The 144,179-nt window shown below is 45.0% G+C and overlaps 4 protein-coding genes and 1 non-coding gene across 5 annotated transcripts in view; 4 read left to right on the top strand and 1 right to left on the bottom strand.

Moving 5' to 3' along the window:
* The first annotated feature begins 12,521 nt into the window (after positions 1 to 12,521).
* Positions 12,522 to 50,525, top strand: C6H17orf98 (chromosome 6 C17orf98 homolog). The gene is made up of 4 exons (XM_040438468.1): positions 12,522 to 12,576; positions 27,148 to 27,404; positions 30,527 to 30,626; positions 50,368 to 50,525. The coding sequence occupies exons 1-4, from the start codon at positions 12,522 to 12,524 to the stop codon at positions 50,523 to 50,525; spliced, it is 570 nt and encodes a 189-aa protein (XP_040294402.1).
* Positions 50,526 to 52,150: 1,625 nt separating this feature from the next.
* Positions 52,151 to 52,222, top strand: TRNAC-GCA. The gene has a single exon. It is a non-coding gene; the product is annotated as a tRNA-Cys (tRNA).
* Positions 52,223 to 72,739: 20,517 nt separating this feature from the next.
* On the top strand, positions 72,740 to 87,267 carry CWC25 (CWC25 spliceosome associated protein homolog). Its single transcript, XM_040437063.1, has 10 exons — positions 72,740 to 72,879; positions 75,123 to 75,295; positions 76,995 to 77,231; positions 79,648 to 79,717; positions 81,502 to 81,635; positions 81,749 to 81,812; positions 85,458 to 85,552; positions 85,815 to 85,907; positions 86,750 to 86,908; positions 87,023 to 87,267. The coding sequence occupies exons 1-10, from the start codon at positions 72,862 to 72,864 to the stop codon at positions 87,135 to 87,137; spliced, it is 1,158 nt and encodes a 385-aa protein (XP_040292997.1). The 5' UTR covers positions 72,740 to 72,861; the 3' UTR covers positions 87,138 to 87,267.
* Positions 87,268 to 102,213: 14,946 nt separating this feature from the next.
* PIP4K2B (phosphatidylinositol-5-phosphate 4-kinase type 2 beta) lies at positions 102,214 to 128,202 on the top strand. Its single transcript, XM_040435850.1, has 10 exons — positions 102,214 to 102,757; positions 108,121 to 108,218; positions 113,880 to 113,976; positions 114,362 to 114,514; positions 114,812 to 114,958; positions 115,040 to 115,078; positions 115,754 to 115,867; positions 123,327 to 123,579; positions 125,232 to 125,335; positions 127,506 to 128,202. The coding sequence occupies exons 1-10, from the start codon at positions 102,614 to 102,616 to the stop codon at positions 127,584 to 127,586; spliced, it is 1,230 nt and encodes a 409-aa protein (XP_040291784.1). The 5' UTR covers positions 102,214 to 102,613; the 3' UTR covers positions 127,587 to 128,202.
* A 6,694-nt stretch (positions 128,203 to 134,896) lies between these two features.
* PSMB3 (proteasome 20S subunit beta 3) overlaps positions 134,897 to 144,179 on the bottom strand; it is a 12,382-nt gene continuing 3,099 nt past the window's right edge. Inside the window, exons 4-6 of the mRNA XM_040437616.1 lie at positions 143,088 to 143,265; positions 141,277 to 141,371; positions 134,897 to 135,026 (exon numbers count right to left, since the gene is read on the bottom strand). Coding sequence (XP_040293550.1) covers positions 134,978 to 135,026; positions 141,277 to 141,371; positions 143,088 to 143,265 — 322 coding nt within the window. The 3' untranslated portion in view covers positions 134,897 to 134,977. The remainder of the gene's footprint in view (positions 135,027 to 141,276; positions 141,372 to 143,087; positions 143,266 to 144,179) is intronic.

Consider the following 144,179-nt stretch of genomic DNA (forward strand, 5'->3'; position numbering starts at 1 on the left):
TCATACAACAATCAAGAAGTACTGATAGGGTAATTATTACCGACCATGTGGTTCAAAACCCCGACACGCGTTTCTGAGGAAGCTATGCACAAAATGCGCGTCAGTGTTTTGAACCACATGGTCGGTAATATTTACAATATCAGTACTTCTTGATTGTTGTATGAGATATATGGCACTTGGCACTTTAAATTGTTGTATGTTGTATGTGATAGTCACTCTCGTCTATTGATTACCTGTTCTCCCATGGGGAGTTTAATATACAGTTGCAAGAAGAAGTATGTGAACCCTTTGGAATGATATGGATTTCTGCACAAATTGGTCATAAAATGTGATCTGATCTTCATCTAAGTCACAACAATAGACAATCACAGTCTGCCTAAACTAATAACACACAAAGAGTTAAATGTTACCATGTTTTTATTGAACACACCATGTAAATATTCACAGTGCAGGTGGAAAAAGTTTGTGAACCCTTGGATTTAATAACTGGTTGAACCTCCTTTGGCAGCAATAACTTCCACCAAACGTTTCCTGTAGTTGCAGATCAGACGTGCACAATGGTCAGGAGTAATTCTTGACCATTCCTCTTTACAGAACTGTTTCAGTTCAGCAATATTCTTGGGATGTCTGGTGTGAATCGCTTTCTTGAGGTCATGCCACAGCATCTCCATCGGGTTGAGGTCAGGACTCTGACTGGGCCACTCCAGAAGGCGGCTTCTCTTCTGTTTAAGCCATTCTGTTGTTGATTTACTTCTGTGCTTTGGGTCGTTGTCCTGTTGCAACACCCATCTTCTGTTGAGCTTCAGCTGGTGGACAGATGGCCTTAAAGGGTTTCTATCACTTCGTATCACATATTTAGGTGTCAGACACTAACGATCCGCTAGTGTCTGCTCTAACAAACCATCCTAATATGATTGGTTTTGAGGCAGCCGTTTTGCTAAAATAACAACTTATATCTATATGCTAATGAGCCTCTAGGTGCTATGGGGGCGTCATTAGCACCTAGAGGCTCCATCTACCTTCATAAACTGCCGCCGCCCAGCGCGTCCCTCCAGCCCGCCCATCTCCTGCTGAATGCGATTCTCTCCGTGCGCGTCTCTGTTCGGCGCATGCGCAGTGAATGTCTGACCGCTTCCCTGCTCAGACATCTCCACTGCGCCTGCGCCGATGACATCATAGTGCTCCGAGGAACAGGCGCAGTGGAGATGTCTGAGCAGGGAAGCGGTCAGACATTCACTGCGCATTCGCCGAACAGAGACGCGCACGGAGAGAATCGCATTCAGCAGGAGATGGGCGGGCTGGAGGGACGCGCTGGGCGGCGGCAGTTTATGAAGGTAGACGGAGCCTCTAGGTGCTAATGACGCCCCCATAGCACCTAGAGGCTCATTAGCATATAGATATAAGTTGTTATTTTAGCAAAACGGCTGCCCCAAAACCTATAATATTAGGATGGTTTGTTAGAGCAGACACTAGCGGATCGCTAGTGTCTGACACCTAAATATGTGATACGAAGTGATAGAAACCCTTTAAAGGGTTTCTGTCACCCTGCAAAACTCATTTTTTTTTTTTTGGATAGTTAGATTGCTCATAGTGCGATATAGCAGAATATAATGCTCTTACTTACTTTCATGCGGCCGATTCTTTATAAAACGAACTTTTATAATATGTAAATGAGGGCTCTACCAGCAAGTAGGGCGTCTACTTGCTGGTAGCTGCTGCAGAAATCCGTCCCCTCGCCGCGTTGATTGACAGGGCCAGCCGTGATCTCCTCCTCCGGCCGGCCCTGTCAGTAATTCAAAAATCGCGCGCCTCGCGTCATTCGGCGCAGGCGCTTTGAGATGAGGAGGCTCGTATCCTCAGCACTCCCTCAGTGCGCCTGCGCCGATGACGTCTTCTCTTTCGGTGATGTCATCGGCGCAGGCGCACTGAGGGAGTGCTGAGGATACGAGCCTCCTCATCTCAGAGCGCCTGCGCCGAATGACGCGAGGCGCGCGATTTTTGAATTACTGACAGGGCCAGCCAGAGGAGGAGATCACGGCTGGCCCTGTCAATCAACACGGCGAGGGAGCGGATTTCTGCAGCAGCTACCAGCAAGTAGACGCCCTACTTGCTGGTAGAGCCCTCATTTACATATTATAAAAGTTCGTTTTATAAAGAATCGGCCGCATGAAAGTAAGTAAGAGCATTATATTCTGCTATATCGCACTATGAGCAATCTAACTATCCCAAAAAAAAAAAAAATGAGTTTTGCAGGGTGACAGAAACCCTTTAAGTTCTCCTGCAAAATGTCTTGATAAACTTGGGAATTCATTTTTCCTTTGATGATAGCAATCCGTCCAGGCCCTGACGAGGCAAAGCAGCCCCAAACCATGATGCCCCCACCACCGTACTTCACAGTTGGGATGAGGTTTTGATGTTGGTGTGCTGTGCCTCTTTTTCTCCACACATAGTGTTGTGTGTTTCTTCCAAACAACTCCACTTTGGTTTCATCTGTCCACAGAATATTTTGCCAGTACTGCTGTGGAACATCCAGGTGCTCTTGTGCAAACTGTAAACGTGCAGCAATGGTTTTTTGGACAGCAGTGGCTTCCTCTGTGATATCCTCCCATGAAATCCATTCTTGTTTAGTGTTTTACGTATCGTAGATTCGCTAACAGGGATGTCAGCATATGCCAGAGACTTTTGTAAGTCTTTAGCTGACACTCTAGGATTCTTCTTCACCTCATTGAGCAGTCTGCGCTGTGCTCTTGCAGTCATCTTTACAGGACGGCCGCTCCTAGGGAGAGTAGCAGCCGTGCTGAACTTTCTCCATCTATAGACAATTTGTCTTACCGTGGACTAATGAACAGCAAGGCTTTTTGAGATACTTTTATAACCCTTTCCAGCTTTATGCAAGTCAACAATTCTTAATCGTAGATCTTCTGAGAGCTCTTTTGTGCGAGGCATCATTCACATCAGGCAATGCTTCTTGTGAAAAGCAAACCCAGAACTGGTGTGTGTATTTTATAGGGCAGGGCAGCTATAACCAACACCTCCAATCTCATCTCATTGATTGGACTCCAGTTGGCTGACACCTCACTCCAATTAGCTCTTGGAGATGTCATTAGTCTAGGGGTTCACATACTTTATCCACCTGCACTGTGAATGTTTACATGTTGTGTTCAATAAAAACATGGTAACATTTAATTCTTTGTGTGTTATTAGTTTAAGCAGACTGTGATTGTCTATTGTTGTGACTTAGATGAAGATCAGATCACATTTTATGACCAATTTGTGCAGAAATCTATATCATTCCAAAGGGTTCACATACTTTTTCTTGCAACTGTATTAACCATGTTCAACTAGATCAACACAGCCTTGTGTTAACAAGGGTGTACCTCCTTAATATACACTCACCTAAAGAATTATTAGGAACACCATACTAATACGGTGTTGGACCCCCTTTTGCCTTCAGAACTGCCTTAATTCTACGTGGCATTGATTCAACAAGGTGCATATAGCATTCTTTAGAAATGTTGGCCCATATTGATAGGATAGCATCTTGCAGTTGATGTAGATTTGAGGGATGCACATCCAGGGCACGAAGCTCCCGTTCCACCACATCCCAAAGATGCTCTATTGGGTTGAGATCTGGTGACTGTGGGGGCCATTTTAGTACAGTGAACTCAAGTACAGTGAATTGTCATGTTCAAGAAACCAATTTGAAATGATTCGAGCTTTGTGACATGGTGCATTATCCTGCTGGAAGTAGCCATCAGAGGATGGATACATGTTCTCATTCTGTTTACGCCAAATTCGGACTCTACCATTTAATGTCTCAACAGAAATCGAGACTCATCAGACCAGGCAACATTTTTCCAGTCTTCAACAGTCCAATTTTGGTGAGCTCGTGCAAATTGTAGCCTCTTTTTCCTATTTGTAGTGGAGATGAGTGGTACCCAGTGGGGTCTTCTGCTGTTGTAGCCCATCCGCCTCAAGGTTGTGCGTGTTGTGGCTTCACAAATGCTTTGCTGCATACCTTGGTTGTAACGAGTGGTTATTTCAGTCAACGTTGCTCTTCTATCAGCTTGAATCAGTCGGCCCATTCTCCTCCGACCTCTAGCATCCACAAGGCATTTTTGCCCACAGGACTGCCGCATACTGGATGTTTTTCCCTTTTCACACCATTCTTTGTAAACCCTAGAAATGGTTGTGCGTGAAAATCCCAGTAACTGAGCAGATTGTGAAATACTCAGACCGGTCCATCTGGCACCAACAACCATGCCACGCTCAAAATTGCTTAAATCACCTTTCTTTCCCATTCTGACATTCAGTTTGGAGTTCAGGAGATTGTCTTGACCAGGACCACACCCCTAAATGCATTGAAGAAACTGCCATGTGATTGGTTGACTAGATAATTGCATTAATGAGAAATAGAACAGGTGTTCCTAATAATTCTTTAGGTGAGTGTATATACCAACAAAAGAGAACAGGTACTAAAGGAAACCCAAAATATATCAAATCTTTATTATGACATAAAAACATAAATACAAATACATATATGTCGAGACAATACAAAGTGCCCACAGCGGCAGTCCACAATAATACTGCTATCAAATGGTAGAAAATTATTATTATTTATTCCACAATCAATGTGTGCATTAAAGCTGCATCTAGCTACCTAAACCATGTGATATAGATATATGGGGACAGATGGCATCTGTGTGATCCGACTGATACGATGCTTAATAATACATTGCTACACAGCAATAGGGTGCAAATAACATATTAGCTGAATCGGTCGAAATCTCCTTCTTACCCGATATCTAGCAGAGACAGCCCACACATTCACTGCTACATATCGGGTAAGAAGAAGATTTCGACCGCTTCAGCTAATATGTTATTTGCACCTTATTGCTGTGTAGCAATGTATTATTAAGCATCGTATCAGTCGGATCACACAGATGCCATCTATCCCCATATATCTATATCACATGGTTTAGGTAGCTAGATGCAGCTTTATTGCACACATTAATTGTGGAATAAATAATAATAATTTTCTACCATTTGGTAGCAGTGTTATTGTGGACTGCCGCTGTGGGCACTTTGTATTGTCTCTACATATATGCATTTGTATTTATGTTTTTATGTCATAATAAAGATTTGATATATTTTGGGTTTCTTTTAGTACCTGTTCTCTTTTGTTGGTATAACTGTATTAACCATACCTGATATCTTTTATACACTGCTCAAAAAAATAAAGGGAACACAAAAATAACACATCCTAGATCTGAATTAATTAAATATTCTTCTGAAATACTTTGTTCTTTACAAGGTTGAATGTGCTGACAACAAAATCACACAAAAATAAAAAAATGGAAATCAAATTTTTCAACCCATGGAGGTCTGGATTTGGAGTCACACTCAAAATTAAAGTGGAAAAACACACTACAGGCTGATCCAACTTTGATGTAATGTCCTTAAAACAAGTCAAAATGAGGCTCAGTAGTGTGTGTAGCCTCCACGTGCCTGTATGACCTCCCTACAACGCCTGTGCATGCTCCTGATGAGGTGGCGGACGGTCTCCTGAGGGATCTCCTCCCAGACCTGGACTAAAGCATCTGCCAACTCCTGGACAGTCTGTGGTGCAACGTGACGTTGGTGGATAGAGCGAGACATGATGTCCCAGATGTGCTCAATTGGATTCAGGTCTGGGGAACGGGCGGGCCAGTCCATAGCATCAATGCCTTCGTCTTGCAGGAACTGCTGACACACTCCAGCCACATGAGGTCTAGCATTGTCTTGAATTAGGAGGAACCCAGGGCCAAACGCACCAGCATATGGTCTCACAAGGGGTCTGAGGATCTCATCTCGGTACCTAATGGCAGTCAGGCTACCTCTGACGAGCACAAGGAGGGCTGTGCGGCCCTCCAAAGAAATGCCACCCCACACCATTACTGACCCAATGCCAAACCGGTCATGCTGGAGGATGTTGCAGGCAGCAGAACGTTCTCCACGGCATCTCAAGACTCTGTCACGTCTGTCACATGTGCTCAGTGTGAACCTGCTTTCATCTGTGAAGAGCACAGGGCGCCAGTGGCGAATTTGCCAATCTTGGTGTTCTCTGACAAATGTCAAACGTCCTGCACGGTGTTGGGCTGTAAGCACAACCCCCACCTGTGGACGTCGGGCCCTTATATCCCCCTCATGGAGTCTGTTTCTGACCGTTTGAGCAGACACATGCACATTTGTGGCCTGCTGGAGGTCATTTTGCAGGGCTCTGGCAGTGCTCCGCCTGTTCCTCCTTGCACAAAGGCGGAGGTAGCGGTCCTGCTGCTGGGTTGTTGCCCTCCTACGGCCTCCTCCACGTCTCCTGATGTACTGGCCTGTCTCCTGGTAGCGCCTGCATGCTCTGGACACTACGCTGACAGACACAGCAAACCTTCTTGCCACAGCTCGCATTGATGTGCCATCCTGGATAAGCTGCACTACCTGAGCCACTTGTGTGGGTTGTAGACTCCGTCTCATGCTACCACTAGAGTGAAAGCACCGCCAGCATTCAAAAGTGACCAAAACATCAGCCAGGAAGCATAGGAACTGAGAAGTGGTCTGTGGTTACCACCTGCAGAACCACTCCTTTATTGGGGGTGTCTTGCTAATTGCCTATAATTTCCAGCTGTTGTCTATCCCATTTGCACAACAGCATGTGAAATTGATTGTCACTCAGTGTTGCTTCCTAAGTGGACAGTTTGATTTCACAGAAGTGTGATTGACTTGGAGTTACATTGTGTTGTTTAAGTGTTCCCTTTATTTTTTTGAGCAGTGTATTACTTTCATTATATAACAGGTTCAATAGAGACTGAATGACTATTACTATTCAAGGGGTCTGGTTCTTTGATATGTGACCTAGTATCTGTGTTTCTTTATCTTTCCTGTGTATTCATGCCGCTGTTATGGTTTTATTTGTGTATTTTCTTTTTTTTTTTTAAATCAAATCGTTTTTATTGAATCAATAAATACAGAGTATAACACAAAACAATACGTTGTATTTTTCTTTGCTTTATCCACCATGTGGAATCAGTGTATAACAGTAATCATAGAAATACCAACACACAGTTTTGTCCAGTATCTATACATTGCGTGTACACATGCTAAAACAAATATTTGAGACAAAGAATTACAAATATCTTAACCCCCCCAACATCCCTCCCCCCCCCCACCCTGCCCTAACCCCCCCCCTCCCTGACAACTGGTCTTGACCATCACGAGCCTATATAACCACGTGAGTATGAGATAACCATTCACTCCACATTTTATCAAACTTCTGAGGACACCCTCTCTTCACATACACCCCTTTTTCAAGTATCAGCATGTCATGCACCTTCCGTTCAAACTCACTCAGTGTAGGCGGACTTCCCTGGATCCACCTCATAGCAATCAGTTTCCTGGCCACATACAGCAACCTCCCCACAGCTACCTTGACCGATTCAGTCCCTCCAATCTCAGACACATACCCCAAAACACACACCTTAGGGTCTTTTTGAATTTTCAATGTCATTTTGCTATTAATCATATTTCTTACATCCTCCCAATAATTACCAACTACTGGACAAGACCACAGCATATGTAACAAGTCCGCACCATCTTCCATACACTTTGGACACTTGTCATCACTTCTCACTCCAATCTTTTTTAGGAACACCGGTGTTTTGTACACTCTATGTATAATTAATAGTTGGGACAATTTGCCCTGTTCGCTCAGGGACACCTTGGGGACCCCTTCCAATATATCTTCCCACTTATCTTTAGACATATCCCCCACATCAGCCTCCCATTTTTTCATTCTTGAAAGCGGAAACCCCTCTAGGAATTTTTCCAGTAAAAGAGCGTACACCTGCGATATCAACCCTCTTTTTCCCCCACCTGTCGGGAGAACCAGCTTATGAACCACCTCCATTTGAGCTATCACACATCCTTTCCGCAGTGTGACCTCAAGGGCATGCCTTATTTGAAGATATTTATAGAACCACACCCTTGGAATATTAAATTCCTGCTGCAGGTTTTGAAATGACTTACATATCTTGTCCTTAATTAATTGGCCAATTCTCGTCACTCCATAAGTTTCCCAGTTCCTAAGTCCTGGTATGGCAAATAATTCGGGCAACAGGTGATTCTTTCCAATAGGGGAAAGTTCACTAATTCCACCCACACCTCTTAGCTGCTTCACCTTTGCCCAAACTCTTTTCATAAGTTCAATAAGAGGGAGTTTTTCCCTCCCAGCATGCATTCCTGAGCCTTCCAGAATGCCCATGAGGTCACGACTGCCCAGCCAATGCTGCAATATCTGCCCAGTCATATCCGGTGCTTGTAGATCAATCCACCCCTTAAAATGCTGACATTGGGAAGCCAGAAAACAAATCCATGCATTAGGGACAGCCAGGCCCTCTTCCGACTTAGGATACTGCAATGTCTCCAGTTTGATCCTAGCCTGCCCATACTTCCAAGTAAGATCCCTAAATATAGAGTGAATTTTCTTAAATCTATCCAGGGGGATCCATACGGGAGCATTATTCAGTACATAGAGCAACTGGGGCATCATAACCATTTTCAAAAGATTAACTCTACCTACCACCGAAAGAAAGAGTCTACACCATGACCTCACTTTAAGCCTGAAAGTAGCCAGCAATGGGGACAGATTAAGGTCTTCAAAATCCGATAGTCTCGGTGTTATATACAGTCCCAGATATTTAAATTTATCCACCCAAGGCACCAGGCTATCTACTTGTCTGCCTGACAGGGCCTGCCCATCAATTGGCATCAAAGAGGATTTTTGCCAATTTATCCGAAGTCCAGAGAAGCTACCAAATCTGTCAATCAATGCCATGGCCGCATCCAGGGACGCACCAGTATCGCCCATAAAAAGCAGAGTGTCATCAGCGTACATAGCCACTTTATTGTGCAGCCCACCGTATCTGAACCCCTCTATATTTGTTGATAAGCGGATATGCGCCGCAAGCGGCTCTATTGCAAGAGCAAACAATAAGGGCGACAATGGGCATCCCTGCCTGGAGCCCCTGGCAAGGGGAAAACAATCTGACAACCCTCCATTCGCTCTAATTCTCGCCTTAGGACTAGAATACAGGACCTGTACCCACTGAATGAACCGCTCTCCAAAGCCCATAATTCTCAGGACTCCCCACAAGTAACTCCATTCCACACTGTCAAACGCCTTGGCGGCGTCAAGCGCAAGCAAGGCCCTGTCTCCACTGTTATCCGCCGGAATATTTAAACTAGCGTACACCCTACGAAGATTAATAGCAGTCGATTTCCCTGGCATAAACCCCGTTTGATCCGGGTGTACTATGGTCAGAATCACCTTGGACAGCCTGTTCGCCAACACCTTCGCCAGGAGCTTAACATCAGCCGTGAGAAGTGAAATTGGTCTGTAGGAATCCGGTATTTTAGGATCCTTTCCAGGTTTAGGTATGACCACAATTATAGCTTCCTGCATCGAATGTGGTAACGAACCTGCCTCCAATGAGTGCTCAAGCACCTTAAGTAATTCAGGAAGTAATATCCCCTGCAACTTTTTATACACCTCTACTGGGAGACCATCAGCTCCAGGCGCCTTACCACTTGCCATGTCCCCAAGTGCCGCTTCCAGTTCCTCAAGTGTAATCGGCTCCTCCAGCCTTTCTCTATCCTCCTCTGACAACGCCGATAACTGTGCCTTCACTAGGAAATCATTCAGAGCCTCCTCAGAACTAGAGCCGGTGGAAGCATATAGAGATACATAAAAGTTTTTTAGAATATCTAATATTCCTTTCGTGTCCTGGCTACTATTCCCCATGTCATCTCTCAGTTCCTGAATACAAGAGGAGCCCCTCTGGGCCTGTGAGACCACCGATAACAGATGACCCACCTTCTCGCCTTCATCAAAGGATCTCTGACGATAAAAGCTTCTCTTTCTTTCTGCGGCCTGGACCAAATGACATCTCAGCTGCTCCTGAGCTACCGCCAGCGCCTCACTACTAATCATGGTGGGGGATCTACTAAACTCTCTCTCAGCCTCAGCCACTAGTACATGCGCCTTAACATCCGCCTCCCTAGATCTGGATTTATGCTTGTTAATTTCTTTCATCAAAACTCCCCTCAGGAATGCTTTCATGGCGTCCCATACACCTGGTATCGAAGCCGTCCCTGTATGGATATAAAAAAATTCCTTAATCTCCAGAGAGATCCCAGACAGGTCACCCAACACATTCAGCCAATGAGAATTACACTTCCACAGCCTCGGTCCCTGTCTGAGCACCCCCAGGCACAAGTCAATCTGCACCAGAGAATGGTCAGACAACGACCGAGGATGATAGACAACATCCTTAACCAGTGGTAGCATTATATCATTAACAAGGGCCAAATCTATACGCGATAGCGAATGGTGCGTGGCTGATCTACACGAGAATTCACGCTTATCTGGGTTACGCAATCTCCAAACATCATGCACACCTATTTCACCCATGATATTCCTGAGAGCCACACTCCCAGGTAGACCACCTGCTCCTTCCACCCGGCATCTATCTAGGGAGTCATTCAGCTTGCAATTGAAGTCCCCAACCAACAGCCACGGCAACCCAGGGAAGTCCGCCACAAAGTCCATAATCTCTCTTATTAATGGGGAAGCGAACGGTGGAGGCACGTACACATACACCAGCACCACCTGTATTCCATCCACCTTACACACAACACACACATATCTACCCTCAGCATCCACACAATCCTGCATATGTTCATACCTAATACTACTATGCACAATCATACTTACCCCTCTAGAATGAGAGGAATGAGTTGAATGTAACGCATGGATCACCCAATTTTTACTCATCCAGTGTAAATTTTCTCCAGTCAAATGCGTTTCCTGAAGGCAACATATAGCCGGCTGAAACCGCCCCAAGTATTGAAAAATGCACTGCCTTTTCCGTGCATCAGCCATCCCTCTCACATTCCAGCTTAAAACTCTAATCACCTGTGACATGGTAAAACATCAAACCATACTTGAATCTCCCAACCCACTCAGACAACATTTGCTCATAGTTCAAGACCTTAACCCTTCCCCCCAACCTTCTCCCTGCCCCCCCACCCCCCTCCCTCCCTCTCATAATCAGGTTACTGTAACTGGGGATCACTGTCCCCTCTATATCCACTTCACACATTAAAACAGGGCAATCCGAGAGCAACCTGCCCTCCAACCTACAATAATCATAACAGATTATAACACGTTTCCTCAGGTAGAGAATCCTCCCCACATCTGAGAAATACATTTTACTTTCTCAACCGCCAACTCCCTCCTCAGGATCTACCATGTGGTAGCATTACATAGTACACTCCTTAACTGGTGCAACATTTAAAGCAACCCTAGAGTGCAAATGCATATATAAAGTGAACAAATGAAACCATATATCTGCCTCCTTCAAGTGTCCAGGGCTCCACTTCTCAATTGTCGCTCGTGGACGTCCAGCCACTGCGCCGCCTCCTCCGGATCTTCAAAAAATCTGGTGGATCCCAATGCCACCACACGCAGTTTAGCAGGAAACAGCATAGCGTACTGGACTTGTAGAGCTCTCAGCCTTTTCTTTATATCCATAAATCTACTTCTCCTCCGCTGCACTTCGTTGGAATAATCCGGAAATATGGACACCTTAACCCCATTCAGGACCATCTCCTCATTGTCCCTTGATTGCCGCAGGATAGTGTCCCGGTCTTTAAAATGCAGGATCTTCGCCAGTATAGGACGGGGAGGTCTGCCAGGCGGAAGCGGTCGCATGGGGACTCTTTGCGCCCGCTCCACCGCATATAGGGAAGATAGACCTTTCTCATGAAATAGCTGATGCAACCATTTTTCCACAAACTCTGTGGCATTATCCCCCTCCGTCTTTTCTGGCATACCCACAATCCGCAGGTTATTCCTTCTGGACCTGTTCTCCAGATCATCTGTTTTGGCATATAAAGCAGCTATGTCTTTAGCCGTTGTTTTTGCCGCCATTTGCAAAGGCTGAATATCGTCCTCTATGGTGGACACCCTCTTCTCCAATTCAGAGGTGCGCTCAGAAATTTTGTGTAGGTCATGCCTAATTAAAGACACATCCGACCTCAGGCTGCCAACTTGCACTGTAAGCACCTTCAGTGTGCTGTTACAGCTGGCCACAGCGGCCATGATATCTTTCAAAGTAGGCTCTGCATTGGCCACAACTTTAGGGCCTACCGCGTCTTTTGCCGGCCGTGCAGGGGCTAATGGCGGCCAATTCACCGCATCCAGGGCCTCCCCATCAATGGATCCATCCTCCTGCTCAGAGGAGGTATGAACGTCCGTCTCCTTTCCCTCGGCCCAATCTCCCACATCGCTATCTGTGCGAGCAAACCTGCTCAGCTTTGCGACCGCACTCTGGCTCAGCTTGGGCTGTAAGGCCGGCCCCTCTTCTTCCTCGGCGCCACGCCGGCTCACCTCTGGCCTGTCGGATCGCGGCCCTTTACCGGACTTCCTCGGCATGTCGGAACTCAGAAATTTACCACTGCACCCTCCGGTCACCTCTCAACCACCAGGTAAGGAAGGATCAGCGATTCAGGGGGTTGCTACCACTCAAAAATCAGGATATCTGCAGGAGCTATGTGCGGTGCGACCTACTCCATGCGCTCTCAGGCCACGCCATTTGTGTATTTTCTAATATGTAATAAATAAAATATTTTGTGGATTTATTACATGCTGTGTACTGTGGTTTGGTGTGCTACCAGAGATCCCAGACCTATTGAGCCAGGGTCCAGTCATCCACCCTTCGGTAAAAGGCCTCCACTTGATAGCCTGGTTTTTGAAAGGTTGCTGCTAGTACATATAGGATTGCCAGAATCCGTCATTTCCACTATGCTAAAAAGTAGGAAATCGGTAACCACCAGGATCTATGCTAGAATCTGGGAGGCTTTGTTTGCCTTCCTGGGAATTGATCCTTTTTCACATTGTAATCTCTCTATTCCAATGATTTAGCATTTTCTTCAGAAAGGTCTAGAGAAGGGTCTTTCCCTTAGTACCCTAATAGTCCAGATTTCGGCTTTGTGTTTTGTTTGACACTAGGTTAGCTGTCCATCCTCTTATCATGAGGTTTTGTAAGGCAATTGCAAGGGACATTCCGGCTAAAATTTTGAGAGTTCCTCCTTGGTACTTGAATCTAGTTTTGCAGAGTTTGGTGAAAGAGCCCTTTGAGACAATTTCTGAGGCCTCTATCAGGATGTTGACTCTTAAATGTGCATTCCTGGTAGCCATTACATAGGCTAGAAGAATAGGGGATATTCAGGCCTTGTCCATCAATCCCCCATATACCTCTATCCAGGAAGATAGAATAGTCCTTAGGGCAGACCCAGCTTTCCTTCCCAAGGTAGTGTCCAGTTTTCATAAAGCTCGGGAGGTAGTTCTTTCATCTTTTTGTGCCATTCCCAAGTGTCAGAAGGAGTTGGAGTTTAGTTATTTGGATATCAGGAGGTGTGTTTTAGCTTACCTCGATGCTACTAGGGAATGGAGGAAGTCAGGTTCTTTATTTGTACAGTATACAGGACCAAATAAAGGAAAGGCTGCTAGCAAAGGTTCCCTAGCTAGGTAGATTAAACAGGCTATCTGTCTAGCTTATGTTTCCTTACAGAAACCAATATATATGGGTTAGACTGCAACTCCACAAGAACAATATCTACCTCCTGGGCAGAAAGAGCTGACGCATCAATCCACGATATTTCCAAAGCGGCTACCTGGTCGTCTGCTCTAACCTTTGTGGGGTTTCGCTCTGGTAGATAGGTTAAGCGGGCGCAGTACAGAGGTAAAATACAAGTTCTTAACTCAAAACGTCAGTGTTTATTCACACTTGAGGCAATTGCACAAAACTGCATGTAACTTTGCAGTCTTGGTGTTAATTCACACACAATGGAAAGTTCATATAACACAAGTCATCTTGCTGGCAGTTCTGCCTCCAGTAGTCCACGACAGGCTTTAGGGGGCCTGTTTCCCCAGCGTTCGGCTCTCAGCTCTCCAGCACAGCACAAAGCCTCAGATCCCCAAAACAGAGACCTCTCTGCTGAGCCCAGCTGCGTATTTAAGGACAGCCAGGTGCTGCCAAAACCCGGACCGGCAATTAAACTCCGGTCTGGTATTTGACCTCACCTGGCTGGAAACTAGCCCAGCCGCACATGCTGGGAGGAAAATACCTGCCTTGCCAGACACAACCTCTCACTGTGTCACATAACCCCCCCCTCCCTTTGTTCAACCCTGAGAGGGTGGACACACGCCAGACAATGCACCCGGGACAGGGCATTCGCATTTCCCTGCAACCGGCCTGCTCTGTGTTCTATCGAGAACTTAAAGTTCTGCAGAGACAAAAACCATCTGGTGACCCAGGCATTCCTGTCTTTGGCCAGGCATAACTTTCTCCCCAACAAATAGTAGCGGAGAGATCCGAGTGTCCACTTGATAGCCAGGCACTCTCTCAACTATACTGTACCTGGTTTCGGCTGTTGTGAGCTTGCGGCTTAGGAAGACAATGGGATGCTGCTCCCCGTTGACTTCCTGAGACAGTACAGCACCGAGGCCTACTTCGGAGGCATCTGTTTGTACCACGAACCCCCTCTTAAGGTCGGGCGTCACCAAAACCGGTGACCCACACAGGGCCGACTTCAAAGCGGCAAAAGCCTCTTCTGCACGATTATCCCAGCGAACCATCACTGATTTTCGTCCCTTCAAGAGCCCTGTCAAGGGCGCTGCTAGAGTAGCAAAGTGGGGAACAAACCTCATGTAATAGCACACCATTCCCAGGAATTACTTTATTTGCCGAGTGGTGACAGGTCAGGGCCAATTCCGTATCACCTCTATTTTGTTCACTTGGGGTTTGATGACTCCGCGCCCAATGACATACCCCAGGTACTTAGTCTCTTCTAACCCTATCGCTCATTTTTTGGGGTTAGCAGTTAGGCCAGCTATCCAAAGAGAGTCCACTACAGCCTACACTTAGGGTAGGTGACTTTCCCAGTCAGTACTGTCGATAACAATATCGTCCAGGTAAGCCGAAGCATACCGACGATGTGGACGACGATGTGGCGGGGGCGCTATGCAGACCAAAAGGTAAGACCTTATATTGATACAGCCCCTCAGGCGTGATGAAGGCAGTTTTCTCTTTGGCAGCCTCTGTTAAGGGCACCTGCCAGTACCCTTCCGTGAGGTCCAAAACAGAAAAATACCGGGCTTGTCCTAAGCTCTCGATGAGCTCATCCACCTGGGACATGAGATACACATCGAATTTGGAAAGCTCATTAAGTTTTCGAAAGTTGTTACAAAACTGCAACATCCCGTCCGGCTTGGGTATCAATACTATAGGACTGGCCCACTCACTTTTTTGACTCCTCAATGACGTCTAGCTGCAACATTAGCTGCACCTCCTCCAATATGGCTTGTCGCCGAGCCTCGGGTACCCGGTATGGTTTTAATTGGACTTTTGCCTGAGGTTCAGTGACAATGTCATGCTGGATTATGGAAGTGCGTCTAGGGAGGTCCGAGAACACATCCGTGTTCCGACTAACAAACTCCCTGGCCTCCTGAGTCTGTTTAGAGCACAGGCTGTCAGCAATTTTTACTGTGGCAGCCGCCTCTCTTGCATCAGACAGAGGGGTTGGTACCTCTTCTCCTAGAAAACCCAGCCGTGGGCTGTCTTCTGTATAGGTTTCCCTATCTTTCCACGGTTTGAGTAAATTCACATGGTAAACCTGCTCTGGCTTTCGCAGCCCTGGCTGGTGTACCTTGTAGTTAACATCTCAAAATTTCCCGAGTACCTCGTAGTGCCCCTGCCACCTAGCCAGGAACTTACTGTCCACGGTCGGCACCAGAACCAAAACCCGATCACCCGGGTTAAAGATCCAGACCCGAGCCTGCCGATTATAGACCCGACTCTGGGCTCGCTAAGCTGCCTCCATATGCTCCCTAACAAGAGGCAACACTGTCTCTATCCGATCTTGCATCTGGCTAACGTACTCAATTACACTTTTATGTGGAGTGGGTTGTTGTTCCCACGGTGTCTGCCATATAGCAGTTCGAAGGACGAGAACCCAGTAGAGGCCTGGGGTACCTCTCGCACTGCGAACATGAGATAAGGCAGAAGGAGGTCCCAGTCCTTCCCATCTTTAGGCACTACCTTTTTCAACATATTTTTGAATGTTTGGTTAAACCGTTCTACCACACTGTCTGTTTTTGGATGGTAAACGGACGTCCGTAGTTGTTTTATGTGCAGCAATTTACAGAGTTCCCTCATCACCTTCGACATAAAAGGGGTCCCTTGGTCGGTCAGAAGCTCTTTAGGTAGTCCTACTCGGGAAAACATCTCCATTAACTCCTTAGCTATGAGTTTGGCCGAGGTACAGTCAGGTCCATAAATATTGGGACATCAACACAATTGTAACATTTTTGGCTCTATACACCACCACAATAGAATTGAAATGAAACAAGCAAGATGTGCTTTAACTGCAGACTGTCAGTTTTAATTTGAGGGTATTTACATCCAAATCAGGTGAACGGTGTAGGAATTACAACAGTTTGCATATGTGCCTCCCACTTGTCAAGGGACCAAAAGTAATGGGACAATTGGATTCTCAGCTGTTCCATGGCCAGGTGTGTGTTATTCCCTCATTGTCCCAATTACAATGAGCAGATAAAAGGTCCAGAGTTCATTTCAAGTGTGCTATTTGCATTTGGAATCTGTTGCTGTCAACTCTCAAGATGAGATCCAAAGAGCTGTCACTATCAGTGAAGCAAGCCATCATTAGGCTGAAAAAACAAAACAAACCCATCAGAGAGATAGCAAAAACATTAGGTGTGGCCAAAACAACTGTTTGGAACATTCTTAAAAAGAAGGAACGCACCAGTGAGCTCAGCAACACCAAAATACCCGGAAGACCACGGAAAACAACTGTGGTGGATGACCGAAGAATTTTTTCCCTGGTGAAAAAAACGCCCTTCACAACAGTTGGCCAGATCAAGAACACTCTCCAGGAGGTAGGTGAATGTGTGTCAAAGTCAACAATCAAGAGAAGACTTCACCAGAGTGAATACAGAGGGTTCACCACAAGATGTAAACCATTGGTGAGCCTCAAAAACAGGAAGGCTAGATTAGAGTTTGCCAAATGACATCTAGAAAAGCCTTCACAGTTCTGGAACATCCTATGGACAGATGAGACCAAGATCAACTTGTACCAGAGTGATGGGAAGAGAAGAGTATGGAGAAGGAAAGAAACTGCTCATGATCCTAAGCATACCACCTCATCAATGAAGCATGGTGGTGGTAGTGTCATGGAGACTCAGTGGCGTCGCCGGGGGTGGCCAGAGGGGGCCACGGCCCCCCTACATCACGCTGTGCCCCCCCATGTGCCCCCCAACTAAAATGCCCCCCCCCCCCCAACTGAGCGGCTGCAGCCGGGTACAACAGGGAGATGAGCGCTTCCATTGCGCTCATCTCCATAGTCATCTGCCTGTGCTGTGGCAGGGGAGGGAGAGGCTTGTCCCTTACCCTTCCTCTGATAGGCTGCAGCCACTAGGCCTGAGCCATACAGTGCGGGACACAGGCCTGGAAGACGCCTGCATCGCATCGCTAACATGGAGGTAAGTATAAGTGTTTTATTTTGTTTTTTTTACAATAGTTTTACAGGCACATTAGGGGGGCTCTTGTTACTGGCACATTGGGGGGCTTATTACTGGCACATGATGGGGGGGGGCTTATTACTGGCACATGATGGGGGGCTCTTGTTACTGGCATATTGGGGGGCTTACTACTGGCACATGATGGGGGGGCTTATTACAGGCACATTAGTGGGCTCTTGTTACTGGCACATTGGGGGGTCTTATTACTGGAACATGATGGGGGGCTTATTACTGGCCCATTGGGGGGGCTTATTACTGGCACATGATGGGGGGCTTATTACTGGCACATGATGGGGGGGCTCATTACTGGCACATGATGGGGGGACTTATTACTGGCACATGATGGGGGGGCTTATTACTGGTACATGATAGGGGGGCTTAGTACTGGCACATGATGGGGGGCTAATTACTGGCACATGATGGGGGGCTTATTACTGGCACATGATGGGGGGCTTATTACTGGCACATGATGGGGGGCTTATTACTGGCACATAATGGGGGGCTTATTACTGGCACATGATGGGGCACTTATTACTGGCACGTTATTGGGGGCACTTATTACTGGCACGTTATTGGGGGCACTTATTACTGGCACGTTATTGGGGGCACTTATTACTGGCACGTTATTGGGGGCACTTATTGCTGGCACATTATTGGTGGGCACTATAGGGGCATCTATTGAGGCCACAAAGAAGGGGTATTTTATATGGGGGGCTCTGTACAGTAGCATTTTATACTGGGACACATTATGGTGGGTACTATGGGGAAGGGGGAGAGGAGTACTATGGAGTCATCTACGGGGGGGCACAAAGAAGGGGAATTTTATACTTGCAAATTAAGGGGGACACTGAGGGCATCTACTGGGGTACGATATATGGGGCATTTTATACTGGTACAATATGGAGGGCACTAGGAGGAAGGGGGAGAGGAGCACTATGGGGGCCTTTACTGGGGGCACTATATAGGGGTAATTTATACTGGCACATTATGGGGACATTAGCTCAACTGGAGGCATTACAAAGGGGTATTTTTTGCATTGTCACATTATAAGGAGAATTATTTCTACTGGGGGGGGGGGGCATTATGGTGGGCTTTATTACTCCCCCATGGTATGACCCCCTAGTAGCAGCACCAGCCTCTCCCTGCTCTGCTATCCCTCTGCCCTTTCTCAAAATCCTTATTATGAAATCTTTCTCATTAGGATAAAACACATCAGCTCCACCGAGCACCCTAGCCAAGTGTGGAAGTGGTGTCCGAGATCCCCAAGGGTCAAGCCAAGTAATTGTAAGTTTTCATGTGAAATATGTTTGTTCTACACATGTAGCATACACTGTGCCCCACAATATACAGTATACCTTTACACTGTGCCACACAATATACAGTATACCTCTACACTGTGCCCCACAATATACAGTATACCTCTACACTGTGCCCCACAATATACAGTATACCTCTACACTGTGCCCCACAATATACAGCATACCTCTACACTGTGCCACACAATATACAGTATACCTCTACACTGTGCCACACAATATACAGTATACCTCTACACTGTGTAGTCTGTTCTATAAGCACCCTTGTTCTGTGGTGGTGGACAGAAAATAATCTGGAAGTGCCCCTCCCGAGACCAGGCTCTGGATCCGCCACTGAACTGCTCACAGGAGTGTACATTTCTTATAAACTGTAATCCGTATCCTCTGACCTGCAGAAATGAGCACTCGCTCAGTAACAACTAACAGGCAGTGCCTGCAGGCTGTAGCCTGGCCCTGTTACCGAAGCTAGCCGAGTGGTGTAAGGTTAAGGTACTAGCAGAGATGAGTGGCCGCTGAATCCTGATTTAAAGTTAAAGTTACTGCAGGATATGGATTACAGTTTAGAAATGTCAAATGTACACTCCTGTGAGAGGCGGGGAGGGGGATCTGTGAATGACACTGTTATAGGGAGGGGGATCTGTGGATGACACTGTTATAGGGAGGGGGATCTGTGGATGACACTGTTATAGGGAGGGGGATCTGTGGATGACACTGTTTTAGGGAGGGGGATCTGTGGATGACACTGTTATAGGGAGGGGGATCTGTGGATGACACTGTTATGGAGGGGGAAATGGGGATGACACTGTCATGGGGTGGATCTGTGGATGACACATATAGCTAGGGGTGCACCGAAATGAAAATTCTGGTCCGAAACCGAAACCGAAAATTCAGGATGCCCTTGACCGAAAACCGAAACCGAAACCGAAACTGCTTTTTTGCCCAAATACTTTTAAAATACTTTTTTTTAAATGATTTTATTAATAATTCTTTTTCATGAATGAAATTCATCTGTGGGTGGCGCTGTTATGGAGAGGGGGATCTGTGGGTGGCGCTGTTATGGAGAGGGGGATCTGTGGGTGGCGCTATGGAGAGGGGGATCTGTGGGTGGCGCTGTTATGGAGAGGGGGATCTGTGGGTGGCGCTGTTATGGAGAGGGGGATCTGTGGGTGGCGCTGTTATGGAGAGGGGGATCTGTGGGTGGCGCTGTTATGGAGAGGGGGATCTGTGGGTGGCGCTGTTATGGAGAGGGGGATCTGTGGGTGGCTCTGTTATGGAGAGGGGGATCTGTGGGTGGCGCTGTTATGGAGAGGGGGATCTGTGGGTGGCGCTGTTATGGAGAGGGGGATCTGTGGGTGGCGCTGTTATGGAGAGGGGGATCTGTGGGTGGCGCTGTTATGGAGAGGGGGATCTGTGGGTGGCGCTGTTATGGAGAGGGGGATCTGTGGGTGGCGCTGTTATGGAGAGGGGGATCTGTGCACTGTTATGGAAAGGGGATATGTGCACTGTTATGGGCATAACAGTGCACAGATCCCTTTCCCCATAACAGTGCACAGATCCCTTTCCCCATAACAGTGCACAGATCCCTTTCCCCATAACAGTGCACAGATCCCCCCTCCCCATAGCAGTGCCATAGACCGATCCCCCTACCCATAACAGCCCCGGCCCTGCTGCTCACAGCAGACTACTCACTGCATCTTTATTTTACCTTACAATCGTGACGCTCCAGTAACAACTCTGCAGGCAGAGCGGAGGGCGGCGTAACGACACTTACTCACGTGACGCACCTGCTCCGCCCACTTTATGAATGAAGGAGGCGGAGCAGGCGCGTCACGTGAGTAAGTGACGTTACGCCGGCCTCCGCTCTGTCTGCAGAGTTGTTAGTTACTGGAGCGTCACGACTGTAAGGTAAAATAAAGATGCAGTGACAAAGTAAACCGCCCGCCCGCAGATGGTGGGTGACAAATCCCACACCCCATATTTTCGGCCGATATGTAACAATATCGGCCGAAGTGGATTAGGTGCATTTTCGGCCGATATTTTCGGCTGCCGGAATTTCGGTGCACCCCTACATATAGCATAAGATGCTATATACGGTATGTGTCATCCACAGATCCCCCCCATAGCAGTGTCATCCACAGATACCCCTCCCTATAAAAGTGTCATCCACAGGCAACTAGGACATGTTGAAATCTGAGTGATTGTTATTTTTTTTTTAAACCACAGACAGCAGGACTTTTCTTCCCTGTTGCGGTTTTAGGTATTGGGTAAAGTATCGCAGCATTTCTAAGCATACTTGTGTAAATGTATCGTTGTTATAGCTGCCCCCCCTACTTTTGTCCTGGCCCCCAGTGTGCCCCCCCAAAATTTGAAAGCTAGAGACGCCACTGCATGGAGTGAGCATGTATGGCTGCCAATGGAACTGGTTCTCTTGTATTTATTGATGATGTGACTGCTGACAAAAGCAGCAGGATGAATTCTGTGTTTCGGGCAATATTATCTGCTCATATTTAGCCAAATGCTTCAGAACTCATTGGATGGCGCTTCACAGTGCAGATGGACAATGACTCAAAGCATACTGCAAAAGCAACCAAAGAGTTTTTTAAGGGAAACAAGTGGAATGTTATGCAATGGCCAAATCAATCACCTGGCCTGAATTCGATTGAGCATGCATTTAACTTGCTGAAGACAAAACTGAAGGGAAAATGCCCCAAGAACAAGCAGGAACTGAAGACAGTTGCAGTAGAGGCCTGGCAGAGCATCACCAGAGATGAAACCCAGCATCTGGTGATATCTATGCATTCCAGACTTCAGGCTGTAATTGACTGCAAAGGATTTGCAACCAAGTATTAAAAAGTAAAAGTTTGATTTATGATTATTATTATGTCCCATTACTTTTGGTCCCTTAACAAGTGGGAGGCACATATGCAAACTGTTGTAATTCCTACACCGTTCATCTGTTTGGATGTAAATACCCTCAAATTAAAGCTGACAGTATGCAGTAAAAGCACATCTTGTTTGTTTCATTTCAAATCCATTGTGGTGGCGTATAGAGCCAAAAATGTTATAATTGTGTCGATGTCCCAATATTTATGGACGTGACTGTATGTTGCAGTGGTACCGAGTGGCGTAGTCTAGAATGACTAAAAAGTGTTGATGCCCTCTGGCGGATTTTGGTACTGGGCCTATGAAGGCCATAGCCATTCGGTCAAACGGTACTTCGATAATCGGGAGAGGTACTAGCGGACTACAGAAATGTGGCCGGGGGCTAGTTATCTGGCAGGTCGGGCCAGACTTACAAAACTCTTCCACTTCTTTGAATATGCTGAGCCAGTAAAACTGCTGTAGAATAGGATCCTGAGTTTTCTGCAGCCCCAGGTGACCCCCGAGAACGTGTTGGTGGGCTAGATCTAACACAAGCTTGCGATAATCCTTGGGAACCACCACCTGTTCAGTAGGCTCACCCCGTAGTTGGTTTACCAGATACAACATATCCTGATGAACGACAAAACGGGGAAACATTGACTCTGCCCCAGGTTGTTGTGGTTCACCATCTATTATTAACACATTTTCCCAGGCGCGGTATAGGGTTGGGTCCCGACGTTGGGCAGTACCAAAATTATCCCCGTAGACATTGAGGTCTGCCAATTCAGGACCTGGCAGCAAGTCCTCCACATCTCCCACTATCACACTTAGTGGGGTTGTCTCCCCCTCTTCCACCAAAGTGGCGGTCACCCCTACCGCTGGCCCTTCGGTCTCAGGTTCCCAGGGTTCTGGTCTCCCCCCTGAGCCGGGCCACTCTGCTAGGGTTACCCCTGTGTAATTGGTATCAGTCACTCTCATAGCAGGCCACAGTGCCAGGAAGTCTCTCCCTATTATAAGTTCGTAGTGTAAATTTGGTGCAACTGCCACTTCGTGAGTCCATCTGCCAGCCCCTGTGGTTAGAGACACCAGGGAGGTGGGATAGTCCTTTAAGTCTACATGGATGCACATGACCCCGACTTTCCGGCCAGTATACTCCGCTGACCATACCAGGGGAGCCCTTACTATGGACACCAGACTCCCTGAGTCCAGCAGAGCCTCCGGTGGAGTGTCTACTACCTCCACCTGGCAAAGGTGGTTTAGAGTTATTGGGGTACCTGCTGCACACAGCTTCCTGGCATATAGGGACTGACAGTAGCCATAGTTAGTATCCATGGGTTCCACCTGATGGGGACAGTCAGCTCTTACATGGCCAGGCTCCTGACACCACCAGCAGACTACAGAGCCAGGTGTCACGACCGCTATCCCAGCAGCAGTCGTGTCGCACCAGACGGAGGGGAAGGGGGACCCTTATCTACGGATGGGGAATAGAATGGCCACCCCTGACTAACCCTGAGCTGGCACCTGTCTGCCCTGATACCCTAGACGGGGTGTGAACCCGTGCGGCGAGCAGGATGCCTAAACCCTCAGTCACCCTAACAAGACTAGACTGGGGAAAGGCCGATGGGAGCACTAGTCACCATCACTCACGTCTAGGAGAACAACAGGGGAAGACAGCAACAAACAATCAACAGCAGAGATAGACTTATCCAGTCACGAGCAGAGAAGGCGATCCCAAACACGACAGTCCACGCCGGACAAGAGCTCCACAGCAACACCATCAAACGATCTCCTTCCAAGGTCAGAGTAGCACTGGAAGTAAGGACTATATCTGGCAATGACTGCAAGTGAAACTGAAACTAATATAGTATCTGGGAGTGGCAGACAGGACTCACCTGAGAAGGATGCCTACAAACTCCCAGTCAGGACAAAAAGGTTCACAAGGCAAAACCCGGATGACATACCCTGAACCACGGAGCAAACTCACAAGCTATCGCGAGTAGCAAGTCGCTGCGACCTTCTCCTCCCAGACCGGTCTGGATCAGTCACAGTCGTGACACCAGGTCCGTAGAGGGTACACCCCGCCAGGTCTGGGAGATTTACGGGGTTTGACTGCCCCCTTTCCAAAAGAACCCCCTCTAACAGTCTTAGTAGCCTCATAGCGCTCCACCAGGTGCACCATTTCTAGGGCGTTGCCAGGAGACACCTGGCCGATCCAGTGCTGGAGAGGGGGTGGCAGAGCCCTCCAGAACAGATCAGCCAATAGTCTATCCAGAATAGCCGTGGGTCTCAGCACATCAGGCTGTAGCCACTTTTGCAATAGGTGGAGTAAGTTATAATACTGGGTCCTTGCAGGCTCAGCCGGCTTAAACTCCCACTGATGTACCTGCTGGGCCCGGACCAACACATTCACCCCCAGTCTTGCCGAAATCTCACCCTTTACCTATTGGTAGTCGGCCGGTTGATCGTCCGGCAAGTCGAAATACACCCGCTGGTTATTGGATGCCAGGAATGGAGCGACGACATCAGCCCACTGGTCACGGGGTAGCTTTTCCCTGATGGCCACTTTCTCGTACATTGCTAGGTAGGTTTCGATGTCGTCTGCGGGGGTCATCTTTGGAATCGTGGCACGGACTGCTTTCCGGGCATCGTGGACGCTCGGGGTTGCCCCTGCTGTCTGCAAAGCCATCACGTGTTGTAGAAGAACTGGTTAGTCTCCTGCTGCTGCTTATTAGCCTTGCGTTGCTGCAGGTTTGTCTCTCTCTGCTGCAGATTAGCCTCCATGAGGGCCTTCACAACAGCCTCCATTTTGTCGTGGGGCACTGGTTGTAATACAGCTGGTTTAATGTATGACACAGAACCGTGCCTGAAAAATGCAGAAACCAAAAATATCGGCGTTCACGCCAGCCTCACTGCTCTTGCCCGCATCCTCCACCAATTGTGGAGTTTCGCTCTGGTAGATATGTAACACCCCAGAGTTGTGTTACTACACGCCTCTACCCCGCTACTATCTTCTAAGAGCCTGTATATTGTCATCTGATGTAATTTATATTATGTCTTCACAAATGTGCATCTAAAATCATGTTGAACACAATTGTTCCTGTAATTTTCCAGGTTCACCAGCAAGTGGCAGTAATGCATTGGCCAGGTACTAGTCCCAGTAGATTATTCCAGCTTAGCTCCCCCTCTGTGAGTTAAGTGGGCTGTTCCCACATCCTGCAGCATGGGTGGAGAAGGAAGTTAGAGTAAGGGTGTAGCCCACCCCCTGCTTGGGGTAGGGTGTGTGTGTAAGGAGTTCCCCTGCATAGGGAAGACAGCAAGGATCTTGTCTCGGCTGAGACTTGATCATATTCCCAGTCTGAGCACCTTCAGCCTCATCAGGATGAAAAGAAGCAGAAAACTAACTACCACCTCCAGAGTTCCAGGAAGAAAGCATCCTCTGAGAATCCATCTGAGATACCTAGAGACCTAGGAGAAGCCATCCCTCCTCAGCTAGTCTGTCCCCATACAGCAGAAGTTACAGAAAAGTGCAGAAGATTAATTACTGTCACAATTACAGAGCTACCAAGCAGACGACTTTAGGGGGCCTGTTTCTCCAGCGTGCGGCTCTCAGCCCTCCAGCACGGCACAAAGCCTCAGATCCCAAAAACAGAGACCTCTCTGCTGAGCCCAGCTGCCTATTTAAGGACAGCCAGGTGCTGCCAAAACCCGGCCGGCACTTAAACTCCGGTATTTGACCTCACCTGGCTGGAAACCAGCCCAGTCGCACATGGAGGAAAATGCCTGCCTCGCCAGACACAATCCCTCACTGTGTCACACCTTCTGTAAACACTATAGGCTGGACCTCTCCTCTGTTTCTGACCTTTCTTTTGGTCGCAAGGTTCAGCAAGCTATTATCCCACCCTAATTTTCTATCTCTGGGATCTCTCCTGGTGCTGTCATAGGGCGAAGGGAAAATTATTATTACTCTTACTGGTAATTTGATTTTCCAGAGTCCATGACAGCACTCTTATATTTCCCTCTCTTTATTATGATGTTGGTGATGGGTCTTGGTTATGGTGCACAGGGTGTGAAAACAAATAAAGTGTTCGATTAATTAAACTCCTATGGATTCAGATGGATCAGAAGTATGGATGTCGGGGGTGCTCTCTTTCGTCTCTGAAAAAAGGAATGGAGAGGCCCCTCAAATATCTGTGGGTTTCCTGTCCTGGGCGGAGGACCCTCTCTTCTGGTGCTGTCATGGACTCTGGAAAATTAAATTACCGGTAGGAGTAATAATCATTTTATGGCAGAATTGAGAAATTGTGGTGCAATTTTTTACACCAAATGATGCCTCTCAGACCACGCTCATTTCTTGCCAAGCCACATCCCTTTTAAGATAAGGAATGCGTCCTCGGCAAGCTAAAGGCCTTATGAAGAGGTGTGCACCTCGTCATAAACTAGGCACACCCTCCTGTTGTGTGCACCTATTGTGAAAAACAACTTGACTCTCAGAGTCGAGTAGTTTTTTGACTACTTTTACCCCTAAAACTGGGTCAAAAAATCTAACTGCTTTTCTGCCTATGAGCTGGAATCTGATCTTTGTGCCCCATGGGACCTCTGCGCTCTTGTGCACACAGATAGGTGCCCTTCCATCCTATGTGAAAAGATCCATTGTTCTGAGAGACACCATAATTTCCTGGAAGGCAGTTTGTAAAACAAATTAAAATACCCTTCAGGATCTCTAAACACTTACCTCTGTGAAATCATCCAGATTTCTCTCCAGGACGAGATAGTAAACTTTTTGGAGAATGGAAGAAAAGTTTGCAAACAGTGAAGAGGTGAGATCATCTTAGAATATGGATTAATGTCGAATCAGTTTATTCAGTACCAACAGATTCAGTCTTGTTTCATGACTTGACATATTGACACCAACCAAGAAGTTGCTCAATATAAGATGGACCAATTAGTCAGTTGATGTCCCCTTTTACCCATTATCTGATTGGCACCTGAGGGAGAATTTGCAGGGAGCCTTGAAACTAACCTGATGACCTCACACAGTTGCAGTTATAGGTTACTGTGCACTAATACACTGTGAGAAAACATACATATGGGTTCCTATAGATAAAAAGAGCATTTGCCCATAGCAACCAATCAGTTTGCTGCTTCCATATTTTATCATATGTCAGAAAACTATGAGCTTTGATCTGATTGGCTAATAGTATGAGGTCCTCCTATGCGGAGCCACCGCCTCCTCCATTGTTTCTACATCAAGTCATTGTGACATCACACTCTTCTCTTTAGCTGCTACAGAGAACATGGTTCACCCACCAGCAAGACTAATAAATTGGAGCCAGTTCCCCACCCGCAAGAAGCAATGGAGGGAAGAACAGGAAAGGGGGTTTATATTGGACGGCAATGCTGTGAGCAGCCTGACACGTAGTAACAGACTGCCCCATCTGTGGGGGGCTATCCCTCCATACAACCCACAGCGGGACCCTCATACCCAGTCATATTTTAGGAACCCCTCAGTCCAGGCATTGCTTAAGAAGACTGGACAGGTAAGCGCGGCATTATCTAATAATAGATAACATATGGCAGCCTTCTGTGCTGTGTCTTGTATAGCAAAGGGTGTGGTTTAGAAGAAAGGGCTGTGGCTTCATGGGAAAGGTTGTATCATGAACCAAAAAGAAAAACCACACCAACATTTTGGAACATTTTTGGGAGTAAACTAAGCCATACAATAGGTGATGAGACATTCTATAGGTAAACCACATTTATCATCCAGCATCAACCACTATGATACTGTAAATCTGGGGCAGTTTAAGATTGTGTCTAAGGGCCAGTTTACACGGTTTTTGGGCGCATTTCCATCTCAAAATCATCTCTAAAATAACACCTCTAAACAGCCTCCCATTCATTTCAATGGGAAACAGCATTAGTTTTTTTTTTCCACATGGGAAAAAAGAAGCTGTATGCATTGCTCTATCTTGGGGTAGAATCCTCGCTGAATCGCACATTGAAATGAATGGAAAGGGTCAAAAAAACACTCCATACATGTACGCACCATGAGTTGAAAATGCAGTTTTATATTGAGGTAAACACCCATTGGTTTAAAAAAAAGCAACAAAAACTGCATAAAAAAATGTATTGTAATGTACATTTTGTAGGCGGATTTTCAAAATCCGTTGTGTGAACATAGTCTACAAAAAGTCCTAAATTTTTATGAATTTGTTACACAAAATACCCTTGTTTTTGTTGTTGTTGTATTTATTGCAAAGGCTCTGTTTGTACTCCATCAGGGGACCAGTGTATACTTGTGACTTTTTTATGACTTTTTGTCAAATTTGGTTAAAAATGTAGCCCCATTCACTAAGCATCTGGCTAAGGGCTTGTTCACATGAACGTGGTGTGTTTTGCGGTCCGCAAAGTGCGGATACGCAAAACACGGATGCTGCCCGTGTGCCTTCCGCAATTTGCGGAACGTAACGGACAGCCCATTATTTAAATGCTTATTCTTGTCTGCAAAACGGACAAGAATAGGACATAATCTATCACTTTTGTGGGGCCACGGAATGGAGCTGCGGATGCGGACAGCACACAGAGTTGACCCCTCGTGATACTCTGTTCGTATCTATAAAGAGTCACAGTGCTCTATGAGCTGCTTCCCCTTTGGCACTCCTGCTGTAGGAGGGGTGGCAATTCCCCTCCCTTGGTAGGAAGCAGGACTAGCCCACTTCTGCCCAACAGGGGTTAGAATGAGATGGTGAGTTTCATTCTATCTAAAAATCTGTTTTTGACAGATACACTGCCACCTGCTGGTGAACCAGCCACAGTACATGAACATAACAGTTTCAAAGAAATTTAATCAATGTACAGCGTAAGAGGACCTGAAATAAATGCTCAGATGACATTAGAGGTTAGCGATTAGAGACAGTAGCAGGGTGTAGGAATGGTAGTACGACTCTGGGGTACTACACTAGGACAGTGTTAGATTAGTTTTTTTTCCTCTTGATGTTTCCCTTTTTTCCCCTTGATGTACCCCATGAGTCTGCGACATGTACTCCCTAAGGTATAGATACTGTAGGTTGAACACCACTGGCCCATAACACGTGAGTGAGACGAGATGCAGTACCTGATTCCTTAGTCTGTAATGGTGAACCACTGTGCATGTGTAAACAAAAAGAGGACAAGGTGCTCCCACAGCCATTATAGCTTTATCTCTAATTTAAAAGGACATCAAAGAGGAAATGTTTTTTTGGTGTATTATCCAGAGTGGAGAGGCACTTAAAAGAACAGCATTTGCTAGTACTTTCACACTAGCATTTTTGTTTTCCGGTATTGAGTTCAGTCACAGGAGCTCAATACCGGAAAAAAAAAAGATCAGTTTTATCATAATGCATTCTGAATGGAGAGCATTCCGTTCAGGATGCATCAGTTCAGTCCCTCTTATGTTTTTTGGACGGAGAAAATACCGCAGCTTGCTGTTTTTTCTTCGGCCAAAAATATTGATCACTTGCCGGAATTCCGGATCCAGGATTAATTTACATTGAAGTGTATTAGTGCCGGATCCGGCATTCCCGGTCTGCGCATGCGCAGACTTTTAAAAATGCAATCCTGGATCAGTTTTTCCGGATGACATCGGAGAGACGGATCCGGTATTTCAATGCATTTGTCAGATGGATTCACATCCGGATCCGGCAGCCAGTTCCGGCGGAATCCTCTGCAGCAAATGTGAAAGTACCCTTACATGGTTCATTCATATCTGCTTCTAGTATTATGCCTTGAAAAAAATCCGCGAGCATGGTTTTGTACACTATGCATGGTGATGCTTTTGTAATGGATTCACCTGGAGGTGCTCCTGTGACAGGTTCCGCCCCTTCACGGCGGCGCTGCCGGCATTGTTCCATTGTCATGGCAGCAAGCCCCACTGACATAGGAGAAGCTTGGCCTATCAGGGAACAGAAGCATTGGGCCAATAAGACATGGTTCTGGCATCACATGCTCTATGCCAGAGGGAGATTTAAACAGGCAGCAAGTGCCTATGATTGGTCTTCGCTGCCTCACTACCGTGTATTGTACCTGTGTTTGGATCTGTTTCTGACTTTTGAATTGTCCCTGACTTTGCTCCTGACTGCCGTTTATTCCCTGACATGATCTCCTGGCACTGACCTTGTTTGGTATTTGACTTTGTGTTCGTATCCTGTGTTGGTTCTGATGTATTTCTCTAGTTTAGACTCTGGTCTGATTTTGACTTTGTTCTTGAATTCTTATCTGGTCCTGGTTTTGCCTGTCTGGTTCTGACTTCTTTCTGTCTAACTACTCTTATACTTATAGGTTTAGGCCCCTGCACTTAGCTAAGAAGGGACTGTGGTCCAGTTGTGGGTTGTCGCTTAGGAGGGATCGTGCAAGTAGGTAGGGACAGTGGTGCAGGTGGACTTCAGGGATTCACTGTCCCCTTCCTTTACAGCTTTATTAACAGTTATTATCAATGGAATCCAGTGACCACCAGCCTCCAGTAGGCCCCAATAGCTGTAGGCTGTAGGCTGGTAGCTGTACCTTTCCAACAGCTGGAGAGCCACAGATTGATAAAGTAATGCAGAGCACTCCGTCTACACTGTGAGTTTGAAAGCCACAATTGGTAATATATAATTTTTCCTCATCTTCTTTTCTTATATAACAGGGTCATGGCGGGACCTCAGCAAATGGTTGGATTGCGGATTTTGACAACATCTGGGGAACAGAGCCAAGATACTTGTACCAGAGAAACTGGAGTGGAGCAGGTGAGAAATACATAATGATCTTTACAGAGTTAGGAACCTGAAACGTGTGATTGATCAGGAGTGTGTGTGTGTGGTGGGGGGGGACCTGAAGCTTAATTTTAACATCAGGGGCCCCTAAGCCTTTGGCTATACCCCTGGCATGTACACTTCATAATTGATCTGGTACCTCTATCCGCAGTCAAATAATCAATAAACGCCAGTGAGTCAGTTCCATTGGCAGCCTACTATGCCCACAGGGCCGGACTGGGGATAAAAACCAGCCCTGGAAAAACTTGCATACCAGCCCCACAGCATTGCGTCATTATTTACTTGTTTATAAAAGGCGAAAGCATTCATTTTAAAACACGTTAACACGAATATGAATTTTGCCCCACTATAGCTCTTTTGTAGAACCCCCATTGTTTATATTATCACAGTAGACCAGCTTTTCCCAACCAGGATGCGATAACAATATGTGATGCAATATTTTAAGGGAATTGTGCTAGAGGTCTATTTGCACTGTTATGGGGGATCTGTGGATAACACTGTTATGGAGGGGATCTGTGGATGACACTGTTATGGAGGGGATCTGTGGATGACACTGTTATGGAGGGGATCTGTGGATGACACTGTTATGGAGGGGATCTGTGGATGACACTGTTATGGAGGGGATCTGTGGATGACACTGTTATGGAGGGGATCTGTGGATGACACTGTTATGGAGGGGATCTGTGAATGACACTGTTATGGAGGGGATCTGTGGATGACACTGTTATGGAGGGGATCTGTGGATGACACTGTTATGGAGGGGATCTGTGGATGACACTGTTATGGAGGGGATCTGTGGATGACACTGTTATGGAGGGGATCTGTGAATGACACTGTTATGGAGGGGATCTGTGGATGACACTGTTATGGAGGGGATCTGTGGATGACACTGTTATGGAGGGGATCTGTGGATGACACTGTTATGGAGGGGATCTGTGGATGGCACTGTTATGGAGGGGATCTGTGGATGGCACTGTTATGGAGGAGATCTGTGGATGGCACTGTTATGGAGGGGATCTGTGGATGGCACTGTTATGGGGGATCTGTGGATGACTCTGTTATGGGGGATCTGTGAATGGCACTGTTATGAAGGATCTGTTGATGACACTGTTATGGGGATCTGTGGTAGGCACTGTTATGGGGAACCTATGGATGATGCACTGTTATGGGGGATGTGTGCTATGACACATAGGGCCATGAGGGGGACCAGCATAAGATGCTATATGTGTGAATGACACATATAGCATATTATGCTGGTCCCCCTAATGGCCCTATGTGTCACAGCATTACTTTATTAATGTCCCCTCATGTGTCCTAGACCGCGCACATAACTGTCTTTGTATGTAAAGTCTTTTTTTACTGCTGAAACAATCGCTCTCCTATTGAAACTACTATTGATAAAATCACCAGCCTCTGTACTCAGCCTCCTACCTGACACACAGCCCTGAACAGCCGGATGACAGCTCTGCACAAGCAGCAGCTACTAGGCTAAAGGACCTTCCGTGATGTCATGATCATGTGATCAGTCACATGTGTGGGAGGAGTCAGGCTCTGGGCAATGTCCGTGCTGGTGTAACGTTATATTTCCCTACCTCGTGAGATTTCCCTACCCTTGTCACTTCCAGTCGCACCGGACATGACGTGAGGAGGTGTGCCGCGCAGGCGCACAACGACGGGATAGAGAAATTTCACAGCAAAATGCGCTGCGCCGGGAGCCTCGCCAGCGGTTAGGGTAGGGAAAAATTACGGGCCAGTGCGCAGGCGCGGTGATTGGATAAATGTTCTTAACTGGACACCGGCCGACACTGCGCATGCGCCGGGAGCCTCACCAGCGGTTAGGGAAGGGAAAAATACGTATGCGCACTCTGCTGTGAAATTTCCCTACCCCTTTCCCACCTCCTCACGTCATGTCCGGTGCGATCGGAAGTGACGAGGGTAGGGAAATATAACGTTACACCGGAGCTTGCTGTTGTGGGTGGGGGAATGGGCTCCTCTCTCTGTCAGTCACTCACTCTCTGTAATATATACTGCACCAGTCAAGGAGCCTCCTCGCTGTCGGCACGGCCGGCCGTGCGACAGTCAAGGCTACCGGCCTAACGGGAATTTTCCCGGTATCCCGGTAGGCCAGTCCGGCCCTGCGTGCCCACATGTAATAATGCCAGGTGTTCCTAAGACTGCAGAGCTAGATTTCACCTATAGCACTCGCCTTTCTTAAAGGGGTTATCTGAGTTATATAAATGTATGCTAAGAGCTATTATATTACTATATTAAACACTTTTCTAAATCACTTACTTTATTGATTTTGCGCTGTTTCGCCACTACCGATTTGGGTCATGCGACCCCCGATGTCGTCAACCCTGCTCAGGTGCTGACGTCTCGTTTACAAGCTTCTGTCTGCTTGAGGGAGTGGCCCGGCTCTGTAAACGAGACGTCAGAGCCTTTGGTGCCCGCCCCTCTCTCGCTCTCCTTACACAGCCTCGGCCATTGTAAGCGATAGCGCATGCGCGATCCTTACCAAAGCCATGGTGATAGATTGATTCGGCAGCAGGTTAGGTGTCTGGCTCCTTCCCTCACTTCCATGGGCCAGTTTACCCGTTCCCCTCCCGCATCTGGGGACCGTTGATAAGCCCTGGCCCCCTCAACAAGTCCACATTACACTCCTAATACCACCCCCAGGACACAAAAAGTTAATAATTGCCCATCATTTAGATATAGCTATATCTAAGCTACAGTCAGGTCCATAAATATTGGGACATCGACACAATTCTAACATTTTTGGCTCTATACACCACCACAATGGATTTGAAATGAAACGGACAAGATGTGCTTTAACTGCAGACTGTCAGCTTTACTTTGAGGGTATTTACATCCAAATCAGGTGAACGGTGTAGGAATTACAACAGTTTGCATATGTGCCTCCCACTTGTTAAGGAACCAAAAGTAATGGGATAATTGGCTTCTCAGCTGTTCCATGGCCAGGTGTGTGTTATTCCATCATTATCCCAATTACAATGAGCAGATAAAAGTTCCAGAGTTCATTTCAAGTGTGTTATTTGCATTTGGAATCTGTTGCTGTCAACTCTCAAGATGAGATCCAAAGAGCTGTCACTATCAGTGAAGCAAGCCATCATTAGGCTGAAAAAACAAAACAAACCCATCAGAGAGATAGCAAAAACATTAGGCGTGGCCAAAACAACTGCTTGGAACATTCTTAAAAAGAAGGAACGCACCAGTGAGCTCAGCAACACCAAAAGACCCGGAATACCATGGAAAACAACTGTGGTGGATGACCGAAGAATTCTTTCCCTGGTGAAGAAAACACCCTTCACAACAGTTGGCCAGATCAAGAACACTCTCCAGGAGGTAGGTGTATGTGTTTCAAAGTCAACAATCAAGATAAGATTTCACCAGAATACAGAGGGTTCACCACAAGATGTAAACCATTGGTGAGCCTCAAAAACAGGAAGGCCAGATTAGAGTTTGCCAAACGACATCTAAAAAAGCATTCACAGTTCTGGAACAACATCCTATGGACAGATGAGACCAAGATCAACTTGTACCAGAGTGATGGGAAGAGAAGAGTATGGAGAAGAAAAGGAACTGCTCATGATCCTAAGCATACCACCTCATCAGTGAAGCATGGTGGTGGTAGTGTCATGGCGTGGGCATGTATGGCTGCCAATGGAACTGGTTCTCTTGTATTTATTGATGATGTGACTGCTGACAAAAGCAGCAGGATGAATTCTGCTCATATTTAGCCAAATGCTTCAGAACTCATTGGACGGCGCTTCACAGTGCAGATGGACAATGACCCAAAGCATACTGCAAAAGCAACCAAAGAGTTTTTTAAGGGAAAGAAGTGGAATGTTATGCAATGGCCAAGTCAATTACCTGACCTGAATCCGATTGAGCATGCATTTCACTTGCTGGAGACAAAACTGAAGGGAAAATGCCCCAAGAACAAGCAGGAACTGAAGACAGTTGCAGTAGAGGCCTGGCAGAGCATCACCAGGGATGAAACCCAGCGTCTAGTGATGTCTATGCATTCCAGACTTCAGGCTGTTTTTGACCGCAAAGGATTTGCAACTAAGTATTAAAAAGTTAAAGTTTGATTTATGATCTTTATTCTGTCCCATTACTTTTGGTCCCTTAACAAGTGGGAGGCACATATGCAAACTGTTGTAATTCCTACACCGTTCACCTGATTTGGATGTAAATACACTCAAATTAAAGCTGACAGTTGCAGTTAAAGCACATCTTGTCCGTTTCATTTCAAATCCATTGTGGTGGTGTATAGAGCCAAAAATGTTAGAATTGTGTCGATGTCCCAATATTTATGGACCTGACTGTATATCTGCATCTAAGCTATATCTGTATCTAAGTTATATATATAACTAAGCTATATCTATATAATATAGATATAGCTTAGATACAGATATAACTTAGATACATACAAACCGGATTCCAAAAAAGTTGGGACACTATACAAATCGTGAATAAAAACTGAATGCAATGATGTGGAGGTGCCAACTTCTAATATTTTATTCAGAATAGAACATAAATCACGGAACAAAAGTTTAAACTGAGAAAATTTACCATTTTAAGGGAAAAATATGTTGAATCAGAATTTCATGGTGTCCACAAATCCCCAAAAAGTTGGGACAAGGCCATTTTCACCACTGTGTGGCATCTCCCCTTCTTCTTACAACACTCAACAGACGTCTGGGGACCGAGGAGACCAGTTTCTCAAGTTTAGAAATAGGAATGCTCTCCCATTCTTGTCTAATACAGGCCTCTAACTGTTCAATTGTCTTGGGCCTTCTTTGTTGCACTTTCCTCTTTATGATGCGCCAAATGTTCTCTATAGGTGAAAGATCTGGACTGCAGACTGGCCATTTCAGTACCCGGATCCTTCTCCTACGCAGCCATGATGTTGTGATTGATGCAGAATGTGGTCTGGCATTATCTTGTTGAAAAATGCAGGGTCTTCCCTGAAAGAGATGACGTCTGGATGGGAGCATATGTTGTTCTAGAACCTGAATATATTTTTCTGCATTGATGGTGCCTTTCCAGACATGCAAGCTGCCCATGCCACACGCACTCATGCAACCCCATACCATCAGAGATGCAGGCTTCTGAACTGAGCGTTGATAACAACTTGGGTTGTCCTTGTCCTCTTTGGTCCGGATGACATGGCGTCCCAGATTTCCAAAAAGAACTTCGAATCGTGACTCGTCTGACCACAGAACAGTCTTCCATTTTGCCACACTCCATTTTAAATGATCCCTGGCCCAGTGAAAACGCCTGAGCTTGTGGATCTTGCTTAGAAATGGCTTCTTCTTTGCACTGTAGAGTTTCAGCTGGCAACGGCGGATGGCACGGTGGATTGTGTTGACAATGGTTTCTGGAAGTATTCCTGAGCCCATTCTGTGATTTCCTTTACAGTAGCATTCCTGTTTGTGGTGCAGTGTCGTTTAAGGGCCCGGAGATCACGGGCATCCAGTATGGTTTTACGGCCTTGACCCTTACGCACAGAGATTGTTCCAGATTCTCTGAATCTTCGGATGATGTTATGCACAGTTGATGATGATAGATGCAAAGTCTTTGCAATTTTTCGCTGGGTAACACCTTTCTGATATTGCTCCACTATCTTTCTGCACAACATTGTGGGAATTGGTGATCCTCTACCCATCTTGGCTTCTGAGAGACACTGCAACTCTGAGAAGCTCTTTTTATACCCAATCATGTTGCCAATTGACCTAATTAGTGTTAATTGGTCTTCCAGCTCTTCGTTATGCTCAAATTTACTTTTTCCAGCCTCTTATTGCTACTTGTCCCAACTTTTTGGGGATTTGTTGACACCGTGAAAATTGGAATCAACGTATTTTTCCTTTAAAATGATACATTTACTCGGATTAAACGTTTGATCTGTCATCTACGTTCTATTACAAATAAAATATTGACATTTGCCATCTCCACATCATTGCATTCAGTTTTTATTCACAATTTGTTTAAAGTCCCAACTTTTTTGGAATCCGGTTTGTATATTGCTTAGTTACAGATGTAGCTTAGATACAGATGTAGCTTAGATACAGATGTAGCTTAGATACAGATATAGCATAGATACAGATATAGATTAGATAAAGAAATAGCTTAGATGCAGATATAGCTTAGATAGAGAAATAGCTTAGATAAAGATAAAGCTTAGATACATATATTGCTTAGATACAGATATTGCTTAGATAAAGATAAAGCTTAGATACAGATATTGGTTAGAAACAGATATAGCTTAGATACATATATAGATTAGATACAGATAATTATTTAGGGGTGCTAGGCGTTCCGTTACATTTAGTATTTTTTTTTTTTTATAAAAATGTGACAGGAAGATCTGTCTGTGTGAGCTAGGAGATGATCATGTGACTGTTTTTTTTAATGCAAAGTTAGGATGTGCAGAGCAGGGTGAGGGGAAGGTCAGATTGTTCACACCCACAAATATTCATGAGGGAGAGCTCAGTCATTGTTGTTATACGCCCCCTCAGCATGTACTTCAGCATGTAAACACAGCAATAACAGAACCATGAAAAGGTGTAAGTATGGGTTTCTCTCTTAACCTCTTCAGGACACAGGGCGTACAGGTACGCCCTTATGTACTGGTACTTAAGGACACAGGGCGTACCTGTACGCCCTGTGTATTTCTGATCACCGCCGCGCGGTGGGCGGTGATCGGAAGCCGGTGCCTGCTCAAATCATTGAGCAGGCACCTCGGCTAAATGCGCGGGGGGGGGGGGGGTCCTGCGACCTTCCCCCCATGTCGGCGATCGCCACAAACCGCAGGTCAATTCAGACCTGCGGTTTGGAGCTTTTACCTATTGCGGTGGCGGTGGGCTGCGGTGCCATCGGGTCCCCATGCGGCTGTAGGGGGGACCCGATGGCATGGAAGGCAGCGCGATGCCTAAGGAAGGCATCGCGCTGCCGTCCGGTGACGAGCCTGTGAGGTCCAGCCCCCTGGATCTCACAGGCCGGAAGCTGTATGAGTAATACACACAGTATTACTCATACAGCCAATGCATTCCAATACAGAAGTATTGGAATGCATTGTAAAGGATTAGACCCCCAAAAGTTCAAATCCCAAAAGGGGACAAAAAATAAAGTGAAAAAAAGTTGAAAAAATTAAGTTTTCCCCCAAAATAATTAAAAGTTTCAAGTAAAAATAGACAAAAACTTCATTTTCCCCAAATAAGTAAAAAAAAATTGGTAAAAAATAGGGGGGAAGGGGAAAGTATACATATTAGGTATCGCCGCTTCCGTATCGACCGGCTCTATAAACATATCACATGACCTAACCCCTCAGATGAACACCATAAAAAATAAAAACTGTGCTAAATAAACAATTTTTTTGTCACCTTACATCACAAAAAGTACAACAGCAAACGATCAAAAAGGCGTTTGCCCACCAAAATAGTACCAATCTAACCGTCACCTCATCCCGCAAAAAATGAGCCCCTAGCTGAGACAATCGCCCAAAAAATAAAAAAAACTATGGCTCAGAATATGGAGACACTAAAACATATTTTTTTTTGTTTTAAAAAAGCTGTTATTGTGTAAAACTTACATAAATTTTAAAAAAAGTATACATATTAGGTATAACCGCGTCCGTATCGACCGGCTCTCCAAAATAGTGCCAATCAAACTGTCATCTCATCCCGCAAAAAATGAGACCCTACATAAGATAATCGCCCAAAAAATGAAAAAACTATGGCTCTCAGAATATGGAGACACTAAAACATGATTTTTTTTTTGTTTCAAAAATGATATTATTGTGTAAAACTTACATAAATAAATAAAAAAGTATACATATTAGGTATAACCGCGTCCGTATCGAACGGCTCTATAAAAATATCACATGATCTAACCCCTCAGATGAACACCGATGATTTTTAATAAAAACTGTGCTAAATAAACCATTTTTTGTCACCTTACATCACAAAAAGTGTAATAGCAAGCGATCAAAAAGTCACACGCACCCCAAAATAGTGCCAATAAAACTGTCATCTCATCCCGCAAAAAATGAGACCCTACATAAGATAATCGCCCAAAAAATGAAAAAACTATGGCTCTCAGAATATGGAAACACTAAAACATGATTTTTTTTGCTTCAAAAATGAAATCATTGTGTAAAACTTACATAAATAAAAAAAAAGTATATATATTAGGTATCGCCGCGTCCATATCAACCGGCTCTATAAAAATATCACATGACCTAACCCCTCAGATGAACACCGTAAAAAATTAAAAATAAAAATTGTGCTAAATGAACCATTTTTTGTCACCTTACATCACAAAAAGTGTAATTACAAGCGATCAAAAAGTCACACGTACCCCAAAATAGCGCCAATAAAACAGTCATCTCATCCCGCAAAAATCATACCCTACCCAAGGTAATCACCCAAAAACGTAAAAAATTATGGCTCTCAGACTATGGAAACACTAAAACATGATTTTTTTTGCTTAAAAAATGAAATCATTGTGTAAAACTTACATAAATAAAAAAAATGTATACATATTAGGTATCGCCGCGTCCGTGACAACCTGCTCTATAAAAATACCACATGATCTAACCTGTCAGATGAATGTTGTAAATAACAAAAATAAAAACGGTGCCAAAACAGCTATTTTTTGTTACCTTTCCTCACAAAAAGTGTAATATAGAGCAACCAAAAATCATATGTACCCTAAACTAGTACCAACAAAACTTCCACCCTATCCCGTAGTTTCTAAAATGGGGTCCCTTTTTTGGAGTTTTTTTTACTCTAGGGGTGCATCAGGGGGCTTCAAATAGGACATGGTGTAAAAAAAAAACAGTCTAGCAAAATCTGCCTTCCAAAAACCATATGGCATTCCTTTCCTTCTGCGCCCTACCGTGTGCCCGTACAGCAGTTTACGACCACATATGAGGTGTTTCTGTAAACTACAGAATCAGGGCCATAAATATTGAGTTTGGTTTGACTGTTAACCCTTGCTTTGTTACTGGAAAAAATGGATTAAAATGGAAAATTTGCCAAAAAATTACAATTCTGAAATTTAATCTCCATTTGCCAATAACTCTTGTGGAACACCTAAAGGGTTAACAAAGTTTGTAAAATCAGTTTTGAATACCTTGAGGGGTGTAGTTTCTTAGATGGGGTCAATTTTATGGAGTTTCTACTCTAGGGGTGCATCAGGGGGGCTTCAAATAGGACATGGTGTCAAAAAAAACTGTCCAGCAAAATCTGCCTTCCAAAAACTGTATGGCATTCCTTTCCTTCTGCGCCCTGCCGTGTGCCCGTACAGCAGTTTACGACCACATATGGGGTGTTTCTGTAAACTACAGAATCAGGGCCATAAATATTGATTTTTGTTTGGCTGTTAACCCTTGCTTTGTTACTGGAAAAAATGGATTAAAATAGAAGATTTTCACAAAAATTTAAATTCTGAAATGTAATCTCCATTTGCCAATAACTCTTGTGGAACACTTAAAGGGTTAACGACGTTTGTAAAATCAGTTTTGAATACCTTAAGGGGTTTAGTTTCTCAGATGGGGTCACTTTTATGGAGTTTCTACTCTAGGGGTGCATCAGGGGGGCTTCAAATAGGACATGGTGTCAAAAAATCCAGTCCAGCAAAATCTGCCTTCCAAAAACCATATGGCATTCCTTTCCTTCTGCGCCCTACCGTGTGCCCGTACAGCAGTTTAAGACCACATATGATGTGTTTCTGTAAACTACAGAATCAGGGCTATAAATATTGAGCTTGGTTTGGCTGTTAACCCTTGCTTTGTAACTGGAAAAGAATTATTAAAATGGAAAATCTGCCAAAAAAGCTCTATTTTCCATTAATTCTTGTGGAGCACCTAAAGGGTTAACAAAGTTTGTTAAATCAGTTTTGAATACCTTGAGGGGTGTAGTTTCTAGAATGGGGTCATTTTTGGGTGGTTTCTATTATGTAAGCCTTGCAAAGTGACTTCAGACCTGAACTGGTCCCTAAAAATTGGGTTTTTTAAATTTCTGAAAAATTTCAAGATTTGCTTCTAAGCCTTGTAACATCCCCAAAAAATAAAATATCATTCCCAAAATGATCCAAACATGAAGTAGACATATGGGGAATGTAAAGTAATAACTATTTGGAGGTATTATTATGTATTATAGAAGAAGAGAAATTGAAACTTGGAAATCTGCAATTTTTTACTTCATTTTTGGTAAATTTGGTATTTTTTTATAAATAAAAATATTTTTTTTTACTTCATTTTTACCAGTGTCATGAAGTACAATATGTGACGAAAAAACAATCTCAGAATGCCCTGGATAAGTCAAAGCGTTTTAAAGTTATCACCACTTAAAGTGACACTGGTCAGATTTGAAAAAAATGGCCTGGTCCTTAAGGTGAAATAAGGCTGTACCCTAAAGGGGTTAAGAAATCAAGCTTAACCAATGTTCATGTAAGACCTGATGGGTTTTAATTTTTTTCCCCATAACTCGGATAACCCCTTTAAGTATTAACCGTGCCTATTGGTATTCAGATACCCTCAGAGTTTAAAGTAGGAGTGTAGCAAGAATACTATTATGAAACGTATCAACACTGATGGACAACAAATATACAGAAGTAAACTCTCCAATAGATGACAGGAACTGACTGATGGCAAATGGATGAAGGTGATGGTAGTCTGGCAATGGAGTAGATGGAAGATGGTGATGGCATGCAGGATGATAGCGGATAAATGATGAACAGAAATAAAGACACTAAAAAAAAACTGACCTTGATCAATATAATGGCAGTAATAACGCCAGAGACAAATAAAAAATAAAAAAAACTCACCAAACAGCCAATAAACCTAATACACAGAGAAACACAAAACTTCAATGCTGGCAGAATGAAAGGGAGAAGGACCACAGATCCCAAGATATACTAAGATGACACAAGGATATGCAAGAATTCTGGATACAAAGGTACAGAGGTTATGCTATATCCAGCAAGGACAGAAAACATTAACATTTAATGGGAGCTGACCCTTCCCCTAATTTATAAACTCGTTTTATTGAACGAATCATCAGAGAAGTTCAAAGAACATCAGTGTACATGAAGGTCAATGAGACATTCAAATACATAAACAGTACCATATACATACCAATATCAATAAAGGTGAGATGACAATTCACGTATGTAAAACATGTACAGAGCAATCATGTTTGACAGAGCACATACTTGTAGTGAGTACAAAACCATCTTATCCTAATATTGCGTTAAGATTATCCGAAAATCTAGGAGCTGAATACATAGTTTGCATAGATGAACACCAGGGTCCCCATACTTTACTGAATTTCTGTGGACAACCCCGATTCTTGAATACAATATTCTCATAGGATACCACATTATTCACAAGTACTTTCCATTGGTTATGATTAGGTCGTCTATCGCCCATCCAACGAATCGCAGTAGCTTTCCGTGCGAGAAACAATGTCTCCCTCAAGAGTATTCTAACATGGTGAGGATATACCTCTTCATCCAGTATACCAAACAGGCATACTTGTGGGGTTAGTGCTATCGGGAGGTGTGTAAGCGTAGAAAGAAAGCTTGTGATGTCAGACCAAAAGGTTTGTATATACGGGCAATCCCATATAAGATGCCAGAAAGTTGCCCCTTCCGAGTCGCATCTATGACACCTAGAATGTGACAATTTGCCTATTTTTTGTAACCGGACGGGCGATAGGTAACTTTGGTGAATAATACATAGCTGTATAAATTTATTATTTATGGATGGGGAAACCAATACAGGAGATTCTTAATAGGTCACTAATATCTTCATTTGTGATACCCGGTATTAGAGTTTCCCATTTGGATAATACCAAGAGGGGGGCCTTATGCATCGTGGTACTCAGCAAGTGAGTGTAAAGAGCAGAGATAAATCCCATGGGGCCTTGGGAGCGTATGACACCGATCAGTGGATAGTCAGAGATTGCTATTGTAATATCCCTAAAGTCGGTGTTCATAGCATGTCGTATTTGAAGGTATTTAAAAAATGTGGTTCTAGGTAGATTATGGCGTTCTTACAGTTGTTCAAAGGTGTTAATTAGTGTTGAGCGCGAATATTCGAATATCAAATTTTTTGGGCGAATATTTCGAATATAGTGCTTTAAATTCGATATTTTGAATATTCTTTTTTTTTATTGTTATATTTTTTTCTTTCCCACTTCCCAAAAGTAGTTCTTACCTGTCCTTAGGCTTCCTGGCTGCTCCAGTTAGTGCCCGTTGCCGCTTCTGACGACTTCCGTGCTCATGGAGCGTCCCCATCACCATGGGAACGTCTCCATACTAGAATGTACTGTCGGATTTGAGAATTACGTTGAAATCACAATTCGATTAATTCAAGTTATAATAATCGAATTTCGATTTCAACTTAGCACTGCTATATTCCATATTCGTTAATTCTAGCCTAATATGGAATATAGCAGTGCTAAGTTGAAATCGAAATTCGATTATTATTACTTGAATTAATCGCATTGCTATTTCAACTTGGACCTGGTTTACTATGGTTGGCTTGGTAGAATTAGCGAATATGACGAATGTATTCGTCATATTCCTCAAAATGAAGATAACGAAGTATTCTACATCTTCGTTTTAGCTCCATATATTCGTCAACTTCGCTAATTCTAGCAATCAAATAGGAAGGTTGACTATAGAGACAGCTAAGTTTAATTCGCTATGCGATTATATTACTTTGCATTTTTTTTTTTTATTGAATAGTTAAATACTTGATTATTATAATGATTCTATTTATAAAAATAAAAAAAGCAAAGTAATATAATCGCATAGCGAATTAAACACAGCTGTCTCTATAGTCAACCTTCCTATTATTTGCTAGAATTAGCGAAGTTGATGAATAGGTAGCTAAAACGAAGATGTAGAATACTTCGTTATCTTCGTTTTGAGGAATATGACGAATACATTCGTCATATTCGCTAATTCTACCAAGCCAACCATAGTAAACCAGGTCCAAGTTGAAATAGCAATTCGATTAATTCAAGTTATAATAATCGAATTGCGATTTCAACTTAGCACTGCTATATTCCATATTCGTTAATTCTAGCCTAATATGGAATATAGCAGTGCTAAGTTGAAATCGAAATTTGATTATTATAACTTGAATTAATCGAATTGCTATTTCAACTTGGACCTGGTTTACTATGGTTGGCTTGGTAGAATTAGCGAATATGACGAAGATAACGAAGTATTCTACATCTTCGTTTTAGCTACCTATTCGTCAACTTCGCTAATTCTAGCAATCAAATAGGAAGGTTGACTATAGAGACAGCTGTGTTTAATTCGCTATGTGATTATATTACTTTGCTTCATTTATTTTTTTATAAATAGAATCATTATAATAATCAAGTATTTAACTATTAAAATTTTTTTTAAAAAAAGCAAAGTAATATAATCGCATAGCGAATTAAACTTAGCTGTCTCTATAGTCAACTTTCCTATTTGATTGCTAGAATTAGCGAAGTTGACGAATAGGTAGCTAAAACAAAGATGTAGAATACTTCGTTATCTTCGTTTTGAGGAATATTCGCTAATTCTAGATATCAAACCAATAGGAAAGTAGCCTTAAGTTAAAATCGCAATCCGCGATTATTTAAATCGCATAATAATCGCGATAACTAGAATAATGACGAATATTCGATTTCGACGAATATAAAACGAATATTCTATTGAATATTCGCGAATTTCGTCGAAATCGAATATGGCACCTGCCGCTCATCACTAGTGTTAATCACATTATTGGAATATAGGTCACCCAGGACGGTAATCCCATGATCCTTCCAGAACTGCTTATCCATCCCAGTATGAAGAGAGGGAAACATAGGGTTTTCCCACAAGGGTATATTGGGGTCCAGTCCTATATAAGAATGCATCTTCTTACCAGCATCCCACACCTGAATGGCTAATTTGTGTACGGGCAAGAGTGTTCGGCTAAAGAGTTTTGGCTGTTCCAACACTGGCCACAACGAGGAGATATCCAAAAATGCAGCCAACTGCCTTTCTGCCCTAATCAGAACACTCTCCGAGGAGATCCATGACCTTAGCTGTCTCAATTGTCCCGCCAGGTAATATAAATATAAGTCAGGCAAGGACATACCTCCATTTCCTCTAGGGCGACATAGTACGTCAATGGATAACTTAGGTCTATTATTGCCCCCAAATAAATGGAGACATTAGTGACTTATAACGCTGGAATATCTTTTTGGGAACAATGAAAGGTGTATGCTTTAACACATATAACCACTTAGGTAGTATGATTAATTTAATCAGGTTTATTCGACCCGGGACGGATAGTGGGAGACCACCCCATACCCTAAATTTGTCTGCACTATAGTTCAGGAGAGGCTGTATGTTGAGAGTATGGAAAGAGGCCGCGTCTTTGGTGATATGGATCCCTAGATACTTAAATTCAGATACTATAGGTAGTTCGGTATTAAGAGAGGATGAGGGTAGGGAGTATAGCGGAAATAGAACAGATTTAGACCAATTTATCCTAAGATCGGAAAATTGACTAAATGTTTCAATGATATCAATAGCACGGGGTAGCGTAGACTCCACATCTGACATAAACAGTACTATGTCGTCCGCGTATAGTCCCACTCTGTCCTCTTGTTCACTTATAGTTATCCCCTTGAATTGAGCATCAGATCTAATACGGATAGCTAAAGGTTCGATCGCTAAAGCAAATAGTAGTGGCGACAACGGGCTCCTTGCCTGGTCCCATGACCCAGATCAAAGTTCGCTGAGCACATTCCATTCACCAGAATACCAGCCGAAGGTCGTTTATACAATATTGATATCCATCTAATAAATGCGGGACCTATTCCAAAGCATTCCAGGGCGGCCAGTAGGTATGGCCATTCTACTGAGTCAAAGGCCTTGTCTGTGTCCAGAGATGCCAGGGCCCACTGACTCCCCCATTGAAGGCCTATTTGGGTGACAACCTGCACTCTACGGATATTATCCGTTGTGGACCTACCAGGCAAGAATCCAGACTGATCTGGGTGAATAAGGTTTAAAACAACCCCATTCAACCGCAGTGCCAAAATCTTAGCCAAGATTTTGTAGTCTAGATTTAATAGCGATATGGGCCTATATGATCCACAATCAACTGGATCCTTGCCTGGCTTGAGGAGTATCACAATGGTAGCTTCGTATAGTGAAGGCGGCAGGGTACCTTTCGAAAAGGAGTCATGATACATTTGCAATAAAGGAGGAACTAATTGGTCAATATATCTAGAGTACACTTCTAGGGGTAGCCCATCCGGGCCAGGGGATTTCCCATTCGCCAGAGACTTAATGGCTTCTAATATCTCCCGATCCAATATTGGGCCCTCCAGAGATTGAGCCATCTCCTGCGAGAGCTTGGGGTATTCTAACTCCTGCAGGTAGGTATTAACTGTCTCCTTGGTGTAATCTACTCGGGCCTCATACAGGTCTTGATAAAACTCCCAGCAACGGTGAGCTATGGCCTCCGGTTCCACTACTATAATGCCCTTTCCATCTCTAATACGCAGGATAGCAGGAGATGCCTGATTCTGGTGAACGATATGCGCCAGCAACTTACTAGACTGATTGCCTAGTTCAAAATAAGATTGCTTAGTGAAGAACATTTTGCGCTGGGCCTTTTCCTGTAATAAAGTTATGGTAATGTCTTCCGATTTGTAACCACCTCTCCCTATTTTGGGGCGTTGGGTCCGCAACATACAGCCTCTCCATCTCAGCACACTCCTCAGCTAGGTGTTTTTCTTGTTTAGCAGAGTTACGTTTGATAAAGGAGATAGAGGATCTCAAGCACCCTCTCAAGTATGCCTTCAGCGTCTCCCACACCATTGACCTATCATTATAATAAGGGTGGTCGGACAAAAACACTGACAGTTGGTCCGGAATTCGGTCCGAAGGCGGGAACAATGTAAGCCAAAAGGGGTGCACCCTCATGGAGCGCCACATACCCCCCACATTCATCAATAGAGATAGTAGGATAGGGTTATGGTCCGAAACCCCTCTGGCACCATACTCCACCCGATAAGGGAGTGAACACACTGTGGAGCCACCAAAGACATAGTCAATGCGGGACAAGGAGTTATGGCTAGCTGACTGACATGAGTAAGTACGATCATCAGGGTACTTAAGGCGCCATGAGTCCACCCACCCCACCTCCGTCATCAATTTGGACAATGGTGATTCGGTTTGAGCACTCCCTCGTGGCTGCTCCTCACCATGAAACCTGTCCAGTAGGGGGTGTAGGGTCATGTTAAAGTCCCCCATACATATAATCCGTGCTGAGGGAAAAGTGGCCGCGAAACATATCGCCTGGTGTATTACTTGGAGGGAGGAAGGAGGAGGGACATAGATCCCCAGTATAACATATAGTATGCAATTAATATATGCTGCCACAAAAATATACCTTCCCGCATTGTCCATCTATAGCTTCTCCACCTCCCATCTTAGGGATTTATTAACCATAAGAGAAACTCCCCTAGCCAGGTTAGAGTAGCATGAGTGGCGAGCCCATTGGAGCCAAGCTTTACATAATCTCCTAGTCTTGTCAGGGAGTAAGTGGGTCTCTTGTAGGCACAAGATATGAGGGTTGAACTGACCGATCACTGAGAACACCATGGTACGCTTCCTAACACTCCCAAGGCCCCTGACATTCCAAGACATTAACCTTATGTCTGCCATTGTAACATCATGGAATATGCATATCGCTCCCTACACTCTATTACATACGGCCACCTCCGGTCATACATCTTTATACCTTTCACATGATATGATAGTACATAGGTGAGTATGCAATGGTAGTTAAGAACTAAAAAAATCCAAACATTTAACAATGGTTCATTAAAGGCCATCTAAAAGGCAGATCTAGCAGCAGGTATCCGGGGCATCACACACATGCAACGGGATACTCGGTAGTAGGTCCTGTGTGGCACAACAGTATACGGGGTGTGCTATTGGTTAGTTTAACCCTTCGCACTGTAACTAACTTAAGTAGCACGCAGAGGACTGGTGCCCTAACTTCGTAGTATGTAAATACACCTATCTAAGGGGAGAGCCCTTCATCCCTATACCTACAATCATATTTCTGCCCTTCTATAGCAGTAAGTCTGCAGAGTATCACAGGTTTTCGCTTATCATAGATGCTGCTTTACACCAGCTAATGCAGAACAACAACATTGTCCAACAATGCAATCCTAGAAAATGCATACTATGCAATGAGCAATAAAGATCAGATGTTAGGGGGACAAAACATGAGTGGTATCAAACTATAAAGTGTGTAAGGCACACACTTGGCATAACATGCCTTCAGTAAACCCCCTGCAAACAACAGAGAAAACATTGACAGGTAATAACATCTAAAGGTTGCATCTCGGGGATCTTGCTGGATGTGGCTTGCCCTCCAGCCAGGCCGCAGCTTCTGCAGGAGTATTGAAGAACTTAATGGACTCTCCGTCTACTACCCGTAGCCTGCCTGGGTAGGCCATTGAGTATGGGAGGTTTAAAGGGCTTCTGACACCCCCCAACCCCGAATTTTCTGTTTTTGACTTATTATATTTGTTAATGTAAGCAGATTCCATATATGCCCCTCTTACCTCGGGCTGTGCAGTAATTACAGTAAAAAACGTACTTTTATTATATGTAAATTTCTTCACTACCAGCATGTTGGGCGGACTTGCTGGTAGCCGCCACATCCTCTGTTTGAAAAAACGCCCCCTCCTCCACTTGATTGACAGGGCCAGCGAGCGCTCTCCTCCTCTCGCTGGCCCTGCCTGCAGCCTCAAATCCCGCGCCTGCGCCGTACCGCTCGTCATTCGGTGCAGGCGCTCTGAGAGGACGGCCGCTCCTTCCTCAGTGCGCCTGCGCCGATGACGTCAGCCCTACACCCGGTAGAGAAGACCTCTCTTCCGGGTGTAGGGCTGACGTCATCGGCGCAGGTACACTGAGGAAGGAGCGGCTAAGCGAGCGTCCTTCTCTCAGAGAGCCTGCGCCGAATGACGACGGAGCAGCGGTCTGGCGGCACGGCGAAATAGCCGCAGGACGGATCCGACATGGTGAACAGCATGTCGGATCCGTCCTGCCGCAAGTGTGAAAGTAGCCTAAGACTGGTGTCTAAAACGCTGGTCTTAATAAATGTGCCCCTGTGTATTTGACAGGTGACATGGTATGCTGCGGATTATGAGCCTTTCTTTTCCTTCAGGTAACAGACCACACTGGACAATGAAACGGCTTATCCATGGATAGGCTGACCAATTACTTTTCACCCAGTAAAAATGGAGGAACTGTGTAAAAATGGCTGTAATTCCTAAAGGGTTAATGTAATACTTTTATAACACCTCACAGTGAAGCAAGCGGGCTGTGGCTGTTCATTGAGGGGTACTGCTGTTAGTCCCATAGGGGATGGTCAGTGCATCAGTGCAGTGCAAGCCCAGCAGGACTCTCCTCTTCTGCACATTTATGGTGATTTGCTCTGTGTCTGTGTACATAGACGAGTGACGAAAGTCTTTGGGCAGCCCTTGTTTTGTTCGCTGCCACCTAAGCCAGCTGCCGAGTGACTATTACTCTACAATGCACCAGGGCTAGGGTAAAGACTGGGTGGTGACTGCAGACACCTAGGGTAGGAGTACAGTAAGAAAAATATCACAAATTTTTTTTTAATGTAATATTGAGCATATAAGAGTTTCATAGAAGATAAAAAGACCCTCTCAACATAAAATAAACACCCTCCTTTTTATTAAATATTATTTTATTTTTAAATACACTGGGCTGCTGAGGCCAGTGATTGGCTGTGGTGGTCATGTGCCATATACTGCTAGGTCACAAACCAGAGGTAAGGACCAGAGCACTAGAAATTTAAAAGGAATAAATGATGACTCTGAGTATATGTCCACAAACAGCAGGTCCGCTGTATCACGGATGCGGACCCATTTACTAGAATGGGTCCGTAATCCGGAAGGTGCGGAATGAAGGCACGGAACCCCACCCCATTCAAGTGGAATGGGTCTAGATCCATCTGCGGAATCCACACGGATGTTGCTCGTGCATTGGGGACCGCAAAATTGCGGTCCCCAATGCACGAACGGCCGACCAATGGCCGCGTGCATGGTAGGGTGGGTTCACACATAGTTTTTTCCTGCCATTTCTGCACTTTCTGCATATTTTTTTTGCACCAGCCTTTATGGTAATGTTTTTGTTTTTTTTGCCGCAAGCTCCTGATGTTAGCTGAAAGTCGATGAGAAATATTAATAGCAGGACACACAACGTTTTTTTTTGTTTTGCTCCTGGCATTTGTGTTCCTTAGGGGTTTTAATCTCTCTTGCTTCTTTCCAAAACGCAGCACACTGGAGCTTTTGGCATTTTTCCAGGCTTTTTGACATCACTTCCTCTATAGGGGAAATATGCCATCAAGAAAACGCTATGCCAGAAAAAAAACAAAAAAAAAACAGCAGGTGGCAAAAAATATAAATATTAAAAGAACACCAGTGCTAAAAGAAAAAAGAAACCACTACAGCCAAATTCATGTGTGTAAGGCCCCCTAGGGGCACTAGAGAGATTTTTCATACAATTGCCTTAAATTGATGACATTGGGATTTAATTGTTCTACCAGTTTTTCACTGTCTTCTTTTGAATGTTCTCTCAGGACACTGCCGGACATTGTTCACCGGTCACAGCAGCTTTCTTTCTAACTTCCACCCTCTGATTGGTTACAATGGGCGTTTTGGATATCGTCGGAATACTCCCTCCCTCCGCAACAAGTCGTCTTGTTTTGGTGAAGTCAGCCCTTTCTCTTGTCATTAAGCTGGTTTCTGGGTGTGACATTGTTAGTACATTATCATTAAAGGGGTATTGAAGCTGGATGTTTACTTTGATATGTTTGTTCTCTTGCGGTTGTGACTGGCTTGTTTCCCAGAGTAAAGCCTGTATTATGCCTCATTCACACGTCGGTGTTCGGTCAGCGATTGTGAGCCAAAACCAGGTGCGGCTCTAAACACAGAAGAGGAGCAGACATTTCCCTTATACCTTATGTCTGTGTAGTCTCCAATCCTGGTTTTGGCTCACAATCACTGACCAAAACACTGACGTGTGAAGGAGGCATTAGACAGGCAGATCAGGAAGCGATTGTCGGGAAGGTAGCGTTCCCTCCTGGCAATCGCTTGCTAGCTAGGAAGGAGCGATCGCTATGCCATCGCTGGTCCCCATACTGTCCAGTGGTATGCCGGCAGCAGATTGTTATTAGACAGCATGATCTGCCACTGGCAACTGCTGATTTTTAAGCATGCTTAAAAATTCATCGGGCAATCGGTGGCAGTATTACACGTTCATGCAAACGCTCATGAGCAATTATCGGCCTAAATATCGGTCAGTCTAGCCTTAAAGCTTGATGCAATAATACAGTTTTACAATAATATAATTTTATAATAATGACATTTTATTTACTTAGACATTTTAGAAAATATGCAAATATGAGGCAACCCTTTAACAAAATGTATTCCCTGTCATAAGGCAGTGGTGCTCAAGCTTTTGTGACATGCACAGCATTTTTTATAATGTCTGAGCTACCAATGTCAAGCACAGATGTCCCCATAAGAGTGTGTGCCACAGATTCCGCCTTCCTTTATAAGTGACCATTGCGTCTATGTACTTTAGTCTATGAATATGACCGATAATTTGGTTGAAACGCGTCAGAGAACATGACGTTTTTTTTTTATGTGAACCACGGAAGAAAGATTTTATTTTACTTGCTGGATCCCTTTTTGTCTTTCTGAGAAATGTCTGTCGCACATTCATCAATAACAGTGTCTGCCACAGATGCCTACCTGTAATACTGTTTGCCCCCTGCTTCCCCTACTAGCCCGAATGAAGAGTGGAGAAGCATTCCGAGGCATCATGCCATAATACATTTCCTCTACAGTGCCAACCCAAAACTACCCCACATGGTAACAGCTCATCATATGTGGATATCAGTAGTAATAAGACAGAGCAACTGGACTTTATGGACTAATACTGGACTGTATTTGTATTTTTCTGAAGACGCTTCACTTTTCATCCAACTGGCTCTCTGAGTTAGAATGACTTGTACGAGAAATCTCCAGCATTAAATACTGGGTGACCCGTGTTACAGTCATGGAGGTAAGATGATTGTATTTGCATGACTGAAGTCAACAGCATTTATTACCAGAGACTTCTTGTACAAGCAATTTTAATTGAGAAAGCTATTTGGATGACTAGCGACACACCTTTAAGAAAAATAAAATAATACAACCAGTCCTGTTGCTCTGACTTATTACTACTGATATACCATGACCTGGATGAATGAGAACCTTCACAGATGATCATTTGTGGAAGTTTGCTTATCACATTTGTTTTGTTTTCCAAGTCCTCCAAAAGGTTTCATTAGGAAAAAAAGAAGCACTGCACATCAAGGGGGTATAGCTCAGTGGTAGAGCATTCGACTGCAGATCGAGAGGTCCCTGGTTCAAATCCGGGTGCCCCCTTCATTTTTTTTAAATTGAAGAATATGTTGGTATATAATAATTGATTTACTATAATACTGTTTGTACTCCCTTCTTGCACTATTTCACGCAGGAATAGTTCACGTACAGTGTGTACAATGTAGTGATTGCACCCTGAGGCAATGGCTGGGAATGGAGTTCTATCCTGCTTTGGTGTCAGAAACCACAGGATACCTTAAGAGGTCTTTTGACGTTCCTGCATCGAATGCTCAGAGCTGACCCCTATAACTTTTATATAATTTTTATAAACATGTCTACGGAGCTGTATGAGGGCTAATTTTTTGCGGGATGATCTATAGTTTTTGATACCATTTTGGAGTGTGTATGGCTTCTTGATCACTTCTTATTCTTTTTTTGGGAGGTGAAGCAACGAATAAATGGTGAATTGGCCATTCCTCTGTTACGCTGTTTGCCATATGGGTTAAATATTGTTAATTTTTATTACGGGGAAAGGGGATGATTTGAATTGTTAATTTTTTTTTTAACTCTAACTTTTTTTTTTTAGGCCCCCAAAGGCTTATCAATATGCAGTTGTCAGATTGCTATTTCTGTTTAGCAATGGAATTGAATATGTTGATAAATAAAATAATTCTGTATATTCCATTGTAGTGCTGCCACCTGCAGGCCTACATTGGAATATACCTGAGAAAGGCCTGGTAGTCTCCAGCAACCTCAAACCTTTCACAACGAATGAATGGCTCCCCCGATCGCTGTGTGGGGGAGCCGTTCCAGGCAGCGCTTCTGAGTTTTCTGCTATTAGATACCATAGTCACATTTGACCACAACATCCGAGAGGATTAAATGTCTGTTATCAACATTATCATTGACCCCAGATACCTGCTGCGGGGGTGTAGCTCAGTGGTAGAGCATTTACCTACAGGTTGAGAGCTACCTGATTCAGATCCAGGTGCCCCCTTTGGCATGTTTTTTTTTCTTTCTTATACCATTCCATGGTGCATTTTTAAAACATACCTAATCCAATTAGTTCACCACCCAGGGATATATTGCACATTAATATCTCTAAGAGGGAAATTTGCAAACCTAAATCTAGTGGCTTTTCTAGGCCGCCCTCGCCACTTTCCAGAAAAGGGGGCAGGGCCAGTAAATTTATCTTCTTTTACACCAGGGCTTAAACCTATGACAGCTTGGAGCTGACGCAGAATTCAGTGTAGGTCTATGGGCTGTCGGAGGATGTGCGCACTTCATCATAAATTAGGGGCATCCTTTGGCAGGACATGGGATATCATAGGCCGGCATAAAACACCAGTTTATAATAAGTTTCCTTACCTAAATGTCTATTACATAGCCCCCTGAAGTCTACCCATACAGTCAAGGTAGCCACTTTTTGAACAGAAAAAAAATAAATATAAATCAATAGCTGTGAAATAGGAAATGCTTGTTTGTGACATGCATCTCTTTGTAGTTGGTGCAGGAAATCATTCAGCTGTATAGGCTCATGTACAGTCACAGACAGCTTGGGAGGCAGAGGCGATAGTATAGCTCAGTGTTAAAACATGCGAGTACAGATTGCGGGGTCCCTGGTTCAAATCCGGGTAACCCTTTCATGACTTCTTGTCATTTTTCGCTATAAAATTAGTCATATGTCAACCAGGGTGTAAGGGGCGAAATAAACGATCGCCCTATCAATAAGAACCAATTATTCAAGAATCACTGATCCATCCGTGTAGGAGGAGTCAGGGGCAGGCCTATCCTTCCAGCAGCTATAGGAGTCTAGCCGCCACACCCAGATTTCATTTACATGAGGCTGTTGGAACTGTACAACATGTGGTGAACTAAGCTGATCCGCCATACAGAATGACGTGTACAACAGAAATACACGACTGCAACACACAGCCCAGCTATACGACCTCTGAATGCATGAAGTCCCAGCTCTGTGAAGCTAAAAGGCCCCGCCCCAGTGCATGCTGGTACTTGTAGCCCCACAACAGGATACTAGAATAAGGCAAAATGCACATAACTCTAACCCAACACTGCCCACGTGACATGGACCTTTAACTGGTCACATGACCTCCGCCGTGCGTTTCAAGGGTTTTGCTTATTTCCGTTTCCGGGAAAACGTTATGACGTCAGCAGTGCGCCCGCAAAAGAATTACCTGCCTGGAGTAAACAGAAGGGTTGTGACTAAATACTATACTCCGTAAGGACCTGGTCTTTACCAGTGATAAATACAGTCGTGGCCAAAAGTTTTGAGAATGACACAAATATTAGTTTTCACAAAGTTTGCTGCTAAACTGCTTTTAGATCTTTGTTTCAGTTGTTTCTGTGATGTAGTGAAATATAATTACACGCACTTCATACGTTTCAAAGGCTTTTATCGACAATTACATGACATTTATGCAGAGTCAGTATTTGCAGTGTTGGCCCTTCTTTTTCAGGACCTCTGCAATTCGACTGGGCATGCTCTCAATCAACTTCTGGGCCAATTCCTGACTGATATCAACCAATTCTTTCATAATCACTTCTTGGAGTTTGTCAGAATTAGTAAGTTTTTGTTTGTCCACCTGCCTCTTGAGGATTGACCACAAGTTCTCAATGGGATTAAGATCTGGGGAGTTTCCAGGCCATGGACCCAAAATGTCAACGTTTTGGTCCCCGAGCCACTTAGTTATCACTTTTGCCTTATGGCACGGTGCTCCATCGTGCTGGAAAATGCATTGTTCTTCACCAAACTGTTTTTGGATTGTTGGAAGAAGTTGCTGTTGGAGGGTGTTTTGGTACCATTCTTTATTCATGGCTGTGTTTTTGGGCAAAATTGTGAGTGAGCCCACTCCCTTGGATGAGAAGCAACCCCACACATGAATGGTCTCAGGATGCTTTACTGTTGGCATGACACAGGACTGATGGTAGCGCTCACCTTTTCTTCTCTGGACAAGCCTTTTTCCAGATGCCCCAAACAATCGGAAAGAGGCTTCATCGGAGAATATGACTTTGCCCCAGTCCTCAGCAGTCCATTCACCATACTTTCTGAAGATCAATCTGTCCCTGATGTTTTTTTTGGAGAGAAGTGGCTTCTTTGCTGGCCTTCTTGACACCAGGCCATCTTCCAAAAGTCTTCGCCTCACTGTGCGTGCAGATGCGTTCACACCTGCCTGCTGCCATTCTTGAGCAAGCTCTGCACTGGTGGCACTCCGATCCCGCAGCTGAGTCCTCTTTAGGAGACGATCCTGGCGCTTGCTGGACTTTCTTGGACGCCCTGAAGCCTTCTTAACAAGAATTGAACCTCTTTCCTTGAAGTTCTTGATGATCCTATAAATTGTTGATTGAGGTGCAATCTTAGTAGCCACAATATCCTTGCCTGTGAAGCCATTTTTATGCAACGCAATGATGGCTGCACACGTTTCTTTGCAGGTCACCATGGTTAACAATGGAAGAACAATGATTTCAAGCATCACCCTCCTTTTAACATGTCAAGTCTGCCATTTTAACCCAATCAGCCTGACATAATGATCTCCAGCCTTGTGCTCGTCAACATTCTCACCTGAGTTAACAAGACGATTACTGAAATGATCTCAGCAGCAATGAAATGCAGTGGAAAGTTTTTTTTGGGATTAAGTTAATTTTCATGGCAAAGAAGGACTATACAATTCATCTGATCACTCTTCATAACATTCTGGAGTATATGCAAATTGCTATTATAAAAACTTAAGCAGCAACTTTTCCAATTTCCAATATTTATCTAATTCTCAAAACTTTTGGCCACGACTGTAGACGACTCAGTGTGAGCTGTCTATTTCCTATCACCGGTAAGGACCTTTTTGCCCCCTAGTGGTCAGGTCCTGAACTGAAATAGTATATAGCCGGTTCACAGGGAGTTGGCTAAACCCTTTACTCCATAAGGACCTGGTCCTTACTAGTGATAGGAAATAGCCGACTCTACAGGAGCTGGCTATTTCCCATCATTTGTAGGGACCTCTTCTGCCTCGTTGATCTGGTTACTGAACTGTGTTAGGATTTAGTTGCTTCTCAATGACTTGGCTAAATCCTCTTGTCTATTAGGACCTGGTCATTAACTATGCCCAGTAACACAGCTTCTACATGGATGCAGTGTTATAGTATACAATAAAGTTATATAGGTGACTATTGTAGAATAAGCCTCATTTATGTTTATTTTTATTTCGGAAAAATCTTTACAATAAACAATAAAAAAAAACTTCTTAGTGACTTCTTAGTACTTGTATCTGCAGAAATGTCCAGTCCTGTGATATTCATGGTAAAGTGCTTTTCAGAAACATCTGGTCATGTGATCTCTGTACTTTCCTAGAAGTTAAAGGGGTTATCCGATATTGCAAATATCCCCGCCAATGCCCGGGCCCCTTGTATGGATTATAGTTACCTGCTCAGTGGCATGGCCGCTGCTGCATCTCCCTGTCGCTCGGATCAAAACATCCAGTGACGGGGGCATCTGGTGATGGGGGCTCGTCCCAGTCGCAGCCTGCTATCCCCGTCGCCGGATATTTTGATCTGAGTGACAAGGAGATGCAGTGGTGGCCATGCAGGGATCCGGAGCAACGCGGGTGCCCTGAGCACGTAAGTATAATCCATACAAGGGGCCCGGGCATTGGTGGGGATATTTACGATATCAGATAACCCCTTTAACATTATTTGTTTAAAAAAAAAATTACATAGTTACATAGTTAATACGGTTGAAAAAGACATAAGTCCTTCAAGTTCAACCAAGGGATAGGTTTGGATGCGAATCCCATATGATATTGAGACACGTTTTCATAAGCATTAGGGTCCATTCACACGTCCGTTTTTTCTTTCCTGATCTGTTCCGTTTTTTCAGGAACAGATCAGGACCAGATCTGGACCCATTCATTTTCAATGGGTCCTGGAAAAAATCGGACAGCACAATGTGTGCTGTCCGTTTCCGTTGTTCCGTTCCACATGTCCGAAAAAATATAAAACATGTCCTATTCTTTTCCGCAAAAATCGGATCCTGGACCAATACAAAGTCAATGGATCCGCAAAAAACGGAAGACATTCGTATGTCATCCGTTTTATGTGGATTCCGTTCCTGGAAATTAGGCTTCCTCCCCATTATTAAATGTGACCAGTGCGGCCCCCCTCCCTCTATATTCATTTGTGGCCAGTGCGGCAGTGCGGATTCCCAGTAAGTTTTCTACAGATCTGATTTTTCACTTCGTGAAAAACTCAGATCCGACAGTATATTCTAACACAGAGGCGTTCCCATGGTGATGGGGACGCTTCTAGTTAGAATATACTGAGAACGGTATACATGACTGCCCCCTGCTGCCTGGCAACACCCGATCTCTTACAGGGGGCTGTGATCTGCACAATTAACCCCTCAGGTGCTGCGCCTGAGGGGTTAATTGTGCATATCATAGCCCCCTATAAGAGATCAGGGGCTGCCAGGCAGCAGGGGGCAGACCCCCCTCCCTCCCCAGTATTAAATGTGCCCAGTACGGCCTCACCTCTCCCCCCCCCCCCCCCCCCATCATCGGTGGCCAGTGCGGATTCCCAGTATTAATAAATGTGCCCAGTGCGGTCTCACCTCTCCCCCCATCATCGGTGGCCAGTGCGGATTCCCAGTATTAATAAATGTGCCCAGTGCGGTCTCACCTCTTCCCCCCCCCCCCCCCCATCATTGGTGGCAGCGGAGAGTACCGATCGGAGTCCCAGTTTAAATCGCTGGGGCTCCGATCGGTTACCATGGCAGCCAAGACGCTATTGCAGTCTTGGCTGCCATGGTTACTTAGCAATAAATACAAGCATTATACTTACCTGCGACTGCGAGCTGCGATGTGTGTCCGGCCGGGAGCTCCTCCTACTGGTAAGTGACAGGTCTGTGCTAAAAGCAATGTGCCGCACAGACCTTTCACTTACAAGTAGGAGGAGCTCCCGGCCGGTCAGACATCGCAGCTCGCAGTCGCAGGTAAGTATAATGCTTGTATTTATTGCTAAGTAACCATGGCAGCCAAGACTGCAATAGCGTCTTGGCTGCCATGGTAACCGATCGGAGCCCCAGCGATTTAAACTGGGACTCCGATCGGTACTCTCCGCTGCCACCAATGATGGGGGGGGGGGGGGGGGATGGAAGAGGTGAGACCGCACTGGGCACATTTATTAATACTGGGAATCCGCACTGGCCACCGATGATGGGGGGAGAGGTGAGACCGCACTGGGCACATTTATTAATACTGGGAATCCGCACTGGCCACCGATGATGGGGGGGGGGGGAGAGGTGAGGCCGCACTGGGCACATTTAATACATTTAATACTGTAAGAGATCGGGTGTTGCCAGGCAGCAGGGGGCAGTCATGTACACCGTTCTCAGTATATTCTAACTAGAAGCGTCCCCATCACCATGGGAACGCCTCTGTGTTAGAATATACTGTCGGATCTGAGTTTTTCACGAAGTGAAAAATCAGATCTGTAGAAAACTTACTGGGAATCCGCACTGCCGCACTGGCCACCAATGAATATAGAGGGAGGGGGGCCGCACTGGTCACATTTAATACTGGGGAGGAAGCCTAATTTCCAGGAACGGAATCCGCATAAAACGGATGACATACGTAATGACATACGAATGTCTTCCGTTTTTTGCGGATCCATTGACTTTGTATTGGTCCAGGATCCGATTTTTGCGGAAAAGAATAGGACATGTTTTATATTTTTTCGGACATGCGGAACGGAACAACGGAAACGGACAGCACACATTGTGCTGTCCGATTTTTCCAGGACCCATTGAAAATGAATGGGTCCAGATCTGGTCCTGATCTGTTCCTGAAAAAACGGAACAGATCAGGAAAGAAAAAACGGACGTGTGAATGGACCCTAATTGTGCGGATCACAGCCCCCTGTAAGAGATCGGGTGCTGCCAGGCAGCAGGGGGCAGTCATGTACACCGTTCTCAGTATATTCTAACTAGAAGCGTCCCCATCACCATGGGAACGCCTCTGTGTTGGAATATACTGTCGGATTTGAGTTTTCACATGTTTCCGTTTTTTGCGGATCCGCAAAAAACGGATGACATACGGAAACATTTTCAGGAACAACGGATCCGCAAAAAACGGACCGAAAATCGGGATGTAGAAAAATACGGACGTGTGAATGTAGCCTTAATGTTGTTTACTTTTAAGAATTCATCTAAACCTTTTTTTTTTATTTGAAGTTTCCTATATTCTCAGAAGGACCTTTTTCATATATTATGTACTAGGAAGTATTCATACTGCTGAGGTCCTTTTCAGGGATAGGATTTAGCTGACTCACACTGAAGTGGCTATTTCCCATACTCCAAAAGGACCTTTTCCCTCTATTATGGAGTATAGAGGATTCATACTTCTGAGGTCCTTTTCAAGCACAGGATTTAGGCTACTTTCACACTAGCGGCACAGACCTCCGGCAGGCTGTTCTGTCAGGTGAACAGCCTGTCAGATCCGTCCTGCCGCTAGTGAACGTGTGTGCCCGGACTGCCGCTCCGTCCCCATTGACTATAATGGAGGCGGGGCGGAGTTCCGGCTGAGGCACGGCGAGAGGCTGCTGGAATAAATGTCGGACATGTCGTAGTTTTATTCCGGCAGCCTCTCGCCGTGCCTCCGTCCCCATTATTGTCAATGGGGACGGAGCGGCAGTCCGGGGGCACACGTTCACTAGCGGTAGGACGGATCCGACAGGCTGTTCACCCGACAGGACAGCCTGCCGGAGGTTCGTGCCGCTAGTGTGAAAGTAGCCTTAGCCTACTCACACTGAAGTGGCTATTTCCCCTACCCCAAAAGGACCTTTACTATCTATTATGTAATCGGATTGATTCATACTCCTGAGGTCCTTATCAGGGATAGGATTCAGCCGACTTACACTGAAGTGGGTATTTCCTGTACTCCAAAAATACCTATTCCATCTATTATGTACTAGTAAGTTGTTACACAAATGTATAAAATATTATGGCGGTGATCATGACTGTGGTTCAGAAATGAAGAAGCGACTTTTCTTTTATATGGCCTCCCAAATTGTGTTCCTGTAGTAGTGGCAGATCCTGGATGGGAGCTGACACATTACAGGTGGACAGCGGCAGTGAAATGAGATGTCAGTGAAGGCAGAATAGAATAGCCAACTTTATAGGAAGGGGCAAAAACTGTCAGAGGTAACATCATGCGGCTGTGAGATAATGTTGTTGATGGCTCAGTCATCCTTTCCACATTTTCATCTCCTTCCTCTATAATGACGGCAGGCCAACAGCAGGTGGTGTCACTGGTTGATACAGGCTGGTGCCAAGTCTGCCAGTGCTGCCGCTGCTGACATTACTGGTGGATGACGTGGTTTTTCCTCCTTTATCCTGTCTTTTGTCATTTTCTGCTGCTAAACATATCCTAATCAAATGTACCTCTGTTTCCTACTAAACCCCACATTTCAGTCTATGATGCAAGAAACCCATTTCCTGTACTACAAGCAATATTCCAGTGTATGCTTTTATTTTAAATATAGATATAAAAATTCAATATTGAAATGTAAGTTTTCTCAAATACACACCAAAATGGCGTGTGATGATTACCTGCTGTATAAAAGGCAGTTTTTGCTCAAATTAAAGAAAAAAGGGCCGCTTTTGTCTGGTTCTGCAGTAAATAAAGAGTGCACAGTCACTACAGTGTCAATTTTCTTTTCACAGATAGATTGTGTGATAATTTGTGAATGCGGTCCAGTCAGTGACACAAACTGCTTGTGTAAATGGATGCTGTGACCCTGCCTGGCACACTGTGCAGAAACTGCAGGAGCGACACTTGTGTGTCTCTCCTGGTATTGACTTTGGTGTAATTTGGTTATTGATTTGTGTCTGCTGGTTCCATGTGTTTTTGTCTGTCCTGGCTCGTCGGTTTCCTCTTTGTTTTTACTTTATTTTGGCCGATCTGTCACAAGTTAGGCTACTTTCACACTAGCGTTTTAACTGGATCCGGCAGGGTTCAGCAAAAACGCTTCAGTTACTGATAATACAACCATATAGCCAAGACTGATCCGTCATGAACTCCATTGAATCAGATCTGTTTTCTATTGTGGCAGAGAAAACGGATCCGTCCCCATTTGTCTTGCTCCGCATCTCAGGACGGAAAGCAAAATACAACATGTTGCGGTTTGCTCTCCGGTCTGGGAACGCAACTAAACGGAAAGGAACGCATTTTGGACCATTCCGTTCTGTTCAGTTTTGTCCCCGTTGACAATGAATGGGGACAAAATTGAAGCGTTTTTTTCCGGTATTGAGCCCCTATGACGAATCTCAGTACCGGAAAACTAAAAAGCTAGTGTGAAAGTAGCCTTAGTCATTTTGACCCCACTGTACCTTCCCATATAGGCCCCAGCACTTAATTAAGGAGTGACTGTGGAATAGAAAGGATCATGCAAACAGTTAGGCCCCTTGCAGACGAGCGTGTCTGGATGCGTCCCGGGTGCATTGCGGAAAACCTGCGAGAGTAGGTACGCAATTGCAGTCAGTTTTGACTGCGATTGCGTTCCGTTGTTCAGTTTTTATCGCGCGGGTGCAATGTGTTTTGCACGCGCGTGATAAAAAACTGAATGTGGTACCCAGACCCGAACTTCTTCACTGAAGTTCAGGTTTGGGTTCGGTGTTGTGTAGATGTAATTATTTTCCCTTATAACATGGTTATAAGGGAAAATAATAGCATTCTTTAATACAGAATGCTTAGTACAAGGTCAATTGAGGGTTAAAAAAATAAATAAAAATTAACTCACCTCCTCCAATTGATCGCGTAGCTGCCGGTCTCCTGTTCTTTCTTCAGGACCTGTGGTGACATCACTGAGCTCATCACATGGTCCAATCACATGTGATTGGACCATGTGATGTGACATCACCACAGGTCCTTTAGCCGGCAGCTCATGATTAAAGAAGAAGAGATCGGCAACTACGCGATCAAGAGGATGAGGTGAGTTAATTATTATTTTTTTAACCCTCAATCGACCTTCTACTAATCATTCTGTATTAAAGAATGCTATTATTTTCCCTTATAACCATGTTATAAGGGAAAATAATACAGTGAATAGACTGTCATCTTAGCAACCATGCGTGAAAATCACACCGCATCCGCACTTGCTTGCGGTAGCTTGCGATTTTCACGCAGCCCCATTCACTTTTATGGGGCCTGCGTTGCGTGGAAAACGCACAATATAGAACATGCTGCGATTTTCACGCAACGCACAAGTGATGCGTGAAAATCACAGCTCACGTGCACAGCAGCATAGAAATGAATGGGTCGGTATTCAGTGCGGGTGCAATGCGTTCACCTCACGCATTGCACCCGCATGGAAAACTCGCCCATGTGAAAGGGGCCTTGGGAACATTCTTAGGGTTAGGTAAGCATCAAAATGTTCCTTTCTGTGACACATGATTAAAGTATTGTACAATTCAGGGAGTCCCCTTGTAGCAGTAGATGCTGCTCCCTAGTAGCACAGGTCACCAAAGCTGTTCAATGTGTATGTCTGTTACATCATACATAGGCCCTGATTTATCAGAACTTCACTCCAGAATTCTGGCATCAAAAAGTTGCAAAATATGGTTTTTGCGACTTTTTGCATTTTTACACCACTCACTCTAGTTGTGTAATATGGATGGAAGAGTGGGAGTGGTTGGCTATGTTAATAGTTTCACTCTAGATTTATCATTGAGACTTTTTAAAAGTCACAATCTCACTCCAGGAGGAGGGATGAGTAGGAAAACTGGAGGACCTTCTCTAGACAGAAGTGTTGGGTGTAAGAACAAGCCAAATTTATCAAACAACCTGTGAAATTTGATAAATGTGGAATAAAGTACTCCAACACAGACTCAAGCAAAACTGACTTCAAATATTCTCCTCATGATCAATTCCCCCATAGTGTGCCATTGTAGACACATGCACAGTAAGGCCCCTTTCACACGAGCGAGAATTCCGCACGGGTGCAATGCGTGAGGTGAGTGCATTGCACCTGCAAAGAATCCGGACCCATTCACTTCAGCATGTTCTATAATCTGCGTTTTTCACGCAATGCAAGCCCCATAGAAATGAATGGGGATGCGTGAAATTCGCGTAGCATCCACAAGCAAGTGCGGATGCAATGCGATTTTCATGCATGGTTGCTAGTAGATGATGTTAGTAAATTGATAAAAGTAAATTTACTGTATTATTTTCCCTTATAACATGGTTATAAAGGAAAATAATAGCATTCTAATACAGAATGCTTAGTAAAATAGGGATGGAGGGGTTAAAAAATATAAAAAAATTAACTCACCTCATCCTGTTGTTCGCGCAGCCAGCATCTTCTTCTTTCTTCATCTTTCAGGACCTGCAAAAGGACCTTTGATGACGTAATCAGAAGGACTTGCGATGCTACCTGTGCCTGCAATCTCCCCGCCCAGCCCCGGCTCCTAGCTAATTTATTCACTGCACTCGCCTCTGTGAAATTGAAGAGAAGCGCCGTAATCTCGCACAGGCGCACTGGCAGAGTTCAGGAAGACGGTGCATGCGCACTTCGATGCCTCTGCCAGTGCGCCTGTGCGAGATTACGGCGCTTCTCTTCAATTTCACAGAGGCGAGTGCAGTGAATAAATTATATAGGAAGCGGCTCTGGGTGGGGGGATATCTGTGGAGGACACTGAAGGGGGGGGGGATCTGTGGAGGACACTGAAGGGGGGGGATCTGTGGAGGACACTGAAGGGGGGGATCTGTGGAGGACACTGAAGGGGGGGGGATCTGTGGAGGACACTGAAGGGGGGGGGGATCTGTGGAGGACACTGAAGGGGGGGGGGATCTGTGGAGGACACTGAAAGGGGGGGGGATCTGTGGAGGACACTGAAGGGGAGGGATCTGTGGAGGACACTGAAAGGGGGGGGGATCTGTGGAGGACACTGAAGGGGGGTGGGGATCTGTGGAGGACACTGAAGGGGGGTGGGGATCTGTGGAGGACACTGAAGGGGGGTATCTGTGGAGGGTACTGAAGGGGGGGGGATCTGTGGAGGACACTGAAGGGGGGGGAATCTGTGGAAGACACTGAAGGGGGGGGGATCTGTGGAGGACACTGAAGGGGGGGATATGTGGAGGACACTGAGGGGTGGATCTGTGGAGGACACTGAAGGGGGGGGATCTGTGGACGACACTAAAGGGGATGTTGGGGTGGGAGGTCCTGGAGGGGTGTTTGGGTGGGAGCTCTGGATGGGGTGGGAGGTCCGATAGGTATGTGGGGGTGGGAGATCCGGGAGGGGGGGGGGGCCATCATTTTTTTTGCTATGGGGCCCAGTCATTTCTAGCTATGCCCCTGATTGGTAAGATTGGGCGGGCACTGGAGCGATAGAGCGCCCTGCTGTAGAAGAAGCCGGCAGGAGATGAAAGGAGGAGGGGTCAGCTCCTGGTGGTGTCGGGCACACAGCGCAAGCATGGCGGTGGAGGATCTGACTGAAGCCTAAAGACCAGACATCAAGGTAGACCTGCAGAAGAAGGTGACAGCGCAGTATGTGATGTATACATGTGTGTAATGTATGTAGTGCAGTGTGTGATCATCACATACATTACACACCTGTATACATCACATGCCCCCTCACAGTAATAATGCTAAGATATGTGGCCTCTGCACAGACTTAATGCTCACACATGCCCCCTCACAGTAGTTATGCCCAGATATGTGCCCTCTTCACAGTAGTTATGCCCTGATATGTGCCCTCCTCACAGTAGTTATACCCTATGTGCCACCTCACAGTAGTTATGACCAGATATGTGCCCCCTCACAGTAGTTATGCCAGATATGTGCCCCCTCACAGTAGTTATGCCAGATATGTGCCCTCTTCACAGTAGTAATGCTCACACGAGCCCCCTCACAGCGTTTGCATTTCTTTCTGGCAAAGCTACCTGGTTCCGGCCCGCAAAATTTATACGTCTAGTGCGGCCCTCAGACGGAAAATGGTTGGGCACCACTGATCTAAAACATAACATTTATTTAACCACAAATAATGGTTATCCCTAATAGTTATTTATAAAAAAAAAAAAAATGTTTTAAAGGGAGTCTGTCAGCAGGAGTAACATTAGTAAACTAAACAGCATTGTATGGCACTTCACACTCTTTCAAACAGTACCTTTTTTTAATCTGGTCAGATGCTCCCATATTGAGAAATTCTGACTTTTAGGGCTCATGCACATATGTGCTGCCCGTTCCGTGCACTGGGGACTGCAAATTGCCGTCCCCAATGCACAGGCAACGTGTGTGTGGCTTGAGAAGATCTGTCCGCACTGCAAAAAAAAATAGAACAAGTTTTTGCAGTGCAGAGGCACAGACAGAAAACCCACAGAAGCGCTCCGTAGTGCTTCCATTCCGCAACTTGCAGACTGGGGACCCATTCAGCATCCGTGATGCAGAGCACACACGGCCGGTCGTGTGAATGAGCCCTTATTAATATGAAAATGAGTTTCCAAGTGCTTTTCAGTGGTTTCCCTCAGATGCAAGAGGTAAAAGGAACCACCAAGTACAAGTAGCACTTTCACACGCATTTGTGTAATGATACTATGCATAATTTTTCTTCATTGGAACATGGGATCAGTATAAAAATTGTACCTCTTGCACACGAACGTTGTTTTTTTCCGTTTACGTTCTATTTTTTGCGTTTCGTATACGGACAGTATACGGAACCATTCATTTCAATGGATCCGCAAAAAAAAACATGAAGGTACTCCAAATGCCTTCCGTTTCCATACCGTTTAAAGATAGAACATGTCCTATTATTGTCCGCATAACGGACAAGGATAGTACTGTTCTATCAGGGGCCAGCTGTTCCGTTAAAAACGGAATACACACGGACGTCATCCGTATTTTTTTCGGATCCGTTTTTTTCGGACCGCAAAATACAGAAAAAGACATACGGTCGTGTGCAAGAGGCCTAAATTTGTAAAGTGCTATAAAAGGTAAATGTAATTACTGCCAAAAACGCATTCCCATTGGACCTACACAATAATACAATCTAATGCAATAAAACTAAAAACTGTTGCCAACTTGAACTTTGTTATGCCCACTTGGAGCAATGATATTTTTTTCTTTTTGCGTTAACACATTGTGATTCCTTGCACACACACTTCAAATGGTACCACATTCTGCATTCTGAACACTCCACCATTTTTTCTTTTGGTTGATGCACCTTGCAAAGACAAGAAGTTGTGTGTGTTATTTTTTTGGAATATATTTTTACCGGCAATTTTGTTAACACTGAATGTGGAAACACAGAAATCCAATGGTAAGCTGCTGGTCAGGATCTGTTCTGTGTGCCCCCTCCTGCCATCCACACCAGTTTACTGCCCTAGAGTGAAAGAGCGAGTGAAAACAATTACCTTTAGGCCCCTTTCCCACGGGCGAGTATTCCGCGCGGATGCGATGCGTGAGGTGAACGCATTGCACCCGCACTGAATACCGACCCATTCATTTCTATGGGGCTGTTCACATGAGCGGTGATTTTCACGCATCACTTGTGCGTTGTGTGAAAATCGCAGCATGCTCTATATTCTGCGTTTTTCACGCAACGCAGGCCCCATAGAAGTGAATGGGGTTGCGTGAAAATCGCAAGCATCCGCAAGCAAGTGCGAATGCGATGCGATTTTCACGCATGGTTGCTAGGTGACAGTCTATTCACTGTATTATTTTCCCTTATAACATGGTTATAAGGGAAAATAATAGCATTCTGAATACAGAATGCTTAGTAGGTGATCAATTGAGGGTTAAAAAAAAAATATTAAAATTAACTCACCTTCTCCTCTTGTTCGCGTAGTTCCCGGTCTCTTCTTTACTTCTTTGATGATGAACTACCGGCTAGGACCTGTGGTGACGTCAGATCACATGCTCCAATCACATGGTCCATCACCACGGTGATGGACCATGTGATTGGAGCATGTGATCTGACGTCACCAAAGGTCCTTTAGCCCACAGCTCATCATTAAAGAAGTAAAGAAGAGACCAGGAACTACGCGAACAAGAGGAGAAGGTGAGTTAATTTTTTTTAACCCTCAATTGATCACCTACTAAGCATTCTGTATTCAGAATGCTATTATTTCCCCTTATAACCATGTTATAAGGGAAAATAATAACATCTACACAACACCTAACCCAAGCCCGAACTTCTGTGAAAAAGTTCGGGTTTGGGTACCAAACATGCGTGATTTTTCTCACGAGAGTGCAAAACGCATTACAATGTTTTGCACTCGCGCGGAAAAATCGCGGGTGTTCCCGCAACGCCCGTGTGAAAGAGGCCTTATATATCAGTTAGGCCTCTTGCACACAACAGTTGTGTGCCTGTGGCCGTATTGCGGCCCGCATACGGCGGTCCGTGTGCACTCCGCATCACGGATGCGGACCCATTCACTTAAATGGGTCCGCAATCACGGAGATATGGAACGGAACCCCAGAGTGCTTCCGTGGAGTTTCTGTCCGTGCCTCCGCACTGCAGAAAAATAGAACTGGTTTTATCTTTTTGCGGAGCGGACGGATCATGGACCCATTTAAGTTGAATGGGTCTGGATCCGTCCCGGCCACCGCACGGACGTTGCCTGTGCATTGGGGATTGCAAATCGCGGTCCCCAATGCACGGAACCGTGCTAAAACACTAATGTCTGAATACACACAATAAAATGAATGGGGACGAGTGCTGTCCGTGGAGAACACCGACGTGTGAATGAGGCTTTAGGCTTCAGAGTTAGGAGGCCTGTCTCTCAGTAATCCAATCTGATTGGCTGGCAGTAAGCTGCTGAGGGAAGACAGTTTTGGCCTCAGAGACCTGGCAGGGGAGCCATCTTGAGAAGATCCTTATAATGTAGGGTACAAAATAGGAGTAACTAAGGCTACTTTCACACTCGTGTTTTGGCTTTCAGTTTGTGAGATCCGTTCAGGGCTCTCACAAGCGGTCCAAAACGGATCAGTTTAGCACTAATGCATTCTGAATGGAAAAGGATCCGCTCCGAATGCATCAGTTTGCCTCCGTTCCGCTTTGTAGACGGACAGCCTGCAGCGTTTTGATGTCTGTCTGATGAAACTGAGCCAAACGGATCCGTCCTGGCACGCAATGTAAGTCAATGGGGACGGATCTGTTTTTACTGACACAATCAGGCACAACAGAAAACGGATCCGTCCTCCATTGACTTTCAATGGTGTTCAAGACGGATCCGTCTTGGCATGTTAAAGATAATACCACCGGAGCCGTTCTGAACGGATCTGCCACAAACGCGAGTGTGAAAGTAGCCCTAGAGAAAAACTCAAGTAAAACAGTGGTATGTGAGGAAACTAAAGATGGCGTTTTGCATAATGCTGCAGCGGCAGTAACATATGCTAAAATTGCTTTTTTTTAAATGAAAACATTACACTTTAAAGGGCTTCTATCATCAGGAACATAGTTATTAAAACTGGCATCTGACAGTCGGCCCCTTCTTTCTGTGTGCCTCCGTTTTTGTGAAAAATTAACTCTTATCTCTTATTTTATGCAAATAAGCCAGTCGGAGCAATAGTGGCGTCTCCCCTAATCCTAGAGTCTCCATTCTCCCTCCTCTGGCCATGCCCTCATGACGCTGATTGACAGGGCCAGGCAGGATGGTGTGAACACTGAATTAACAACCATCACAAAAAAAAAATGAAAGAAATGTATACACTGAAAAAATATATAAACGCAACACTTTTGCTCCCATTTTGCATGAGCTGAACGCAAAGATCTGAAACATTTTCTACATACACAACAGACCCATTACTCTCAAATATTGTTCACAAATCTGTCCAAGGTCTCATGCACACGGCCGTTGGGCGGCCGGCAAACGGCGGGTCGTCAATCTACGTCCGCGTGCACCACGCATCACGGACCCGATTACTTGAACGGGTCCGCAATTCCGGAGATACGGAACGGAACACCGGAAGCACTACGGAGTGCTTCGGCGTTGTTTTTTTCAGTTGTTTTTTGCGGTGCGGACAAGTTGAATGGGTCCGGCCCGCTGCATGGATGTTGCCCGTTCATTGGGGGCCGCAATTGCGGCAGCGTGCATGAGGCCTAAAACTCTGTTAGTGAGCACTTCTCCTTTGCCGAGATAATCCATCCCACCTCACAGGTGTGGCATATTAAGGTGCTGATTAGACAGCATGAATATTGATGTCCACGATCAGCATTATTGCCAGTTGCTAACATTAGCCGCGGGCAGAGACCCACTGGCCATGGCGCAGGAAGCACGCGCGCGAAGGCGCCATGTTTACAAACCGCACCAGTGCCGTACATGTGTGGCACTGGTAGTGAAAGTGTTAAATGAATAACAATTATTTCCTATAAAGAAGAAGGCATATCTCTTGTCTGACTAATTAAAATGAACAAAAACACAATTCAGCCCCAATAACGTAATCTTGCCCATGTCAGTGATTTGTAATCCGCTACAGAGTAGCAATATACTGTAACACTTCTGGTCCCCCATGTACCTCCAGACTACAGCCACACTGTTACAAGCACCCCACAAGCTTTCCATATACCTTTCATAAGGGCCAAAAAAATATAAATCTCAAGCATGCCATCATCTTCTACATCCCTCCAGCACACCGTGCCAGTGCTAAACCATGTTACCCCAATACCCCAGTGCACCTACAGAATCCTAACCAGTAGTACACCATTTTAAAAGTGCCTAAACTGAGAGATAGTACCCCCAAATCCTGACCTAGCCCATCTCTCACCCAGTTAAAGGGGTCCTCTCACTTCAGCACATAGCAATTATCAAGTAGATAAAGTTAAAGTTAATACAAGCCACTTACTAATGTCCACATTGCCTCCATTGCTGGCTGTATTCATTTTTTCCATCACAGACCAAAAAAAAAAAAAAAAAAAGCCTTAAGCCTCATGTACACGTCCGTGTTTTGGTTCCGCATCTGAGCCGCATTTTTAGCGCCTCGGGTGCAGACCCATTCACGTCAATAAGGCTGCAAATAATGAGGACAGCACTCCGTGTGCTGTCCGCATCCGCTGCTCCGTTCTGTGGCCCCTCAAAAATTATAGATCATGTCCTATTCTTGTCCATTTTGCGGACAAGAATAGGCATTTCTATAATGGACCGTCTGTTCCGTAAATTGCGGAAGGCACATGGGTGGCATCCGTGTTTTGAGGATCTGCAATTTGCAGACCGCATAACACGACACGTTTGTGTGCATGAGGCCTTATATGCAACACTTTTTTGTCTGGTATAAAGTCAGATCCTGAACGGACTCCATCATAGTCGGCGGAGTCTGTTCCGCTTCTTACCTGTCAGTTAGGTCAGGTTCACGTCACATTTTTGTCATACATTTAATGTACGCCAAAAAATGTATATATGTTAACAGGTGCCTCAGACAGATGCCATACTGTGGCATCCATCACCATAGAGTACCATAGTGTAAAAAATATATATACGGTAGCCTATACTTTTATTTATTTTTTTCAGCATGGAAAACTGCAACAGTGGTACACTACGCTTTCCCATCCTGCAGAGTCCTGCGAAAAAATATATACTTTTTTACAACTGAACTCTATGGTGACGGATGCCACAGTATGTCCGATAATGTATATGTTTTGTGTATGTTGACAAAAACCCACCCTTACGCGCCCCATCCAGGACTTCCATTATTTTTGTTGTTCTGCTCATCTAACGGTGCAGCGCGTGGCGTGCGCATGTGGTGCAGCGCGTGGCGTGCGCATGTGGTGCATATTTGCCGGGGTCCTTGGGAAGCGTGCCTGGCACTCCTTACTATAGCAACCCCAGGAGCACACCCCTCCTCCTTCCAGCTCCCGCCAGCTTCCTCTGCTGCAGGACACTGTGCCGCCCAAACTAACCAATAACAAAGCTCCTTATTGCAGGCACAGGCAGCATTGATGCACTTCCATGCCGTTCAGAGTGCCCTGTGCTGATGAATGGCATGGAAAAGTAGATGCCGTATTGGTAGACCTTTTTTCAGAGAGTAAAACAGCCAGAACAGGAAACTATGACGCTTGCACAGACGTTATTGCGACCTCTGGTTGGAAGTCATCCCATATCATCAATACAGTGTAATACCGCCGGTAATTACCCGATGAACAAGCAAACGGCAGATCGTGCTAATTACAATCTGCCGCTGGCAAAAAACTGTACAGCATGGAGACAAGCGATGGTAAAACTATCGCCCCTCCCCATACTGTGGACAAGATCGCTGCACGTAATAGGGGTGGTCTCCTCAGCGAGCGAGCAGGCGATTCCTTCCTTATCGCCTGGAAAATCTGCCTATTTGATACAGCCTTTACACACACTACCAACATCATACAATCACCCAAAAGACACCCACTCAGCATACACACAGCTGCCCCCCATCACATACAACCCACAGGCAGCACCCTTCAACACAACCCCCTGTCTCAGCATAAAATCCAACACAGCCCCCTCACTCCATATACAACCCAGACACCTCCGCCACGGCATAAAATCCAACACAGCCCCCTCACAGACACCTCCCTCCATATACAACCCAGACACCTCCGCCACGGCATAAAATCCAACACAGACCCCTCACTCCATATACAACCCAGACACCTCCGCCACGGCATAAAATCCAACACAGCCCCCTCCGGCACAGCATAAAATGCAACACAGCCCCCTGTACAACCAGATACCCCCTCCATCAGCATCCACAACCACCCCCTACCATCTCAGTGTACAATCCCACACAGCCCCCTCACATACAACCAACAGACATCACCCTACTACACAGCCCCTCCATCTACAACCCAGACACCTCTTTAGAACACAGCCTCCCCCTCAATACAACCAGATACCCCTCCCTCGCCCATAACCACCATCTCAGTGTACAACCCCACACAGTCCCCCCTCACATACAAACCAGACACCACCCTACTACACAGCCTCCCATTTCTGCATACAAACACAGCTCTGCCCATACAACCAGATACCACCTCCCCCAGCCCCCCCATCTCAGTGAACACTCATATACAACCCAGACACCTCTCTAGAACACAGCCCCCCCCATACAACCAGATACACCCTCCTTCAGCATCCATAACCACCCCCCACCATATCGGCGTACAATCCCTCACAGCCCCAACATACAACCCACAGACACCACCCGCACGCCCAGCATACAATGCGACATACAACCTCCCTCTGCATCCACAACCACCCCCACCATCTCAGTGTACAATCCCACATAGCCCCTCACATACACCACCCCACTACACAGCCTCCCATCTCAGCATACAATCAAACATAGCCCCCATACAACCAGATACCCCCTCAGCATCCACCCCATCACAGCCCCCCATAGATACCCCCTCCCACCATCTCAGTGTACAATCCCTCACAGCCCCCCATACAGATACCCCTCCCACCATCTCAGTGTACAATCCCTCACATACAGCCCCCCATACAACCAGATCCCCTCTGCTTCCACACAGCAGTTTCAGTACAATAGAAGTCTATCAGTACTGTCTGCGCTGCTGAAACTCGCAAACTCCACGATGCATGTTGTGGAAAAGCGCAAGGCTCTCCGGTTTCCGTCCCACGTGACGTTGTGACGTCACAGGTCCTTACCGGATATAGTATAAACAGCAGTGTACCCAGACTCCCAGAGAAGAGGCTGGCGGGGTCTTAACCATGGGCGGCGGAGACTTGGTACAGTATATATTACGTATACAATCAGACTCATGTCCTGATAGTATACAGCAGGGGTCTCCAAAACTACAACTCCCAGCCTGCTGAGGGTTGTAGTTTCCCATAGCTAGAGGATCACTGCTGTATACTATTCTAAGGTGTCAGTATGGGGGTACTAGTGGTAGGAGTCTCCTGTTGCTTTGTGGGGGTGCTCTTCTCACCAGCAGGAATGGATGTCGTCCTTTCTCCTGGTCTGACATCATTTTGGTCATGAGGAAAGTTTCCAGGTTGGGGGAGAGGTGGTGGTAGGTAAAAACCCTAACAGAATCCAATATCGCCCCCTGCTGTGTACTACTCATCCCTGATATTTCTCCGTGTGCTGTGCCCATTGAAGATGATTTATGGTGACTTTCATCCGGCAGCCCCCCCCCCCCCCGCCCTAATTTTCTCAAATGACCAGTGATAATGGGTTCATGTAGACAGAATGTAAGGGCAATCCACCTCTTCTGCGGGGTATGTGATGATCCTCAGCTAGTTATCCTGTGGAGAGAGGAGAACTCATGAACTTGGCACAACCCTTTTAAAAGCCTGGTGTCCTGAGCAGAGCATAGACACCGGAGGAGAATTACATTGGACAGGTTGATCACTATATGGTATCATTCTAATATTAATAATCATCACGAGTGTGTATTGTTTGATCACTATATGGTATCATTCTAATATTAATAATAATCATCATCACAAGTCATGATGATTATTAATATTAGAAGGATACCATATAGTGATCAACCTGTCCAATGTAATTCTCCTCCGGTGTCTATGCTCTGCTCAGGACACCAGGCTTTTAAAAGGGTTGTGCCAAGTTCATGAGTTCTCCTCTCTCCACAGGATACAGGATAACTAGCTGATTGCTGGAGCGACAGTTCATGCACGCACTCTGCCACTGTATTCTTTCTCTAGGGTGGTGCTTCCATAGAGAATGAATGGTGGACACATGCTCAACCTGCCGCTCCATCAGAACAAGTGTGCCCATTCTCGTAATCAGTGTGGATCTTTGTGGTCGGGCTCCAAGCAGTCAGCTAGTTTTCCCCTATTGGGTGGATAGAGGATAACTGTTGTCCAGACTTTAAGTGATGGCATATCCCCTGATTAGGCCATCATTAGCTGATCAGCGTGGGTCTGGCAAGAAGTCAGCACCAGAACAACATTGTAGTGGACAGCACTCATCACTGCAGCACTGCTCCCTTTGACGTCGGTGATGGGTGCTAGCCTCTACAATGATAGTGCTGTGTAGTTCTGGAGCCGACTTCTGGTGAGAGAGTAACCCGGTATTAATTATACCAACACACGGTGGAGATGCGTTCGCGGTATATGTTCACACCCAAATATAACTGAATTGTATTGTGAATAGGAATTTTAAAACATAACATTTACTAAATCATTTAAAATAAATGCCACTTGGTGAGAAACATTAAGGACAAACACCTCCACTATAGCATAGATAAATAAAGGGTGGATCTTACCCCGTTTGGTGGGTTCCACAGCCTGTGGAGGACGGTTCAGGTAGTAGGTGGACCACCGGAACCTGTGTGACCAAGGTGCTGATGTCTATAGGCAATATGGCACTCCTGTATAACCCTAATATGTCTTTCCTACCTACACACAGGTGGGGGGCTACTTGAGCAGCTGCCTAGCACACATGGAGCACCCGCCCCGACAGGGGCGACCCCATACCGATCCTGTCCCTCAGTATGGGCCTTGTGCTATATTTACCCTAATACAAAACCCTACATGCCATGTTTCGGTCCTAGACTCCAGACCTCCTCAGGGGTTTCATAGACGTATTCAGGGGTAACTAGAAATAAATTAACAAACACACACTAAATATAGGTCACATATAAAACTGAGTTGCCAATGTTCATAGATTGGATTCAAACTCAGATTACTTACTGAAAGAAGATCGTTTTAGCCTCCTACTTTCAATCCGGATCTATGGTGTATCGTATCCGAGCCATGAGGCCAGCAGGGGTGCGGGTGCTGATACCCGGCCGAAGACTTATCCTGGGGATAGGCCATCACTGACTAAACAACCCCTTTACGGGGTGTGTTGTAGGTCCTGGATAGGGCAGCAGATTTATCCAATAAGTGGGGCACATCTATGAATCCCTGCATTAACCGCTTCCTTACTTGTATGGTACAGTTCAGATAGGAAGAACAAGCATGTACAAATTGATTAACTTTGTGCAACCTGTTTATTTCCATAGAATCTGAAGAAAAGCTGGCATCCCCAGACGTTGCGCAATGTGGAGAAAGTGTGGAAGGCCGAGCAAAAACATGAGGCAGAACGGAAGAAAATCGAGGAACTTCAGCGGGAGTTGCGGGATGAGAGGGCTCGAGAGGAAATGCAGAAATATGCGGAGGACACGGGCGCTGTGAAGTGAGAGGCTGTGAGGAGTGAGAATGCCGTCACCTCTGTGACAAATCGTTCTTCCCTTTAATGATGGTGGAAATAGCCAGCAGTGATCCTGGGCCCTGTTCTCATCATACACATTGAGTATTAGTTGCCAGAGCCATCTTTTTTGATGAGCTCCATTAAATGTCTAATATATAAGAAGACATCACAACTCCCTCCTTCCACTGCCCTATGAACATCTACTGTCAATGGAAGCAAGGATTAGGATTAGACGACAGACTGAGTTTTAAAGGGGTTTTCCCAGAGTTTACTATTGATGACCTATCTCCAGTGAGCACTGTGACCTCCTCAGTGTACCAAGCACTGTGCTGTACATTGTGTAGTGGCTGTGCTTGGTATTGCAGATCAGGCCCATTCACTTGAACTGCACAAAAGCCATGTGACCAATGAATGTGTTGTCACTGGCCTAGGAAGAGGCCACAATGCTTTTCTGGCAAGGGTGCCAGGAGTCAGACCTCCACTGATCACATATTGATGACTTGGGGTGCGTTCACACGACTGTGTAAATGGATCCGCATTGGTTCCGCAATTTTGCAGAATGGGTGCGGACCCATTAATTTCAATGGGGCCACAAAAGATGCGGACAGCACACCATGTGCTGTCCGCATCCGTTGTTCCATTCCGCGACCCCGCAAAAAATGTGGAGCATGTCCTATTCTTGTCCGCATTCTCTATATAGTGCCGGCCATGTGCGGTCCACAAAATGCGGAACGCACATGACCGGTATCCGTGTTTTGCGGATCTGCTATTTGCTGACCTCAAGACACTTATGGTCGTGTGAATGCACCCTTATCCTGTGAATAGGCCGTCAATATTAAAGGGGTTGTCTCACTTCAGCAAATAGCATTTATTATGTAGACAAAGTTAATACAAGGCACTTACTAATGTACTGTGATTCTCCATATTGCTTCCTTTGCTGGCTGGATTCATTTTTCCATCACATTATACACTGCTCGTTTCCATGGTTACAGACCACCCTGCAATTCATCAGTGGTGGTCGTGCTTGCACACTATAGGAAAAAACATCAGCCTCTCTGGTGGCCGGGACCATGGAAGCGAACATAGGCTGGTGCTTTTTCCTATATTGTGCAAGCACAACCACCACTGATGGATTGCAGGGTGGTCTGTAACCATGGAAACGAGCAGTGCGTATTGTGATGGAAAAATGAATCCAGCCAGCAAAGGAAGCAATATGGACAATCACAATACATTAGTAAGTGCCTTGTATTTACTTTCTCTACATGATAAATGCCACTTACTGAAGTGAGACGACCCCTTTAAGTTAATGATTCCCGTGTTTCTCATGAGATAAGCAGCATCAGATGTCTCTGGCAACTAATGGGGTTATACATCGACTTACATGGCAAGCAACGTACAACAAAGATTGCTTGAGGAGCAGTGGAGCCTCAAAGCAGGGAAATAAACAGAGTCTTGGCACAACTTGCAAGTTGGTGTAACCACTACATTAAAACTGCAAAAAATCCAATTCCACTCAATTCCATAATGTTTTGAAGCTGCACATCAATCTTTTGTTGTGGTCAAAGTTCATGTGTAGCCCCAGCCTTGTCTTCAGCACACAGGAGCCAGGAAGCATAGCTGTCAGCTGAAAGATCATTTGTCTGACGGTTTTCTTTGTTAATTTTTGTTCTTGATGTTTCCCCAGAAAAAAAGATGAAAAGTTGGATTGGATGTACCAAGGTCCTGGTGGGATGGTGAACAGAGATGAATACCTTCTTGGACGGCCCGTGGACAAGTTCATCCTTGATAAGATGCAAGATCCTGAATCTGGTCCTTCTACTGAGACTGGACTTCTTCCAGGGTCAATTTTCAGTACATCCGGAGCAGCCTCATCCTTGGACATTGCAAACAAAATCCGTGAGGATCCACTCTTCATGATTAGGTGATTATAGCTGTTGTAGTTTAATGTGCTGCCAGAATTGCACAGACCCCAGCATGATATGACCTTGTCCTGATACTCTACAATCAAGAGATCACTACCATTATATATTATATAGATACCCAGCAGTGTGTGATCTAGGGATCGACCGATATAGATTTTTTAGGGCCGATACCGATAATTTGTGAACTTTCAGGCCGATAGCCGATAATTTATACCGATATTCTGGGAATTTTCATTTTTGAGAAAAAAAAAATTTCCTACACAAATCTGCTGAAAATTAATGTTTATTGTTAATGTGTATTTATTTTTGTTTTTTTAAATCTTTTTCATTTATACTTAATATATTTTTTTTTTTTTACTAACTTTTAGCCCCCTTAGGGACTAGAACCCTTGTCCTATTCCCCCTGATAGATCTCTATCAGGGGGAATAGGAGCTCACACTGTCCCTGCTGCTCTGTGCTCTGTGCACACAGCAGCATGGAGCTTACTATGGCAGCCAGGGCTTCAATAGCGTCCTGGCTGCCATGGTAACCGATCGGAGCTCCAGGCTTACACAGCTGGGGCTCCGATCGGAGGAGCAGGAGAGAGGGGACCCTGTGGCCACTGCCACCAATGAGTAATACTGGGTGGGGGGGGCGCACTGCGCCACCAATGTTTTTACTATTGGGATGGGGGTGGGGGGCGCACTGCGCCACCAATGAAGAGAAGTCTCTCAATCATTCATATACAGGAGGCGGGAGCTGGCTGCAGAATCACATAGCCGGCTCCTGACCTCTATGAGCGGTAGCTGCGATCCGCGGCACCTGAGGAGTTAACTACCGCGGACCGCAGCTACAGTTCATAGAGGTCGGGAGCCGGCTATGTGAATGTGATTCTGCAGCCAGCTCCCGCCTCCTGTATATGAATGAATAAATGAAAGGCTTATCTTCATTGGTGGAGCGGTGGCCACAGCCCCTCCCCTCCTCTTGTCTTCTCTCCTGTCATTGGCGGCAGCAGCAGCACAGGGGGAGGGAGACATTGCTTCCTTCCCCCCTTTGCTGCGGAGGGAACACAGAGAGCGCTGAGAGCAGCGCGTTCTGTGTTCCCAATACGTTATCGGTATATCTGCAAAATAGATGCCGATACCGATAACTTCCAAAATCCTCAATATCGGCCGATAATATCGGCCAAACCGATAATCGGTCGATCCCTAGTGTGATCCTGTCCTGATAATATACAGTCAGGAGATCACTGTACATTATATAGAAACCCAGCACTGTGGGATCCTGTCCTGATAATCTACAGTCAGGAGATCACTGTACATTATATAGAAACCCAGCACTCTGTGATCCTGTCCTGATAATCTACAGTCAGGAGATCACTGTACATTATATAGAAACTCAGCACTCTGTGATCCTGTCCTGATAATCTACAGTCAGGAGATCACTGTACATTATATAGAAACCCAACACTGTGTGATCCTGTCCTGGTAATCTACAGTCGGGAGATCACTGTACATTATATAGAAACCCAGCGCTGTGTGATCCTGTCCTGATAATCTACAGTCAGGAGATCACTGTACATTATATAGAAACCCAACACTGTGTGATCCTGTCCTGATAATCTACAGTCAGGAGATCACTGTACATTATATAGAAACCCAGCACTGTGTGATCCTGTCCTGATAATCTACAGTCAGGAGATCACTGTACATTATATAGAAACCCAGGACAGTCTGTACAATCCACAGTCAGGAGATCACTGTACATTATATAGAAACCCAGCACTGTGTGATCCTGTCCTGATGATCTACAGTCAGGAGATCACTGTACATTATATAGAAACCCAGCACTGTGTGATCCTGTCCTGATAATCTACAGTCAGGAGATCACTGTACATTATATAGAAACCCAGTACTGTGTGATCCCGTCCTGATAATCTACAGTCAGGAGATCACTGTACATTATATAGAAACACAGCACTGTGTGATCCTGTCCTGATCATCTACAGTCAGGAGATCACTGTACATTATATAGAAACCCAGTACTGTGTGATCCCGTCCTGATAATCTACAGTCAGGAGATCACTGTACATTATATAGAAACTCAGTGCCATGTGATCCTGTCCTGATAATCTACAGTCAGGAGATCACTGTACATTATATAGAAATCCAGCACTGTGTGATCCTGTCCTGATAATCTACAGTCAGGAGATCACTGTACATTATATAGAAACTCAGCACTGTGTGATCCTGTCCTGATAATCTACAGTCAGGAGATCACTGTACATTATATAGAAACCCAGCGCTGTGTGATCCTGTCCTCATAATCTACAGTCAGGAGATCACTGTAGTTAATAATCTAGAATCTAATATCTGGAGTCGTTTTGCATATCCATAAATCTTTATGACATCAATATTTCTTCTTTTAATCTTCAGAAAAAGAGAAGATGAGAAAAGGAGAGAAGTTCTAAAGAATCCTGTAAAGATGAAAAAGATTAGAGAACTGGTATGTGAAACGCTGTGCTTCAGGATTACAGTGTAATAATCACCAGGCTACAATAGAATAAAAGTTGCCTGACCCGCACTCACCCCCCGAAAAAAAAAAAAAAATGAATGAATGCTAGCAGACTGCATGCAACAAAGAAATTGTATCCTTATCCCTGCTGCTTTTGGTCGTGGACTGGATGACATCTTCTCCATGGTCCTGTGGATTGTTGCAGCCATTCACAGGCTTCAGCAGTTACCTGTTCTCAAGAAGCATATGACCATAGAGACTTGGGGACACGTCACCGCTGAGGCCAATAAATTGCTGTAGTGACCCACATAGCAGATTGGATGTCATCACTTAGGGCTGTATTACACCAACAAATTATCTGACAGATTTTCTAACCAATCTTTGTTTTTCTTGACCAATCGATGCAGTTTCCTGGCATTCACTTTTTTTCCTTTTTTAAGGAAAGGCAACAAGGGGCCTAGATAAATTTAAAAGGGTTATGTTAGCAAGCACTATGGTGACAGGTGGAAGGGAGTAGGGCTTCAGGAAGAGACAAAACTGCATTTCTTTGTAGTTTGTAACTGTGGAAACACATTGGTCTACAGAGGAGCTGCATACACAGAATGGTATATTTTTAATCAAGACCATTTGCAAAGTTGCCTTATTGCTTTAAATTCACAGTTCTGACTATTAGGTTTCTGTATCAGTGATAGTTCTTTATGCTTCAAGGGTGTGTCCTCTTTGCACAACCTATTTCCATATACTTAGGCTGAGTTCACACGGGCGAGATTTCCGCGCGGGTGCAATGCGGTAGGTGAACGTATTGCACCCGCACTGAATCCGGCACCATTCATTTCAATGGGTCTGTGTACATGAGCGTTTTTTTTCACGCATCACTTCTGCCATGCTTTAAAATCGCAGCATGTTCTATATTCTGCGTTTTTCACGCCCTGGCCCCATAGAAGTGAATGGGGCTGCGTGAAAAACGCATTGCATCCGCAAGCAAGTGCGGGTGCGATGCGTTTTTCACTGATGGTTGCTAAGAGATGTTGTTTGTAAACCTTCAGTTTTTTATCACGCGCGTGAAAAACGCATAAAAACGCATTGCACCCGCGCGGAAAAAACTGAACAACTAAACGCAATCGCAGACAAAACTGACTGAACTTGCTTGCAAAATAGTGAGAGTTTCACTGAACGCATCCTGAACGCATCCTGAGCCAATCCGTCACGCCCGTGTGAACCCAGCCTTATGGAGGTAATCCAGGAGACCTGAACGGGGCCCCACTTTCATCATCATTTGCAACAACTGAGAATATCGGTTAGAACAGGGTTTCTCAACTCCAGTCCTCGGGACCCACCTACCAGTCATGTTTTCAGGATCTCCTTAGTATTGAGCAGGTGATATAATTAGTGTCCATGCATCAGGACTTACCACAGGTATTCATTCTGTGGGATATTCTCACATCCTGACCTGTAGGTGAGTCCCGAGGACCGGAGTTGAGAAACCCTGGGTTAGAAGAAGCTCTCACTAGGCAGGACAGACATCCATTGAAAGGGAAAGTTTCATCTTTAAGAAAAGGCAACACTTGCCTAATGATACCAACTGATTTTTGGGGACCTGTTTTTGGGACTCCTTGCCATCATGTGGTTACCAGAGGACTTGCTCAATAAAAAGGGGTTGTTGAAAGTAGAAAACGGAGAGGCTCTGAGGTTGTTTAGTGTAAGCAGCTAGTCAAAAAGGTCATCTGTCAGTTTAACTGCCATTATGGATATTGGGTTGATGACTATTTCTATAGCTCCAAACTAGCCTGGATAAGAAGAGCAAAAAGAAGAAGGAAAAAAAGAAGAGGAAGAAGGAGAGGCGATCAAGTTCCAGCAGCAGCAGTGGTGAAGAGAGTGGCAGTGATCAGGAGGACAGAGCCAGAAGCAGGTTGGTTTTGTACCCCAGTTCCTGATAATTGCCCTCACTGTAACAGACTGAAGTCTATAATACATGGTATAGATTACACTGGTGAAGGTTAACTATTGTTCCTCTTCTTTTAGGGCTCACAGACAACATTCCCCATCTCCTCCTCCTCATCATAAGGCTCCGGGCTACGGACTACAGGTGTTTGTTACACTATCTTGTTTGCTTTTACAGTAAAAATTCACCAATTCCAATATCCTAATAACTGCTTACATATCTTGATTATTGAATATGAAAGAGGCTGTCCACTTTCCAACAACTGTTGATCAATGTGTTTGTGCGATGATTATATGGCACTTGCTATTATAGACTTTGTTAATATTCTGCACTATTTTCTATATTTTAAAAGGTATTCTCTCTTGTTGGCCAAGTATTTTGTGCTGTCGACACAAGTCCTGTCCACAAAATGGCTGCTGATGGAGGGTCATGTGATCAGGCAAATAACTCAGTCCTGTCAGTTAAAATACACTAAACACTTTATTTCGCAAGTGCAGATGGCAGATGTGGTATATTTGAGGTAAGAAGGCTGAGTGATGTGTCTGGAGTAATTTTTGCATGATCACATGACCCTCCATCAGCAGCCATTTTATGGACAGGTCTCCTGTGTGGACAGTATGGAAGATTTGTCCAACAAGAGGACAAACGGCATAGAAAAATCAACCAAAGCTATATTAGTATGTGCCTTGTAGTCCTCTTACATACACATTGGTCAAAAGTAGCCAGAAAGTGGCCATCCCCTTTTAAGAATCCTAAGACCCCAGTAGAATCCCACATACACATAGCGGATCTGTACTGTGCTAGTGCTTTAGTTGATGCACTGGTCTTCTAGTATCGAATTTATCTCTGACCGAAGATACGCAGTATACAGTTGCAAGAAAAAGTAAGTGAACCCTCCTGCGTTGATTACTAATAAAATGTGGTCTGATTGTTTTCTAAGTCACAATTCTAGACAAACACAATTGGATTAAATGAATACCACACATATAGCTGTACCGTTCATGTCTTTTAGTAACATAGAAACATAGAATGTGTCGGCAGATAAGAACCATTTGGCCCATCTAGTCTGCCCAATATACTAAATACTATAGATAGCCCCTGGCCCTATCTTATATGAAGGATGGCCTTATGCCTATCCCATGCATGCTTAAACTCCTCCACTGTATTTGCAGCTGCCACTTCTGCAGGAAGGCTATTCCATGCATCCACTACTCTCTCAGTAAAGTAATACTTCCTGATATTACTTTTAAACCTTTGCCCCTCTAATTTAAAACTATGTCCTCTTGTAGCAGTTTTTCTTCTTTTAAATATTCTCTCCTCTTTTACCTTGTTGATTCCCTTTAGGTATTTAAAAGTTTCTATCATATCCCCTCTGTCTCGTCTTTCTTCCAAGCTATACATGTTAAGGTCCTTTAATCTTTCCTGGTAAGTTTTATCCTGCAATCCATGTACTAGTTTAGTAGCTCTTCTCTGAACTCTCTCCAAAGTATCAATATCCTTCTGGAGATATGGTCTCCAGTACTGCGCACAATACTCCAAATGAGGTCTCACTAGTGCTCTGTAGAGCGGCATGAGCACCTCCCTCTTTCTACTGGTAATTCCTCTCCCTATACACCCAAGCATTCTGCTAGCATTTCCTGCTGCTCTATGACATTGTCTGCCTACCTTTAAGTCTTCTGAAATAATGACCCCTAAATCCCTTTCCTCAGATACTGAGGTTAGGACTGTATCACTGATTTTATATTCTGCTCTTGGGTTTTTACGCCCCAGGTGCATTATCTTGCACTTATCAACATTAAAGGGACACTGACAGGTCAAATCAGCATATATAGTTAGATATATGACATTACAGGTCTTATACAGTCTTTTAAAAGCATATAAGTATCCCCCCTGTCCACCTTATAAAGAGCGAAATATAAAGTTTTATAACCTGCTTGTCCGGTCACTAATCTGCCCAAGGGGCGGCGTTTCATGTGAAAATGCGCCCAGCCAGCCTTCCCAACTGCCGTTCTGAAGCCGCGGCTAGAACTCTCCCCAGTCCCGATCCTGCGCATGGGCAATTCAATTGTCCGGGCATCGTTCATGCCCAATCTTCTGCGCCTGCGCCCCGCCGTGGTTAGATCGCGCCTGCGTACACACACAGCCTGCCTGCGTCTTCGAGGCAGCTGCAGCCTCAGCCTCAGCCATGCACTGTTCAGAGCAGCGCTTCAGAGCGCTGCTCACTCACATTGTCAAAGGGGTTATAGACAATTGAATTGCCTATGCGCAGGATCTGGACTGGGGAGAGTTCTAGCCGCCGCCCAGCGAAGTGAATATTGATGAGCTGGGCGGGGCTTCAGAACGGCAGTTGGGAAGGCTGGCTGGGCGCATTTTCACATGAAACGCCGCCCCTTGGGCAGATTGCTGACAGGAGAAGCAGGTTATAAAACTTTATATTTCGCTCTTTATAAGGTGGACAGGGGGGATACTTATATGCTTTTAAAAGACTGTATAAGACCTGTAATGTCATATATCTAACTATATATGCTGATTTGGCCTGTCAGTGTCCCTTTAAATTGCAATGTTGAAGCTGTGAAGCATGGTAGAGGGACCATCAAGGTTTGGGGTTGCTTTGCTGCCTTAGGACCTGGACGTCTTGCGATCAATGAGGGAACAAAATATTTTAAGGTGTATCAAAATATTTATTTTACAAGAGAATATAAGGGCAGCGTCCATACCTTTTTAAAGCTGAAGAGTCACTGAGTGATGCAACAAGACAACGACACAAAGCACACAAGTAAAGTAATTGAAAAATGGTTGAAAAAAAAATAGTGTTACAGAATGTACAAGTCAGAGTCCTGACCTTAACCCTGTTGAGATGATGTGGAATGATCTGTCCTGACAAGGGATGTGTACTCAAGACATCCCAGAAATATTGATGAACTGAAACACATTTGCAGGGAGGAATGGCCCAATAATTCACCCTCAACATTGTGCAAATCTTATTTGCAGCTATAAGAAAAAATTGGTGGAGGTGATCTACAGGTCCATAAATTCAAGAGTTTTCTTTTCTCTGTGCAATGTGGGTGTTTACTGAATGTGAGTTTTTAATTAGACATGAACATTTCAACTATTTGTGTGTTATTAGTATAGATTGTGCTGCTCCAGAATTGTGACTTGGATAACAATCAGACCAGCTTTTATTAGTAATAATTACAGAAATCCAACTACTGGATTCTAAGATCCATTCCTATTTATCCAGCTTGGAAACCTTTTTTTGCACGGTGGTAATCAAAGAGTTGTGGAATAGAGATGAGGTACTCGATTTGTCTCATTAGCAGGAGCTCCTCGATGTTAGGGCCTGTTTCCACAGGCAAAGAAGACATCTAGCCTGGCTCTGTCAGTGTGTCAATACTCTGAGTGACGGCGCAGGCAGGAGATCTGGACAGGGTCAGGCTAGGTGTTTGGTCCTGTCAATCAAACGGCATGTGGGCGCTTCTTCACTTGTGGGGACAGCCCCTCACCGGTGAAGAGCTCCTAATAATGAGACAAATCGATTCGCTCATCTAACAGATTAAGGGACTTTTACATATCATGTCACAATCTGTTATTAGTGTTTTTACATTAAGACTGCTGTTAAAATTACAAACGTTATGGTTACGGATGGACAGATGTCTTTTTTCGGCCTTATGTACTATGTTACTATGTTATCTTAACTCAAATGCTTAACTTGATACACAGAATAAACGTTTCAATGACCCATTCATATTGTACGATAAGAAGCATTTCTGTTTCTGATTCATTTTCTAGATTCGAGATTCCAGTAAGAGTAACAAAAGAGATGTACCATTAGAACAGGACCGGCACAGACGTCGCTCGAGGAGTCCTCATCGTGACAGAGTGCAGTGAGTCCCTCATTCATCTGATTTGGAGGGAGGCATTTTATATGAGACCCTGCTCTTCTTATACGATAGGATGATGGTGGATCTGCTAACAATATGTCTAAGGTCCTGCCAGATTCTGGACCTCATGTCACTAAGCATTTGTATTGTATATTGCATTGCTATACTAAAACTTCCATGGAAGTGAAGTACCTTGCATTAAATAATGTGATTTATAGCTGCCAAAGTGAAAGGCAAATTAATGTGCAAGGTCTTAATGTTTCAGGGAGAAAGCTAGGACTGACTGGAAATATAAGAGGAGTCCGTCCCCAAAAAAAGAAGAAAAGTACAGAAGACAGAGAGTGTCCGGGTATACAAAGTGAGTACACAATAAATGCTTGTGGGTGAGCCAAGGGTAAACCTTGCAGCTCTTTCTGTTTGCATTGCTTACTTTTTACTTATGATATTACTAGTTTAGGTCTGGGAGAGCCTTTGATCTCACAAAAGTGATTTAATGTCTGATCAGTGGGAGGTCCGTTTGCTTAGCCCCCATGATAGCAAAGTGCTATACTGTATATGGCGAGCATCCCATAGACTATGATTTCAGAATGAGTGCTACGTCATTCAAATGGTTCCCCAGGTCTGGGAGATGTGAACTAGAGCCTATGATCTCACAAAAGTGATAAATGTCTGATCAGTGGGAGTTCCATCTGCATAGCTCCCATGATCACAAAAACAGGGGTCCTGAGTCCCCTGTTTGAATGAAACAGCAGTCAAGCATGTGCACTACCACTCCACTCGGACTCCATGAGAGTGCTATACTGTACATGGTGAGCATCCGATAGACTATGAATTCAGAATAAGTGCTGCATCATTCAAATGGGGGTAAAAGGAACTCGTGTTCATCATGATCGGTGGGGGTTCCAGTTGTTCTCAAGCATCCCCTTGTTAGCCCTTGCTGCCATATACTGAAGATCTAAATCATCATTCACATACCAACCACTGATATTCAGGTTAGCCAGTAACTTGATGGTTATTTGGATCCTTGTGATGTCCTTACGGCAAGGCCTAACCACCAGGAAGTGTAGTCATGGGATGACAAAGATGCAACCCTCAGTCTTGAAATTTCAATTCTTACAAATCTATAGGCAAGGCATACTATAGTGAAAGTCAGGCCTATTACATCTGGGAGTTCACCCCTAATTCTTCTCCAAACCCCAGGAAACTCTCCGCTGAAGAGCTAGAAAAGCGCAGGTTGGAGATGATGGAGGACGCCCAGAAGAGGGAGAAAGACAGGGAAAGTAATGTACGGAGATACAGACAGGAGGAGGAGAATGAGGAAAAGAAGAACCATCACAATAAAGACAGCAAATTCTTACAGTAAGTGGTGGTACTGAGACTGTGCCCGTCCTGTCATTTGGCACTCAGTATCCCTAGTCCTGGTATCTTGTTGAAAACTCCTGACAAGGTCCTCTTTTCATCTCCTCTCTACAGTCAGATGAAGCTGGATAGTGCTGCCTCCTCGTCACTGGAGGACAGGGTGAAGCGTAATATTCATGGGATTCAGCGGACCTCCTCAGCCCTGGAGAAGAACTTCATGAAAAGATAATTTTCCGACAGTATACACATCTTCCTTCCATTCTTAATATGGACATTATTCTGGTCTACCATTCGCTATCGCAGTGTCTCATTACTTGTTTTATTTGTATAAAGAGTCCTTGAGTATATTTTATATGGGTGCTTTTAGGCCTACGTTCATATGTTCTGGATTTTACTCATTTTTGCACAGATTCCAAAATCTGTAAACCTCCCTGAATGGGGTTTCCACAACCACGTTCACATGCACATGCAATGGGAAATTTCTCCATGGATTTTTGTCTGCAATAAGTCGAATGTTACCTATTCCCATGGAATAAGTAGGTGAACTTGACCCCCCCACATATCCGCAGCACAGAAATCCAAGGCTGACTCTCGGATGTTACAAATTTGACAAATACATCCCACAGGATCCACAGCAGATACATGAGGCTGGCGTTCTGATTTCTGCCATGGATCCTGCTGGCACTATTTGTCCGATATGCAAGTTGGACACATGTAAACCTACTATTATACTGGAACAATCCATCCTCCTGCACAATTTAAGTTACCATAGATGTGTATAAATGGACCTCCATCGGTACAGTATAGTCTGTGTCAAGTAAGCAAAGATTTTGAAGAGGTTTATCGGTATGGAGTTCAGATGGGTTTTTCCACTATTAAAAGGATGTGTGATAAATGTTTAGATGGTGGGTATCTGACTGCTGGAACCACCACTCATTACAAGCATCCTGTTTCTTTTCCTATGTACAGTCTGTAGCACGGAATTTACTAGTCCATGTAAATCTATGGGAAATATGGAATCGGGAAGTCAGTACACTGTAATGATCAGTGGCGATCCCAGTTGGACTCCCGACAATCTAACATTTTATCATCTATCCTGTAGTAAGAAGTAGAATACCCCTTTAAGATGAGTTGCAGACAATGCTTTCACACTACGTGAGTTTGCACCATAGGCCAGAACACATTAATACCATCTTTTGGAACTTATAAATCACAATATATAGTCAGGCCTTGTAAACGTGATGTATTCACTGATTTGGGGTATTATTGTCAAAATGACTAGGCCATATGATTGCTGAACAGCCTGGCTATGTGGTAACAGTATAAACTCATATATTTTATTTTTTTTTTTTTAAGAAAAATTTCTCTTTTGGCACATACGACATTATGGGGTCGGCAGGCATTCTTTACATTGTGAGGATGAGCAACAGCAGTTGATATGAATCTAGCGCCCAAATTGATTAAATATTTTATTGCTGGGAATCCCTGTTCATTCCCAAGTCTGTCTCAGCACGTACCTTGTGTTTGCAGCACAATATACTTAGGCACTTCTTTGGTTCAATAGCAGTCTAGGGCAAGACTCGGGGGAGAACACAAGGGGACTATATGCTGGCAGTGATATGGGTGCATTAAACTCTCAGGGACTTTTCCTTTCAGCGCATATGAATGTTTATTTGTGCTGTATGGATGTTCATCAGAAAATACTGTATGCACATAGACAGCGTATGGGTGATGCATACCCAATCGGCCTGTACATGCATCCTCATGTAGGTGCTGCAAGGATCTCCTATGGAACAAATGAGTGTATACTGCTCTGCTCTTAAAGGGGTTCTGCACTTTGTTTAAACTGATGATTTATCCTCTGGATAGATCACCAGCATCTGATCGGCGGAGGTCCGACACCCGGGACCCCCGCCGATCAGCTGTTTGAGAAGGCAGCGCTGCTGCCTTCTCACTGTTTACCGCCGGCCCAGTGACGTCACGACTAGTATCAACTGGCCTGGGCGGGGCTAAGCTCTGTTCACTTGAATGGAGCTTAGCCCCGCCAGGCAAGTTGATGCTAGTCGTGACGTCACTGGGCCGGCGGTAAACAGTGAGAAGGCCGCGACGCTGCCTTCTCAAACAGCTGATCGGCGGGGGTCCTGGGTGTCGGACCGATCACATGTTGATGATCTATCCAGAGGATAGATCATCAGTTTAAACAAAGTGCAGAACCCCTTTTAATCCGTAATCCAATACTCTCTAAGGCCTCTTGCACACGAACATGTGCGCTCCTTTGCCGTATTGCGGACCCGCAATACACTGGTGCCATTCCGTGGGCATTCCACATCACGGATGCTTACCCATTCACTTGAATGGGTACGGAGATGTGAAACTGAAGCACTACGGAGTGCTTCCGTGGGGTTTCGTCCTGTACTTCCGTTCCGCAAAAAGATAGAACATGTTTTTGCGGAACGGCCGGATCGTGGACCGATTAAAGTGAATGGGTCTGCGATCCGCTGCCCCACGGACGGTGTTCGTGCATTGCGGGCCGCAGCACGGACACGGGGCGCACACGTTCATGTGCAAGAGGCCTAAAGGGAGTGTGCCAGACAGAAATTCTCCAGGCACAATGGCTTGAAGGTCATGTAATGTCCTTTACTTAGCCGTCCGTTGGTTCATTCTGGAGAAAAATTTGTTTTAATTCATATACAAACGAGAAGTTACAGGGGTTTTCTGAGGCTTAGGCCTCATTCATATTTCCATGTACAGTCTGCAATTTCTGTGGATAGCACACGTATCTATTGATTCTAATGTTGTCACACTACAGCATTTTTTTTATTTTTTACTGACTGGGTCAGTGAAAAAAATAATTTTGACATGCACTACTCTGGTCCGTGATGCAGACCAAACACGCCCTTTTATGGGTCCATGAAAATCACGGACACAACACAGATGACATCCATGTTGTGTCCGTGTTTGCTCCATTTTTCACTGACTGATAGAAGATGCTTTAAATTAATTCTTAACTGAGCAGTGTCCGTGGAATACAGGTGACACACAGAAGGCAAAAAACGGACACACAGACCAAACAGATTCTTCATGGATGGATTTTTTCACAGACCTCAAATAGACATGGAAATGTGAACGATGCCCTAGATCAGGCATCCTCAAACTGCGGCCCTCCAGCTGTTGCAAAACTACAACTCCCAGCATGCCCGAACAGCCTACAGGTATCAGCCTACAGCAGGGCATTGTGGGAGTTGTGGTTTTGCAACAGCTGGAGGGACGCAGTTTGAGGATGCCTGCCCTAGATATTGATGACCTATCCTCAGGATAGTCATCAACATCAGATCAGCGAGGGTCAGACACCATGCAACCCCATCAATCTGCTGTTTCTGGTGCCGTAAACTGTCGAGTGGAACGTGCTGGAAGCGGAAGGCTCCATCCAAGTGAATGGAAACTGGGCTGCAGTACACCAGTGACTTCCGTCCACTGTATGGTTTCCGGCATCAGCAGCTGCCCAACGTAGCTGATCAGTGAAGGTGCTGGGTGTCAGACCCCCACTGATTTGTACATTGATGGCTTATCTTGAAGATAGGTCTAGATCTAAAAACCCTTTAAGTGCATAAAGGTTGGGTCCAAGTTGCAAGAGGTAGGGGTTAGCAGAAGAAGCAGGAGGAACAAGAATGCACAGAGTGGCATGGACGTGCCCTCAAAAGTATCATTACATTCAGTAGAGCTTGCTCTACAAGACATTGTTCTTGGTTTAACAGTAAACCTGCTGACAGACTCCCTTTTAATTGTGCCACTGTTCACTGTTAACCCTTTAGGCCTGTATGTACGTAAATCTGTTCTTGGATATGTTATAAGATGGATCTGGAGCCCAATCTTCCTCATCCTCGTCTGTTTCTGTGCTGGACAGGCCATGTATGTTCCGCTCAGATCTTTAGTCACCTGTTGCAATATTTTTTATTTTTTAATTAAACAGTTTCATGTGTTTTATATGTTGTGTTCAGCTGACAAATCTGTATCTATGATGTAAATGGGAACAGGAAACCGTCTGAACATTGACACGTCAGGTATACATGGGGGAAATTAGTCATTTAATGACTGAATTTAAGGCGGTTTTACCACAAACCACTTTTATCTCCTATCCACAGGATAGATGATAAATGTGATTTCACTTGAACCCCCACCACTGGGACCCATATCAATTGCTGGTATAGGTGTCTTCAGTTACTCTCCAGGAGCATGAAATTGGTGAGGAGAAGTTTGTATAGAGCTGCCATCGAGCATGCACCCTGCCTGTCCTTGTGTGCAATAGCAAGGTGACCGCCATCTCTGTTCATAGGAGCTAGTGTGATGTGGTGGTCGCCTTTTCAGGGGGAGTAATGTATTCGTGTCTCTCCCTGTAAATGATGTTGGCATACATAGTACTGCCCCATGTAATCTAGGCACAGATAGTACTGCCTCTCTGTCTTTCCATGATGTGGACACAGATAGGGAGGCAGTAATATATTTTATATAATGTAGGCAACAATAGTACTGCCTCCCTGTAATGATCTAGACCCAGGTAGTACTGCCTCTCTGTCTATCCCTGTAATGATCTAGACCCAGGTAGTACCGCCTCCCTATCTATTCCTGTAAATGATCTAGGCACAGATAGTACTGCCTCCCTGTCTATCCCTGTAAACGATATAGGCACTGGCAGTACTGCGTCCCTGTCTATCCCTGTAAATGATCTAGGCACAGATGGTACTGCCTCCCTATATATTCCTGTAAATGATCTAGGCACAGATGGTATTGCCTCCCAATATATTCCTGTAAATGATCTAGGCACAGATGGTACTGCCTCCCTATCTATCCCTGTAAATAATATAGGCACTGATGGTACTGCCTCACAATATATTCCTGTAAATGATCTAGGCACAGATGGTACTGCCTCCCTATCTATCCCTGTAAATGATATAGGCACTGACAGTACTGCGCCCCTGTCTATCACTGTAAATGATCTAGGCACAGACAGTACTACCCCCTGTCTATCCCTGTAAATGATCTAGGCACAGATAGTTCTACCCCCTGTCTATCCCTGTAAATGATCTAGGCACAGATAGTACTGCCTCTTTGGCTTCCCCTGTAAATGTCTGCACAGATATTGTTGCCGGTTTTCTCTTTCGTCTGTATAGCACTAGTCAACAAAAGCTTGAATTTTCAAATTGAGAGGCGAGTGAGTGGAAACCTGATGGAAGGCCTCAGAAATTGAAAAGGGAATGAGAGCCAATTGGATATTATGGGAAATGTCCTGTTTTTATATTTTCCATATATACTACATTGCTGTAGCAAAGCCCCTGTAATGGCATGCTGGGACTTATAGCTGAAAAGCCACAGGTTGTAGATGATTGCTGTAAATGTGAGGTGCCCATGTCTCTTGTGTATGGGGGGTGTCCTTAATCTTCCTGACAGCAGATTTCAGGGTGTGGGGTGAGATCTGGCATGTTGCATTTCAACATGACCAATTGTTTGTACCCACAGAAGATAAGCCATCACAAGACATGTATGGCAGCAGGCTTTTTACCCTCTTCTACTGGAAAACACTTGCACCCTCATCCATGCATCCATGCATGCATGCATACATGTGTATTATAGGGTCATTGGGAAGAACAGCCGGCAGGCGTGGGCAGCGACATGGACTTACTGCTGCTTTTCCATCTTGCCAGAACATTGCAAACCAACTCTGAGCTGCATAGGTTTGGATACACTGCCTCAGACAAGGTTCACATCACCATTTAATTTTCCATTCTTCTAATCAGAAGAACAGAAAAATAAACCCAAAAAATTGCTCCTGTATATTAAGAATCCGTTATGCTCTGCATGCAGGACTTTTTTCCCCCCGTCTAAAATAACGGATCTTAGACAGAAACGGCTAAAAGGGATGCAAAATGTGCATAAGGGCTCGTGCACACGGCCCTAGCCTCTTTTGCGGTCTGCAAAACACAGATACTGGCCATGTGCCTTCCGCATTTTGCAGAACGGAACGTCTGGCCCATAATAGAACAGTCCTATCCTTGTCCGTAATTTGGACACGCTCTATCTTTTTGTGGGTGTCACGGAACAAGCAAATGGATACGGACAGTACACAGTGTGCTGTCTGCATCTTTTGCAGACCCACTGACGTGAATGGGTCCGCATCCGACCCTCAAAAAATGCGGATCGGATGTGGACAAAAAATACGTTTGTGTGCATGAGCCCTAACTGAGCATAACGGATGCTTAGAATACAGGATCAGTTTTTTTTTTTATTATTTTTCTGTTCTGACAGATCAGAAGAACAGCAAATTAAACGGTGATGTGAACCCGGCCTAAGACCGATAGCCTTTTAATCTGGTTGTCAAGCAGCAGGCCCTTGGAATCCAGTGCGTCTTAAACTAGTTTCACGCTAGCAATTTCAGATCCGGCAGGCTGTTCCCTGCCGCATCTCTTTGCATTCCGGCATTGTCCAAATCTACTGAATTGTTGTCCAGCCCTATTCACTATAATGGGGACCAGCAGAGATCTGGCCGCAGCCCGGCAAATATGCAGATTCTCGGCATGTTTGCTTAGTTGCAGCTGGATCTACACTGGTCCCCATTATAGTGAATGGGGCCGGCGGGTATCAGGTACCATCTGGCAGTGCCAGATCCAAACAGTTGTTTCTGCCGGGACAGCCTGCCAGACATGTCTAATGCAAATTTGAAACTAGCCTTGCATTATACCCAGGTCTTCAGCTCCAGAAATGGTGTAGGACAGTGATGGCAAACCTCTGGCACTCCAGCTGTGGTGAAACTACGACTCCCAGCATCCTCCATTCATTTCTATGGCGTTCTGAGAACAGCCAGCAAGTGTGTGTCTTGGGAGTCTTAGTTTTACCACAGCTGGAGTGTCAGAGGTTAGCCATCACAGGTGTACGGTATTACACATTTGGGATGTAGGCCTTTTTCCATACAGTATTTGCCCTTAGTCTCGTAGATGATTATCTGCCATATCAGCAAAAAGGTCTGTGTATATGGTAACTGACTTCCTAAAGGGATACTCCTACCACTACAAATGTTTCAAATTCAGCCAAAAGCTATAAACCCCTAAAACTGCATAACGGAAACCAGACGGATATGATGAAATGCAAAACGGAATACCTCTTAAAGGGGTTCTGCAGTTTGTTTAAGCTGATGATCTATCCTCTGGATAGATCATCAGCATCTGATTGGCGGGGGTCCGACCCCCGCTGATCAGCTGTTTGAGAAGGCCGCGGCGCTCCAGGAGCTGTTTACCGCAGGCCCAGTGACTTAACGACTAGTATCAACTGGCCTGGGCGCGGCTAAAGCTACTTTCACACTCACGTTTGGTGCGGATCCGTTCAGATAATACAACCGCATGCATCCGTTCAGAACGGATCCGTTTTTACTATCTTTAACATAGCCAAAACGGATCCGTCTCCATTGACTTACATTGTGTGTCAGAACGGATCAGTTGGGCTCAGTTTCGTCAGACGGACACCAAAGCGGAATGGAGACGGAACGGAGCCAAACTGATGCATTCTGAGCGGATCCTTATCCATTCAGAATGCATTAGGGCAAAACTGATCCGTTTTGGACCGCTTGTGAGAGCCCTGAACGGATCTCACAAACGGAAACCAAAACGCCAGTGTGAAAGTAGCCTAAGCTCTGTACAGTTGAATGGAGCTTAGCCGCGCCCAGGCCAGTTGATACTAGTCGTGATGTCACTGGGCCTGCGGTAAACAGTGAGAAGGCCGCGGCTCTCCTGGACCCCCGCCTATCAGAAGCTGATGATCTATCCAGAGGAAAGATCATCAGTTTAAAAAAACTGCAGAACCCCTTTAAAGGCTTCGGTAGTACATTTTGTGATGACGGAATTGCACAAATACTAAAACCCGAACTTGAAAAACACAATATCATCAATATCTGATCAGTGGGGTTCCGACATCGCCGCCGATCAAACATGAATTGCTATGTTAAATAGTGTGGCATCTGCCATGTTGTGATATGTCCACCATTTTGTGTGAGCTTATGGAAAGGCCTCACGTTTCTAAAGTGTATTCTTATATTTTTCTCTATAATTATACCAGTTCGAGGGAGTACTTGCTTCCTTACAGATTTATTTTTTAAGACAAGACATTTATCCATATATCCTATAAATTCAAGAGTCTGGGAAAATAGTTTCAGGGTGTCAAAAAAGTATCCCTCCTAAGTATCCCTAACCTATTGATATAGGTTGCAAAGGTTAATGTGTAACATAATTCTGATGTAAATATGTTAAACAACAGAGCCATCTGGAGACAGGTGGATTTCATGACACCATTCACAACAATATTGCATTCTGGTTAAATATGATCTCACAGGATCATTACCAAATGAGCACACCCATCCGATATGATTGGAAAACCCTAATCAGGAAGGGTGTGATCATTTGATAAGTTTTTGGATAAGAAAGCACACATAGGAGGAAAAAAAGGAAAGGGAGAAAGAAAGAAGGGTCTATCAAGATGAAAGCCATGGTGAGACATGCGATGATAGACCACCCAGCTTTTCTAGGAGCAGAAGCGAGATTCCTACTAGGACTTGGTAAGAGACACAAAGAATGATATTTCATTTTATTAAGACTAATTTGATAGTGTGGGTGAAATTATACCATCTAGATTGGCAAATAAGTTAATTAATTAATCATCTCCACATTGAGATGTAGTCTTATGATATTGTGAGGCTTCATTCTACCTGCAGAAGAATCAAGACTCATAATTTATCAGAGCATTAAATGATTGTATGTATATACAGTACAGACCAAAAGTTTGGACACACCTTCTCATTCAAAGAGTTTTCTTTATTTTCATGACTATGAAGGCATCAAAACTATGAATTAACACATGTGGAATTATATACATAACAAACAAGTGTGAAACAACTGAAAATATGTCATATTATAGGTTCTTCATAGTAGCCACCTTTAGCTTTGATTACTGCTTTGCACACTCTTGGCATTCTCTTGATGAGCTTCAAGAGGTAGTCCCCTGAAATGGTCTTCCAACAGTCTTGAAGGAGTTCCCAGAGATGCTTAGCACTTGTTGGCCCTTTTGCCTTCACTCTGCGGTCCAGCTCACCCCAAACCATCTCGATTGGGTTCAGGTCCGGTGACTGTGGAGGCCAGGTCATCTGGCGCAGCACCCCATCACTCTCCTTCATGGTCAAATAGCCCTTACATTCAAAGTTTTCCCAATTTTTCGCCTGAATGACTAACCTTCATTTCTTAAAGTAATGATGGCCACTCGTTTTTCTTAACTTAGCTGTTTTTTTCTTGCCATAATACAAATTCTGACAGTATATTCAGTAGGACTATCAGCTGTGTATCCACCTGACTTCTCCTCAAACCATTTCAGGGGACTACCTCTTGAAGCTCACTTGTTTGTTATGTATATAATTCCACATGTGTTAATTCATAGTTTTGATGCCTTCATAGTCATGAAAATAAAGAAAACTCTTTGAATGAGGTGTGTCCAAACTTTTGGTCTGTACTGTATATGTGTATATATATATATATATATATATATATATATATATATATATATATATACACACTGCTCACAAAAAAAAGGGAACACAAAAATAACACATCCTAGATCTGAATTAATTAAATATTCTTCGTCTTGCAGGAACTGCTGACACACTCCAGCCACATGAGGTCTAGCATTGTCTTGCATTAGGAGGAACCCAGGGCCAACCGCACCAGCATATGGTCTCACAAGGGGTCTGAGGATCTCATCTCGTTACCTAATGGCAGTCAGGCTACCTCTGGCGAGCACATGGAGGGCTGTGCGGCCCTCCAAAGAAATGCCACCCCACACCATTACTGACCCAATGCCAAACCGGTCATGCTGGAGGATGTTGCAGGCAGCAGAACGTTCTCCGCGGCGTCTCCAGACTCTGTCACATGTGCTCAGTGTGAACCTGCTTTCATCTGTGAAGAGCACAGGGCGCCAGTGGCGAATTTGCCAATCTTGGTGTTTTCTGGCAAATGCCAAACGTCCTGCACGGTGTTGGGCTGTAAGCACAACCCCCACCTGTGGACGTCGGGCCCTCATATCACCCTCATGGAGTCTGTTTCTGACCGTTTGAGCAGACACAGTAGTTAGGCTCCACCCAGTTGAGCCTGCCGCGGTCTCCTTCTCCTATGCTGTAGCGCTGGCCAATCGCAGCGCTCAGCTCATAGCCTGGCTATGAGCTGAGCGCTGCCATTGGCCAGCGCTACAGCATAGGAGAAGAAGACGCCGGCAGGATCAAGTGGGTGGAGCCTAACTACTTACATACCGGAGGCTATACCGGGCGAACGGAGCGGCGCCCGGGGATAACAGTAAGTGCAGCGGGATCCCTGGGCGCCGCTCTACACTTCTGTATAGTTAGTTTAGAGGCTTTCCTCTGGTGAAAGGTCCTCTTTAATAGTCTTACCAAAGTCAGTAGTGTGAAAATAATCCAGGATGGGGCAGAAGGATACAGTTATCTCTTCTAAGTTATATCCTTGGATGGATTTGCCCATTCTGGAAGTCATGTGATGTGTAGTTGGTTAGGGGGGCAGAATGTATTTAGCATTCTATATTGATGTCTAGGATTAGACATGCCCATCCTGATATCATGCGGTTTTCTCTGAACAGAAGTGATGTACACTGCTCAAAAAAATAAAGGGAACACAAAAATAACACATCCTAGATCTGAATTAATTAAATATTCTTCTGAAATACTTTGTTCTTTACATAGTTGAATGTGCTGACAACAAAATCACACAAAAATTAAAAAATGGAAATCAAATTTTTCAACCCATGGAGGTCTGGATTTGGAGTCACACTCAAAATTAAAGTGGAAAAACACACTACAGGCTGATCCAACTTTGATGTAATGTCCTTAAAACAAGTCAAATTGAGGCTCAGTAGTGTGTGGCGCCTCCACGTGCCTGTATGACCTCCCTACAACGCCTGTGCATGCTCCTGATGAGGTGGCGGACGGTCTCCTGAGGGATCTCCTCCCAGACCTGGACTAAAGCATCTGCCAACTCCTGGACAGTCTGTGGTGCAACGTGACGTTGGTGGATAGAGCGAGACGTGATGTCCCAGATGTGCTCAATTGGATTCAGGTCTGGGGAACGGGCGGGCCAGTCCATAGCATCAATGCCTTCGTCTTGCAGGAACTGCTGACACACTTCAGCCACATGAGGTCTAGCATTGTCTTGCATTAGGAGGAACCCAGGGCCAACCGCACCAGCATATGGTCTCACAAAGGGTCTGAGGATCTCATCTCGGTACCTAATGGCAGTCAGGCTACCTCTGGCGAGCACATGGAGGGCTGTGCGGCCCTCCAAAGAAATGCCACCCCACACCATTACTGACACAATGCCAAACCGGTCATGCTGGAGGATGTTGCAGGCAGCAGAACGTTCTCCACGGCGTCTCCAGACTCTGTCACGTCTGTCACGTGCTCAGTGTGAACCTGCTTTCATCTGTGAAGAGCACAGGGCGCCAGTGGCGAATTTGCCAATCTTGGTGTTCTCTGGCAAATGACAAACGTGCTGCTCGGTGTTGGGCTGTAAGCACAACCCCCACCTGTGTACGTCGGGCCCTCATATCACCCTCATGGAGTCTGTTTCTGACCGTTTGAGCAGACACATGCACATTTGTGGCCTGCTGTAGGTCATTTTGCAGGGCTCTGGCAGTGCTCCTCCTGTTCCTCCTTGCACAAAGGCGGAGGTAGCGGTCCTGCTGCTGGGTTGTTGCCCTCCTCCACGTCTCCTGATGTACTGGCCTGTCTCCTGGTAGCGCCTCCATGCTCTGGACACTACGCTGACAGACACAGCAAACCTTCTTGCCACAGCTCGCATTGATGTGCCATCCTGGATAAGCTGCACTACCTGAGCCACTTGTGTGGGTTGTAGACTCCGTCTCATGCTACCACTAGAGTAAAAGCACCGCCAGCATTCAAAAGTGACCAAAACATCAGCCAGGAAGCATAGGAACTGAGAAGTGGTCTGTGGTTACCACCTGCAGAACCACTCCTTTATTGGGGGTGTCTTTCTAATTGCCTATAATTTCCACCTGTTGTCTATCCCATTTGCACAACAGCATGTGAAATTGATTGTCACTCAGTGTTGCTTCCTAAGTGGACAGTTTGATTTCACAGAAGTGTGATTGACTTGGAGTTACATTGTGTTGTTTAAGTGTTCCCTTTATTTTTTGGAGCAGTGTATATAACTTATTTTCCTATTTTGATATCCTAACCTAATAATAGCTTGTGTATAATGTGACAAGTTATTTCCACTCACATGTAGTGTTAAGGCTACTTTCACACTTGCGGCAGGACGGATCCGACAGGCTGTTCGCCATGTCGGATCCGTCCTTCCACTATTTCGCCGTGCCGCCGCTCCATCCCCGTTGACTATAATGGGGACGGGGGCGGAGCTCCTGCGCAGCACGGCGGTGCACGGCGAAAGCCGCCGGACTAAAAAGTCGGACATGCAGGACTTTTTAGTCCGGCGGCTTTCGCCGTGCACCGCCGTAGCTCCGCCCTGTCCCCATTATAGTCAATTGGGACGGAGCGGCGGTCTGGCGAAATAGCAGAAGGACGGATCCGACAGGGTGAACAGCCTGTCGGATCCGTCCTGCCGCAGGTGTGAAAGTACCCTAAGCTTGTAATGCTTTATATTAACGCTGAATATATTCATTTGCATGTATCATTGTGTTTATTTACTTATATATGTTTATAACCTTGTAACCAATAAATCTGCATATTTTTATAATAGCTGTGTATTATTGTATAATGCAGAACTACTTTTTTATAATCATTAACGTCATCTCACGTCAAAAGAACTTATTATCTGAGGAAATAGTTGGACTCAGATGTGAATTGTATCGATTAGTTTGTCTAGAATTCACCAGGTCACGATTTCAAGAATTTATGACAAATTTTTATTTTTTCATGGTTAATTATTTTTATGACCATAATTAAATAATTCTTAATTGAATTATTACCGCCCGACAGAACGCCGCAGCTTACCAAGCACCCTCTTCATACAGCTGATAAGCGAGGAATGCCAAGTGTCAGACCCCCGCCGATCCTGAGTATAGGCCATCAGTGTCAAAATCCCAGACAACCCCTTTAATTTTATCAAATGATTAATTGAGTGTTTCTTTAAAGCTGCTTGTAGTAGCCAACTGTCACCATTGGGCACCACAAAGAATCATTTCTGTAAATTCTACATGGTGATCTTGGCTGCGACACCCGTCACATGATCAGAGATCACAGCGTGGCAGTGCAGCCATTGAACTGAATAGGTTCGAAGTATGAATCAAAAGTTGCTACATACAACCCCAGAACTGCTACATTCAGTTCAATTCGGCCTGACGAAGCGCAAGTTAGCGCGAAACTGCCGTCGCCGCCGGCCTCATCTGGGTTCTACTGCACGGGTTCCAGCCCGAAGAGTAACTTTTTATCTTTTGTATAAATAAAGAATCGTCTTATCTACGCTGGTGAGTGCCGCCTATTCTATTACCCTTCCTCTCAACCATTCAGCTCAATGACTGCACTGCCACACAGTGATCTTTGGGCATGTGACGCCATGTAGCCACAGTCTAAGGCCTCTTGCACACAAACGTTGTGGTTCCGTTCCGTGCAATGGGGACCGTAATTTGTGGTCCCTAATGCACGGGCAACGTCCGTGCGGCGGCTGGGACGGATCGAGACCCATTCAACTTGAATGGGTCCTTGATCCGTCCGCACCGTTCTATTTTTTGGAGGTGCGGAGGCACGGACAGAAACACCACGGAAGCACTCCGTAGTGCTTCCTATCCGCATCTCCGTGATTGCGGACCCATTCAAGTGAATGGGTCCGCGGGCTGCACACGGCCGGTGCCCGTGTATTGCGGACTTTCGTGTTCAAGAGTCCTAAGGGTATGTTTGCAGATTCCGCATCCAGTCATTTCCATTGATTTCAATGTGCAAACCGCTTGTTGATTTACACACAGCTTTTTTTTTTTTTTTTCCACCTTTCAAACTTCTGCGTGGAAAAGCGAAGTGATGTTCATTCTTGGTGCTGAATCCACATCTAAACTTTCCACTGATATGGGAAGAATAAATAAAAAAAAACACATCAATTTGTCAGAATAAAAACCGTATCCGAAAATCCACCAAAAAAATAAAATCAGTGTGAACATACTCTAAGGGCTCATGCACACGACCGTATGTATTTTGCGGTCCGCAAAAAATGGATCAGCAAAAAATACAGATGACATCTATGTGCATTGCGTATTTTGCGGAACGGAACAGCTGGCCCTTAACAGAACAGAATTTTGCAGAATGGAAATACGGACATACGGAAACGGAATGCACACGGAGTAACTTCTGGTTTTTTTTGCAGACCCGTTGAAGTGAATGGTTCCGTGTGCATGAGCCCTTAGGGTACGGCCACGCGGTCGTGTTTCCTGATGCAGTTTTGGAAGCCAAAATCAGGAGTGGATCTTAAAAGGAGAGAAAGTACAGGGTGGCCCACGAAAAAGTAGCCTGCCTCCAGCAATAGTATGGCAAGATGAACGAGCAAGTGGATTTTTTTTTTAATTACCTACAAGTCACAAAAGATGCTGAAAGTGGTCCCCGGTCACGTCTGTGCATCTTTGGGCACGTCGGATTATGTTGGTACTGCTGTGGTCCTGCTTTTTCCATCAAGCTACTTTCTCGTGGGCCATCCTGTATAAAGGACAGATATGACATCTCCTGTTTTTCAATTAACTCCTGATTTTGGCTTCCAAAAACTGCATCAAAAACCTGACTGTGTGAACACACCTTTAGAGCACACGCACATATATAAGGCTATGGGATCACATGTGATGTTATCTGTCGCAAATTATCCAAGTGGGCCTTTTTAGGGGTTTTCCCAGCAACCCATTGGCCGCCCACCCCCAGGTTCTCCTATCATGTGTGCAGTAGGATCAGAGCCGCTGTCATGCAGCATCACGTCCGTCAGAACCGCCGTACACACTGATTTCACGTACTCCGCTCCATCTGTCAGTCTCTCCTGGACCGTACCATTGTTGTGCTCTGCTTGGGGGGAGGAGCTGGACGTGACGATCTAATTCCTCATGTTGTTCTGTCCAGGTTATACAGTTAATCTCATTGTTCTAATTTATCAAGGAGAAACGAGATGACGGGAGATTTATTCCTAATGTAAACGGCCATTCATACCAATATCCGCAGTGCTGCCTAGAACGCCCCCCCCTACCTCTGACTCAAACATGCTGCGGTCCGCACCGCCCGCTGCAGGCAGCCATCTTGTCCGAAGCGGGGGACCGGACCGGCTCTACCGGGAGCAAGACCGATCAAGAGGCCACATCGGGTTGGCGAATCGCCTCTGAGCTCAGGGCTTTGGGGAGGGAATTGCATGGCTTACAGTGACAGCCGGCCCATAGCCAGCATTAGGGGACTGACAGCCGGGGAGCTACATTGAGAACACCGGGGGAGCTAGCGCCGCCTACTGGTCACATCGCCGCGGCCGGACCGGAAGACTGGGAAGAACATGAGATCCTGGTAGATGGGGCCAATGCCCCCGGAGGGGGATCCCGGTAACTAGACCTGTGCCAAGGGGGGTGGCCGAGAGCCAGCAGCCCGGGAGACCCCGCTGAGCGTCCTGCGAGAGAACCGTGATCATGGCCTCCAACTGCAGCAGCGCTGTGGCGGGCAGCGCCAGCAAAACCAAGACCAAGAAGAAGCATTTTGTGTGTCAGAAAGTGAAGCTCTTCCGAGCCAGCGAGCCCCTGCTGAGTGTGCTGATGTGGGGGGTCAACCACACGGTAAGTCCCCGGTATGCATGCCCTGTACCCACTATCGCACCTTATACTGCCCCCTGTACTATGGGTGTTCCCTATAGTAGCCCCCTGCTAAGGGTAGGCATGGGTGCCCATGCCCTTGGTACCAGCATCTGTGCTGATGGAGGTAGGTAGTCATGCAGTGACACACCTATACATTTCCTCCTCTGTTTACTATGGCAATGAGACCAAGAGATGCCATTCTGCAGCATGAGGGACACGCCTGCGTACCCCTGTGTACCCCCGGGCACATACACTAGCACCTTAAGTCATTTCTCATAGCAACCAATCAGATCACTGCGCCATCAGAACAGATGGATAAAGGTATGCCAATTGGTTGCTATGGGCAACGGGGCCTAGTCTGACCTGGGACTAATGCAGCACATGGAATAATCACATTTGCATGCAAAGGCCTAAGCAGCGGTCCTCATTTACCTGTCCGAGTATGTTCACACACGGCAGTTATTTTTCTCTTTGACTGGAGACAATCCCATTCACACATGGAACAGGTTTTCTGTCACAGAATTATCTGCAACAACTCTGCCGCCCGTAAATATCCCCTCGGGGTACGTCCTAGGCAACGCGGATTTCCGAGTGGTAAATCCACAACGTTGAGTGAAGAAATGTCATCCACACACCCCAAAAAATGTGTTTTGCACGCGCGTGATAAAAAACTCAATGTGGTACCCAGCAGTGATGGCCAGTTCGCCGTGTTCGCCCGATGAAGGCCCCCGGCAGTTGTTCTCGGAACTGCCTGCTCCCTGTGACCGCATTTGATTTCAGACAGGCTCGCGGCACAGGTAAGGGTTTACCTGTGCATTGTCGGACTTGTGAGTTAAGATGGCAGCCCGCATGTGTTCGCAGGCGAACACGGCGAACTGGCCATCACTGGTACCCACACCCGAACCCGGAATTCTTCACAGAAGTTCGGGTTTGGATTAGGTGTTCTGTAGGTTTTATTATTTTCCCTTATAACAGTTATAACGGAAAATAATAGCATTCTTAATACAGAATGCATAGTAAAATAGGGCTGGAGGGGTTAAAAAAAATAAAAAATTATAACTCGCCTCATCCTCTTGTTCGCGCAGTCGACATCTTCTTCTTCTTCCTTCCTTTTTCAGGACCTGCAAAAGGACCTTTGATGGCGTGAGCGCGGTAACGTCAGCGCAGGTCCTGCTGAATGAAGATAGAAGGATCTATCCTGCTGACGTCACCACGATTACGTCATAAAAGGTCCTTTTGCAGGTCCTGAAAGAAGACGATGCTGGCTGCGCGAACAAGAGGATGAGGTGAGTTAATATTTTTATTTTTTAACCCCTCAATCGACATTTTACTTAGCATTCTGTATTAAGAATGCTATTATTTTCCCTTCTAACCATGTTATAAGAGAAAATAATACAGTGATTAGACTTGAATGGGGTTGCTCGTCCCGATCGTCTCCTAGCAACCATGCGTGAAAATCGCATTGCATCCGCACTTGCTTGCGGATGCTTGCGATTTTCACACATCCACATTTATTTCTATGGGGCCTGCGTTGCGTGAAAAACACAGAATATAGAGCATGCTGCGATTTTCACGCAACGCACAAGTGATGCATGAAAATCACCGCTCATGTGCACAGCTCGATTGAAGTGAATGGGTCCAGATTCAGTGCGGTTGCAATGCGTTCACCTCACGCATTGCACCCGCGTGGAAAACTTGCCCGTGTTAAAGGGGCCTAAGGGTTCAACCACATGGCGCGGTTGTGACGGGGCCACGCTGTGGTCTGGTGCGGTTGTTCGGGCCCACATTAAACTAATACAGAGCTGCACGGTTCATGCCCACACCGCAACTGCAACATGTCTGCTCCTTGTGGTCACCATCCCCTAAAAACGCAGCATGTCACCAGCGGTAAATCTGCATGTAACTCTTGTGTATTTTGCAGCGCATCCATTGCAAAATCGCAACCATATTTTCCTGAGAGTTTTTTGCATCTGTGTGGCTGTACCCTAAGGCTAGACTCGGACGAGCGAGTGAGAAACTTGCTGCGTGTGTGAGCGTGATTTACCGTTCTGATTGCACGTCATTATAATGATTTTTAAGGCCTCCTGCACACGACTGTTTTTTCCCCCGTTTACTGGCTGTTTTTTGCATTCCGTATACGGAACTATTCATTTCAATGGTTCCCCAAAAGAAAAGGAATGTACTCCGTATGCATTCCGTTTCCGTTTTTCCGTTCAAAGATAGAACATGTCCTATTATTGCCCGCAAATCACGTTCCGTGACTCCATTCAAGTCAATGGGTCCGCAAAAAAACAGAACACATACGGAAATGCATCCGTATGTCTTCCGTTTCCGTTCCGTTTTTTGCGGAACCATCTATTGAAAATGTTATGCCCTGCCCAATTTTTTCTATGTAATTACTGTATACTGTATATGCCATACGGAAAAACGGAAACACAACGGAAACAAAAAACGGAACAACGGATCCGTGAAAAACGGACCGCAAAACACTGAAAAAGCCATACGGTCGTGTGCAGGAGGCCTAAGGCTGTATGTCCCTGCCAGACCTCTAATCTACTGAATTACACTGACATAGTGCCCCCAGTAGATAAGAGGTCTGGCAGGGACACATAGCATTGTAATTTATTATAAAGCCGGGAGATCTTACACATGCAGCGAGTTTCTTGCATTGAACTCGCCCGTCTGAGTCTTGCCTAATGGTATGTTTACATGCCAGAAAATGCTGTCGACCCACTCCAGCTAAACCACGCGCGGACGCCCAGCAGTATCTGACCGGACCCCGCACCAAGAGAGGACATGCCCCTTCTTGACACCGTTGCGGCTTTAAACCACAGGTTGCATAAATAGCATCGGTGCCTCCCATTGGAAATGCAGGGAGGCGGACACCCCATGCCCGCCAGCGGAATTTTGAAAATTGAGAAGTCCGCAGTGGATTTTGATGCTGATCCTTTTGGATTTTGCTTCAGAAATGGCTATGGATTTCATCTTCTGCATTGCAAAGGGTTGCGATCCACGGAATAAACTGACATGCTGCAGATTTCGTACGTGGACCGCCTAGGGCGCCTTCATAGACGGCAGATTTTGTTGCAGAAAATTTCTGCGACTGAAAATCCAGTTCCATTCCTCTGGATGGGGTCGTTTCTGGCAGCAAGCACATGAATTTCTGCAATCCTCATTCAGAGGAAGAGAAGTGATTTTCAGTCCAAATCTGCTGCGCGTGAAGGCGCCCTTGCAGAAAAACGGACCTGTTGTCCCTAGCAACCAATTAGCAATTAGCTTTCATATCCTAAACTCCTCTGGGAATATGAAAGCAGCTATGTGATTGGTTGCTAGGGGTAACAAGGCTTGTTCTGGTCAACATGGCCCAATACCGTCTGCAGCAGGGATCAGCAACCTTCGGCACTCCAGCTGTTGTGAAACTACAATTCCCAGCATGCTCTATTCACTTCTATGTGAGTTCTTAGAAGAGCAGAGCAAGTATGCATGCTGGGAGTTGTAGTTTCACAACAGCTGGTGTGCCGGAGGTTGCCTACCCCTGGTCTGCAGAATAGGTGCCGGAATAAGGGTTTTTCCTCATGTGGCCAATGTATCGGACCCCAGATGGTCAGACTGAAGTAATCGATTACTATAGATGGACTAATGGGTTCTTCTCACTGACTACCAAGATCTGAATTGCTGGCATTAGTGAACAGGCGCTGCTGACATTTTATCTTGGCCCTGGATTTCTTCAGGCGCATGGAAATCTGCCTTAGTCACCCATGGGCCGAGTCCTGTGCTGCTAAGCAGTGACCCATAGGACTGAAAAATCCTTAATTCTGAAAGACTACCTAATAAGTGAATTACAATTGAGGTATCTAAGTCAACGGGTGCCAAGGGACCCCTTAAAGAGGATGCAGCTAAGCCCCCCCATCCACCCCCGAGGAGGAAGAGGAACCATCAGACCATGTCAATGTCTAACTTAGTGAGGAGGGTGCCATGGATGTGACCATGTGGTGGCTCTAGAACAAGCATCTTTGGTTGTGAAACTTATGGTGTAGATGCTGTGTGGCCCTCACTTACACTGGTTATATGTCGGAAGAGGCGAGGGTCCACTGAGTGATTGCATCCACAATAATTGCTACGCTGACCCTGTTAAAGGGGTGTCCAGCCCCATGAAGGGGCTTACAGTGCTGTAAAATAACATGAGAAGTGATATTCGCCTTACCAATCCACATCATTGCTGGGATCAGGGAAGCGTCGGCAGGTTGGTAAAGTGAGTAGTACTCAGTTTGGAGAAACCCTTTAAGGGTCTGTTCACAAGGCGAATTTTGCAGAGCCAAAATCTGCCACGAAAAAAAAAACCATGGTGGACCTGCTTGTGGTTAAGCCCCGTTGCATGGAGCTAAACTGTGAATAGACATCTACCATGGCTTCCAGCGGCATCTGTCCAGAAACCACTCCAAGAAGGGACACCTACCTTCCTGGCGAGGTTGCAGCTTAAGGGCCTATTCACAAAGAGTTTTTTGCCGCCAACGTTTTGGTGCAGATTCCGCACCACAATTCTGGTAGGCGGACGCCATTTAAAGCCACAACTGTGCCAAAGAGGGACATGTGGGGTGGGGTGTCTGAACAGCCCGAAGCTGCGGTGGGTATCCATTTGCAGCTCGGCTTCAATCAGTGGGACTAAACTGTGAGCGGCTTTCAAAGTGAAAAAACGCAGCAGTTTGTCAAGGACTATGTGGTGGGTTTTGCGTCTGCAAAATCTGCAGTGTGAACAGTTCCCTTAACCTCTGGCTGTGTGAATGGAGAACATGTGGGCACAGCCATGTGGTGTCTGTGGTTACATTTCTGCAAGGGGGAAAAACTCTGGGTGAACAGGCCCTAACATTAGCTTAGAGATGTGAGGCAAAAGCTATAGGGGGGTCCATGGCCGCATGGCCCAAAAATGGGCTACAATTTCTAGCGATACCTGGGGGCTCTGAGCCCATGGACCCCACCAATGCCAATATCTGACATGTCTACATTTCAGTAACGGAGCATAGATAGGGCTCTAAATTCCTAATCTATGGGGGAGTCTTTACACCCATATAGACCTGTCAGAATTTTTGATTAGCGGGGGCCAAGTGCGGACATTCGCACCAGGTGCCCCTCGACCTCCTCTACGTGACCACCAGAAAGGATGTAGCTAATCCTAAGGGGCACAACATTCAGGTAAGTGGTGATCAGTTGCACCAGGACATGTCTCACTTGTCACGTGTTTGGGACGTATGACAGGGACAGCAATACCCTTGTAGTGCAAAATGGTCATTGTGAAGCATGTGAATCCTGTTATCATTGTAGTTAGTGTTCCCTCTTCTGGTCCGTAGATCAATGAGCTGAGTAATGTCCCTGTCCCAGTCATGCTGATGCCAGACGACTTTAAAGCCTACAGCAAAATCAAAGTGGATAACCACCTATTCAACAAGTAAGTGCACCCTTTACCTGATCCTACACCCTACCCTGGCAGGACGATTCACAGCTACAAAGTACCTAAGGGCACATTTAAATCCACTTTTAAATTTCCACATTCAGGTAATGGATCCGGATCATCCGATTTCAATGTGATGTTTTGTAGTGCTGCTGATAAAACCATCAGTCAAGGGTGCCCTTGCCAGTAACAGCTAGACTTGTATGGACTTCGAACAGTGGGACCCTCTTTGATCCGCTTGCTGTTGGAGACCGTAGAATGGGGTTGTCCGTACCATGTAGCAACCTCCCATTAATATATATACACTCATTGACAAAAGCACCCAGATAGAAATGTTGGATTGATGTGAAACCCATCAGGTAGATATGTAAATGATTACAGATGTGGTCTGATTAGACACTGCGTCTTGCCACAAGAGGGTGTAAGAATGCTGCCCTATAAAAAAAAGCTCTCAGGGGTTACTTTTGGGAAGTGTACCTCATAGTGAGAGATTGTTGACTGTTAATTAATATTAATTTACTCTGTTAAATCACACACATCATGAGTAGTGTTGAGCGAACTTCTGTTTTAAGTTCGGCGTCTAAAGTTCGGCTTCCGGTTAGCGGAGGATTCCGATATGGATTCCGAATTCCGTTGTGGTCCGTGGTAGCGGAATCAATAATGGCCGATTATTGATTCCGCTACCACGGACCACAACGGAATTCGGAATCCATATCGGGATCCTCAGCTAACCGGAAGCCGAACTTTAGACGCCGAACTTAAAACAGAAGTTCACTCAACACTAATCATGAGACTTTTATTATAATCATTTGAAAAAGCAACTTTCTCCAGATATAGTTGTTTCATGCATATTATAGCAACCCCTGCTGTTGATTTCCTTTGTAGTAATTTCCTTCCACGTAATACAGTCAGGTCCATAAATATTGGGACATCGACACAATATTACATTTTTGGCTCTATACACCACCACAATGGATTTGAAATGAAACAAACAAGATGTGCTGTAACTGCAGACTGTCAGCTTTAATTTGAAGGTATTTACATCCAAATCAGGTGAACGGTGTAGGAATTACAACAGTTTGCATATGTGCCTCCCACTTGTTAAAGAGGACCTTTCACCTGAAAATGAAAGTTAAACTAAAGATATAGCCATACTTGCATGCCCCCGGTATTGTTTATTCAGTTGTTCATTTTTCAATCGGTGCCCCTGTTTGTCCGCGCTGCCCCCCGGAATATTTGCCGCCTTGTATGCTAATGAGCTATTCGGCTCAACTGGGCGGGCCTTTAAAAGTTCTCCTGGGCGTGTCATTCTTCTCCCTGGCACGGAGCACATCCAATCAGCGCGCTCCGCTCTTAGCCAGGGAGAAGACGCTCCAGTTCTCGCGAGATGGCGCCAGCTCCGGATGGATGAAATGGCTCCAGTTCTCGCAAATCTCGCGAGAACTGGAGCGTCTTCTCCCTGGCTAAGAGCGGAGCGCGCTGATTGGATGCGCTCCGTGCTAGGGAGAAGAATGACACGCCCGGGAGAACTTTTGAAGGCCCACCCAGTTAGCATACGAGGCGGCAAATATTCCGGGGGGCAGCGCGGACAAACGGGGGCACTGATTGAAAAATGAAGAACTGAATAAGCAATACCGGGGGCATGTAAGTATGGCTATATCTTTAGTTTAGCTTTCATTTTCAGGTGAAAGGTCCTCTTTAAGGGGACAGAATAATAATCATAAATCAAACATTCACTTTTTAATACTTGGTTGCAAATCCTTTGCAGTCAATTACAGCCTGAAGTCTGGAACACATAGACATCACCATACGCTGGGTTTCATCCCTGGTGATGCTCTGCCAGGCCTCTACTGCAACTGTCTTCAGTTCCTGCTTGTTCTTGGGGCATTTTCCCTTCAGCAAGTGAAATGCATGCTCAATCGGATTCAGGTCAGGTGATTGATTTGGCCATTGGATAACATTCCACTTGTTTCCCTTAAAAAACTCTTTGGTTGCTTTTGCAGTATGCTTTGGGTCATTGTCCATCTGCCCTGTGAAGCGCCGTCCAATGAGTTCTGAAGCATTTGGCTGAATATGAGCAGATAATATTGCCCGAAACATAGAAACCTAGAATGTGTCGGCAGATAAGAACCATTTGGCCCATCTAGTCTGCCCAATATACTGAATACTATGAGTAGCCCCTGGCCCTATCTTATATGAAGGATGGCCGTATGCCTATCCCATGCATGCTTAAACTCCTTCACTGTATTTGCAGCTGCCACTTCTGCAGGAAGGCTATTCCATGCATCCACTACTCTCTCAGTAAAGTAATACTTCCTGATATTACTTTTAAACCTTTGCCCCTCTAATTTAAAACTATGTCCTCTTGTTTTAAATTAGACTTTAAACACTTCAGAATTCATCCTGCTGCTTTTGTCAGCAGTCACATCATCAATAAATACAAGAGAACCAGTTCCATTAGCAGCCATACATGCCCACGCCATGACACTACCACCACCATGCTTCACTGATGAGGTGGTATGCTTAGGATCATGAGCAGTTCCTTTCCTTCTCCATACTCTTCTCTTCCCATCACTCTGGTACAAGTTGATCTTGGTCTCATCTGTCCATAGGATGTTGTTCCAGAACTGTGAAGGCTTTTTTAGATGTCATTTGGCAAACTCTAATCTGGCCTTCCTGTTTTTGAGGCTCACCAATGGTTTACATCTTGTAGTGAACCCTCTGTATTCACTCTGGTGAAGTCTTCTCTTGATTGTTGACTTTGACACACATACACCTACCTCCTGGAGAGTGTTCTTGATCTGGCCAACTGTTGTGAAGGGTGTTTTCTTCACCAGAAAAATAATTCTTCGGTCATCCACCGCAGTTGTTTTCTGTGGTCTTCCGGGTCTTTTGGTGTTGCTGAGCTCACCGATGCGTTCCTTCTTTTTAAGGCTCCATTCACACGTCCGCAAAATGTGTCCGCATCCTTTCCGCAATTTTGCGGAAAGGGTGCGGACCCATTCATTCTCTATGGGGACAGAATGTGCTGTCCGCATCCACATTTGCGGATCCGCACTTCCGCTTCCGCAAAAAAATAGAACATGTCCTATTCTTGTCCGCAATTGCGGACAAGAACAGGCATATTCTATTATGTCGGCAATGTGCGGTCCGCAGAATGCACATTGCCGCTTTCCGTGTTTTGCGGATCTGTGACTCCGTGTATCCGCAAAACACATTGCGGACGTGTGAATGGAGCCTAAGAATGTTCCAAACAGTTGTTTTGGCCACGCCTAATGTTTTTGCTATCTCTCTGATGGGTTTGTTGTGTTCTTTGCAGCCTAATGATGGCTTGCTTATGTAATGGTGACAGCTCTTTGGATCTCATCTTGAGAGTTGACAGCAACAGATTCCAAATGCAAATAGCACACTGGAAATGAACTCTGGACCTTTTATCTGCTCATTGTAATTGGGATAATGAGGGAATAACACACACCTGGCCATGGAACAGCTGAGAAGCCAATTGTCCCATTACTTTTGGTCCCTCAACAAGTGGGAGGCACATATGCAAACTGTTGTAATTTCTACACCGTTCACCTGATTTGGATGTAAATACCCTCAAATTAAAGCTGACAGTCTGCAGTTAGAGTAGATCTTGTTCTTTCATTTCAAATCCACTGTGGGGGTGTATAGAGCCAAAAATGTTAAAATTGTGTTGATGTCCCAATATTAATGGACCTGACTGTATGTCCAGTGTCATCGGTCACTCAGTCAGGTTCCCCTTGTACATGGGCAGCAGTGAGGTTTGCCGTTGTGAAGGCCTGACGGTAATGATCCGCACAATGGACACATTAGGTGTAATTTCTAAGAAAGAATCAAGAGGACACCAGGTGGCGAAATAAGTATGTAATCATGACAGCCTTGTAAACATATACTAGTATTGGTATCTGGTATTGCATTTCTCACGTGATGCTATTGATGAAAGGGGTTGTCCCATGAAAAACACTTATCTCCTATCCACAGTATAGGGGATAAGGGAGGGGTGCAACCATTAGTTCCCCCTCTGATCACGAATACGAAGCAGCAGTCACTGAAGTGCGCTGCCGCTCTATTCAACTCTATGGCACCACCGGATATAGCCAACCGTTTATGCTCGCCTACCTCCGGCAGTCACATACAGTTGAATGGAGCTTCAGTTCATGTGTGACCGATATTCCATTCAAATCGGGGAACTTGGAACCCTGTTCTCGTGGTCGGCCTCCCACTGCTCACACTTGGCACCTATCATGTCAACAAGGGATAAGTGTTTCATGGGATAACCCCTTTAAGAATTAGTTTTCAGTATGTATGGTAAGAATACTGGGGTAGTTTAGAGGATCAGGATCTAAGGAGTAATTTATTAATCCTCAGCTTGGCTAGGATCACAGGTTAGTGGTAATTATTAGTAAGGATCCGGTAGCTCTTTCTGCTTCCTCGCTGTTGTCCGCGCAGTAGATGCGTAGATGCTCTTCTCTATAGAGTGCTGGCAGACAAGCAGGAGACATTTGCCGCAGCTCATTTTCTGCACGTCAGGACTGACCTTTAGTGTGCGGACAAACCTGACCTCCTGTTTCTGCATAGCTATTCAGATGAGGGATTGTGACACAGTGGAATGAAGTGGCTTTCCTCTCATTGTTATCCATGGTGATTGATGGAGGGAGACGCTGTATTCATTCAGCTGCTTTTTATCTCTTATCGGTAACGGTTCTGAGGGTTGTGTCCTTTCTGCTGATGTAGCAGGCTTCATTCCAGGTCTGATTTTTATGTCAGTCGTTTTCTTACAAACTTGCTCTTTCGTGCAAGTCTAGGATCACATCTCTGGCAGAAACTCCTGGAGTCTGATCCAACAGACTACTGTCATTTACCACATTCGGCATAGACATACTGGCGGATCCCCATTGACTCTAATGGGATCCGTTTCCAGTAGTTTTTGTCTGGCCGAAAGTCGGATCGCATTGGGGATCCGTCAGTATCAGTATGCCGGATGTGGTAAACTCCAGGGGCGGACTGGGAACTTAACGCAGTCCTGGAAAAAAATAATAAAAGTGGCCCCTTGTAGTCAGGTCCAAACTTATGGAAGGCAGGGCCAAAACAAGTAGGAGGGGCCAGCAATATTATAGTACAGCACATTATACCACCCCCAACAGAGCCAAATACCACAGTCCATCACAAAATACATCCCTAAGAGCTTCCACTGGCCGGCCGTGAGGAGGGCTCAGGCGGCCCCTTGGGCATCGGCCCACTGGGAAATTTCCCTGTCAGGTCTATGTCCAATCCGCCCCTGGTAAACTCCCATAGCCTGTTCCTCTGCCAGAACCTAACCTAACCATTATATTGCTTCTTCTGGATGGATGTACATGTAGGTGCTCTAACAAGTCTTGATCAATATAATTTATAGCATCCCTGTTCCTGACGACTGCCGGCACAGCCTGTATTCACACTAGCACAATGACATTCCTTTGGCTATGCTTGCCAATTACAGAACCTCTCCAGACCCCATTGTAAATGAATGCAGTCTGTCGGTCGCTGCTCGAATGATGCAAGTGTGAACAGAGCCAGAAGTTTCATGTGCTCCTCGTTTGAAAAACAAAACAAAACGTGGTCCTTTTGGGTCGTTAAAGTTCCATCTCCTTTTTCCAGAGAGAACCTGCCAAGCCGTTTCAAATTTAAGGAATATTGTCCCATGGTCTTCCGGAATCTGCGAGAGAGATTTGGAATCGATGACCAGGATTACCAGGTAAAAACCATATTAGGCCTCATGCAGGCGACCACATTACAGCTCTGTACAAGTTCTGAGATGTCTCTGGACCATACTGTACTTCTTCTAATTTCATTAGGAGACTTTTCTATTTTATTATCTCAGATATGTATGGAATCCAACAGAAAATAAAAAGGCTGTTTTCATAGCTTGTAGGGCAGCACGTTGAGTCCCTATGGCTCTGTACTACAGACTCTAGGCTTAGGAGATGATCTCCCCGACAAGAGAATATCTCCATAGTACAGCATAATACTGAACTGGAGGAACTCATTGTGATACTCTAAGGCCTTAATGCCTTGTTCCACTAAGGAAGTATGAAGTGGACATCTTCTCAGTTTGGGATTTCTTGCTGTTTTCTTCCCAGAACTCTTTGACCCGCAGCGCACCTGTGAACAGTGAGAACCAGGGACGGTTTGGATCGCGATTTCTCATCACATTTGACCGGCGATTTGTTATCAAGACGATATCAAGTGAAGATGTGGCTGAGATGCACAATATTCTGAAGAAATACCATCAGGTAGCTGCAACTGTGGTGGATTTAAAAACATTTTTTTTAAGCAATTCACGTATCAATTATCCAGTCATCCATAGAAGGAAGGGCAAAATCAAAACCAGGTTTTTCACTTGTAGATGTAAATCAGATATATTCCATTCACTCACAGCCAGCAGAGATTAAAAATGATGTTAAATTGAGACGCAAAGTTGGGTCTTAGATTTCCCCCTCGTTTTCCGTTCCATTTTCCTTTCTGTGTCTTGATGATTGTGGATCTTCTGATGACCCACTGTATATGTCTCACTGTCCTTTTCCTTACAGTTTATTGTGGAGTGTCATGGTAACACTCTGCTTCCTCAGTTCCTTGGTATGTACCGACTCACAGTAGATGGCGTAGAGACCTACATGGTGGTCACCAGGAATGTATTCAGCCACAGACTCTCTGTCCACCGCAAATATGACTTAAAGGTATGTGCCTTTTATTATGAGAGGAGAATACTGTGACTGTAGTAGTCGGGTGTTCATCTGTTTCTTTGGCTTTCTTCCTAGGGCTCCACCGTATGCAGAGAAGCCAGTGACAAAGAAAAGGTAGGTAACAGCATCTGTCCTTACGACAGGCCATCAACCTTTGATCTTTGGCGGTCCAGCCTCCTCTGATCATCACAATGAAGGGGCTGTGGCGCTCTTGCAATCTTAGCGGGTCATTTACTATCCGAAATATGCCTATATTAGGTGTATTTCAGGCACAGATTGCGGCACAAAGGTCCTTTGCTCTGCAACTCTTCCCCGCTTACGCAAGATCTGCGACTCTTCCCCGCTTACGCCAGGTCTAAAAAAAAAAAGTGGGCGGGGAAGGGGACAGGCCGGCAGGCCCGTCTTAATTTATCATTTTCTATACCTGTTTTAGGTGTAGAAAATGGTCAAGTAAGCTGGCTTTCATTTAGACCGACGCTGGATACGCTGAACTGATGTAGAAGCCAGGCGCCTCTACATAATTTCGTCGGATCCACCGCCAGCACACACCGGTCTTAATAAATGACCCCCTCAGTTCCCTAGCACTCAAACTTTGATAGTTTATCCTAAGACTACAACATCAATCCTGGAGGACCAGTGAAGTCCCATTTTTGACAGTTAGCATTATAGTCATTATATTGCATTTACTTAATTTTATTTATTATCCAATGTTATTTCTTGCCAAGCTGCTTACTTCGGGAAAAGTCTAGCGTGATTATGCTTCAATTACCAATCCCTCTTAATCCACAGGCCAAGGATCTACCCACGTTTAAAGATAACGATTTCTTGAATGAAGGGCAGAAGTTGCATGTGGGCGACGAAAACAAGAAGATTTTCCTTGAGAAGCTGAAAAAAGATGTAGAGGTGAGAGCTGGCACTTAGTAAAGGCAGCCTGTCATCAGGAAATTCACTGTTAAACCAGGCACTAGCTCAGCTGAATGTGATGATCGCTTTCACTTGGTGATCAGTTGCTTCATTCTGGAGAAAAAGTACTGTTAATCCGCATGCCAATTAGCTGTCAAGTGCATCGAGGGCGTGCCAAGGCCATTCTGGGCAAGATCCTTCTTCCCCTGCCAGCCGCTCCCTCTCCTTCATTGACAGGGCCAGATGAGATGGTTATGCAGGAGCCTGGCCATGTCGATCCTGGTGACAGGTTCCTTATAATAGAATGTGCAAGTGGCCTGAAATGCGTCGGTGGTCTCCCATAATAACCTTATCTGATAAATGAGCAGAATTGCTCTGATATTCCAGTAAGTGTGGTGGGGCGTGGAATCCACTAGCAATATACCACAGATACCAAAGCTTGGCACCTTGGGTATAAAGGGGTTAAATATGTCTGCTTGGGTAAAAGACATAATTAAACTGCCTAATTATCCCAGCTAAAACGAACAACTGATGGGACTTCGCTGTAGACATGGTTCCATGGGAGAAGCTGAGGACCCAGTTCATAGAGAGGTTGTCCAGGATTTAAAACATGGCTGCTTTCTTTCCAAGACAGTGCAGTCCACAGGTCGTGTGGGGTATTACAGGTCAGTCCAATCACTTTGGTGGACCTGAGCTGCAATACTGGACATGACTCGTGGACTGGTGTGGCACTGTTTTCTGTAACAAAGCAGCCATCATTTTCTAATCTTGTACAACCCCTTTAAAGGGTTACCTGTCGCCATGAAAGTGCTAAATAATCTGCAGGCAGTAGGTTATAGAGCAGGAGAAGCTGAGCAGATTGATGTATAGTTTTGTGGGAAAATTCTTTTATACTCCTGCTTATTCTGGACTTTGAAGTCAAGGAGGCGGTCCTATCAGTGATGGACAGCCTTCCCTCTATTACTGTGTATACAGATAGCTGTCAATCTGTATACACAGTAATAGAGGGAAGGCTGTCCATCACTGATAGGACCGTCTCCTGGATTTAAAGCCCAGAAAGAGCAGGAATGTGAGTGAAATGCAAGTTTTAGTGAATCTTTTCCCATAAAAATATATATCAATCTGCTCAGCTTCTCCTGCTCTATTCATGCTGCCTTCAGCTCAGACACCATATTCAACATGACAGGTTCCCTTTAATATGACAAAATGGGATATGTTTTTGAATACTTAGAGAGGACCACGGCCTGCCCTTTGAGCTGTGGTGGTGGTCACTTTAGCGTCAGCCTTTTTTCTCCGTACCGGCTGGAGAAAAATCATCAAAGGATCCTATGATGATCTAAGTTGGTAGAACTGCGAGAGGTCTGAGTTTTGTGGCCTTAGAGAGGACCTGTCACCTCTCCTGATTTGTCTGTTTTAGCAACTACTTGCATTCTTCAATTCTGGACCATCTATTCTTATGATTCAGTGCTGTGCCATTCTTGTATTATTCCTGCTAGAAGTTATGAATGAATAGGTAGCAGTTTGCAATGAAGGTCCAGCTGGGTGTTACCATTTGGGGAAGTGTCCCTGCACAGTCTGACACTAGTAGCACTTATTGGATAATGCCAGACTGTGCGGGGACCACCCAGACTGGTAATGCCTAGCTGGACCTTCATTGCAGACTGCTGGCCATTCAGTCATAACTTGTAGTAAGAATAATAAAGTAATGGTACAACAGACTCATAAGAATCGATGATCCAGAATTATTAGTTGTTGCTAAAACTGACATGTAAGGAGAGGTTACAGGTCCTCTTTAAAGGCCATAGTAAAGTTGATGACAATATTCTCCGCTGTTGATAGACTGCATAATAGCGATCAATTAGGGTCTTACCGGTCAGAATATCATAAGAGAAGTTGTCACTACATACAATAATCAAGCTTTGTTACAGAAGCGCCATATGCAGGACAGTCAGCCTCCTCGGGTCTCTGGAAATGTTTAGCTTTATTCATTAATGTCTGATTTGTTTTTGGCTTGTACAATTATTTTACAGGACCCTGCACATACACTACTCACAAAAAGTTAGGGATATTTGGATTTTGGGTGAAATTTATGGAAAATGTAAAAAGTTCCTGCTACAGTGATATTATATCATACACTGCTCAAAAAAATAAAGGGAACACTTAAACAACACAATGTAACTCCAAGTCAATCACACTTCTGTGAAATCAAGCTGTCCACTTAGGAAGCAACACTGAGTGACAATCAATTTCACATGCTGTTGTGCAAATGGGATAGACAACAGGTGGAAATTATAGGCAATTAGCAAGACACCCCCAATAAAGGAGTGGTTCTGCAGGTGGTGACCACAGACCTCTTCTCAGTTCCTATGCTTCCTGGCTGATGTTTTGGTCACTTTTGAATGCTGGCGGTGCTTTCACTCTAGTGGTAGCATGAGACGGAGTCTACAACCCACACAAGTGGCTCATGGTAGTACAGCTTATCCAGGATGGCACATCAATGCGAGCTGTGGCAAGAAGGTTTGCTGTGTCTGTCAGCGTAGTGTCCAGAGCATGGAGGCGCTACCAGGAGACAGGCCAGTACATCAGGAGACGTGGAGGAGGCCGTAGGAGGGCAACAACCCAGCAGCAGGACCGCTACCTCCGCCTTTGTGCAAGGAGGAACAGGAGGAGCACTGCCAGAGCCCTGCAAAATGACCTCCAGCAGGCCACAAATGTGCATGTGTCTGCTCAAACGGTCAGAAACAGACTCCATGAGGGTGATATGAGGGCCTGACGTCCACAGGTGGGGGTTGTGCTTACAGCCCAACACCGTGCAGGACGTTTGGCATTTTCCAGAGAACACCAATATTGGCAAATTCGCCACTGGCGCCCTGTGCTCTTCACACTGAGCACATGTGACAGACGTGACAGAGTCTTGAGACGCCGCGGAGAACGTTCTGCTGCCTGCAACATCCTCCAGCATGACCGGTTTGGCATTGGGTCAGTAATGGTGTGGGGTGGCATTTCTTTGGAGGGCCGCACAGCCCTCCATGTGCTCGCCAGAGGTAGCCTGACTGCCATTAGGTACCGAGATGAGATCCTCAGACCCCTTGTGAGACCATATGCTGGTGCGGTTGGCCCTGGGTTCCTCCTAATGCAAGACAATGCTAGACCTCATGTGGCTGGAGTGTGTCAGCAGTTCCTGCAAGACGAAGGCATTGATGCTATGGACTGGCCCGCCTGTTCCCCAGACCTGAATCCAATTGAGCACATCTGGAACATCATGTCTCGCTCTATCCACCAACGTCACGTTGCACCACAGACTGTCCAGGAGTTGGCAGATGCTTTAGTCCAGGTCTGGGAAGAGATCCCTCAGGAGACCGTCCGCCACCTCATCAGGAGCATGCACAGGCGTTGTAGGGAGGTCATACAGGCACGTGGAGGCCACACACACTACTGAGCCTCATTTTGACTTGTTTTAAGGACATTACATCAAAGTTGGATCAGCCTGTAGTGTGTTTTTCCACTTTAATTTTGAGTGTGACTCCAAATCCAGACCTCCATGGGTTGAAAAATGAGATTTCCATTTTTTTATTTTTGTGTGATTTTGTAGTCAGCACATTCAACTATGTAAAGAACAAAGTATTTCAGAAGAATATTTAATTAATTCAGATCTAGGATGTGTTATTTTTGTGTTCCCTTTATTTTTTTGAGCAGTGTATAAATAGGGCATTTAAGTAGAAGCAGCAATGGTGATTTCCGCATCTCAATTTATTGAAACAAAAGCCAACAACAGTGGTGGGTATACCCCCCCACAAAAGTCAGTGTCTCAATAACTTGGCATGTTGTCTTGAGCATCAATTACAACTTGACAACGACATCTCATGCTGTTCACAAGTCGACTTATTGTCTGCTGAGGTATGGCATCCCACTCTTCTTGAAGGGTGGTCCTCAAGTCAGAGGTTCTGGGGTACAGAGTTACGAGCCTCTACACGGCCGCTCAACTGATCCCATAGGTTTTCAATGGGATCCAGGTCTGGAGAAAGTTCAGGCCACTCCATTTGAGGTACCCCAGTCTTCAGCAGCCGTTCCCTAATGATGCGACCTCGGTGAGCTGGCGCATTGTTGTCCATGAAGATGAAATTAGGCCTGTGTTGTTCATGCAAAGGCACAATGACTAGATTAATGATGTTATTCAAGTAATATGGGCTTGTCACTGTACCATTCACAAAGTGTAGGGCAGTTCTGTATTGACTAAACAAACCTGCCCACACTGTAACACCACCAAAGGCTCATCTGTGGCTGATGTATTGCGCTCTCCTTGACGTCTCCAACATCGGTGGCGGCCATCATTTCTGCTCAGTGTGAATCGACTTTCATCAGTGAACAGCACTGAGGCCTACTGGTCCCTCGTCCAGCTTAGATGCTCTCTGGCCCATGCAATGCGATGACGCCTGTGGTCAGGTACCCTTGCAGGTCGTCTAGCACGCAGACCACGCTGATGTAAACAATTTCGAATGGTCTGATGTGACACTTGGGTGCCTCTCACCTCCCTTAAATGTGCCCGGAGTTGTGTGGCATTCATCATCTGGTTCTTCAGGGCATTGTTCACAATGAAACTGTCATCAGTGTGGGATGTGTTCAAAGTTCATCAATTGTTAGGTGTCGTCTTGGTCTCATGATGTCAAAATGTGAACAGCATGATGAGGAGGACTGTTTAAAGGGGTTGTGTCACTTCAGCAAATAGCATTTATTAGGTAGTGAAAGTTAATACAAGGCACTTACTAATGTATTGTGATTGTCCATATTGCTTCCTTTGCTGGCTGGATTCATTTTTCCATCACATTATACACTGCTCGTTTCCATGGTTATGGCCACCCTGCAAGCCATCAGCGGTGGTTGTGCTTGCACACTATAGTAAAAAGTGCTGGCCTCTCTGGTGGCCGAGACTGAGGGAGCACACACAGGCTGGTGCTTTTTTCTATTGTGTGCAAGACCGGCCACCACTGCTGGATTTAAGGGTGGTCGTAACCATGGAAATGAGTAGTGTATAATGTGATGGAAAAATGAATACAGCCAGCAAAGGAGGTAACATGGGTAATAACAATACATTAGTAAGTGCCTTGTATTAACTTTCTGTATGTAATAAATGCTATTTGCTGAAGTCACACAACCCCTTGAAATACCAATACAAATTGAACCAGGAAATTTATTGTGCCATTTATGGATCAAACACCTGTTGTGAATTTTGCTTTTAAGCTCCTTGTTAGAGAACAGCAAGTTGTGCAAAAAGTACTGAAACATTAAACCGTTGGACATGTGCTTTCAAAAGTTTAGAGAATGTTAGAGTGCATTTTAGGTTCATCCTGAAACTTCACCCCCTAGCCAAATATCCCTAACTTTTTGTGAGTAGTGTATAAAAGGTTAAATGGGTTATATCTCCCAGAGTGGCTGAGATGCGGTCGGGGTGATCATACTTGCCTGGAATCCGCTGCGTGGTTTGGTCTCCATCGCTACCCGGCCAGCTTTTCTCCCTGCTGTGCTGAAATCAACATCCTGTTGACAAGGGGTTACATGTGGCTGCTGCAGCACATCACTGGCCGTAGCAATGACGTGCTCCCCTTGCGTCCCCACCACGGGACAGCCACTCTGGGAGGTCTTGGATGAACCTTTAAAGGGAACCTGTCACCAGTTTTATGGTGTCCTAACTAAGGGCAACATAAATAAGTGACTGATTCTCTTAGCACAATGCTGGGTCACTTTCTTTAATTGACCCAGTCAATCTGCCAACATCTTGTATTGAAAAGCTCCAGCTGATAATGATGAGTCCTGAATATTCATGAGCTCCTGACTCTCCCCGCCCACCTGCTGCTGAATGACAGTTATTTTCCATATGAATCAGCAGCAGGTGGGCAGGGGAGTGGCTATAGCTCTGAATTAAATATACGCTGGACTCAATTACATCACGCTGGACTCAAATCAGCTCATTAGCATGCAGCATCTTTGTGTGTATATTATGAGGTAACCATCTGTCACACCAGTAAGTGAATACATCTAAGGTACTTTTTAGTAGTTAATGATTGTATATAATTAGTTAGATTATAATCAAATATCCACATGACAGGTTCCCTTCAAGCACAGTGCCGCTTATATGTGACCAAAGGTTTATTGATATGCTATAGGGAAATTTATGGTGGGAAAAGAAAAAAAAAATCAAGATATTGCATTGGGTTCCATCCAGCATAGAGATTCTTAAAGGGAACCTGTCACCTGGATTGTGTATAGAGCTGAGGGCATGGGTTGCTAGATGGCCACTAGCACATCCGCAATACCCAGTCCCCATAGCTCTGTGTGCTTTTATTGTGTAAAAAACCCAGATTTGATACATATGCAAATTAACCTGAGATGAGTCAGAGCTTGAAAATATGACTCTTCTCTGGTCACACAAGTAAGATATGACTCTTTTATGTTAATTTGCATGAAAGGCGGGAAGTACAAAAATGCATAATACTTATTGAATTCGTCTGCAAATGAAATTAAAAGTGTAATTTCTATATTTAGGGTAACACAATGAACATTTAGAAACGCTCAGTGAGGGTAGCATAGTAGAGGTGACAGGTTCCCTTTAAAGGGGATTTCAGTATATAAAGTTTCTTCGTTTTCAGTTCCTCAGTATTCTTCAGATTTGTGTTCCCGGTCAGTAGTTGGAAAGATTCTTGATTACATTCAGAGACTGAAAGCCTGCTGCCTGGGTTAGGATAGGACCATAACAGGTTGTCTACTTCTGTGGTTTCATTACATTCCATTAGACAGTCGTGATTAGGAAAAAGAGAAGTTTGCCCCCCCCCCCCCTTCCCCAAAAAAAAACAACTAAAAAAACAGCGCCACTCTTGTCCATAAGTTGTGTCTGGTATTGCAGTTTAGCCCATTCCGTCTTTTATTTATTTTTCAATCCCATAGAAATCCCCAAACATAATGGAAAATCCTTCAATTATACATGTACAATGCGGCAACTACAAGTGGAGCGCACTACTGGCTGGCACTGTGAAGAGGGTGGTTGACAGATTTGCCCTGGCTTGTTGCAATCAATGCCATGTAAATATTACCATATATGAGTGATATATTACTGAGAATTCAGTCACTCCCTCACCTTTATCAAGATCCCTGCTTGCTATTAGTAAATTTAAACATTTATCTTGGTGGTCTGTTCCCACCATTACTGGTTGTTGCCCTAGATTTTGATATTGAAGACCTGTCCTCACGATACAATGGACGGGTTGTGCTTGATAACCTGCGAGGAGCGCCTCGGCCTTCTCAAACAGCTGATCGGGGGTGCAGGATGTGGGAACCCCGCCAATCTGATATTGGTGACCTATCCTGACAATAGGCCATCAATATTAAACACCTGGAAAGCTCCTTTAAATTGTAGACAACTAAGTCCTCATACAGTAGCTGTCATGTCCATCTTCTTTTCCTTCAGTTCCTATCTGTACTTAAGATCATGGATTACAGCCTCTTGGTGGGCTTACATGACGTAGATCGGGCAGAGCAGGAAGAGATGGAAGTGGAGGAACGGGCTGAGGAGGAGGAGTGTGAAGATGGCACTGGCAACCCCATTTGTTCGTATGGCACTCCCCCAGATAGTCCAGGGAATCTGCTGAACTGCCCTCGCTTCTTTGGGCCTGGTGAATTTGACCCGTCCGTGGATGTTTATGCAATGAAGAGCCATGACAGTGAGTACAACCATGTGACTTCTTATGTCTTCATTTACGCTTTTTTTTTTTCTTTTCTTTAATTTTACTGTAGTTAGATTTCCAACCTTCATTTTTATGTTATACTATAGCACAAAGTACACTTCCCAGACAGTGGGTCTTTTAGCCCAGGATTTAGGATGATCTGTGTTTGTGCCACGTAAGAGAACAAACTGGGTGAGATTTATCACGAGGGGAATTTTTGCAGGAGTCTGCGTTGCTGTAATTTGCGGCAAGTTTATTAAATGCAATACAACATTTTGTAAATTTGGTGTACTTTACGTCTGACACCTCTGTCTTGAGATGTTACTCCACTTTCTACACCACACCTTTACCGGAGTAAGATTGTGACCATTTTGAAACTTTAAAAAGTTGCAGTTGATAAATCTGACTTATCCGTCTGACAAGCTCACCACGTCCACTTTTCAAAACTGAAGTGGTGCATCGTATTGCAAAGTCCTGTTTTTGCTACTTTTTGAAGCCAAAATTCTGGAGTGCAGGACTTGATAAATTCCCCCTACTGTGTGCATGTTTTTAGCTTTACTGCTTTTTCCACTATAATATGACATTGCTGTGTGCATTATCCTTGAATTTAGTTTTTTTTATTTTATCTGTGAACTTTGATACCATTGAGGCCATTAGCCATGTGCTGTGCTAATTTATCTCTATTCTGTTGTATCATGTTGTGCTTTATTCTCTTACTGAGACATTATGTGCAAAAAAGCTTTTTCTAAAGGCGGGCTTAGACCAGCCGAGGGAGCAGCCGATTGTCGGGAAGGAAGATTGTCCCGACTGTCGGCTGCTCGCTCTGTATCCTCGCTCTTTCACAGTATGAGCTGTTTAGACAGCACGATCTGCTGCCCAGAAAAGATGATTGATCACTCAATGAACAAGCGCTTTGCTTGTTCATCGGGTGATTGGCGGCACATTTAGATGGACAGATTATTGGGAACGAGCGCTCGCAGGAACATACGTTCCTGATAATCTGGACGATTATTGGTTCGTCTAAATCCACCTTAAGACAACAGTGTTTATTAGCCATGTATGCAAATGTGACATCACTTTGTGCATTAGCCCTGCATAGCTGTACTGTAGTGTGACATTACTGTGTGCATCATCCCTTGCTGTGGTTATTATTCTTGTGTTGTCCCTTCACTTTAGTCCTCATCCCTGTATTTGTGACAGCACTGTTTTATGATCCCTGTGGAGAAATATCATGTGCCTTATCCAGGTTTTGTGACAGAACAGAATTATTCATGAACAGTGACATCACTGTGTGCTTTTTCAAGGGTGAAACTAGAAAGTTCAGAGTTTGCTGATGCTCCTGGGAAATGGTGTTTTAGGTGGCCAAACAGTTCCTCTGCAATAGAAATTGCACGTGAAGTTGGCGGTTATGCCTCAGGGCCTAGGAACTGGCTACAAGAAGGGTCTGTAATCCGCCAGGTCCTTCAGCATGACTTCAGGGAATGCCTCAGTCTTCCCCATAGCAGCTTCTAGGGTTTCTCAACAGTGGGACAACCTGTGATCTGCTTGTTCTTCCAGTTTTGGTTTTTAGAATCCTCTCGTACGCTCACTATACATTTTGCTCATTGATATTGGTATTTTCATAATTATATATTTTTTTTTAATGAAAGGTGCACCCAAGAAGGAAGTCTATTTCATGGCAATCATTGATATCTTGACGCCATACGATGCCAAGAAGAAAGCCGCGCATGCCGCCAAAACGGTCAAACATGGGGTAAGCTGGAGCAATACGTCTGTCCAACTTTGGTTGTCCTGCCATATATATTGATGACCATTTGGGGGGGATTTAAACCATTTTATACTCCTAAACCAGGAGCAGAAAATGGTAAATGAGTCGGGCCTGCCGGCCACTTTTTTGGCGTGAGTGGGGGAAAAGTCACAGATTGCGGCGCAAAAAAGGACCTTTGCGCCACAAACTTCCCCAAGAAATACACCTAATATAGGCGTATTTCTGATTAGTAAATGTGTCGTATCCTGTGGAGTGGTACCGTAATTGCAAGTACTGAAGTGAATGGAGAAACTACAGTTGCAAAAAAAAATATGTGAACCCTTTGGAATGATATGGATTTCTGCACAAATTGGTCATAAAATGTGATCTGATCTTCATCTAAGTCACAACAATAAACAATCAGTCTGCTTAAACTAATAACACACAAATAATTAAATGTCACCATGTTTTTATTGAACACACCATGTAAACATTCACAGTGCAGGTGGAAAAAGTATGTGAACCCTTGGATTTAATAACTGGTTGAACCTCCTTTGGCAGCAATAACTTCAACCAAACGTTTCCTGTAGTTGCAGATCAGACGTGCACAACGGTCAGGAGTAATTCTTGACCATTCCTCTTTACAGAACTGTTTCAGTTCAGCAATATTCTTGGGATGTCTGGTGTGAATTGCTTTCTTGAGGTCATGCCACAGCATCTCAATCGGTTTGAGGTCAGGACTCTGACTGGGTCACTCCAGAAGGCGTATTTTCTTCTGTTTAAGCCATTCTGTTGTTGATTTACTTCTATGCTTTGGGCCGTTGTCCTGTTGCAACACCCATCTTCTGTTGAGCTTCAGCTGGTGGACAGATGGCCTTAAGTTCTCCTGCAAAATGTCTTGATAAACTTGGGAATTCATTTTTCCTTCGATGATAGCAATCCATCCAGGCCCTGACGCAGCAAAGCAGCCCCAAACCATGAAGCCCCCACCACCATACTTCACAGTTGGGATGAGGTTTTGATGTTGGCGTGCTGTGCCTCTTTTTCTCCAAACATAGTGTTGTATGTTTCTTCCAAACAACTCAACTTTGGTTTCATCTGTCCACAGAATGTTTTGCCAGTAATGCTGAGGAACATCCAGGTGCTCTTGTGCAAACTGTAAACGTGCAGCAATGGTTTTTTTGGATAGCAGTGGCTTCCTCTGTGGTATCCTCCCATGAAATCCATTCTTGTTTAGTGTTTTACGTATCGTAGATTCGCTAACACGGATGTTAGCATATGCCAGAGACTTTTGTAAGTCTTTAGCTGACACTCTAGGATTCTTCTTCACCTCATTGAGCAGTCTGCGCTGTGCTCTTGCAGTCATCTTTACAGGATGGCCACTCCTAGGGAGAGTAGCAGCAGTGCTGAACTTTCTCCATTTATAGGCAATTTGTCTTACCGTGGACTGATGAACAAACAGCAAGGCTTTTGGAGATACTTTTATAACCCTTTCCAGCTTTATGCAAGTCAACAATTCTTAATCGTAGGTCTTCTGAGAGCTCTTTTGTGCGAGGCATCATTCACATCAGGCAATGCTTCTTGTGAAAACCAAACCCAGAACTGGTGTGTGTTTTTTATAGGACAGGGCAGCTGTAACCAACACCTCCAATCTCATCTCATTCATTGGACTCCAGTTGGCTGACACCTCACTCCAATTAGCTCTTGGAGATGTCATTAGTATAGGGGTTCACATACTTTTTCCACCTGCACTGTGAATGTTTACATGGTGTGTTCAATAAAAACATGGTAACATTTCTTTGTGTGTTATTAATTTAAGCACACTGTGATTGTCTATTGTTGTGACTTAGATGAAGATCTGATCACATTTTATGACCAATTTGTGCAGAAATTCTTATCATTCCAAAGGGTTCACATACTTTTTCTTGCAACTGTATTTGTCATTGCACTGCACTTCCGAGATGATGTGAAGTGTAATGAAGAGGAAGCAGTGCTCGCACGGAGCGCCGCCTCCTCTTCAAACAGCTGATTGGCAGGGGTGTCGAACCCCCACCGATCAGATATTGATGACCAATCCTGACGATAGGTCATCAATACATATGGCAGGACTAACCTTTTAAGCTGAAGATTATTTTCCACCCTCTGTTCCACCTAATTATTGTCCTGTGTCTTGCAGGCCGGAGCAGAAATCTCCACAGTGAATCCGGAGCAGTATTCCAAACGCTTCATCGAGTTTATGTCGAACATCCTTGCATAGCTCTCTTGCACTTCCCCAGTACATGTGCCCGGAGAGATTAGCCTCATGTTCCTGGTGTGAGTGTGTGTGTGTTCAAGCGTCTGCATGAGTGTGAGTGAGCTGGTCCGTGCTGCATGCCCATCCTATTTGTACTCCTTCCCATTTTGCTAAAAGATCAAGTGTCTTTATCCTTCTCCTCAATTTTAAATTTGTAATACTGAATTTAAAGGTCACAAAGGTAGGTTGGTTACCGAGAGGTCCCAGTGAATGTCAAGTTGAGTATCCGCCCCCACTCCTTCCCCAGCCTTACACTCCTTTTAAAGTATTCTGTACTGTGCTCCTGCTTAGTGAGCGGTACACGTCCTTGCTGTTACAAGCTCTTTTGGCTAACTACCATTTTGGTATTATTGGCTTTAGCATTACTGCACTATTTATTACCACCAAGGTAGAATGGCCCCAGATGAAGTAGATTTTCCTGTTTTGATTATAGTGTATCAGAGGATGCATGTCCCAACTGTTGAAACTACAGGTGTGTTTTGTTTTTTTTTGTACCTTTTTATTTGCTGTTACCTATGCTAGAAAACGGTTGTCAGGATGTACCTATGACCTAAAGCAGGGATGCTCAACCTGCGGCCCTACAACTCCCAACATGCCCTGCTGTAGGCTGCTCAGACATGCTGGGAGTTGTAGTTTTGCAACAGCTGGAGGGCCGCAGGTTGAGCATGACTGTCCTAAAGCATATGAATTAGTCAGCTAGGTCATGGTGGGTGGACCGCAGCAGAAACGCAACGATCACAAGAAGGACGTCTAGCACTCAATTAGATAAACCCCTAAGGTAGGGCCACACGGAATGGAATTTCCACTGTGGATTTTTTCAGCAGGCAAAATGTGAAAGCCGCAGCATGTCTATTTATGATTTTACCCCCCTCATGACCACTGACTTTACACATTATTGATATTCAGTGATTATTTTTTTTACATGTCTGGCGACAATCCACTCTGGTTCCAGGCCGATCAAACTTTCAGATGCAACGGTCAATAACAGCAGCTTCTGAGTGGGGGGGGGGGACAGAGGGAGCCTCCTCTGTCTAACCAATCACCATCGCTCCACCCCCCCCCCCCCCCCCAACAATGCAATTGGGGGGTTCCGATTGGTTGTCAGTGACCCTCCCGAGGTCCCTGTTACAATTACACCCTGCCTCTGACACTGTGTAATAGAATGGCGGTAAAATCACTATTCACTGCAATACAGATATATAGTGCAAGCAATTGAAGAATTACAGGTCCCAAAAAACCGTACAAATTAAAAAAATTATTTGTGTAGCCAATCTGAAATATTAATAGCATGTCATGTGCGGTAAATGCCAGGAACAAAAAAGCCAGAATTTATTTTTTTCACCTCGCCTTCCCCACAAAAATTTATAGATTTTAAAAAGGTTGAGTATAAGGTTGAGTATAAATAAAATAATAAATAGAAACTACAGCTCTATGGACAGAAAAATAGTTATAGGTTTCAGAAAATGGTTACACAAAGCAAATTATTTTTTAAGGTTTAGGTTGCATGCACACGTGGTGTGTTCTGCGGTGCGCAAAACGTTCCATGACGGATCCGCCCAAAACGCAAGTGTGAAAGTTGCCTAACTCGTCTCAGAGAAAAGCCCCAAACGCGAGTGTGAAAGTTGCCTAACTCGTCTCAGAGAAAAGAAAAAAAAAAGTCTTCATTGGAAAAGTAAAGTTATGGCAATGTAAGGGAAAAACAAAAACACCACCCCAAAAATTGGGTTGGTCCTTAAAGGGGGTTTTCCAGGATTATTTTTTTTTTTAAGTAATTCCTTCCCCAGCAATACCTGCTCCCCCATACTTAGTTCCAGTTCTGTGGATCCTGGGGTGTCTTCACTGCACTACTGGTCCCTGCCTGTCAACTTCTGCATGGAGGGGGTCACATGCCCCCACAGTGGCACTTGATCCAACAATGACATGTTGCATGGGGACACGTCACTGCTAAGGCCCTTACACCCCCTGCTGTTCATGGATGCACTGTCCCTATGACTAAGGAATAGTGCCTCCTGAAATGTGTCAGCACACCCTGCTACGGGTGTTTATATGTGTCGTTTTGTAGCAAGTGTTTTAAGATGGACTAATATCTAATTGAGTGCTGGGCATCCCCCTTGTGATTGCTGCTATGTTATACTCAAAGCACAAGGCCTCATGAACAATAGCGAATTCAAAAAGTTTTGATTAGAAATATCATGCAGTTTTGTGTTAAAAGCTCTTACGCAGATCTGCATGGCTCCCTGGTTACAGCTACAAACCCTGCGGTCATGTTACTTTTTCATTCACCACCTCTTCCATGGTGTTAAAGGGGTTCTCCGGGCTTTTAATATAGATGACTTATCCTCAGGATAGGTCATCAATATCCCGGCACCCCTGCCGATCAGCTGTTTGAAGAGGAGGCGCGTGCCCTACCAGCACTGCCTCCTCTTCACGGTTTACCTTCTCGCCCTCACCTCTGCAGCGGTGAGCAGGTGTAATTACACCTAACCGTCCCATTCATTTCAATGGGACGGATTGTTCCCATACACTTGTATAGGAGCGATCCGTACCATTGAAATGAATGGGACGGCTTGGGTGTATTTACACCTGCTCACTGCTGCAGAGGTGACGGCGAGAAGGTGAAGAGAAGGCAGCGCTGGTAGGGTGCGCGCCTCCTCTTCAAACAGCTGATCGGCGGGGGGTGTCGGACCCCTGCCGATCTGATATTGATGACCTATCCTGAGGATAGTTCATCAATATTAAAAGCCCGGAGAACCCCTTTTAAGTTGGCAAGAAGAGGGTGACTAGATCAGACTACATACAGGGTTTGTAGTCTGTAACCATGGAAACAGATCTGCATAAACAGTGTGTGAACCTGTTCCACTAACATGAAGTACAAAAAATACAACCCAGAATAATTATGTAATATCCAGGGTATAAGGACAGGTGGCATGTTGTGGTATTGCCATTCATTTTGTTTGGCTTCCACTGCCTCATGATTGAGCCGCTAGTCTTTAAATTACGACCTTTGTTTGTAGTCACTAAAAGGAAGCGCTGCAGGTGGTAAGGCTAGACACAGTGCGACATTTATTTATTTATTTTTTAAATGTGTGCAAAAAAGCAGTATTTTTGACCACTGTCGGTTTGAGGCCTCTCCAGTCATCAGATAAGGTGGGCACTGTGGGTTACAGCACTTGTACTGCCCTTCTTGTAAGCTCGGTTATTAATGTGAAGTAAATCTGGGCCGGGAACAAGATATAACTAAGTATTGCCATGATGCATGTTCTCTGCAGCCAAAGAAGCACAAATTACTGAGCCAAAATGACGTACAATGCAAAAGCATCCACAACCCTGTCCTAGGTTTTAATCCACACAACTGTGCAAACAAGCAGTGTAATAGAATTAGGATAGTGCACTCCGTAACAGCGTGTAGGATGGCAGCTTAAAGGGGTATTCCAGCACAAAATGTGGGATAGCTATCAAATAGTTTATAAAAAATAAAAAGCCTATGCTTACACTGATCCCCTGTTGTGGTCTCCTAACAGTGCCAAGATCCCCGCTGCACCCTACTTTCTGCTGACATCTTGACACAGCTGTTCCGCTAATCACTGACTGCAGCAATTTATTGACTGAGTGGCATTCCCAGCCATGTCGGGACTTCAGCAGGACGTGGAAGGCAGTGGGGACCCGGGCACCGCTGGGAGACAGCTGCGGGGATTAGCGAGGGGTCTGCGGACCCATTGACTTGAATTGGTGCACAATCCGCAAGGTACGGCAAAATATAGGACATGTCCTAGCTTTGGTGAAGCAGAGGCACTGATCTGAGGCCTACGGAAACACTACAAAGCACTTCTGTGGGCTTTCAGGTCTGTGCCTCGGCCCCCCAAAAGATAAGACATGGCATATCTTGCAGATCGCGGACCCATTCAAGTCAATGGGTCTGCAGCACAGAGTGCACACGGCCAGTGCCTGTATATGGCGGACTGCTAGTTGCGGTCCGCAGCACGGGAATGGAGCCCTTACGTTCGTGGGCATGAACCCTAAGCTAGTGTTTGTTTTGTTTTTTAACTATTTGATGGCCATCCCACTTTTTTTGCATTGGAAAGCCCCTTTTAACAATTGCCTCTAAAAACAGGATATGTCTTAATAGCCCACTGCCCCCCATGGGTGATGTTACCTAATGCTTCGTTGTCAGTTTTATTCACTTTAAACAACCCCTTTTAATAAATGAAGTTTCTTCCCAAGGGCCACTAGTTGTCTGAAGTATTACGAAACCTATTGAGACCAATGAGCATCCATGTATTGCACAGATATAGAGGTCCTCAAGGTTTTTAACAGCACCTTTCCATTCTGACAGGGGTACATTCGCTATGAATACCATTACAGGGAAGGTCCAAAGAACACAAGCTCTGAAACGTGATGTTCCTGCAGATGAAAACCATGGCCTTATGAGTGTGGCTTTTGACCGCAGAAGACTCTGCCGTCTTGGGCTGCACTTAGCCTTTAAAGGGTTCTAATATTTTACTCCCATAATGACACCAGCAACAGTAAAATGTATTAAAAGGGGTTGCGGAAACTGCCAGCTTGCTGTGCTATGGTGTTTGTGTAACTCCCATTCACTGCAGTGGGAGCTACGTAAATAGCGGAGCGCCAGTATGCTCTGCCGTTTCCATAAGCCTGGCGTTAGTCCCATCCTGCCATGGAAACGGCGAGATGGGACACCCCTTTAAGTGACTGCCAGTTTTCATATTGCTAACGTGCCTGGCAGCTAAGGAAGTAAACCTACTCTTGCCATAACCCCCCCACACACACTCGTTTGTCTTCTAGCAACCCCCTCCCCTCCCCCAGATCTAGAACTGGTTTAATAGAAGTGTTCTGTAATCTGTTTACATGAGGTAGCATTCTGTTACAAAATGCTAATTGTTTTGACAGTATTGTTTTATTAATGCAATGAATCGTTTTAATTTTTTTAAGTAAAAAAAAAAAGGGATTTTCTTTTTTTTCTGGTCAGTTTCTCTCCTAGGTATAGGGTCTGGCAGCCTGTGCTTCCCATGCACTGTTCCAATACAAATCCCACAGTTCTGCCATGCAGCGTCTGGGGCCCTATAGTTTGGACAGACGGGGGAGCCGAGGCTTGTCTGACCCTGTAAGGTTATCTTTTATTCATTGAATATATGTATTTAAGAATATTAATCATGGGATATATAGTTTCTGACTTTTTTTATTTTTATGATCTGTGGTTTGAATACCAGTCTCCTCCCTAAGCATTGTTTTAAACGGGGGAGCAAAACAAAAAGTACCTAGACAATTATAGTTGCTAAAATAAAAAATAAATTGACTGGAGATTAGTGGGGATATTTTCCGGCTCCTGCACAGACAATAATGTCACGTATTCACAGGGAAAGGGTCAGTATTCCCACAAACAGAAGAAGTTTTGCCAAATTTTTTTGTTTTCCTTCATCAAATGTAAACTTGTCAATAAAAGTGAGTGTTCTTGGTTACTCTCGTTTCTCATTTTGGTTTATATATTTAAAAGGTGATGTCCAGGATTAAAAAAAAAAAAAAAAAAGGTCTGCCATCTTCTAAAACCAGCACCACATCCATGGGTTGTGTCTGATATTGCAGCTTAGCTCCATTTAAGTGAATAAGGCAGAGTTGTAAACTGGTCATATTTTTCTTACCCTGGACAGTCTCTTTACATCTTCACACAAGGTATGGATTACATCCCCTAAAAATTTACGCTGCGGAACACAGGGCAGGGATTGACACTTTTTAACCCCATGTGATAATTGTGGCAGATTTTCTGACTTTTGTCTCAGATCCATCATAGCTCTAGCTTGGTACAGAAAAGGAGGTATTTTAAATACACTCTATAAAATCTTTTATTTTTTTTGTCTATTCATGGTTCCTGTATCCCCCAATGAACTATAGTCTTCTGCCATGGTCACCTACTTTTTATAGACATGCATTATTCCCTATCAAAATACATGTACCATATTTATCACTTTATAAGACGCACCCCAGCTTTTAGAGGAAAAGAAAAAACTTTATTTATCAGACCTCCGATCAGAGATAAAATAAATGACTTCACTTACCTCTCCTGCTCTGACTATCTCTGCAGCAGTCATGCTCCCTTGTCTTCTCCAGGCCGATGCTGTGCTGTCGTTAGACTACGTGCAGCGTTAGGTCATAGTGCGCAAACGCTGTACATGGTCAAGACCTGTAGCGCAGCACAGCCACAAGGAAGACGACCAGGGAGGGAGAGTATGGGCAACGCTCACAGCACTTCACTCCTTGCACCTATTGCATACTGGAAGCGATCACTATTATTCGCTTTATAAGACGCACAGCCATCCTCCCCATCATTGGGGGGGGGTGCGTCTTAAATAATGAATATTGTATTTTTCACTTTATAAGGGGTATTCCAGTTGTGAGAAGTTATACTCTGTACTGTGGATAGGGGATAACTATTAGATTGGCAGAGCTCCTACCGCTGCTGTTTCTGCCGCTCCATTCATCTCCATGGGAGTTCTGGAAATAGCAGAGCGCTGTCTCTGGAACTCCTGTAGAGAGCAAAGGAGCAGCAGTACACATGCCTGACCTGCCACTCCGTTCATTTTGGCGGGGTAAGGGGGTTCGCGTGATCAGTAGGGATCCCAGTGGTAGGACCCCCACCAAGCCATTATCCTCCCTGTGATGCTGTGGAGGCTGCTCCCCTGTTGCCGGATGCTTTGATCTGCGCGTCAGGAATGCGGGTGCCAGAGAGGAGGGGTCTGGGCATCATTATAGGGATTGGATTACCCCTTGAAGTCATTGGAGCATATCCCTGCAATTGCTGAATCACTACCACAAGCCCACCCATCTTACTTTATCACCTTAGCTTGTCCATGTCAGTAATATTGCATACGCACACAGCAGATACTGTTTCCCCTCGCTTCTCCTGATATGCATACTGAGCTCTATGCACCTTGTCTTCAGCAACTCACTGCGCATGCGCTGAACCTCTTGCAGCTCATCTGGCAGACTTTAGCAGCATCCCATCTCCAGAGAGGATGTGTGCGACTCAAAGTAAGACCCTTTAGCAGTGACTCTGATCACAGGGGGACCCCCTGATTGCTCCTTGCCCTGTATTTACCTACTGTTGGGTACATTCTCAGTCAGTGGCTTGGAAGAGACTTTTTTTTTTTTTAAGAAAAATTATGTCATTAGGTACACAGGCCAAAATGTGTTGCCAGGTTCTCTTTAAAGCACATTTATACAGATACCCAATAATAAATCAAAGACATATCAGGTCTGAGTACATATTTTTCATTTTTTTTTTCCTTCATTTTTTTAATTTAAAAAAGTAACGATCATTTCAGGAGTCTCATCAGCAAAAGTTAATCCATACGTGCCTTCAGGGTCCGGGTGGTCATTTTATCTTTTTCTCTGGAAAGAAAAAACAGTTTGCAATTTCACTGCTTGGTTCAAACCTCATGCAGATCACAAGAACAGATTCAGCACCATACAAAGCCTTGATGACAGCTGCCGCTGACCAATTAATCTAGTTTACCATCTGCCACTTCTGACCATACAAGCAGCCATGATTATGGTTACACTACAAATGAGGATTCCAAGCTGCTTAGAGGAAAATCAACCAGCGTTTTACTGTTAATCCAGACATGTAAACTCTTAGTGAACCCAAGAAATTACTTCTTACACATTTAAAATTAGCCTGCATGATAGCAGGATGAAGCAGATGGATTTCCTGTTTAGAGCTAGAACATGAGGATAATTTAAGTCAATTTTGCCATAACCTGCACCAGATTTAACCCTTTCAACCCCGGGCCAGTTTTCACCCTCCTGCCCAGGCCATTTTTTGCAAATCGGACGCGTCACTTTATGTGGTAATAACTTTAAAACGCTTTTACTTAGCCAGGTCATTCGGTGAATGTTTTCTCGTCACATATTGTACTTCATGACAGTGGTAAAATTGAGTCAAAATATTTCAAATACCAAATTTACCCAAAGTTTGGAAAAATGTGCAAATTTAAATTTCTCTACTTTTGTAATGGATAATAACCCCAAAAATAGTTATCACTTTACATTCCCCATATGTCTACTTCATGTTTGGATCATTTTAGGAATGCCATTTTATTTTTTTGGGGACTTTAGAAGTTTAGAAGCAAATCTTGAAATTTTTCTGAAAATTTCCAAAACCCACTTTTTAAAGACCAGTTCAGGTCTGAAGTCACTTTGTGAGGCTTACATAACAGAAACCACCCAAAAATGACCCCATTCTAGAAACTACACCCCTCAAGGTATTCAAAACTGATTTTACTAACTGTGTTAACTCTTTAGGTGTTCCACAAGAAATAATGGAGATGAAATTTCAGAATTTTCATTTTAATCAATTTTTTTTTCCACTAACAAAGCAAGGGTTAACAGTCAAACAAAACAATATTTATTGCTCTGATCCTATAGTTTACAGAAACACCCCATATGTGGTCGTAAACTGCTGTAAGGAAAAGGAACACCATATGGTTTTTGGAAAGCAGATTTCACTGGGATAATTTTAAGCTGCCATGTCACATTTGAAGACCCCCTAATGCACCTCTAAAGTAGAAACTCCAAAAAAATACCCCATTTTGGAAATTACGGGATAAGATGGCAGTTTTGTTGGTACTATTTTAGGGTACATATGATTTTTGGTTGCTCTATATTACACTTTTTGTGAGGTCACATTTTTATTTACAATGTTCATCTGGCAGGTTAGATCATGTGGTATTTTTATAGAGCAGGTTGTTACGGACACGACAATGCCAAATATGATTTTTTTTTAGTGTCTCCATATTTTGAGAGCCATAGTTTTTTTTTTTTTTTTTGGGGCGATTATCTTAGGTAGGGTATTATTTTTGCAGGATGAGATGACAGTTTGATTGGCACCATTTTGGGGTGCATATGACTTTTTGACCACATGCTATTACACTTTTTGTGATGTAAGGTGACCAAAAAGTAGCTTTTTTTAGCACAGTTTTTATTTTTATGACGGTGTTCACCTGAGGGTTTAGGTCATGCAATATTTTTATACAGCCGGTCGATAAGGACACGGCGATGCCTAATAGGTCTGTTCTTTTTTTTTCACATTTTGTAAAAAGTTTTTTTTACTTTATTTTGGGAAAAGGACGCTTTTTTTTTATTTTATTTTTACTTGAAACGCAATTTTTTTTTTGCAAAACTATTTTTTTTTTACTCAATTTTTTGTCCCACTCTGGGACTTCAACTTTTAGGGGTCTGATCCCCTTTACAATGCATCACAATAATTCTGCGGTCGTGTGCATGTAGCCTTAGGGTACTTTCACACTTGCGTTGCTGGATTCCGGCAATCTGTATGCAAACGGATACCATTTGTAGACGGATCTGGCTCACAAATGTATTGCAATACCGGATCCGTCTCTCTGGTTGCCAGCCGGAAAAACCGGATCCGTTTTTCCGGAACACTTAGGGCCGGATCCGGCATTAATGCATTTCAATGTAAAAGAATGCCAAGTGTTCCGGAATTTTTGACGGAGAAAATACCGCAGAATGCTGCGGTATTTTCTCCGTCCAAAAACCGTACAGTGACTGAACTGAAGACATCCTGATGCATACTGAACGGATTGCTCTCCATTCAGAATGCATTAGGATAAAACTGATCAGTTCTTTTCCGGTATTGAGCCCCTAGGACGGAACTCAATGCTGGAAAAGAAAAACGCAAGTGTGAAAGTAGCCTAACAGCCTGCTTGCCTGTGAGATCCAGGGGGCTGGATTTCACAGGCTAAGGCCTCCTTCACACAACCGTATGGCTTTTTAAGTGTTTTGCGGTCCATTTTTCACGGATCCGTTGTGTTTCCGTTCCGTTTTTCCATGTGGTATATACAGTATACATTAATTACATAGAAAAAAATTAGGCTGGGCATAAAATTTTCAATAGATGGTTCCGCAAACACGGAACGGAAACGGAAGACATACGGATTGACTTGAATGGAGCCACGGAACGCGATTTGCGGGCAATAATACGGAAACTGAATGCATACGGAGTACATTCCATTTTTTTTTTTGCTGAACCACTGAAATAAATGGTGGAAAAAAAAACGGGGGGGAAAAAAACAGTTGTGTGAAAGAAGCCTAAGAGGGAAGGCAGCCACAATGCCTAAGTAAGGCATCGGGCTGCCTTCCCTGCCATAGGGTCCCCGTCACAGCAGAGCGGGGACCCGATGGCTGCTCCCTCCCCATACATCGCACGTGCCGGGGTCAGCGCGGACCGCGGCACATCAAAGGTTAATGTGCCGGCATCGGTGTTTTCACAGATGTCGGCGCGTACAGCAGGGGTCCAGCTATCAGTCACTGCTGGACCCCTGCCGCTGATCGGGCGGGCGCAGCTCCTGCACCCGCACGATCAGACCGCCGTAATATTGTGCCGTACTATTACGGCGCTGGTCAGGAAGGGGTTAAAGTGATCTTTGCTAATTTCCATCCTATGTGTTCACAATACGGTCCCTCAAATCTGCTATATGTATAGGGGGGAGTTTATCATTGTAGGCATTTGCAGTTTCTAGTCTGGAGTTTAGGGATGTCCCGATACCAGTATCGGTACCGATACCGGGCATTTGCACGAGTACATGTACTCGTGCAAATGTCCCCGATACCTGTGCGCCGCTTCTATGTGTCCGTCCGCGACCCCTGCATCTCCCACAGCTAACAGCTTCACAGGCAGCAGCAGGCAGTGTAATTGGAGCCTAGAGTGGAAGCTAGGCCCGCCCCTCCCCGCCCTCCAACCAATCAGAGGCAACCAGCACTGACTCACAGCACAGGGAGCGTAGTGCAGGGACTCAGAGAATCGTCTGACAGTTTATTAGTTAAAAGAATCCAATGAGTCACAGACCGTGTCATCGAGTCCGTGCCAGGCTCCCTGTAAGTCCGTCCGGGGGGAAGGGGGGGTATTATTAGCATAGCATGTAGTGGAGCTGTGTGTGTACAGGGTGCATGTAGCAGAGCAGGAAGTCTGGGGTGACACAGTCTCTGACTCATTCGATTCGTTTTAACTAATAAACTCTCAGACGATTCTCTGAGTCCCTGCAATAACTATAATTACATCACAGTCTGCTCCACTGCATTCACTGCAGCAGAGCTGTGTTTGCCAGGAGCGAGTCCCTCTAAAGGTGTTGTGTCTGTCTTCTATGGCCCTGGTCCTTCCCTTCCTGCCTGCAAGCTGCACATTGATCTCTAAAAGCAGGCATTAGGGCAAGAAGAAATATACATTACTGTATGATGGCCACAAGACTATTATACTGAGGAGGGGGGGGGGGCTTCAAAAATTGTTGTCCTGACTCCTTACAGTAGCGTCTCCTTGTGGCCGTCCCATACAGTATAACGTCTCCTTGTGACTGCCCCCCATACAGTATAACGTCTCCTTGTGGCTGCCCCATACAGTATAACGTCTCCTTGTGGCTGCCCCATACAGTATAACGTCTCCTTGTGGCTGCCCCATACAGTATAACGTCTCCTTGTGGCTGCCCCATACAGTATAACGTCTCCTTGTGGCTGCCCCATACAGTATAACGTCTCCTTGTGGCTGCCCCCATACAGTATAACGTCTCCTTGTGGCTGCCCCCATACAGTATAACGTCTCCTTGTGGCTGCCCCCATACAGTATAACGTCTCCTTGTAGCTGCCCCCATACAGTATAACGTCTCCTTGTAGCTGCCCCCATACAGTGTAACGTCTCCTTGTAGCTGCCCCCATACAGTGTAACGTCTCCTTGTAGCTGCCCCCATACAGTGTAACGTCTCCTTGTGGCTGCCCCCATACAGTGTAACGTCTCCTTGTGGCTGCCCCCATTAAGTATAACGTCTCCTTGTGGCTGCCCCCATTAAGTATAACGTCTCCTTGTGGCTGCCCCCATTAAGTATAACGTCTCCTTGTGGCTGCCCCCATTAAGTATAACGTCTCCTTGTGGCTGCCCCCATTAAGTATAACGTCTCCTTGTGGCTGCCCCCATTAAGTATAACGTCTCCTTGTGGCTGCCCCCATTAAGTGTAACGTCTCCTTGTGGCTGCCCCCATACAGTGTAACGTCTCCTTGTGGCTGCCCCCATACAGTGTAACGTCTCCTTGTGGCTGCCCCCATACAGTGTAACGTCTCCTTGTGGCTGCCCCCATACAGTGTAACGTCTCCTTGTGGCTGCCCCCATACAGTGTAACGTCTCCTTGTGGCTGCCCCCATACAGTGTAACGTCTCCTTGTGGCTGCCCCCATACAGTGTAACGTCTCCTTGTGGCTGCCCCCATACAGTGTAACGTCTCCTTGTGGCTGCCCCCATACAGTGTAACGTCTCCTTGTGGCTGCCCCCATACAGTATAACGTCTCCTTGTGGCTGCCCCCATACAGTATAACGTCTCCTTGTGGCTGCCCCCATACAGTATAACTTCTCCTTGTGGCTGCCCCCATACAGTATAACATCTCCTTGTGGCTGCCCCCATACAGTATAACATCTCCTTGTGGCTGCCCCCATACAGTATAACATCTCCTTGTGGCTGCCCCCATACAGTATAACGTCTCCTTGTGGCTGCCCCCATACAGTATAACGTCTCCTTGTGGCTGCCCCCATACAGTATAACGTCTCCTTGCGGCTGCCCCCATACAGTATAACATCTCCTTGCGGCTGCCCCCATACAGTATAACATCTCCTTGTGGCTGCCCCCATACAGTATAACATCTCCTTGTGGCTGCCCCCATACAGTATAACGTCTCCTTGTGGCTGCCCCCATACAGTATAACGTCTCCTTGTGGCTGCCCCCATACAGTATAACGTCTCCTTGCGGCTGCCCCCATACAGTATAACGTCTCCCTGCGGCTGCCCCCATACAGTGTAACGTCTCCTTGTGGCTGCCCCCATACAGTATAACGTCTCCCTGCGGCTGCCCCCATACAGTGTAACGTCTCCTTGTGGCTGCCCCCATACAGTATAACGTCTCCTTGGAATGTTATAGTTCTGTTTTTAGGCCTTTTGGTTGGTCAGTGGTCAGAAAATACATGTGTGTGTATTTTATTGTTAAAATTAGTATCGGTAATTGGTATCGGTGAGTACTTAAATAAAAGTATCGGTACTCGTACTCAGTCTTAAAAAAATGGTATCGGGACATCCCTACTGGAGTTGCTATGCGCAATTTTGCCAAATTTATGAAAATAACATGCAGTAATAAGTATAACTAGGGGACGCCTGCAGTGGAAATGTGACTTTTTTTTTTAAGTTTCACTTCATAATTGTGTCACAAAAGTGATCTACTCTAATTCTGACCAAATTTTCACTCCAAATCGGTGGGTGGTGCTGGAAGAAGCAGTACTCAAAAAGCGACAACATTGCACAGTGTGCATTTCATTTCCGTATGTCTATTACTGTCCACATCACGGATAAGGATAGGACTGTTCTTTTATGGGCCAGCTGTTCCGTTCCCCAAAATGCGGAATGCACATGGACATCATCCGCAAAATACATATGGTCGTGTGCATGAGTCTTAATGCCAAGAAGGATGTGGATGTTCCTGCACCCAATCACTCCTTTAGGGGCCCTTCTGATAGATTCCCTATTTTAAAGTCATATGTCTCTGACAGATTCTCTTTCCAGTAAATGAAGAGAACAGAACATGGCAGCTACTTACATAATGTGTACAACTACACCCATTCCTGAAATCGCATCTCTGTCCACAGCATTAAGCATGGCCTGGGAAATGGTTTCAAACAAGTCTTCTGGCTCCTTTATGAGGGGGAGAATAAAAGAAGAGCAAAATATGTAAGTTGCACTTTGGTACATGATGAAAGCTTATTTAAAAGTTTTACATAAAATGTCCTTTAAGGGGTTACACCATGGAGACCGAGACAGATCATATGCCTATTAAGGGGTGTTGTGGCAGGCCAAGGGTCAGCCACGTGATGATCATTGCCTCATGTTCAGGTGAATGACGTCGACGGAGGAAAATGACAGAAACAGGGGTGTTCCACTGTTTGGGTCCCTATTCTATTAGGAAGAACAGTGAGTAGCTCTGGCAGACTCAAAAACGCCAATGCAACTACCGAAGACTGGACTCATCGTGGGGGGGGCTGTAATGTGAAAGAGGTTTAGCAGGTGGGAACCCCAGAAAATACAAACGGGTCCTTTCAACCCTTTTCATTGGACAGGTGCCATACATAGTTTAACCATAAGTAGATCAAGAAATAGGACGGCACTACTCCGGCTCTCCTCCACAGACATCAAAGGAACGTTCTCTATAGTGGCGACATCGCGGATTGCAACAAACTTTGGCGGTGCTCAGTCTCAATTAGGTCCAACGAGTATACACACATCAAGATGAAAGACAGCACTCACCGGGAGAGTGCCGTCTTTTATCTTGATATGTGCATGCCATACATAGTTTGCTTAATTTACTAAATCTAACCAACAAAAACTATGCACCGTGGCCCATAACAACCATGTGCAGCAATAAATGAAAGCTTAGCAGATTTCTAGTCAATTATAATACATGATGATCCTGGTCCCTATATGGACACTTCTGAAGTGCCCTGTATTTTGAAATGAATAGAAATTCTGTAAATGCATTAGTGATCAGACACACAGCAACAGTACAACTGTTGGCGAGATCTTCCCGAGTTGCCATCGCTGTGGAGCATCCTTTAAAAAAATAGCGCAGGTACATTTGTATGTATACTGTCCGGATATCTTATGTATTGCACTGAAAAGGTTCTATCCAGACAAGCCAAATGATGTCCCAAAAAATAAATAGATAAAAAATTCCAACCATCTTATTTTATCCATTGTTCCTCTGCAGAAATTTAAAGGAGGAGTATTCCAGTTGTTAGGTGATAACTAGTGTTGAGCGAACTTCTGTTTTAAGTTCGGCGTCTAAAGTTCGGCTTCCGGTTAGCGGAGAATCCCGATATGGATTCCGAATTCCGTTGTGGTCCGTGGTAGCGGAATCAATAATGGCCGATTATTGATTCCGCTACCACGGACCACAACGGAATTCGGAATCCATATCGGGATTCTCCGCTAACCGTAAGCCGAACTTTAGACGCCGAACTTAAAACAGAAGTTCGCTCAACACTAGTGATAACTATTAGAGTAATGGGGGTCCTACTGCTCGGACCCCCACGATCACAATAACTGGTACCTCGTACCCCTGCGAGGTCAGGCATGTGCACCGCCACTCACTTCATCTCTACGGGAGTTCTGGATGAGTACAGTGCTCGGCTGAGATGAATGGAGCAGCAATTTGCATGCCCGAACTGGCAATTAATTCATTTCAAGGAGTTCTGAGGGGTACGAGTACCCGTTCTTGTAGTTGGTGAGGGTTTCAGTGGTAGGACCTCCACCGATCTAATAGTTATCAGGATAAGGGTAACGTTTAACAACAGGAATACCCCTTTAAGAGTGAAAAAGCTGTATCCAAGCAAGTATGGATAATGCTATACTTACCAGGTCAGGCTCCCAGAGAGACTCGCACATGCCATACATCTGCTCTGAACATGTACCGCTCACAACAAAGTCTTCAGTCACCATGGGACATCCAATGAGGTCCAGGGAGCAGATAAATGGCTCAAAGGTCTTGGGGTCCAGCCCAGCAATAACTGGCTCCACATAGTAAGGGCCAAACCTACGAGAAAAAGTACTATATCACCGAACCTAGTCTTTGTGATGACTTATCTCACTGTGTTACCCCACACACAAAAAGTAGGACAGTTCAATGTCAAATAGGGTCACACAGTATATGTGCATTAAAGGGGCTGACCACTGGCTGCCTGTCCTCAAACTTGTATACATAGTCTTGGGACAGGCAGCTGAACGTTCTTGTTTACTGTGGCATGGCATGGACCTGGCATAATCATTTAGCCCGGATTCTTTAAAAGTGGCTAACCCCTTTAAATACTACTGTCCCACATAACATAATCCTACATCTTTCCTTAGAACTGTGTGCTGTGTCATTCCTCTGATATTCCTGCTAGAAATGTATGGATAAATTGACAGCTGGATGTTAGCAGGTGAGGGTTGTCCAATGACATACATTTCCAGGAAAAACAGCACAATGTAGAATTCAAAGAACACTTATTTCATGAGGAATGACAGGTCCTCTTTAGGCTACATGCACACGACCGTATGTCATCCTTTTTTTTGCGGATCCATTGTAACAATGCCTATCCTTGTCCACAAAACAGACAAGAATAGGACATGTTCTATTTTTTTGGCGGGGCTACGGAATGGTGCAACGAATGCGGACAGCACACGGAGTGCAGTCCACATCTTTTGCGGCCCCATTGAAATTAATGGGTCCACATCCTATCCGCAAAAAAAAAGGAACAGACACGGAAACAAAATACGTTCGTGTGCATGTAGCCTTAAACAGCCTCAGTTCAGTTTTGTCCCCATTGACAATGAATGGGGACAAAACTGAAGCGTTTTCCCCCGCTACTGAGATCCTATGACGAATCTCAATAGCGGAAAGGGAAGGCGCAAGTGTGAAAGTAGCCTAAGTAATGTTTTTTAGTTTTTTTATTACATTTTTGCCTGACA

The sequence above is a fragment of the Bufo bufo genome, chromosome 6 (genome assembly GCF_905171765.1).
Source record: "Bufo bufo chromosome 6, aBufBuf1.1, whole genome shotgun sequence".
NCBI lineage: Eukaryota > Metazoa > Chordata > Amphibia > Anura > Bufonidae > Bufo > Bufo bufo.

Bases quoted from the DNA above. Each gene is read 5' to 3' on its own strand.
- CWC25 (XM_040437063.1), top strand. The intron at 77,232-79,647 runs GTGATTATAGCT...TTTAATCTTCAG, and splicing joins GATCCACTCTTCATGATTAG to AAAAAGAGAAGATGAGAAAA. The intron at 81,813-85,457 runs GTGTTTGTTACA...TTCATTTTCTAG, and splicing joins CTCCGGGCTACGGACTACAG to ATTCGAGATTCCAGTAAGAG.
- PIP4K2B (XM_040435850.1), top strand. From the start codon at position 102,614: ATGGCCTCCAACTGCAGCAGCGCTGTGGCGGGCAGCGCCAGCAAAACC. The intron at 102,758-108,120 runs GTAAGTCCCCGG...TCTGGTCCGTAG, and splicing joins TGTGGGGGGTCAACCACACG to ATCAATGAGCTGAGTAATGT. The intron at 114,959-115,039 runs GTATGTGCCTTT...CTTTCTTCCTAG, and splicing joins ACCGCAAATATGACTTAAAG to GGCTCCACCGTATGCAGAGA.
- C6H17orf98 (XM_040438468.1), top strand. From the start codon at position 12,522: ATGTCGGAACTCAGAAATTTACCACTGCACCCTCCGGTCACCTCTCAA. The intron at 12,577-27,147 runs GTAAGGAAGGAT...TCTTCTCTTTAG, and splicing joins GGTCACCTCTCAACCACCAG to CTGCTACAGAGAACATGGTT. The intron at 27,405-30,526 runs GTAAGCGCGGCA...CTTATATAACAG, and splicing joins TGCTTAAGAAGACTGGACAG to GGTCATGGCGGGACCTCAGC.